This window comes from Salarias fasciatus, chromosome 3 (assembly GCF_902148845.1).
Source record: "Salarias fasciatus chromosome 3, fSalaFa1.1, whole genome shotgun sequence".
Taxonomy (NCBI): Eukaryota; Metazoa; Chordata; class Actinopteri; order Blenniiformes; family Blenniidae; genus Salarias; species Salarias fasciatus.
Window position 1 is genome coordinate 1018840 of NC_043747.1, and position 131161 is coordinate 1150000.

At 47.3% G+C, this 131161-nt stretch overlaps 4 protein-coding genes, 2 long non-coding RNA genes and 1 other non-coding gene across 10 annotated transcripts; all 7 read right to left on the reverse strand.

Moving 5' to 3' along the window:
- Positions 1 to 36922: 36922 nt before the first annotated feature.
- snapc2 (small nuclear RNA activating complex, polypeptide 2) lies at positions 36923 to 54669 on the reverse strand. Of its 3 annotated transcripts, none has more exons than XM_030088331.1 (7): positions 54551 to 54669; positions 54196 to 54478; positions 53776 to 53949; positions 41524 to 41641; positions 40162 to 40425; positions 38827 to 38915; positions 36923 to 37828 (listed from the first exon to the last, which is right to left on the reverse strand). In XM_030088331.1, the coding sequence occupies exons 2-7, from the start codon at positions 54421 to 54423 to the stop codon at positions 37169 to 37171; spliced, it is 1533 nt and encodes a 510-aa protein (XP_029944191.1). In that variant the 5' UTR covers positions 54424 to 54478; positions 54551 to 54669; the 3' UTR covers positions 36923 to 37168. The 3 variants fall into 3 exon arrangements, with proteins under 3 accessions (XP_029944191.1, XP_029944190.1, XP_029944192.1); XM_030088330.1 differs by having other exon boundaries at positions 54196 to 54509; positions 54582 to 54655; XM_030088332.1 differs by lacking the exon at positions 40162 to 40425 and having other exon boundaries at positions 54196 to 54509; positions 54582 to 54655.
- LOC115386119 (uncharacterized) lies at positions 44760 to 49668 on the reverse strand. 2 transcript variants are annotated; one of them, XR_003931278.1, is made up of 5 exons: positions 49111 to 49668; positions 48661 to 48865; positions 48210 to 48325; positions 46121 to 46309; positions 44760 to 44841 (listed from the first exon to the last, which is right to left on the reverse strand). It is a non-coding gene; the product is annotated as an uncharacterized LOC115386119 (long non-coding RNA). The 2 variants fall into 2 exon arrangements; XR_003931277.1 differs by having other exon boundaries at positions 48661 to 49668.
- Positions 54670 to 55601: 932 nt separating the features above from the next.
- On the reverse strand, positions 55602 to 55683 carry trnal-aag (transfer RNA leucine (anticodon AAG)). The gene has a single exon. It is a non-coding gene; the product is annotated as a tRNA-Leu (tRNA).
- A 5415-nt stretch (positions 55684 to 61098) lies between these two features.
- vgf (VGF nerve growth factor inducible) lies at positions 61099 to 63177 on the reverse strand. The gene has a single exon (XM_030088365.1). The coding sequence runs from the start codon at positions 63175 to 63177 to the stop codon at positions 61099 to 61101; it is 2079 nt and encodes a 692-aa protein (XP_029944225.1).
- A 5216-nt stretch (positions 63178 to 68393) lies between these two features.
- Positions 68394 to 74360, reverse strand: LOC115384862 (uncharacterized). The gene is made up of 3 exons (XR_003930969.1): positions 74237 to 74360; positions 73398 to 73673; positions 68394 to 68451 (listed from the first exon to the last, which is right to left on the reverse strand). It is a non-coding gene; the product is annotated as an uncharacterized LOC115384862 (long non-coding RNA).
- A 6998-nt stretch (positions 74361 to 81358) lies between these two features.
- Positions 81359 to 90487, reverse strand: ap1s1 (adaptor related protein complex 1 subunit sigma 1). Its single transcript, XM_030087042.1, has 5 exons — positions 90320 to 90487; positions 85328 to 85506; positions 82226 to 82334; positions 82011 to 82148; positions 81359 to 81531 (listed from the first exon to the last, which is right to left on the reverse strand). Exons 1-5 carry the CDS (start codon positions 90320 to 90322, stop codon positions 81484 to 81486), a joined length of 477 nt encoding a protein of 158 aa, XP_029942902.1. The 5' UTR covers positions 90323 to 90487; the 3' UTR covers positions 81359 to 81483.
- Positions 90488 to 91489: 1002 nt separating this feature from the next.
- Positions 91490 to 110755, reverse strand: serpine1 (serpin peptidase inhibitor, clade E (nexin, plasminogen activator inhibitor type 1), member 1). Its single transcript, XM_030087031.1, has 10 exons — positions 110751 to 110755; positions 96152 to 96185; positions 93951 to 94189; positions 93598 to 93822; positions 93333 to 93527; positions 93060 to 93258; positions 92880 to 92977; positions 92620 to 92706; positions 91716 to 91799; positions 91490 to 91630 (listed from the first exon to the last, which is right to left on the reverse strand). The coding sequence occupies exons 3-10, from the start codon at positions 94186 to 94188 to the stop codon at positions 91584 to 91586; spliced, it is 1173 nt and encodes a 390-aa protein (XP_029942891.1). The 5' UTR covers position 94189; positions 96152 to 96185; positions 110751 to 110755; the 3' UTR covers positions 91490 to 91583.
- Between the last annotated feature and the right edge of the window lie 20406 nt (positions 110756 to 131161).

Genomic DNA, 131161 nt, shown 5'->3' on the forward strand with positions numbered 1-131161 from the left:
GAGGGAAATGGCAATCTAAAAGCAGCACAGCACCACCAGCGCCGTGTGTGTGTGCAGAGGACAAATGGACTTTTCTGAGCTGTTAACATTTTTTGTGTGTGATTAGCTCATGAAAACTTCTTTTTGGTTGATGTTTCTCTTCGTTCAGGCATATTTGAGTATTCTATAAGAATAATTAGTTTGAGCTCCGGCTCCCTTCACACCACTGCATTCCCATTGGTCTATGTCAGTCTGTGTCTGGCACCAACCACGGTAGCGTACTTCAACATGAAAGAGAGCCTCTTAACCTGGATGTGCTGCACTAGATCCACAAGACTCCAAGGTCAGTGTGGGGTCTGTGTATAAAAAATACTAGTGCTGGGCAACCATTAAATTTCTTATTCGCGATTAATCACATACTTTTTCTGCAATTAATCGCAATTAATTGCATTATGTGCATAATACAATAATGAATTCAAAAGTACTGTGTAATGATCATCCTGCCCCCAGCCGGGGACAGGGACCTTGTTTTTTTGCAAGAATTTTGCAAAAAGCATAATTTTACAATTCATCAAATATGATTCATAATAACTTAAAAACTTAAAATACCAAGTTTTTACCAAGATTGCCACCCTTGAACCCCCAACACACACACACACACACACACACACACACACACACACACACACACACACACACCAGCAAGAGCAGAGCAGATGAAAAACGAAGTTGGTTATGAGGCTCACTTCCTCAAAGTTAATTCTATTTCTGACCTTCAGACAGAGAAGGCAGGATAAATTCAGTCAAGCCGAATTGTGCCTCATTAAGCCAGATTGTGTGCTGAAGGGAAATGTACTTTATTTTGCGTGTTTTCAGCCCCTGAAGAATGCCCCGCGGGCCGAAACGGTGTGCCGGCAAAAGACGCAATTTAAGTTTCACTTTCATTTTTGTCATATTTGCGCTCCTCATTTCAGTTTGTGCCTCATACCAGCCTTTTCCTCATGATTTTTCTTTTTTTATAAATCAAGTTTTTAATTTTTACTTGGTACATGACAATCATACCTCCTCAATACTAGAGGTGTCCCCGACTAAGAATTTCCATAGTCGAATCTGCCAATAGTCGACTGATAGTCGAATCTACACAGGGCGTCGGAGCAGCGCAGCACAGTGCAGAGCCTATGCCTACAGTCGGCCCTGATTGCACTAATAATAAAAAAAAATAAACAAAACAAAAAAAAAAAAAAAAAAACAGCGCAGGCAGGTAAAACAACACATTTTTTTTCCTACACACTGAAACACAGACTGGAACAAAGTGTCGGTCACTCTAAACATCAAACAAATGAAGTATAGTTCAAATGACCAGAACCAAACCCTCTTCTAACAAACGGGCTGAAGCATGACATTTATTTATATCTATAATCTCTGCAGATAAGCTCACATTTTTTTGGCTAAACAATTTCTCACATTATCTGCTCAAATTAAATGAAATAGGCTTAATTGCACTGTGTCGGTCCGTTTCGCAGCGCAACATCCATGCAAAAACAAACACTAAATTAAATAGAATTAGCCTTTTAGATAAATAAAAATAATAATATCATAATAACCTAAAATATTACAATTAAACAAAATAAAAGTCAGCATTAAAAATGAGAATTGAGTAACAGAACCGTCTTTTATTGGCCCAATTATCTGGCTACTTACCCAGAAAGCCATGTTGTTGTGAAGTGATATGAAAGGACACAACTTGCATTTGACTTTTTTTGGATCATCTTTGCCTTGGTCTGAAGTTCTGTTTTTTTTTCCCGACATTTTGAGCCTTTTAAAGTTCAACCAAATCACCACCGAGACGCTGCTCTGTGACGGAGCTCTGCATTGTGCCACTCACCATGGTGGTTCATTCACAAACAGTAAATAGATAGAATATTGAATAAAAGTACAAGTTAAGTACATTTTTCCACAGTATATTTGATAGGCTAACATTTATATCAAATAGGCTTTATATCATGTTTATTTGGAAAACAAACCCAAGCAATTCTATGTAAAATCAGCCATTCAGCACCCCCATACAGCTGGAATGGAATGCTCCTCGTTTAATAAGCACATTTTTTCGATGCTTCGACTGCGTGATTGGTAGTCGAATCAGGCCCCTTCGAACGAATCATCAAATCATCGACTATCTGAGGACACCCCTACTCAATACTAACCAGTACCTCCTTTAAATGTAAATGAAGACCAACAATAACCCTAGTTTTGAACATTGCTTCAAAGAGAGAGAAAGAGAGTGAAGAAAGAGAAGAAAGAGAAGAAGAAAATAAAATAAATTCACAAGTTAGACAAAATAATTAATACACCAGAAGAAAGAGGGAAGAGGAAAAAAAGAAAGAAAAAATTAGGTATCATCCAATTGGGCAGTATTAACAGTAATATAAGACCAGAAATGTTCCCAATCAGCTGCTGTGCCCCCCCCCTCCCCCCCCCTGACCCCTGACCCCTGACCCCTACCACTCAACTTGTGTAGCATACATTCATATGAAGCAGTCTTAATAATCATGTTTACCCATTCTTTAAACTGTGGGGCTTCGGGAGTTTTCCAGTGTCTGAGGATAACTCCAGCAGCCACTGAAACCCGACCATAACAACAGAGAGTTTTGATTTTGATATGTTAGCTCTCTGTCCTTTATCACCCAGTAAACACAGTCCTGGGCTGAGAGCCACATTTCTACCCAACCACGCCTCTAGCACACAAACAACAAGTGACCAAAAGCTTTTGATGACTGGACATTCCCATAAACAGTGGATCAAAGTTCCATAATCATGATGACGCTTCCAGCACAGTGAATTATTCATAAGGCCTAATCTATTCAATCTCACAGGAGTCCAGTAATATCTCTGTGTTTTCTTATATTGTGTCAATTTTCCTTTGCATTCCCTCAAAAATTTTCCACATTGTGAAATTGTTTTCATCCATTCCTCATTCCCAAAAACAACCCCGATGTCTTTTTCCCTTAAGATCGTCAGATGTTTCAGCTCAGTACTGAGTGCAGAGTTCATCCTCCTGTAGAGTATTGATGCTCTCTGATGGTGAGGTGAGATGATGGTGAGAACCAAATACTCCAGAATATGGATCTCTCCTGTTTTGCAGTCTAGTGATCTGATACAATTCCTTATCTGTAAATATTTCCAAAAATGTTCCCTTCCCCTTAAATTATATTTACGGAGTAGATCTTTGTAGGACATGAACTCTTCACCATCATAGAGATGATCCAGTCTACATATTCCATGGCTGAGCCAGCTCTTCCAGAACTCTGGTCTTTTACCAACACATATTGCAGGATTGTGCCACAGGGATGAGTCTGGCTGCTTACAATGAGATCATGTAAGTATTTTGTGTATCTTCATCCAAACTTCCTTTGAATGTAACATGATAGGGTTAGGGATTTTACCTGGATTTTGAGAGAGGAGTTCTAAGGGTATAAAAGGAAAGGATAAAGATTTTTCTAGAATGACCCAGTCTAAATTATCTTGCCCAGTCCAATGTATGGCAAGTTCCGTCATCTCAAAGGAGATGTAGTTCAAGCTCGGGTCAGGTAAGGCCAGCCCTCCCTTATCCCTAGGCAGACACAACTTAGCCAGTTTGATCAACGCATCATATTTATTGAAAATGGAGGGGGGTACTGTAACTGGCAGCATCATAAGAGGATAGTTAAACTGAGGTGAAACCACCATTTTAATTACATTTACTCTTCCCCACAATGTCAGCCTTATTTTATTCCACTTATCCAAATTCATTTTCTAGTGCTGTCAGTTTTAATGGCGATTAATCCATTGAGGTCTGCCAACTGGGTCAAAGAAAAGAACTAGAGGATAATAGTCTTTTTCCTGACATTGGGACTGATTTATGAGGATTAGAGTCTTCATTGTGATTAATCTCAACTTTAAAAAAGTTAACTGTTGACAGCTCTCCATGAATTAATCACGATTAATTGCGATCAATGCGATTAAAACTGACAGCACTATAATTTTCATCTGTTGTAAAACTAGATTAAAGGTTAAATGTGGCATTTCTGCCACCTCTCTGCATATTTTTATTCCTAAATATTTCAGTCCCCTTGGTGTCCACTTGAACCCAAATTTTTTCGTTGTGTCTGCACTACTAATCCCAGATATTGGCATTGCTTCAGACTTTGTCCAGTTCATTTTGTATCCTGATACATTAGAATAATTTTGTATTGTATCCATCAAGTGAAGTGTTGAATGATTTGGATCTTTTAGCAGGACGAGCATGTCGTCTGCATAAAGCAGCAATTTGTGTTGTTGGCCACCTCCCTCAATACCTCTTATGTCTGCATTTCCTCTGATGATGACAGCCAGTGGTTCCAATGAAAAGTTAAACAGCAGTGGCGAAAGAGGGCAAACCTGTCTCGTGGCTCTTTTACGATTAAAGAAGGGCGACATAACACCATTAGTCATCACCGATGCCTTGGGACTATTATTCAACATTTTCATGATGCAGTGTCTTTGTCTGAAGCTGTGAAATAAGTCCACACACCACATCTTTATCCTCCACCATCGCTTTTCCTCTCTCTCTGTCTCGCTCTCTCTCTCTCTCTCTCTCTCTCTCTCTCTCTCTCTCTCTCTCTAGCTGCTCTGACAGGGCAGTGAAGAGCAGAGCGAGGAGGGAGCGGCGCAGAGGGAGGAGGGAGCGGCGCAGAGCGAGGAGGGAGCGGCGCAGAGGGAGGAGGGAGCGGCGCAGAGGGAGGAGGGAGCGGCGCAGAGGGAGGAGGGAGCGGCGCAGAGCGAGGAGGGAGCGGCGCAGAGCGCGTTAACGAGCGTCTGAGCACTGAAGTGAGCTGAGGTCCGACAGAGAGGCTGCTAACTCTGCCAGAGCAGGAAAAAATTATTGATCTCAATGTGCTGGTATCGATCGATACCAATACTAACTTTGGTATCGATACTATCGATATTTGGATCGATCCGCCCATCACTAATTTCTGTAGCAACACACTACTTTCTGCAGTACAATACTGTTCAACTGATGCTCACGAGGGTCTGGTACCACACTGTGTTCAAACACTGCTGTGATGCTGACAGAGGGGCTTGTTAGTAATTAAGCAAACTTTGAACACCTGTAGGAATTAGTAGCACGAGCTTTTTAAGGCTTGGTCACCCTCCGTTGCTGCAGGACAGCTATCAACTGTTAAAGCTCGGGTTGGCGATTTGAATGAGATACATTTTTTTTAAATACTGGTTAAAATGATCGTTATGACCCGATGGGAAGCAATTCATAGCGTGTTTTTAAAGTAGTTTGGAAAATATCCGCTATCTACAGCAGGAGTAAAACGGGAAAAACAGCAACCAATAGTCTTGACGGGACACCTTTTTTTAAACCAATCAAATCCCTTCGCCGTTCGACCTGCCCCCTGCGCGTACATGTATGCGTGCACTGACCCTGGTTCAGTGCACGTAGAAGGACGGAGCATCGCTGCAGAACGGCAGAGACGAATGTTTGGGGCTTTACTCACCGTTCAGTGCGCCATACCTTGGCGTTGTGCAAATAAAGAAAAACAAAGAAACAAAGCGCTGCGGACAGGTAACGCCAGGAACGCACTGGATGCGGAAGTGCCGCACGCGCCGCGAACGTCTCCGCGTCTCCGCTGCCAACGGGAGCTCCTCCAATGGGGTGGGAGCTGGGCGGAGCTAGCTAGGCGGAGCCTTGGGGAGATGCTACATGCTAACGCTAGTTTTCCAAGATCACCAACCCAAGCTTTAACCCATATTGTGCTATTGTTCTGAAATGTACGAGGGGGGACCCAAAAGTTACCGGACTGTGGTTATAAAAAAAAAAACAAGAATGATTTCAGACTTTTGGGGTGTTCTAAAACGTTTGACCGGTAGTAAATATTGCAACAACATATATATATATATATATATATATATATATATATATATATATATATATATATATATATATATATGTGTGTGTGTGTGTGTGTGTGTGTGTGTAGAAAGTTGGTGTTTTGTTAACTCCATTTCAATATTTTAATTGCAGATCAAAAGCTTCAATAGGAAAAGTGCAGTCTGCCCGGAAATCTTCCCGTCTTAAAGAAGCACAGAACCTCACCCCCCCAGTAGGATCAATCTACAAACATGTGAGAACAAGACGAAGACTTTAAAGGATAATTGTCGAATTTTCAATTGTTGTCATCTTGGCAGAAAAGTGCACAATTTCCTAGAGAAGGCTGTCTGTAATCTCTTGTATACAAGTAAAGCACTTTTTGTTTTATGATCAAAGGTCTTAAGGCCATCGTTGCCTTGAATTGCATCCATCTCATTCTCATGAACGCAATATCTACTGTGCCCCACCAGGTGAATCTAATCAGCCCTGCTCCTCAGCTTGTCTGTGGTACATGGTGAGGGCAAAAACATGGCATGGAGATGACTTGATCAGGCTCCAATGTCCCACCTCTGTCCACAGGTGGATTTGAGAGGGCATCCGACAGTTCACACAGACAGTTTAAAACAGGCCAGGAAAAACAGCACAGACCTTGTCTTGGTGAGATAAAATGTGTGTGTGTGTGTGTGTGTGTGTGTGTGTGTGTGTGTGTGTGTGTGTGCGCGCGCGCGCGCGCGCGCGTGCGCGTGTGTGCGTGTGTGCGCGCACAATGTCATGTGATTACCAACCAAAGACATTAATCACCATCATCTGCATAAAATAAATCAGTTTTTCACAAATTGCGCTGCAGAGCCTAAATTTTATTTACATAAAGTGCATCAAAATCATCATCATCCAAATCACAACAATTTGATTTTTTAATTTCTTCACTATTTGCTCTGCTTTCCATCAGTCAGTCAGTCCAGTCTGTGGGATTATCGAGCACAATATGAAAATAATACAAAACCATTCAATCCATCAATTTTGCAATGACAGTAACTGCTGTTCCTCGCTTGTCCACTCGAGGTTGACTTTATTTGCGTATGCATAAAGCTCACAACATAAAACTTTGAAAACAAAGCTCATAATCAAGAGATTCCTCAAAGCCAGCTAACTTATGATTGTTGGACAGGTTTCATGATCATCAAAGCGTCCAGTGAGGGAGAGTCTCTGAAAACCTGCAGTAACTACTCTGACGACAAACACTGTGGCAGCTCAGTCCCATCAGTCCCACACTTTTTTAAAGCTAATGCAGGCCACTGTTGTGGAACACTGAAAACTAATTCTTGTTTGCTCATTGTCTGGCTGTTATTATCAAATAAATAGGAAATAGGTTTGATACTGATGGTCACTTTCAGAAATCAATAAATAACTCAGCAAACAAGTAAACGTCTAGTGTAAAAGGTATAAATAGTTTAGAGTCATCAGCTGTTTCAGCTGGAAGTTGCCTTAAAGCAGAGTTGTGGGGATCCGTTAAGCTTCCCATGAGCCCCTGATCTGAGGCCTGTTGATTCTCATCTGTGGAAATAAAGACAACAAAAGGACAAAGATGAGAATGAGACTGAGAAAGGATCAACCAGCACAAAGCTCCAGATTTCCACTGTGTGTAACCACTGACCGACTGGTTGGGAATCGGTCGGCTGGGGAAAACGGAGACATCTCCCTGTAAGGAAATGGACTTTCTGTTTGAGCGGGAGAAGAGGTGTTGACTGAAAAGGGCCGGGTCATCTGGTAGAGTGAGTCAGGGCTGCTGGATTCACCTGGATCCTCACTGGAGAAGGCTGGTTGATAGATATGAAGAAGACATTTAAGATGCATGTTGATCCTCAGGGTCCACGAAAAAGCAAGTCCTGAGTCAATCTTACATGAAATAAAAAGATTGATGATGATTGGTGGTGATTAGAGTCTTGGACACATCAAAGATCAACAGAAAACTGGATTTGATTACATTTCAGTAATGCAGTATCAAAAATTCCCTTCAATGCCTTTGATGGCCAAAAATGCTGCACTGTCTCCAGCGTGTCCTGGGTCTTCCCCGCGGTTTCCTCCACGAGGATAGGGGAGGAGTTCCAGGATATGCCTGGAACTCCTCCCCAGGGAGGTGTCCAGGAGGTTCCATCCTAAGGAGGTGCCCGAGCCCCCTCAGCTGGCCCCTCTCCATGTGGAGGAGTAGCGTCTCTACCCCGAGCTCCTCCCTGGTGACGTAGCTCCTCCCCCTACCTCTAAGGGAGGCAGCCACCCTCCAGAGGAAGCTCATTTCGGCTGCTTATGACAGGGACCCTTTTGGTCCTAAAGCTCAAGAACATAGATGAAAGTAGGAACGTAGAGTGACCTGTAAATCCAGAGCTTCGCCTTTCGGTTCAGCTCCTTCTTCACCACAACGGACCGATACAACGACTGCCTCACTGCAGACAATCCAATGATCCCCCTGTCAATCTCACCTCCACCCTTCCTCCACCCATGAAAAAGACCCTGAGAGGCTTCAACTCCTCTACTTGAGCCACGGTCTCTCCATTGACCTGGAGAGGACAGACCACCTTCTTTCGGTCGAGGACCATGGCCTCTGATCCTCATACCCATCGCTTGACACTCGGCTGCAAATTGCCCCAGTGCATGATGGTCCAAGTTTAGTGAATCCAACAGGACAACATCATCTGCAAAAAGCAGAGACAAAATCCTGTGGTCCCCAAACCGAACCCCCTTTGGTCCCTGGCTGCAACAACAAATTCTGCCAGAACAATTATGGACAGCACCGGGCAACCCTGCCAAAGTCCTACATGCACTGGGAACAGGTCTGTCTTACTGCTGGCAATGAGGACCAGACTTCTACTTCAGTCATCCAGAGACTGGACGGCCCTTAACAAGGGCAGACTACATAGTCCAGAAGCACCCCAAAGGATGCCACATGGGACATGGTCAAAAGCCTTCTCCAGATCCAAAAAACACATGTGAACCACTTTGTGTGGACCACGAACCCTCTCGCACCCAATGAAGAGGGTAGACCTGGTCCAGTGTTCCGCAACCAGGACAAGCTGAGGTCCAACTGTAGGTCAAGTCCTCCTCTCCAGGACCCTGGAATAGACTTTCCCAGAGAGGCTGAGGGGTGTGATCCCCCTATAGTTGGAGCACATCCTCAGACCCCCCTTTTAAAAAAGGAGAACCACCACCCCAGTCTGCCACTCCAGCAGTACTGTCCCAGATCCCCATGAGATGTGGCAAAGACATGTCAACGAGACAATTCCTGCACATCCAGCGAATTAAGACACTCAAGGTGAATCTCTTCCACCTCAGTGACTTCAGCTTGGGTGACAGATGAGTCCACCTCTGAGACCTCTGAGTTTATTCCACAAAAGTCAAATAATCATCAAATAATTAGTTTTCTACAAAGTTATCAGACAAGATGAACCTTGATAAACATGTTTCTATGACAGGAGATGAAACACTGACCAGTGTTGGTTGCGCCGGCTGGACTGTTAGATCTGGTCCATTGAAATTCCTCACTCAGCCACTGGTTCACCAGCTTCTCTTTCATGTCTTTCTTCCTGCAGAATCAGATAGAATTGGATTTTTTAAATATCAACCACAAAGCAACTCATCATGCTCAACATTTTTCACCGTGTTATGAAACTGAACTTTCAACCAGGAAGTCAAGCTTAAGTTACATTTGAAACCATTCAGACTGATGAACTGAGGAGAGATCGACAGTTACTGACTGAAAAATGATCATGTAGCCTCCGGCTACCGCTGAGGTTATTCCAGCTGATAGATTCTAACTACAAAGAACGATGGTTTGAAAAATGAATAGATAAAGATGATTTGGCTGCTTGTTTCTTCTCTTGTCAGCCAGTAGCAACGCTGCATGTCAGTCCACAGCTTACTTTGTTTGCTTGTGTCTGTTGGTCATCAGTCGAACAGTCAGAGCTGCTACAATCAGCAGCAGGCAGAGAAGTGTCACGCTCAAGCCAACATAGAAAGCTATTCTCCGGATTGGAAACTGACAGTCATCACTCAGGTACCAGGTGGAATCCACATCCTGACAGCTGAGAATGAAATAAAGCAGCAGAAAACTTTGTTGAGGAAACACTTTTCATAACAAAGTGTTGAAAATGAAGCCATTTGGGTTATTAAAGTCTGAATTGTTAAGTTTACTAATGCAGAATAAAAATCTGGTTTTAAACAAGTAGAGAAAAAAACCCAGATGGTCATTTTGTTGCTCCAACAAAACATCTCAAAACAAAATCAAAGAAAATCTAGAATATTAAAAGACCCTGCAGTCAACTTACTTGCATACACGTCCAAGATCCCTGTGCACAAAGCAGACTCCCTGATGAGAGCAGAGTTTGGGAGCTGAGTGGCGGCGGTCACATACAGTCACGCATGTGAATTGTTCATTGACTTCAAAAATCTCGTAATACTCAGGAAAGTATGGATTAATTCCACAAACAGCTGGAAAGAGAAACAAAGATCAGGTCATGAGTGTTTGGTATTATCACATTACTGCACCACACAGTGTTTGGCTGGATGGATGGATAGCAGCTATTTCTGATGTCCAACTCCACTCCCTGACCAGAGCTGCCATTTTGGATGAGTGATCCCAGTACTATATATCACCCCCTAATAATCATCAGGATACACACACACACACACACACACACACACACACACACACACACACACACACACACACACACACACACACACACACTCCTTACCTTCGAGAGTGACTGGTGTTTCAGTAATTTCAGGCTCTTCAGTGACATTGTATGGACAACCATCTTCAAATTCTAAAAACGGACAAAACATTGGATCAGCTCCACAACAAAGACCCAACCTCTGGATTCTATGATCACACTGATTGTTCAATTATTTTGTGCTTTACCGATGCAGCCGACAAGCTCTTGAGTTGCGTTCATAACAGCATCATAGTTTTCACCATACATGACGTCCATGCTGCCGTTGTTTGGTATGCTCAAGATGACTTCATGTGTGACGTCAACACTGGAACTGGAATATCAGAAGCTTCAGTTATAGGATGGGATTCTCTCTCTGCTGTCTGGATGTTCTCCATGCAGGATTTGATCCACCATCTAAAGACCTCGTCTTGCTTCATATTGTGTCAGTGCCTTCATTTACCTTTCAGCTCTTGGTTTGATGACTTCTTTTGAAACGTTCACCTGAAAGCAGAACACGTTATTCTCTTCTTGTGTTCATGTTTCAGTCCAGGTTTATAGCGTCAGGTTAAGGAATGTCGGAGTGTCTTTACTCACCACCTCCAGGCTCCTCACTGTCCTCGTTCTCCTCAGTGGCGGTCCTGGCCTGAGAAAATAAGAAGCAGCAAAATGATGACATTTGTTTTGTAGGAGGGGGATACTGGTCTCCAGCTATTACAATGACAATTTAATTCACAATATTTAACATCAAGCAATGTTAACCATTTACCTGATGTCTGTTACTTTGACGTTTTTCAGGTTTGGTACCTTCTTATCTCTGTAGTATTTCATCATCTGAAATAGTGATGAAATGGTGTTTTAGAAGCAGAGAAAAGAGTCACTCAGTGAGAAACATGATGATTTATCCTCCTTCACAGGACCCTGGACATGTTTTGGAAATGTGACAGGCAGATAAACATATAGGTGTGTGACTCCCAGGTTCTGAACTCCTATTTGCTGGCTGAAGTAAGAAGGCATCTGAGCGGCTCTAAATTCATTTTACAGCGTTAACACAACATGCTGCATAAAGACGGGCAGAGTCCTGGAAGTGATGGCATGGCTCATCAGAGAGCCTTGATCTTAATATCAAGGTCCAAGCCAGAGGCCATGCTCCGAGGGTGAGTAGGACCCTGTTGGAATTGCTCAGATTCATATTATTATTTGCAGGAGTTAAAAAAAAAAATCCCTGTTATAATAACCTAAATGTATGTGAAAAATTGTGGAACTTGCGCATACGTACATCACACATTTTAAGAACTGTCATATTATGAGGGAAATACAAATGACTGAACTGTGCCATTTACAAAAGCAAGAAAATCAAGCCTTCCCGACACCTTTCACTTACAGCTACAAATTTCGGTACATATATGTAACGCCCCAAGACGCATGAAAAGGTGTCACAGCCCCATACCGAAAACTCAACAGGAAGTCCACCATTTTTAAAGTTTTACACTGTGCCTGCAAGCTGCTGCCGACGACTGTGCGTGTGTGAGCATGTGTGTGCGTGTGTGTGGGTATGTGCGTGTGTGTGTGCGTGTGTGTGTGTGTATAACTCCTCCATATTCACTGTGAGCTCTGAGCTGAGATCAGCCATGGCAGAGAGTCTGCAGGTGTGTGTGTTGCCATGGAGACCAGCTGCATCCAGCAGCCATGACAGTCAATCAGCAGTTTTTCACCCAGCTTGTATGGTTGAAGAGGTGAAATTGCAAAATTTTGTTTCACTGTGAGCGTCAAAAACCCTTCATGGATTTATCCTGAAAGTTTCATGTCTGGAGGATCATCCATATTGCCTCGGGGAGTTTGTAAAAATTTGCAAACTTTTGGATTTGAGTGAGAAAATCTCTCTCCAAAATGCATCGGAGCGGATGGGAGAAAATTCAGACCTCTCCTCATGCAAATGCATCTGGAAAGGGAACTGTTTGTCTGAGAGAGAACATTAATGCATTGTGAGAATCACATGGAAAACACCTACATTCTGAGGAATGGGCCGTGGGGATGAGACAATGTGGTTTGAATCAAGAGCCATTACAAACTCTGAAAATGACTGAAATTCTTACCAAACTTGAAAGCTCACAGGCCAGATTTGGTGAGACTGAAAAACTTTTTTTAAGTATTGAAGAAATTTGAAGTCATGCAATACAACAAAAAAGCAAAAGAGAAAGAATGGTTGTGAATTAATCAGTAGTTATTTATCATGCGGATTTACCTTTCTGATGAAGGATCCAACAAATTGTTTATAGTCCAGTGATTCTGGATCAGAAAACGATTCTTTATATTCTTCCTCAATGACGACAATGACTTCAACTATTCTGTCCAATGTGTCTGCAGAAGAGTGAAAAACAAATCATGTCTGAGAGAGCAAATCATCACAAAATTTAAGAGGTAAGAATGAAGGAATTTTCAAGAACACAATATTACCTGCGATGACATTTTCAACATATTGACAAAGATCTCCAAAGAATCCTGATGGACACACACAGCTGGTTCCATTGAAGACATGATCAGGAGGACAAACATGTGGGACATTTGATGTCACAGGCTGAATGCTCGGAGTGGGTGTAGAATGCTGTGGTGTTGGACTCAAGGTTGTCTCCGACTCTGTTGTTGGCTGTTCAGTGGCAGTTGCGGTTGGAGTTGTTGGTTTAAATGTTGAGTCAGTAGAGCTTCGACTCAGGGTTGTTAATTCTGAGGTCCGGCTTTGTTCAGATGGTGAAGGAGTCCTTGTTTTTATTGTTGTAGATTGGACTGAGACAGTGGATATTGCAGATTGTGTTGTCAGGTCTTCAGTGCTTGTTGTTGCTGACGCACTGGAAGACGTTGACTCAAGTGCTGAGACAGTACTACCCGGAGTGGTCAGGACTGATTCTGAAGTGCTGCGACTGGATGTTTCAGATTGTGTTGTTAAGTCTTCAGTCCTTGTTGTTGCTGACGCAACGGAAGATGTTGACTCTAGTGCTGGGTCAGTACTACCTGGAGTGGTAACGACTGATCCTGAAGTACTGCGACTGGATGTTTCAGATTGTGTTGTTAATTCTTCAGTGCTTGTTGTTGCTGACGCACTGGAAGACGTTGACTCAAGTGCTGAGACAGTACTACCCGGAGTGGTCAGGACTGATTCTGAAGTGCTGCGACTGGATGTTTCAGATTGTGTTGTTAAGTCTTCAGTCCTTGTTGTTGCTGACGCAACGGAAGATGTTGACTCTAGTGTTGAGTCAGTACTACCTGGAGTGGTAACGACTGATTCTGAAGTACTGCTTGGTTCCGATGGTGAAAGACTCTCTGTTGTCGTTGTTTTAGGTTGTTCTGTCGGACTGGATGTTTCTGACTGTGTTGTGAAGTCTTCAGTGGTTGTCTTTGCTGCCACACTGGAAGACGTTGACTCGAGTGTTGAATCATTGCTACCTGGAGTGGTAACGACTGATTCTGAAGTACTGCTTGATCCGGGTGGTGAAAGACTCTCTGTTGGCATTGTTGTAGTTTGGACTGGGACAGTGGGTGTTTCAGATTGTGTTGTTAAGTCTTCAGTGCTTGTTGTTGCTGACGCACTGGAAGATGTTGACTCTAGTGTTGAGTCAGTACGACCTGGAGTGGTAACGACTGATCCTGAAGTACTGCTTGGTTCCGATGGTGAAAGACTCTCTGTTGGCATTGTTGTAGTTTGGACTGAGACAGTGGGTGTTTCAGATTGTGTTGTTAAGTTTTCAGTGCTTGTTGTTGCTGAGGCACTGGAAGATGTGGACTGTAGTGTTGAATCAATACTGCCTGGAGTGGTAACGACTGATTCTGAAGTACTGGTTGGTTCCGATGGTGAAAGACTCTCTGTTTTCGTTGTTGTAGGTTGTCCTGTGGGACTGGATGTTTCCGACTGTGTTGTGAAGTCTTCAGTGCTTGTTGTTGCTGACACACTGGAAGATGTTGACTCTAGTGCTGAGTGAGTACTACCCGGAGTGGTCAGGACTGATTCTGAAGTACTGCGACTGGATGTTTCAGATTGTGTTGTTAAGTCTTCAGTCCTTGTTGTTGCTGACACACTGGAAGATGTTGACTCTAGTGTTGAGTCAGGACTACCCGGAGTGGTAACGACTGATTCTGAAGTACTGCTTGGTTCCGATGATGAAAGACTCTCTGTTGGCATTGTTGTAGTTTGGACTGAGACAGTAGGTGTTTCAGATTGTGTTATCAATTCTTCAGTGCTTGTTGTTGCTGACGCACTGGAAGATGTTGACTCTAGTGTTGAGTCAGTACTACCTGGTGTGGTAACGACTGATCCTGAAGTACTGCTTGGTTCCGATGGTGAAAGACTCTCTGTTGTCGTTGTTTTAGGTTGTTCTGTCGGACTGGATGTTTCTGACTGTGTTGTGAAGTCTTCAGTGGTTGTCTTTGCTGCCACACTGGAAGACGTTGACTCTAGTGTTGAATCATTGCTACCTGGAGTGGTAACGACTGATTCTGAAGTACTGCTTGATCCGGGTGGTGAAAGACTCTCTGTTGGCATTGTTGTAGTTTGGACTGGGACAGTGGGTGTTTCAGATTGTGTTGTTAAGTCTTCAGTGCTTGTTGTTGCTGATGCACTGGAAGATGTTGACTCTAGTGTTGAGTCAGTACGACCTGGAGATCCTGAAGTACTGCTTGGTTCCGATGGTGAAAGACTCTCTGTTGGCATTGTTGTAGTTTGGACTGAGACAGTGGGTGTTTCAGATTGTGTTGTTAAGTTTTCAGTGCTTGTTGTTGCTGAGGCACTGGAAGATGTGGACTGTAGTGTTGAATCAATACTGCCTGGAGTGGTAACGACTGATTCTGAAGTACTGGTTGGTTCCGATGGTGAAAGACTCTCTGTTTTCGTTGTTGTAGGTTGTCCTGTGGGACTGGATGTTTCCGACTGTGTTGTGAAGTCTTCAGTGCTTGTTGTTGCTGACACACTGGAAGATGTTGACTCTAGTGCTGAGTCAGTACTACCCAGAGTGGTCAAGACTGTTTCTGAAGTACTGCGACTGGATGTTTCAGATTGTGTTGTTAAGTCTTCAGTCCTTGTTGTTGCTGACACACTGGAAGATGTTGACTCTAGTGTTGAGTCAGGACTACCCGGAGTGGTAACAACTGATTCTGAAGTACTGCTTGGTTCCGATGGTGAAAGACTCTCTGTTGTCGTTGTTTTAGGTTGTTCTGTCGGACTGGATGTTTCTGACTGTGTTGTGAAGTGTTCAGTGGTTGTCTTTGCTGCCACACTGGAAGACGTTGACTGTAGTGTTGAATCAGTACTACCTGGACTGGTCACGACTGATTCTGAAGTACTGCTTGATCCGGGTGGTGAAAGACTCTCTGTTGGCATTGTTGCAGTTTGGACTGGGACAGTGGGTGTTTCAGATTGTGTTGTTAAGCCTTCAGTGCTTGTTGTTGCTGACGCACTGGAATATGTTGACTCTAGTGTTGAGTCAGTACTACCTGGAGTGGTCACGACTGATTCTGAAGTACTGCTTGATCCGGGTGATGAAAGACTCTCTGTTGGCAATGTTGTAGTTTGGACTGAGACAGTGGGTGTTTCAGATTGTGTTGTCAAGTCTTCATTGTTTGTTGTTGCTGACGCACTTAAAGATGTTGACTGCAGTGCTGAGTCAGTACTACCTGGACTGGTAATAACGGATTCTGAAGTACTGTTTGGTTCCGATGGTGAAAGACTTTCTGTTGGCATTGTTGTAGTTTGGATTGAGACAGTGGGTGTTTCAGATTGTTTCGTGAAGTCTTCAGTGCTTGTTGTTGCTGAGGCACTGGAATATGTTGACTCTAGTGTTGACTCAGTACTACCTGGAGTGGTAACGACTGATCCTGAAGTACTGCTTGGTTCCGATGGTGAAAGACTCTCTGTTGGCATTGTTGTAGTTTGGACTGAGACAGTGGGTGTTTCAGATTGTGTTATCAATTCTTCAGTGCTTGTTGTTGCTGACACACTGGAATACGTTGACTCTTGTGTTGAGTCAGTACTACCTGGAGTGGTAACGACTGATTCTGAAGTACTGCGACTGGATGTTTCAGATTGTGTTGTTAAGTCTTCAGTCCTTGTTGTTGCTGTCGCACTGGAAGATGTTGACTCTAATGTTGAGTCAGTACTACCCGGAGTAGTAACGACTGATTCTGAAGTACTGCCTGGTTCCGATGGTGAAAGACTCTCTGTTGGCATTGTTGTAGTTTGGACTGAGACAGTGGGTGTTTCAGATTGTGTTGTCAATTCTTCAGTGCTTGTTGTTGCTGACGCACTGGAAGATGTTGACTCTAGTGTTGAGTCAGTACTACCTGGAGTGGTAACGACTGTTTCTGAAGTACTGCTTGGTTCCGATGGTGAAAGACTCTCTGTTGGCATTGTTGTAGTTTGGACTGAGACAGTGGGTGTTTCAGATTGTGTTGTTAAGTCTTCAGTGCTTGTTGTTGCTGACACACTGGGAGACGTTGACTCTAGTGTTGAGTCAGTACTACCTGGAGTGGTAACGACTGTTTCTGAAGTACTGCTTGGTTCTGATGGTGAAAGACTCTCTGTTGGCATTGTTGTAGTTTGGACTGAGACAGTGGGTGTTTCAGATTGTGTTGTTAAGTCTTCAGTGCTTGTTGTTGCTGACACACTGGGAGACGTTGACTCTAGTGTTGAGTCAGTACTACCTGGAGTGGTAACGACTGATTCTGAAGTACTGCTTGGTTCCGATGGTGAAAGACTCTCTGTTGGCATTGTTGGAGTTTGGACTGAGACAGTGGGTGTTTCAGATTTTGTTGTTAAGTCTTCAGTGCTTGTTGTTGCTGACACACTGGGAGACGTTGACTCTAGTGTTGAGTCAGTACTACCTGGAGTGGTAACGACTGATTCTGAAGTACTGCTTGGTTCCGATGGTGAAAGACTCTCTGTTGGCATTGTTGGAGTTTGGACTGAGACGGTGGGTGTTTCAGATTGTGTTGTTAAGTCTTCAGTGCTTGTTGTTGCTGACACACTGGAAGACGTTGACTCTAGTGTTGAGTCAGTACTACCTGGAGTGGTAACGACTGATTCTGAAGTACTGCTTGGTTCCGATGGTGAAAGACTCTCTGTTGGCATTGTTGTAGTTTGGACTGAGACGGTGGGTGTTTCAGGTTGTGTTGTCAATTCTTCAGTGCTTGTTGTTGCTGACGCACTGGAAGATGTTGACTCTAGTGTTGAGTCAGTACTACCTGGAGTGGTAACGACTGTTTCTGAAGTACTGCTTGGTTCCGATGGTGAAAGACTCTCTGTTGGCATTGTTGTAGTTTGGACCGAGACAGTGGGTGTTTCAGATTGTGTTGTTAAGTCTTCAGTGCTTGTTGTTGCTGACACACTGGGAGACGTTGACTCTAGTGTTGAGTCAGTACTACCTGGAGTGGTAACGACTGATTCTGAAGTACTGCTTGGTTCCGATGGTGAAAGACTCTCTGTTGGCATTGTTGGAGTTTGGACTGAGACAGTGGGTGTTTCAGATTTTGTTGTTAAGTCTTCAGTGCTTGTTGTTGCTGACGCACTGGAATATGTTGACTCTAGTGTTGAGTCAGTACTACCTGGAGTGGTAACGACTGATTCTGAAGTACTGCTTGATCCGGGTGATGAAAGACTCTCTGTTGGCAATGTTGTAGTTTGGACTGAGACAGTGGGTGTTTCAGATTGTGTTGTCAAGTCTTCATTGTTTGTTGTTGCTGACGCACTTAAAGATGTTGACTGCAGTGCTGAGTCAGTACTACCTGGACTGGTAATAACGGATTCTGAAGTACTGTTTGGTTCCGATGGTGAAAGACTTTCTGTTGGCATTGTTGTAGTTTGGATTGAGACAGTGGGTGTTTCAGATTGTTTCGTGAAGTCTTCAGTGCTTGTTGTTGCTGAGGCACTGGAATATGTTGACTCTAGTGTTGACTCAGTACTACCTGGAGTGGTAACGACTGATCCTGAAGTACTGCTTGGTTCCGATGGTGAAAGACTCTCTGTTGGCATTGTTGTAGTTTGGACTGAGACAGTGGGTGTTTCAGATTGTGTTATCAATTCTTCAGTGCTTGTTGTTGCTGACACACTGGAATACGTTGACTCTTGTGTTGAGTCAGTACTACCTGGAGTGGTAACGACTGATTCTGAAGTACTGCGACTGGATGTTTCAGATTGTGTTGTTAAGTCTTCAGTCCTTGTTGTTGCTGTCGCACTGGAAGATGTTGACTCTAATGTTGAGTCAGTACTACCCGGAGTAGTAACGACTGATTCTGAAGTACTGCCTGGTTCCGATGGTGAAAGACTCTCTGTTGGCATTGTTGTAGTTTGGACTGAGACAGTGGGTGTTTCAGATTGTGTTGTCAATTCTTCAGTGCTTGTTGTTGCTGACGCACTGGAAGATGTTGACTCTAGTGTTGAGTCAGTACTACCTGGAGTGGTAACGACTGTTTCTGAAGTACTGCTTGGTTCCGATGGTGAAAGACTCTCTGTTGGCATTGTTGTAGTTTGGACTGAGACAGTGGGTGTTTCAGATTGTGTTGTTAAGTCTTCAGTGCTTGTTGTTGCTGACACACTGGGAGACGTTGACTCTAGTGTTGAGTCAGTACTACCTGGAGTGGTAACGACTGTTTCTGAAGTACTGCTTGGTTCTGATGGTGAAAGACTCTCTGTTGGCATTGTTGTAGTTTGGACTGAGACAGTGGGTGTTTCAGATTGTGTTGTTAAGTCTTCAGTGCTTGTTGTTGCTGACACACTGGGAGACGTTGACTCTAGTGTTGAGTCAGTACTACCTGGAGTGGTAACGACTGATTCTGAAGTACTGCTTGGTTCCGATGGTGAAAGACTCTCTGTTGGCATTGTTGGAGTTTGGACTGAGACAGTGGGTGTTTCAGATTTTGTTGTTAAGTCTTCAGTGCTTGTTGTTGCTGACACACTGGGAGACGTTGACTCTAGTGTTGAGTCAGTACTACCTGGAGTGGTAACGACTGATTCTGAAGTACTGCTTGGTTCCGATGGTGAAAGACTCTCTGTTGGCATTGTTGGAGTTTGGACTGAGACGGTGGGTGTTTCAGATTGTGTTGTTAAGTCTTCAGTGCTTGTTGTTGCTGACACACTGGAAGACGTTGACTCTAGTGTTGAGTCAGTACTACCTGGAGTGGTAACGACTGATTCTGAAGTACTGCTTGGTTCCGATGGTGAAAGACTCTCTGTTGGCATTGTTGTAGTTTGGACTGAGACGGTGGGTGTTTCAGATTGTGTTGTCAATTCTTCAGTGCTTGTTGTTGCTGACGCACTGGAAGATGTTGACTCTAGTGTTGAGTCAGTACTACCTGGAGTGGTAACGACTGTTTCTGAAGTACTGCTTGGTTCTGATGGTGAAAGACTCTCTGTTGGCATTGTTGTAGTTTGGACCGAGACAGTGGGTGTTTCAGATTGTGTTGTTAAGTCTTCAGTGCTTGTTGTTGCTGACACACTGGGAGATGTTGACTCTAGTGTTGAGTCAGTACTACCTGGAGTGGTAACGACTGATTCTGAAGTACTGCTTGGTTCCGATGGTAAAAGACTCTCTGTTGGCATTGTTGGAGTTTGGACTGAGACAGTGGGTGTTTCAGATTTTGTTGTTAAGTCTTCAGTGCTTGTTGTTGCTGACACACTGAAAGATGTTGACTCTAGTGTTGAGTCAGTACTACCTGGAGTGGTAACGACTGTTTCTGAAGTACTGCTTGGTTCCGATGGTGAAAGACTCTCTGTTGGCATTGTTGTAGTTTGGACTGAGACAGTCGGTGTTTCAGATTGTGTTGTTAAGTCTTCAGTGCTTGTTGTTGCTGACACACTGGAAGATGTTGACTCTATCGTTGAGTCAGTACTACCTGGAGTGGTAACGACTGTTTCTGAAGTACTGCTTGGTTCCGATGGTGAAAGACTCTCTGTTGGCATTGTTGTAGTTTGGACTGAGACAGTGGGTGTTTCAGATTGTGTTGTTAAGTCTTCAGTGCTTGTTGTTGCTGACACACTGGGAGACGTTGACTCTAGTGTTGAGTCAGTACTACCTGGAGTGGTAACGACTGTTTCTGAAGTACTGCTTGGTTCTGATGGTGAAAGACTCTCTGTTGGCATTGTTGTAGTTTGGACCGAGACAGTGGGTGTTTCAGATTGTGTTGTTAAGTCTTCAGTGCTTGTTGTTGCTGACACACTGGGAGACGTTGACTCTAGTGTTGAGTCAGTACTACCTGGAGTGGTAACGACTGATTCTGAAGTACTGCTTGGTTCCGATGGTGAAAGACTCTCTGTTGGCATTGTTGGAGTTTGGACTGAGACAGTGGGTGTTTCAGATTTTGTTGTTAAGTCTTCAGTGCTTGTTGTTGCTGACACACTGAAAGATGTTGACTCTAGTGTTGAGTCAGTACTACCTGGAGTGGTAACGACTGTTTCTGAAGTACTGCTTGGTTCCGATGGTGAAAGACTCTCTGTTGGCATTGTTGTAGTTTGGACTGAGACAGTGGGTGTTTCAGATTGTGTTGTTAAGTCTGCAGTGCTTGTTGTTGCTGACACACTGGAAGATGTTGACTCTAGTGTTGAGTCAGTACTACCTGGAGTGGTAACGACTGTTTCTGAAGTACTGCTTGGTTCCGATGGTGAAAGACTCTCTGTTGGCATTGTTGTAGTTTGGACTGAGACAGTGGGTGTTTCAGATTGTGCTGTTAAGTCTTCAGTGCTTGTTGTTGCTGACACACTGGGAGACGTTGACTCTAGTGTTGAGTCAGTACTACCTGGAGTGGTAACGACTGTTTCTGAAGTACTGCTTGGTTCTGATGGTGAAAGACTCTCTGTTGGCATTGTTGTAGTTTGGACTGAGACAGTGGGTGTTTCAGATTGTGTTGTTAAGTCTTCAGTGCTTGTTGTTGCTGACACACTGGGAGACGTTGACTCTAGTGTTGAGTCAGTACTACCTGGAGTGGTAACGACTGATTCTGAAGTACTGCTTGGTTCCGATGGTGAAAGACTCTCTGTTGGCATTGTTGGAGTTTGGACTGAGACAGTGGGTGTTTCAGATTTTGTTGTTAAGTCTTCAGTGCTTGTTGTTGCTGACACACTGGGAGACGTTGACTCTAGTGTTGAGTCAGTACTACCTGGAGTGGTAACGACTGATTCTGAAGTACTGCTTGGTTCCGATGGTGAAAGACTCTCTGTTGGCATTGTTGGAGTTTGGACTGAGACGGTGGGTGTTTCAGATTGTGTTGTTAAGTCTTCAGTGCTTGTTGTTGCTGACACACTGGAAGACGTTGACTCTAGTGTTGAGTCAGTACTACCTGGAGTGGTAACGACTGATTCTGAAGTACTGCTTGGTTCCGATGGTGAAAGACTCTCTGTTGGCATTGTTGTAGTTTGGACTGAGACGGTGGGTGTTTCAGATTGTGTTGTCAATTCTTCAGTGCTTGTTGTTGCTGACGCACTGGAAGATGTTGACTCTAGTGTTGAGTCAGTACTACCTGGAGTGGTAACGACTGTTTCTGAAGTACTGCTTGGTTCTGATGGTGAAAGACTCTCTGTTGGCATTGTTGTAGTTTGGACCGAGACAGTGGGTGTTTCAGATTGTGTTGTTAAGTCTTCAGTGCTTGTTGTTGCTGACACACTGGGAGATGTTGACTCTAGTGTTGAGTCAGTACTACCTGGAGTGGTAACGACTGATTCTGAAGTACTGCTTGGTTCCGATGGTAAAAGACTCTCTGTTGGCATTGTTGGAGTTTGGACTGAGACAGTGGGTGTTTCAGATTTTGTTGTTAAGTCTTCAGTGCTTGTTGTTGCTGACACACTGAAAGATGTTGACTCTAGTGTTGAGTCAGTACTACCTGGAGTGGTAACGACTGTTTCTGAAGTACTGCTTGGTTCCGATGGTGAAAGACTCTCTGTTGGCATTGTTGTAGTTTGGACTGAGACAGTCGGTGTTTCAGATTGTGTTGTTAAGTCTTCAGTGCTTGTTGTTGCTGACACACTGGAAGATGTTGACTCTATCGTTGAGTCAGTACTACCTGGAGTGGTAACGACTGTTTCTGAAGTACTGCTTGGTTCCGATGGTGAAAGACTCTCTGTTGGCATTGTTGTAGTTTGGACTGAGACAGTGGGTGTTTCAGATTGTGTTGTTAAGTCTTCAGTGCTTGTTGTTGCTGACACACTGGGAGACGTTGACTCTAGTGTTGAGTCAGTACTACCTGGAGTGGTAACGACTGTTTCTGAAGTACTGCTTGGTTCTGATGGTGAAAGACTCTCTGTTGGCATTGTTGTAGTTTGGACCGAGACAGTGGGTGTTTCAGATTGTGTTGTTAAGTCTTCAGTGCTTGTTGTTGCTGACACACTGGGAGACGTTGACTCTAGTGTTGAGTCAGTACTACCTGGAGTGGTAACGACTGATTCTGAAGTACTGCTTGGTTCCGATGGTGAAAGACTCTCTGTTGGCATTGTTGGAGTTTGGACTGAGACGGTGGGTGTTTCAGATTGTGTTGTTAAGTCTTCAGTGCTTGTTGTTGCTGACACACTGGAAGACGTTGACTCTAGTGTTGAGTCAGTACTACCTGGAGTGGTAACGACTGATTCTGAAGTACTGCTTGGTTCCGATGGTGAAAGACTCTCTGTTGGCATTGTTGTAGTTTGGACTGAGACGGTGGGTGTTTCAGATTGTGTTGTCAATTCTTCAGTGCTTGTTGTTGCTGACGCACTGGAAGATGTTGACTCTAGTGTTGAGTCAGTACTACCTGGAGTGGTAACGACTGTTTCTGAAGTACTGCTTGGTTCTGATGGTGAAAGACTCTCTGTTGGCATTGTTGTAGTTTGGACTGAGACAGTGGGTGTTTCAGATTGTGTTGTTAAGTCTTCAGTGCTTGTTGTTGCTGACACACTGGGAGACGTTGACTCTAGTGTTGAGTCAGTACTACCTGGAGTGGTAACGACTGATTCTGAAGTACTACTTGGTTCCGATGGTGAAAGACTCTCTGTTGGCATTGTTGGAGTTTGGACTGAGACAGTGGGTGTTTCAGATTTTGTTGTTAAGTCTTCAGTGCTTGTTGTTGCTGACACACTGGGAGACGTTGACTCTAGTGTTGAGTCAGTACTACCTGGAGTGGTAACGACTGATTCTGAAGTACTGCTTGGTTCCGATGGTGAAAGACTCTCTGTTGGCATTGTTGGAGTTTGGACTGAGACGGTGGGTGTTTCAGATTGTGTTGTTAAGTCTTCAGTGCTTGTTGTTGCTGACACACTGGAAGACGTTGACTCTAGTGTTGAGTCAGTACTACCTGGAGTGGTAACGACTGATTCTGAAGTACTGCTTGGTTCCGATGGTGAAAGACTCTCTGTTGGCATTGTTGTAGTTTGGACTGAGACGGTGGGTGTTTCAGATTGTGTTGTTAAGTCTTCAGTGCTTGTTGTTGCTGACACACTGAAAGATGTTGACTCTAGTGTTGAGTCAGTACTACCTGGAGTGGTAACGACTGTTTCTGAAGTACTGCTTGGTTCCGATGGTGAAAGACTCTCTGTTGGCATTGTTGTAGTTTGGACTGAGACAGTGGGTGTTTCAGATTGTGTTGTTAAGTCTTCAGTGCTTGTTGTTGCTGACACACTGGGAGACGTTGACTCTAGTGTTGAGTCAGTACTACCTGGAGTGGTAACGACTGTTTCTGAAGTACTGCTTGGTTCTGATGGTGAAAGACTCTCTGTTGGCATTGTTGTAGTTTGGACTGAGACAGTGGGTGTTTCAGATTGTGTTGTTAAGTCTTCAGTGCTTGTTGTTGCTGACACACTGGGAGACGTTGACTCTAGTGTTGAGTCAGTACTACCTGGAGTGGTAACGACTGATTCTGAAGTACTGCTTGGTTCCGATGGTGAAAGACTCTCTGTTGGCATTGTTGGAGTTTGGACTGAGACAGTGGGTGTTTCAGATTTTGTTGTTAAGTCTTCAGTGCTTGTTGTTGCTGACACACTGGGAGACGTTGACTCTAGTGTTGAGTCAGTACTACCTGGAGTGGTAACGACTGATTCTGAAGTACTGCTGGGTTCCAATGGTGAAAGACTCTCTGTTGGCATTGTTGGAGTTTGGACTGAGACAGTGGGTGTTTCAGATTTTGTTGTTAAGTCTTCAGTGCTTGTTGTTGCTGACACACTGAAAGATGTTGACTCTAGTGTTGAGTCAGTACTACCTGGAGTGGTAACGACTGATTCTGAAGTACTGCTTGGTTCCGATGGTGAAAGACTCTCTGTTGGCATTGTTGTAGTTTGGACTGAGACGGTGGGTGTTTCAGATTGTGTTGTCAATTCTTCAGTGCTTGTTGTTGCTGACGCACTGGAAGACGTTGACTCTAGTGTTGAGTCAGTACTACCTGAAGTGGTAACGACTGATTCTGAAGTACTGCTGGGTTCCGATGGTGAAAGACTCTCTGTTTTCGTTGTTGTAGGTTGTTCTGTCGGACTGGATGTTTCAGATTGTGTTGATAAGTCTTCAGTGCTTGTTGTTGCTGACACACTGAAAGATGTTGACTCTAGTGTTGAGTCAGTACTACCTGGAGTGGTAACGACTGATTCTGAAGTACTGCTTGGTTCCGATGGTGAAAGACTCTCTGTTGGCATTGTTGGAGTTTGGACTGAGACAGTGGGTGTTTCAGATTGTGTTGTTAAGTCTTCAGTGCTTGTTGTTGCTGACGCACTGGAAGACGTTGACTCTAGTGTTGAGTCAGTACTACCTGGAGTGGTAACGACTGTTTCTGAAGTACTGCTTGGTTCTGATGGTGAAAGACTCTCTGTTGGCATTGTTGTAGTTTGGACCGAGACAGTGGGTGTTTCAGATTGTGTTGTTAAGTCTTCAGTGCTTGTTGTTGCTGACACACTGGGAGACGTTGACTCTCGTGTTGAGTCAGTACTACCTGGAGTGGTAACGACTGATTCTGAAGTACTACTTGGTTCCGATGGTGAAAGACTCTCTGTTGGCATTGTTGGAGTTTGGACTGAGACAGTGGGTGTTTCAGATTTTGTTGTTAAGTCTTCAGTGCTTGTTGTTGCTGACACACTGAAAGATGTTGACTCTAGTGTTGAGTCAGTACTACCTGGAGTGGTAACGACTGTTTCTGAAGTACTGCTTGGTTCCGATGGTGAAAGACTCTCTGTTGGCATTGTTGGAGTTTGGACTGAGACAGTGGGTGTTTCAGATTGTGTTGTTAAGTCTTCAGTGCTTGTTGTTGCTGACACACTGGAAGACGTTGACTCTAGTGTTGAGTCAGTACTACCTGGAGTGGTAACGACTGATTCTGAAGTACTGCTGGGTTCCGATGGTGAAAGACTCTCTGTTTTCGTTGTTGTAGGTTGTTCTGTCGGACTGGATGTTTCAGATTGTGTTGTTAAGTCTTCAGTGCTTGTTGTTGCTGACACAGTGGAAGATGTAGACTCTGGTGTTGAGTCAGTACTACCTGGAGTGGTAACGACTGTTTCTGAAGTACTGCTTGGTTCCGATGGTGAAAGACTCTCTGTTTTCGTTGTTTTAAGTTGTTCTGTCCCACTGGATGTTTCTGACTGTGTTGTGAAGTGTTCAGTGGTTGTCTTTGCTGCCACACTGGAAGACGTTGACTGTAGTGTTGAATCAGTACTACCTGGACTGGTCACGACTGATTCTGAAGTACTGCTTGATCCGGGTGGTGAAAGACTCTCTGTTGGCATTGTTGTAGTTTGGACTGGGACAGTGGGTTTTTCAGATTGTGTTGTCAAGTCTTCATTGTTTGTTGTTGCTGACGCACTGGAAGATGTTGACTCGAGTTCTGAGTCAGTACTACCCGGAGTTTCGAAAACTGCTTCTGAAGTACTGCTTGGTTCCGATGGTGAAGGATTTTCAGCTGGCACAGTTTCAGGTGTTTCTGTCGTACCAGATCTGGCCTCTTTATTTGGGTATCCATTTTGTTCATAAATTGTCAAGTCTGTTCCAAAAAATAAAAGACATGTTTTAACCAATTCTGCCTGATTTCATTGACACCAACAGTTTTATGTTTTCAAAAATGACATTGTCCTGCATGTGGCATGTACTCCAACATTTCAAGCAAAAACACATCTTTGAACTGAGACATCACTTTATCTACCACAACCCCAGGAGGATCAAGATCTGCCGAGGCACACACAGGTGTACATGTGAACTGACTAAAACGATTGTCTTCAGAAATAAAGAGAGAAAACATCACAGACAGAGAAACTGAAGCTTCACTCACAAATGTCCATTCATAAAAGGTCATTCAAATCTTTTATCTGTATCAGTTTGTTATATGTGCTTTTAATCATGAAGTTGTGATTTTTCAGATTGTAACTGCTGCTGGAGAAACAGATTCATCATTGATATTGTTCAGCAAACTAATTATGTGGTGTTACTCAGCATGACCAGTGTTTTCCAGCATCCAGGAGATGAGGCTACATTTAGCCTAACTCCTCCGGCTGTGTGGGGCATTAAACACCAGACACTTCAGGAGAAATTAATGTGAGGGCGACCAGGGGCCTATTGCAGAAAACTAAGGTAAGGTATTAAGCCAGGATATCTTGGTTAACTGGGGATGAAGTCATCCATGATATGGTTGCACAAAAGTAGGATAGGGCAACGTGAAATATGTTTTGACATAAGTTACCATGGATATTTATTCTGTGGAGTGGGTCTGCTAAGTTCCAGGATGTATTCATTCTTATCCCTTTTTTCATTTCGAAGTCCCACAACAAGCCACAACACAAAAAAGTCTCAAAACGGCAAAAACATTGCAATGCACAAAGAAGAATCCACAATGCAACAATGAAAACTCACAACAAAAAAGTTAAAATGCAACAATACAACTTTAAAAACACATCAAAAAGTCACAACACAACAACAAAAAGCCATATGCAACCAAAACACAGACTTATCCTGAAATGTTCATTTCTGTAGGATCACCCATATAGCCACAGCCAGTTGGTAAAAATGTGTGACCTTTTGGATTTGAGCAAGAAAATCTCTCTCCAAAATGTATTGGGGCAGGTGGGAGAAAATTCTGCACTCTCCTCAAACAAATGCCTCTGGAGAGAGAACCGTTTAAGACAGAGAAATCAGGAATGCAAACTTCTTCAGATGGAGGACTGATGTTCAGAAGCCCAAGCAGGAAACGACCAGGCTGTGCTCATGGTGAAATGAAAACTGCTTTTTGTGCAAGACCATGTTTCAGCTTTCAGTCATTGTTCACACATCAGTTACTCAGCTTGCCATTAAATGTGACGACGCCTGTGACTCATCAGTGAGTTCACATCCTGCATGTTTGACCAGCCCCGACGTCTCTTAACCCTGACCCCTGACCTCCAGACCCTGAACAATCTGTTCCACACTCCGAGGCACACAGTCTGTGATTCAGCTCAACGCTGTGTCTTCAACTTCACTGAGATGAAAACATTAAATAAAGATTTGAAGCAAGTGAGGGAGGGAATCACAGAGATTCTACTGGACTCGATGAGCTACACACTGTCATTCATATTACCCTGACACACACACACACACACACACACACTCACTGCTTGGAGACGTTCAGGGTTCATCTGGACAGAACGTGATGGGGAATCAAACCCACAACCTGCTCTCATAACGAATGTCCCACTGACCAGCAACATGAAGCATGAAAGTTCTTCCATCAGTAATAACTAGAGAACATGTAGAAGGAATAAGTAGCAGCAGAGGGGAACAGTGAACCTGGAGAGATATCAGAGCATTTCATTTTACTGTCCATGGAACTTTGTTTTTTCAGCTCTGTTTCGGTCAGGTGAATTATGAGGATCGGATTCTTCATCTGAAGCTTGAAAATGTTCGAGATCTCCTCCTGGAGCGGTCTATATTCTGGACTGTTCTGGCTCTGTTCTGGACTGTTCTATGTTCTGGACTGTTCTGGCTCTGTTCTGGACTGTTCTATGTTCTGGACTGTTCTGGCTCTGTTCTGGACTGTTCTATGTTGTGGACTGTTCTATGTTGTGGACTGTTCTATGTTCTGGACTGTTCTATGTTCTGGACTGTTCTATGTTCTGGACTGTTCTATGTTGTGGACTATTGTGTCTATGTTCTGGACTAATCTGTTCTGTCATGAAGGTCAAATATCTCTCCGGTGTTCCGGATCACTTTCTGCAGTTCTTTCTAGTTAGGATGAGTATGATTGTTCTGCTGCTGGTTCTGTTATGTGTGTTGGAAGTGAGCTGATGCACTGAGTCTCTCACATTACACCTTTGTTATTTTATTCCTCTGAATAGTCAAAATTGTTTCCTGGGTTCATGACAGTTGCAGCTTTTCTTGTGTAAAATGGATTTCTGAAGCTCGACATGGAGCTTTATTTCAATTTGAAAACTGTTTGCGACATAGACTTTGTATTCCTTCTCCATGTTCATTTGATTTCCAATGAAGACAGTTTGTGAAGAAATGTTTTCCATGATGGTCTTAAAGCTGCCTCGAAATATACATTAAAAAAAAACCCAGAATTTGAAAAATGCAATTCAAAATGGAATTCAAAGTGATTACTGAGAGAATTGCGCGATTTATCGCAATTAAGAAAAAATCTTAAGATAGTCCTAATTTGAAGAGAACAATGAAAAAAAAACTGAGATACTCTCCACAGTGTGAAGCATCATTCTTCAGTACACATATTTTCAATCAATCAATTTATTTTTGTATAGCCCAGTATCACAACAACAGTTGCCTCAGAGGCTTCAAGATGTTACATTGATTGGTAAAAATTTTAAAACATGTTAAGATTCATACAGATGAAAAGTGTCCATTTTTCTTACCTTGAGCTGAGCAGGAACACACAAGGACAGCACAGATGATGAACCACTGTGAAGAAAACGCCATAACCCAAAGTTATGACCGTATGTAAAAAAAGGCCAGTGCAGAATATGTCAGGATGTCCGAGTCCAGTTCCTGAGAATGTGAGAGAAGCTCATCCGTCAGTTTGTTCCACTGTGGGCTCTGGAAAGGGACTGACTGTAATGCTGGAGGTCATGCTAACTACACACAGTACAGGTGTGTCAGGTGTAACAGATAGATAAGTCTGAATTGCATAATGGAGCCTCAGTAAAGTCCCTTTTATGAGACATTATTGCCCATTAATTGCACAATTTCACAGATTGTTGGTGAACAGAAACATAAAATGTTATGGTTCTTTCACTGACACCAAGTAAAAACATAACAAAACTTTGTAAGAAAAACTAACATGTGAGGGTCAGAAAGGAGGTAAAGGGATTTTATTTTGGCCTACAGGTAGTAAAAAGACACACTGTTAGTAGATGTTGGCTTTCTTGCACTGGAGGATGTCAGAAGTGATCCTTTCACAGTGCTGAGCAGCATGTCTCTGCAGGTGAATGGAGACAGGGGAGGTGGGTTTTTAACAGAGAGATCTGCTCTGACAGGAGATGTAGAGGGAATGATTAGGAGTGTGGGAGGAATTCGAAGGAAGTGGTGATACCCAGTGTTAAAGATGGAGAGGAAACAGCTGCTTCTGATAGAGAGAAAGATGAACTCATAGATCAGACTCTTGTTATAATCCGTAGCTCGGATCATGTAAGCGATGAGGGTAAAGCAGGTAAAGAGCAAAAACCAGAGCAGAATATAAAAGAGAGCCTGGAGGACACTGATAGTCCACTGGATGAAATATAAAGAGCAATACTAAGGTGTGAAATTACAACCCCAGGTAAAGATGGTATCAGTTATATGATGCTGAAACACTTGTGCCTTCCATAATGTTTATGCCACTGGAACGCCTAAATCACAATCCAAAAACATAATGTTGGACTCTCCGTATGTCTGTCTGGAAGCCTGGAGCATCCGCTGCTTATTATCAAAGTACATATATCAGTGGATGTAGAAGGTCTACACACCGCTGTTGAAATGCCAGGTTTTCGTGATGTAAAAAAATAACGGCAAGACAAATAATTTGACAACGTTTTTCCACCTTTAGTGTGACCTTTAAAACACAATTGAAAAAAACCAGCTTTCAGGGAAGTGAAGCAAAAATAAAAACTGAGATAAAGTGCTTGCATAAAGTGTGCACACCCTTTGATAACTGGGGATGTGTCACTGTTGAAACCAAGGTCGCACTTTTTAGACATAATTCCAAAAGGTGCATGTGGCGCAGATACAACACTGCACATCAGCAAAACAACACCACAGTGAAGCACGGTGGAGGTAGCATCATGCTTTGGGGCTGCAACTGGGGCCTCAGTCATTGTGGATGGAATTATGAGCAGTTCAGCATACCGGTCAGTGTTGGCACGAAACCTGCGGCCTTCTGAAGAGGAACTTCATGTTTCGGCTCGACAACGACCCAAAGCTCATCAAACCAACAAAAGAACGGCTTAAGATGAAGGCTTCGGACCGGCCCGCCACAGTCCACACCTCAGTCCGTCCAACACCCGAGGCTGATCTGCAGAGGGCTGAGCTCAGGAGATCCTCGCAGTCTGTCAGCTCTGGAGCGGTTTGGCAAAGACCAGTGGGCAAATATCACCACACCAAGATGTTCCGCACTGATAGGCTACTGCAATAAGAGCCAATAAAAGGAGCGGCAGCGCAGTGTTAGTTTCAGGGTGTACATATTCATGCAACCAGGTTTTTCAGGTTTTGTTTTTTTTTGTTTTTTTTTTTTTTTTAATTTTAGATTATTCCATTTTAAAGGTCCCGGAGTTTTTTTCAATTCAATTATAAAGGTCATAGGTCACATTAAAGGTAGAAAAAGTTGTGAAATTATTTGTCTTGCTGTTATTTTTTACATTTTTACATCACAAAAACCTGGAATTTAAACAGCGGTGTGTAGACTTTTCATATCCAATACATATATATATATATATATATATGTATATATATATACATACATGTGTGTGCGTGAGATGGTTGTTTGTTTTTTTTTTACAAACATGGTTAATGGAAGAATGAAGGTTAGGGCGTCTTGCTTTGAAAAATCAATTTAAACCTGTATTTTACGAAGACATTCCTTTAAATCGGTCTTCACAACACTTTCTTTTTGACAGAAAATACGAAAGATGCTGATTTGATTCCAAACTAAGACAGTCTGGTAAGAAAGCAAATCACTTTCAACAATTAATAGAAATTCATCCAATATCCATAAATTCTGCAGCAACTTGCAGTTGTGTCAAGTTGCGTTGATCCACTTCCTGTGTGGACCGCTGAATACTGTACAATCTGGGCTTGAAGCTGCCTGGAGAGTGAGGGGGGATTGGCTCTGTCACCCTGATGGGTTTTATTGTGTGATTTAGTTTGTTTTAAAGATGAACAGCAGGGAGCTTTTATGATGAGTTGCTGTCTGTATACCAAATTGTCTGGAGTTATTTGTTTCTATTTGTCAGTTTTGAAAAGTGAATACTTTGAATCGCTCGTGCATTGCCCCTAAAATCATAAAGCTGTTGCGTGCATCATGTAGAGCTGATTCCATCAGACGACTGGGTGGATGGAGGAGAAGGGCTCGGCCATCTGCTTCAGACTGCAGCCTGTCTCCTCTGGGCTGGGGGGGTCAAAGATCGAAGCAGAGACTGCGATAAGGTGTGAAAGGGTGGAAACCGGTGATATGCACACACTCAAAAAACAGGCTCTTCTGTGATAAAGGCAACTTCATGTTTTTCTTATCAGAAATACTGTAAAAGCCTCCCTTTTTCCATGATGACTCGTCCCATGATAGCACAGTCATTAAACACATGGCCAGGGAGGGGGGGTTGCCTCCTACTCAATAATGAAACCTGTTACTTGCTGAAAAGGAGAGCCAGCAACTTACTGCCACGCAAAATTCAAGTCATGTACGACGTGATCTTTGTTACTTTGGATTATTTTAATACAAACACAAATGAAGATGAGGGTGGAGGAGATGATTCACATGCTCAATGCGTTTCTTTCAAGAAACATTTAGGACAATGAAAACCCAGAGGACCGGAATCCGGTGTCGACATACCGAATTAAAAAGGAGAGACTAAAGCCAGGTCCCCAAACCAGCGCCATGGAAAACTCAGCAAAACGTCAGCCTGTGGCAACATGTCAGGACCATCAGGTGTTCTCTGTTTGATGAGACACTGAGACCCTGGTCCTGGTCCCTGTTCAGGGTCTCTGGTCCTGGTCCATGTTCAGGGTCTCTGGTCCATGTTCAGGACCTCTGGTCCTGGTCCATGTTCTGGACCTCAGGTCGTGGTCAGTCCAGGCGGGTTCTGGTCCCAGCTGAGTGGAGTCAGGGTCACCTGAGCAGCAGACGACGATTCTCCTCAAACCTGAAGACTTCGGACACTTGGGGACTGAAGCTGGGTCGTTGCTGGTGTTGTGCCGAGTTTAGCCTGGAAGCTGAGATCTACAGGGAAAGTCTACGAACAGCCGCGATACTGAAACGACATGTAACGACGTCCCTGGTACTGTCTCCAGAGTCCCCCATCTGCAGCCCGTCTCCTGCTGGTCAGACAACTCTCAGATGGATGAAAGCTTCTTCTCAGCTTGTCATGTTTCCAGACTGCTCCTACTTCAGCCGCTCCACAGAAAAAGCTGCTGCGTATCGACCCCCCCCCCCCACACACACACACACACACACACACACACACACACACACCGAGGGGAGAGGTGATGCTTCTTACAGAGTTGAAGTCCGAATCTGTGAGTTATCTGTGAAGTACCTCGTTAAAAGGGTAAACCTGCCTTGTTAAGATGAAACGAAGCTCAGAAAAGGTTTTCTGAACTTGCGGCAGCTCGGTGTTTCTGAAGGGGGGGTTCTGGGTGAAGCCGGTCATTCGTCCTGACATGAGGAGCGGTCACTGATGGATCAAGGATCGCCACACCAGGGGGATCACTGCTATCAGAGAAAAGACTCAACTGAAAAACTGGAATTGATTTTCACTCCTTCCAACCAGCGAACAGCAGCTGTAAGAGCAGAGCCCTGTTGGTATTCAGAGCTTCATGGTTCGTTTTGAATTGAGGAAGCACATCAACCACATCAACCTCTGGCTATTCTACTTTATACGGATATCTTTACAGCACTGGCTGAAATGTAGATTTCTGACATGAGCCTGTCAGTTTATCTTTCTTCTTTTTTTGATGAAGACAGAACATAAGCTGCTTTCCAAATATAACAATATAAACAAACTGTGTGTGTGTGTGTGTGTGTGTGTGTGTGTGTGTGTGTGTGTGTGTGTGGAGTCGGTCAGACTGACCCTCCGCCCTGAGCGGCTGCTTCAGGGTGAAGCTGCTGGAGCCTGATGGCCACAGAGGCAGGTCAGACCGCTCTGACAGGGACCGTCCTTCCTTCCGGAGGACACGGAACAATAAAAATAGGAGCCATAAACAGATACGGCTGTGATTCATGGGCGTCTTGAGCCAAGTCTCAGGTGTGTAATCCAGTTCCTCATGGGCTTTGGCCTTAGCTGGAAACAGTCAACAAACAGCTTCATGGTGAACACGTCAGTGGAGGGGGGGTCTGAGACACGAGTCCTGGAGCAAACAGAGGTTTCTCACCACACACCCAGCCTGCTGCACCCCAGGAGAGGAGTGGAACCGGAGCTACTGAGTCCGGCACATTCCATTCAGCATGTAGCCCACCGTGATGTGAATTTCTGGATGGAGCAGGTGGGGAGGGGGGGTCTCACTGTACGACCAATCATTTCCAAGACTGGTTTTGCTCCTCTCCGTCTTCTTTAGACTGAGTTGCTCCAACCCCTGTGTACCCCCCGCCCCCCCCGCAGGCTGGTGGAGGTGGCAGCTCTGGGGAACCGTGGCGCTTCCTGCCGTCCTGCTGGGCTGCGGTGATCCTCGTCATGGAGTCAGCAGCCTGCTCCTATTTTTACTGTCACTGTGTCTTTTATGGTTTTATTGCTGTACCTTTGATTTCAGGCCTTGATATCTACGTTCTGCACACGGACACAGCGGTGGATGTTTTCAAGGTGCTTCATAAATAAAGCTGATCACAGTTACCCTGTTGGGCGAGCCTGAGTCCCAGTGTCTGTTTTCACTGTTAGTCCCTCTGAACTTTGAGCAGGTCAAAGCTAACATGTAGGGAAGGGAATCCAGAACCGGTTCTTTTGTAGAACCGGTTCCTCGTGACTCGATTCCAAGGAATTGTTTGTCTCCTTGACGGTTCCGCTGTGTGCGTGACGACGTTCCATGCGACGACGTTGTCTCAGTCATGGTAGGAAAGTCAAACAAAAATGGCACAAAACAGCTCTGTGACCGGAGCGGCTCTGTGTTGCCAGATTGGGCGGGTTTCTGCACAATCAGGGTTCTTTTGAACCCGACGGGTGTGTTGATGAAATGGTTATGTGTTTTGTGACGTTTTTTTAATTATGCAAATCCAGTTTTTACAGTTTTAACATGTATTTTCCACAGAGATGGAGGTTTGGACTGCTTTCTATTGTTGGACGGTTTAAATATTGTAATTACGGGCAGATCTGGCAACCGCCATCAGCTGACAGCAGACACACAGGCCTGTGAGGGACAGAGCTGCAGAGCCGGACCGGACACGCACCACTTCCAGTGTGAGGCGGTGGAATCTGGTTTTGAACTTTCTATCATGGCGTCAGGAAGAAGCTCCAGAGTTTGGCTGTTTTTCACAACAAAAGATTCTTCTGTTCAGGATGAAGATATTAAAGAGTTGATGCACCCATTTGTATTACATGTATTATTAAGAGAATCGATAAGGAATCGTACCGATAAGCAGTATCGATAATGGAATCGGAATCGCTAAATTCTGAACAATTCCCACCCCTACCGCCTTGTTCTTACGAACCACAAATCCCAGTGTGCCATGCAGTCTGCAGTCTGATGTCCGTCAGACAGGACCTGATCCCGCTCTGGCTGACAGCTGCAGTGGATGCTGGGAACTGAGATACCGATAGAAAAGTGACTCAGGCGCTTCCCCAGTAACGAGCACGACGCCGCGGCGGCGCTGGGAGAGTACAGCAGCGCAGCAGAGCGAGCAAAGTCCCAACAGAGAGGCGGTGGTGGGGTGTGAGGTAACAGGGCTTATCGCCGTATCACCTGGCCACGCACATGCCCCGTCTTACACAACGGGATGGAAACTTCTCACAAACATTACTCAACACCAGTGCTGTAAAGCGCCACGCCCGGCGCATCACCGAGTCGTAAAGCTGTTTTAATGGTCCCTGTTATAACGCCACGGCCGAGCCCAGTGACCTTCACCTCACTTCGCCGCCATTTTCCCAGCATGCAGATCCTGAGGGAGAAGCTCCAGGGCGGTGGTGGGCCGTCCCAACAGAGGCGACCCCCCGGCGGGTCTGGACCCTGGAGGAGACAGACCCGTTCCGCCTGAGGCGTCCAGAACCGGCCCGGTCCAGCTCAGTCTCCATACGAGACACCAAGACACCGGTCACCTGCTTTACCGCCGGGGCATCATGTGTTCATCCCGTTAATCTCCAGTGATGACGCAGGTCAGACGCCATCTGTAGCACCGCCTACCTCCACCGCACGCACACACACACACACACACACACAGTTCTTCACTATGAGCCTGTAGGGAGAGGCAGGGGGTTTATCAGTTCACTGAAAGCCTGGAATGTGATATTTCAGAAGAGCGAGCCTCAGGTGTAGGACTGAGGGCAGGATCTGGTCTGACATCAGTAAAGTTGGATTAAGTTCCTCAGTAAATGTGTTGATGTGTCTGAACTGAAGTTGCTCTTAAGAAAAAGTAGCGGATTGAAACGTACTGCATGTGTATTTATGTTGAAGCTGGTACATGTGGTACTTTGTCCACTGATCTGAGATCGTTACATTCTGGCCTGTTGGATTTGAGGAGTACCTCGACTGAAGCAACAGTCACACAAACACAGGGACAGAAGCAGAAACAAGAGTTAAACAAACCGCAGGGTCACATCCTCACTCTTCAGGATCAACCCTCGTCCACACGGGGACGTCTGCCCGAGACAACGGCATACAAAACTACCCATAATTCAACAGATCAACACTGCCGGGGCTGGATTCACTGATGAGCTGCTGCTGCCGAAGAGCTGGAGAGCAGGTCCTTCTGGGATGGAGGCCAGACTGGACGCTTACCAGAGACCGTGTGTGTGTGTGTGTGTGTGTGTGTGTCTATGAAGAGATTCTCCTCAGCAATACATGCAACCTGAATTCTTCTGGATTGTCTTTCTGAATAAATGGGATCAGAAGCGAACCCCGAGGCCTCTCTTGGCTCAGGCTGCTTTTCCAGGAAGTGGCACAACACGCTTGTTGACAGACGTCTGACAGGTTCAGGTCAGGTCATGAAGCTGCAGAGCAGAGATCCAGAGACAGTAAAACGCTCATTTCAATTATCTAAACACGACACGTTTTCAGACATAAATGGATTTTATTCAGAACTTCAGTCCAGAAAATGGCTAAATTAAAGCTATCGCTAACAAAACAAGAAGTGAAGGTCACACGTCCTGCCCTCGGTTTATGGTTTCATTTGGAGCAGTAGAACAGCGTCCGCTGGATCAACGACTCCCACTGCGTTTCACTTCTGAACTTTACAGTGAGTCGTTACACAACGAGCAGCAACCATAACTCCGATCCGCCGTGAAGCCAGCGCCGCCGACCTCCTCCTACCGGCGCCGCAGCAGCTTCACAGGCACCATGAACGGGTTGAGGGGCAGGACGTCCATCCCGCCCTCTGACTGGCCGCCGGCCTTCGTCCCGCCCTCTGACTGGCCGCCGGCCTTCGTCCCATCCTCTGACTGGCCGCCAGCCTTCGTCCCGTCCTCTGATTGGCCGCCGGCCTTCGTCCCGCCCTCTGACTGGCCGCCGGCCTTCGTCCCGCCCTCTGACTGGCCGCCGGCCTTCGTCCCGTCCTCTGACTGGCCGCCAGCCTTCGTCCCGCCCTCTGACTGGCCGCCGGCCTTCGTCCCGCCCTCTGACTGGCCGCCAGCCTTCGTCCCGCCCTCTGACTGGCCGCCGGCCTTCGTCCCGTCCTCTGACTGGCCGCCAGCCTTCGTCCCGTCCTCTGATTGGCCGCCGGCCTTCGTCCCGCCCTCTGACTGGCCGCCGGCCTTCGTCCCGCCCTCTGACTGGCCGCCAGCCTTCGTCCCGTCCTCTGATTGGCCGCCGGCCTTCGTCCCGCCCTCTGACTGGCCGCCGGCCTCAGGTGGCTGTAGCTGGGCGCTGTGCGGGGGGGCGGCGGCCTGGCGGCAGAGCCCCGCCCTCAGCTCTGCAAAGGCTTGTCTCGCTGCCTCGGAGTCACGAGGAGCGGATAAACACCGACACACCTGAAACACGGAGAACACACCTGAATTCTGGAAAATTCATCCCGTCTTCTAACAGTTCCATCTGTGGAGTACATACATACTTAACAATGACACTGTCAACACACACACACACACACACACACACACACACACACACACACACACGTGATACCCACTGCAAACACCCACTGATAAGGCCTGCTGTTTTGAACTCTGAGCAGCTTCTCTGCAGTAAAAATCAATAAAAAGAGAGTGGATGAGGTAAAGAGGCCATGAGGACGTGGCAGCACGCACACACACGCACACGCACACGCACTTAAAAAATAAACAGTGGCCAGGCTGGACGGGGACGTCCAGTCCGTGTCCCTCTGAGCCCGGACAGCGTTCCTCAGGGACGGCTGTACCGGAGCTTCACTACATGGAGGCACAGTAACACCAGAGTGGTGTGTGTGGCAGCTCGGTGATGCCGGGGTGTGTGTGTGGCCGGCTGAAAGCAATGGCTGCCTCTGGACAGCGCCGAGCGGCCTCCTGTCCTCCTGTCCTCCTGCAGCTGCTGGCCATGGCGTCTCAGCAGGACTGAAGGCGTCCTCCCTCACATCGTACACACTCCACAGTCTGAGGCAGCACGGCCGTCTGGGTCCTGCTAGCAAACTGGATTTCACTGACGTTTTCATCCAGTCTGAAAACATTTCACCGTGTTCCCTGCAGCTCCACGGCCGGGACGGCTCCACACCTTCAGAAGGAGCTGAAGGACCTGCGGAGGGCTGGTCCAGCCCGGACCTGGAGGGCTGGTCCAGCCCGGACCTGGAGGGCTGGTCCAGCCCGGACCTGGAGGGCTGGTCCAGCCCGGACCTGGAGGGCTGGTCCAGCCCGGACCTGGAGGGCTGGTCCAGCCTGAACCCGAGCTGCTGGTCCAGCCCGGACCTGGAGGGCTGGTCCAGCCTGGACCCGAGCTGCTGGTCCAGCCTGGACCCGAGCTGCTGGTCCAGCCCGGACCTGAGGAGGACTGGCTGCTGTACCTGGGACAGGTGTCTGTGCAGCTGGTTGCAGTCCAGCAGCTGCAGCTCTTCAGGGAGAGACATGAGGAGGTCCAACACCACGGCGCTCTCTGGAACCAGCCGTCAGGACATGCAGGAGGACGAGAAGAGGAGGAGACCTGATTTATCTCACCGTGGAGGAATGAACCGTTAGAGGCTCAGAACACAGCGGGGAAAACAGTGAGGAAACACGCAAAATAAGAATTAGAAACAGTGCAAATCTTAATAATAATAATAAAATACTAGAGATCTAAAAGAAGAAAAGACCTGACTTTATAGACCACGTCAATCTGAAACATATCAGGAGCTTTAAAGCTGCTGTAGGCAGGATTCGGCATCGCCGCCATCTTGCTTAGGTTTACCTAAGCAAGATGGCGATTTGAAACCCAGCACAGCCAATCCTGTCCTGTTTTCTCTGACATCACGCCCTCACGCAAGTTAAGCCCCTCCCACAAGAACGTGTGACGAACGCCCCTCGACCAATCACGGTTAGAGCCTCAGGGGCTCTTCTGATTGGTCAAAGATACCTGGAGCTGTGAGATTCCTTTTCAGCTCAGAACAGAGACAGATGGAAACACTGCGCCCTGGTGGTAGAGCAGTGATGCTGCACTCCTAAAGGATCATCAGTGGACACTCTGCCTCCAGCAGCTTTAATATGTTTATAACTATGTTCAGAATGTTTTACTGCAGCAGAGTGATAACGAGACCATGACTGATTATGGAGGATCATTGCATAATGACAGGATATTCCACAGTCCGAGTCACTGCTCACACTGTCCAGTCGGACAGCGGTGGACACGAGGGAACCGTCTGTCCTGCTCTGAGGACGTCTCAGTCGGCTGACACAGGAAGCTCCTCCAACAGATCCCCCGTCCGGACTGCAGAAAGTCCAAATCTGAGCAAGTTTTTAAACTTGTTTCGAGTCAAAACGTCTCATTTTACTGGATTTAAGATAAATTCACTTAAAAATTAGATTTCATCAACATAGAAAGACTTGATGTAAGAGAAGTTCTCTGAAATCACTTGTTCTACTGGCAGATAGTTTTTCTTCTGAAATTAAGATACTTTTACTTTGAAATAAGTTAAAAAAAATCTGCCAAACAAGTGACAAACAAGTGGAAATCATCTTGATTTCAGAGAACTTCACTTAAATCAAGTCTTTTTGTCTTTCTGACATTGAAGTGAATTTATCTTAAATCCAGTAAAATTAGATGTTTTCACTCAAAACAAGTTTAAAAAAACTTCCTCAGATGTGGACTTGTTGCAGTGTGACCCATGAGGCCGAGCTGCCGGGGGGGGCGGCCGAGCCGGACTGACCCATGGGGCTGAGCTGCCAGGGGGGGCCGGGCTGCCGGGCTGAGCTGGGCTCCTGGACTCTGCTCAGGAAGCAGTAGATCCTCTCGAAGTCCACCACGTCTTTGGGCCCGGCCGTCCTGGAGGCCCGTGCCGCGGTGGGGGGGGCGGAGGAGGAGGCGGGCGCCGCGGCGAGGGTTGGGGGGGCGTTGGCGGCGGGCGGGGTGCTCGGGACTCGAACCGCTGCTCCCGGGGCTCCTGGAGTCTGCAGCGGACGGCGCGCTGCGGCTGCAGGAAGCAGGAAACACTGATCAGACCTCAACACACCGCCGCCGCCGTGGAGCCCGCGGGTCGAAGCGTCCAGACTCCACCGGTCCAGAACACTCCGACCAGCCCGACACGCCGCGCACGCACACACACACACACTTACTTATATCGCTGTGAGGACACTCATTGACATAATGCATTTCCCAGCCCCTCACCCTAACCATCAAAACTTAATGCCTGACCCTGACCCTGACCCTGACCCTAAACCTGCCCTAAACCTGACTGTAACCCAAAACCAAAAAACAAGTCTGAACCTCAAAAAGGCCAAAGAAGGCCTGTGGAATAGTGAGGACCGGCCAAAATGTCCTCACTTTCCGACAATTGTCCTCACTTGTAAGGTTATAAACCCATAGTCCTCACAACATATAGCTGTACACACACACACACACACACACACACACACACACACACACACACACACACACACATACACACCGCCGCCTCTCGTCAGCAGCGATAAGCTTCGGGCGTCGCCAGCTTTCAGTTTTCCATCAGCAATAAACAATCTGTAAAAAGTGTAACGACGGCTCGCCACAGCCACACCGCCATAAACCTTCTCTGGATACGTCCATAAAATCCGTCCTCGCACGTCAGCAGCACGTCAGCAGCACGTCAGCAGCAGCCGGGCTGCAGGGGGCAGCGCTGAGCGGCCCGCGCTCACACAACATTCCCGGCTGATGGCAAACGCTCAAAGGAAACCCACTGTAAGAACGATTCACATCATTCCCATTCACTGGCCGCTGTGAGGAAAGTCCTCCTAAACCTGTCTGTCTCCTCCAGGAACCGCGTCTCCTACCTGTCCAACCGAGACAGGAGTGGGCGGGGCTAGCCTCACTACTTCCTGGTCCCACAGCCAAACCCATGTGCGCTCCTGAGGGTGCCAACAAGCAGCACCCAGCCTGTGCTCTGTGCACGTGTGCAGTGCGTGCTCCGCCAGCGACCGAGGGGGGGTCATGTGACACGACGCCCAGTCCGCTTTAACCAGGTCCCTGACCGGTCCCCGTCCCCGCAGGAGCCCAACCGTTACATAACAGAGTGTCTGAGCACCGCTCCTCCCACCTGGTCCTGCAGGCGGCGCTCCGGCGGCGGTGGGGGGGGGCCGCCTGGCCGGCCAGGGGTCTACCGGGGGGACGCAGTGCCTCAGCGTCCCGGGCTCTGTGGACGCCACCAGCAGGACCTGACAGGAGACACCAGAGGACGGCTGAGAGCAGGACACACAAACACACACACCTCCAGCCCATCATAGGAGCTGCAGAGAAGAGCGCCGGCGCCCTCTGGTGGATTGTGGGTAGACCGCTCACTGCAGCACATGACCTCTGACCCTGAAGAGTTCACTGCAAACAGGTGAAGCTGGTGACCGGCCAGCTCCCCGGTGTTACGGTGAGAAATGTTTCCACTCAATTCAAAATGACTGAGAAACACACACACACACACACACACACACACGTGCACACACACACACACACACACACACACACACACACACACACACACAGCAGAGTTTTGTTGGAGTGTTTGGGTGAATTCCAGGTCTCCCCTCAGGCCCTAACCCTTCGTTTTGCGCGTTCACGTGAAGTGGTAGTGGCGTCCCGATTCTGCTTCCTCCCCATTCAGACTGGGGGGGGGGGGGGGGGGGGGGGGCATATTGTGAGCGGCAAGTCTGCCCTGTCAACACATTAAAGTCGGTGTGACAGCGATGCATTTTCTGAAAAAAAAAACCACGTAAATATACAATCACGTGACCGAGGAGTTTTTATTACTTTATTTTTGAATGATTTTATAATTACGGATGTCGCCTACCTATAAGAAGAACTGAGAGGAAAAGGAAGACATTTGCGATGTGCATTAATTTGATGTAGCCCATGACAAAAATGTTCAAAAACGTTTATTTGCACAAAATGTGACATTTACGTACAATAAACATGTACATTAGGGCACAAGTTATAACATTTTTTGAAGACAAATGTAGATATTTTAACATATTTCCACACACTAACCTATTTACCTTCTGGATTTTTTTTTTTGTGTTGTGGTGCACATTATTCATCCTCCACAGTGTAACCCAGTTGTTCTGAGCGTCCGCTCTGTGAGCCGCCTCTCCACTAACCCTGCTTAGCTCTGCATTGTGTTTCTTGTACTATATCGGTGCAGGGTGAGCGCAGAGAGAGGATGACCAGACGGCAGGGTTCGATGTTGTGATGGAGACTGGATTTCTTGCCAACAGCTCAAACATACACAGCCTTCAACAGTAGAAACAAAAAGAATAATCATCATTCTTGTGTTTATCTTTCTTTAACATCCACACAGTGTAGTCAGACAGTGCTTAACACAACATATTAACATATTTTAAAACACTAATTGTTTAACTGCAACTTAATATATTTGGTAAAACCGGTGAGCTGCCAGCAGCACTGCTTCCCAAACAAAAAGAATAAAGAAACACGGCGCCGCCTACAGAATGCTTACAAATGATGGTGTCCTGGAAAGGACAAACTGTTAGAATTTGCTTGTTTCAGCAGAACAACTTGCAGTGCTACATCGCCACCTACTGCTGAGTTTCAGTTCCTCCCTTACAATTGCTCACATATTCATTCTTACAAACTAACCCGTCACATGACACGTTTCTGGTTGCTTATCACCAATTATATATTTCAATATATTTACATATATTTAGAGAGAGATGACAGCAACTGCTCAAACTGATTTTTGAGGTTGCTCTATTTGAACAATGTAGTGACCCTGGAAGAGTACCGTCTTACACAGCCTCTTCCGTGAACTGCCAGTTTGGAGCTTCAGTGTTCTCATTTTTGCAATGTGGTGGAAAACACAGACGACCACTGACATGAGCCCAAAGTGACGGTTTTCAATGCCATACTGTGTGTCCTCAATGTGACCAGTGTGTGCACGGACCAGCCGGCTGAGAGAGGACACACTCATTGTTGTCGTGGTTCTGACTGGCGGATGAAGCGTCTCTGCTGATGTGACGACCTTCACGGCCCCCTCAGAAGGAATCGTGAGCCCTCCCCTGTTCCTGAGGGTCAGCGAGCGGTCGCTCCGGTCATCAGCCGCCAGGCGACCACGACACACACCACAAGACAGCATCCTCAGAACGATAGATGTGAGAGCATTGTCCACAAGGCCACAGAACGTGTGGGCAAATAGCTGTGGTCACACTCGAGAGCAGGGATGTTGACGAGCAGGGGTGGGAGGTCGTCAGATTCTTCTGCTGCTGGAGCTGAAGACAGATCAGCAGCAGACGGGGACACAGTGGCCCAGTTTACATGGGTGTTTTTTTCAATACGATTGTAAACAATCGTATTAAACGGAATGTATACATATACAGCATACAAAGCGATCCACGATGAATCCTCGTTCACCAGGACCCTGGGTGAAGCGGATTATACAGCGTCCTGTGACATGCGCACAAAGTCTCATGAGGAACTTGCAGGTCTTTAGCTCCGCAGCAGCAGTCCTCAGCGCCCAGCAGAGAGTTTTTATCTGCTAATATCTGCTCAAATAATGTCCCAAAAGTCCATGATACGCTGCTGGAGGAGCGGCTGATCCCCTGGCTGCAGCATCGCTGCACCGAGCGGCACGTCTCGGTGTGAGCTCTGCTCCGCGTGTCGATGTTTCGAATTAACTGGTGCCCGTGTTAACTTGTGACCAATACATGATTGAAAACTGTAGTCGTTCTGGCGAACGTTGGTTATCGACAGTTACAGTGAGTGTATACGTTTAAAGTCATTTGTGAGTCTTACTTTAACAACTGCTGTAATCAAAATGTGTTTACACAGACCTCCGCCGTCATTCGTTAACACAGGAACCAGTTAATCCATAACACCAGCCGGCGATCGCTTGTATTCTTCTATAGAGCTCTTTATACAACTCGCTATTGCGCGATTTGGTTCCATCTCGCCTCTCCAATGTTTTTTCTGTCGGGGTTTTTTTACTAAAAAAGTGTTTTTCAACCACCGTGGCGTTCTCTGCTGGTTTTTGACTGTGCTGCTTCCCATTTACTGGCACGTCACACGTCACTACATGCATGCGCAGAACAAACACTCCCCCAGTACAATCCGCTCCGCTGTCAGACTTGTTTATAAGGGACACGGAGCGGATTGTCGATCGGCGTAGACCACCTCGTACAATCGGCTCCAAATTACAATCCGCTCCGAGTGAAGCGGATCCACTCGGTTGTTTACATGACACATTTTACAATCCGCTCCACTACAATCCGCTTATACGTGGTCCATGTAAACGTGCCTAGTGTCATTTACTGCTGCCACGTGTCCAGACTGTCCAGGAGACACACCCCAGCTGACCATGAGGCGGCGGAACATAGCCTGGAACTGGCTGCCGAGGGATTGTTGTTCCAGCCCCCTGAGAGAAACAACAAAAACACTTTAACATCGATGTACATTAGTACTGTGGTTTAAACTAGGGCTGTCGCGGTAAACCGGTATTGACGATAATCGTGGTATTAAAAAATGAAATTTCAATATCGTGTTCAAAATGCGCACATGATAATATCGTAAAGAGGATCTAGTGCCACTTGAAACGTGTTGAAGTGTATTTTCAAAATCCGCTCCTGTTCTTCCGCCCTGCTTCGTCTCCCTCCTGCAGCCCCCCAGCCTCTCCCCCTCCCCTCACATGTAAACACAGCAGAGCAGCGGTAGCGGCACGTGGCTCCCAGTTAGCGAGCGTCACGAGTGAACTAAACATGTTAGCGGTGGCCGACAACGACAGCAAGACAGTCCCGTAACCCGAAAAAAGTGTGTTTAGCAACACTGACTGCATGTCGATGCAAGCCGGGTAGTAGTGGGGCCCCATTAGGGAGGTTCCAGACGTGTCATTGTAATGTGTCCGGGGGGTTTCAAGTTGTGTCGCTGATATCCGCCGTCTTCTCCGCCGGCCCCCTTCTAGCAACTAACCGGGGAGTACTCTAAAGGACCCCATGCGGGGGATTTTCGACACGCTGTCGTTGCAGCGTCTAGTGTAGCGCCTTAAATCTGTCATTGAAATTGACTGATGTCAGCCGTCCCTCGGGGCCCCCTTCAGCTCGGGGCCCTAGCCAGTAGCGGCGCCTCTGGCTGGAGAGAAGCAGCTGCTGCTCATTCCGCCTCCGATTTAAACAAACAAACAAAAATCCTGGGCAGTGTGGTGGTGGTACAGGATTTCACCCCAACAGGGCCGTGGGTTTTCATAACCCACCAACCCGACGTAAATGACGCCTCTGCTGTGGATCCTCTGTTAATCAGTTCATCAGATTTTAATTAGTGGAGTGTAACTACACTGTTGGTATGCAGTTGTACAGTTACTGTTCTCATATTGTTTCAACTCCTAATTTGACAGGTATTCTGAATGTAATGCATCTGGGAAAAGAGAGAAAAAAAATTAAATTAAAGTTGAATCTGAATGTTTGTACCATTATTAGTTAAATTTTTGCTGATATCGTGATAATATCGTTATCGTGATATTTTTTGCCCATGATAATCGTGAAGAGAAAATTTGATATCGTGACAGCCCTAGTTTAAACTCTGGGCATTTACTCTTATCAGACCTTTAAAACTAACGAAGCTTTACAGCTGACAACAACGTAGTAAGTTTTTCTTTGCATGTACAGTATATATTTTTATCCCCCCTTAGCAGACCATCACACCTCTCAGTCATAAGGAGAAAGAAAGAACATTTCTGAAATCCCTTCCAGATGCCCTGATGGAGTTAGAGGAGCTCCAGCTGATCCTGGCTGAAGCGATGGGGGCAGACGTATCGCTGATTTTGAAGCAGCTCCGGGATCATAAATAGAAGGGTATCAATGTTAATGAGGAACCCCATGACAGACAGGTACCTACAAAAAAAAAAAAAATCATGATAAGCCACAAGCCATAGCTGCAGAACCTTTTTTTTTTTTTTTACGTTATTTTCTGACAGTGATGCCACTTGGAACAGTGGCATAAAGCAAGAAGCAACACACTAGAAACAGATGGGAACCAGTGAACAGAGCATCACATGAACTTGATGCAGGAGAAGAGAAGAGAAGGAGACCGGGCAGCATATAGACATTATGTCCATGTCATGTTTAAAACCACCAGCAGTCATCCTGACAGGACGCCTGCAGCAGCAATAGAGGGAACTGGTCCAACTCAACGCGATATGTGTTTTGTTGTTATTGCCCGGTCGAGAGAATGTCCTGAACTCGACATTTCTGAACTTATTGTGTGAACATAGGCCTCATATTGCCAAAAACCTCTGATTGGTGAAGGGGGGTGCCATCTTTCATCGTCAGAGCCATCAAGTAATTCCTGGCTCTCACCAAGAACTCTGCTCTCTCTGACCAGTCCAGAGCGCCGAGGCGCTTTAAAACCATCAGCACGGGGAGTACGCCTGTTCATTCTGTCAGAGAGCCTGTCCATGAGCAGGAGAAAATGTCTGGTTGATGACAGTATCAGAATCATGACCAAAATAACATGTTTCCATGACTTGGTAGCCATCTTTTAGAAATGAAAAAGTGTGCAACACAGATTTATTTTCCCTGAAACAACAGCGCCAGAATATAATAATAACATTTCTGTGGCGGCGCAGCTGACGGCTCACTCTACAGTGACCGCAGGCTCCTCAAAACACATATTAATGCTTATCTACATCAAGAACATTCAAATTACGAGCATATGATCATACAACAATACATCCAGTGAACAATTTACAATAAAAGGTATTTACAATCAATGAACTTCTTTTTAACCGAACTTATTCCCCAATGAACTGTTTCGCCTTTTTAAACTTAACCTAGAACTGTCTTTTAATAACTAATATTTAGTGTTGTCTCTGTCCTTCTCTATGTTCAAAATAATAATAACGAAATCGACAACTGAGGTCATGTTTTCAATTTGACTCATTCTTCTTACAATGTCACAGATCGTTAGACAAATCATCTTCAGCCGTATTCACGCAACCCACCGGAAACTACTGTACTATTGGTTAGACCTGCATTGTGGGCGGGCCTTATGAATCTTATCGTTCGTTCCTTCATTCATTCATTCACGTAAAGCTCCACCTCCTTACAACCCGTCGCCAGCTGGAGCCCTCCTCCCTGCCCACAGCTGCCGATCTAAACCCCTTTAGAAGACAGTTTTTAACGTTTCTTTGCAATATTGCTGGAGAGATGGCGCCGGTTGGAGCTGTTAAGTGTTTACTGCGGGCTCACTCATTTATATTCACCATCACGATCCGAACAATTTCAGATGTCAGTCACAATCAAAGGCTTGATCATGTTATTTTACTTTATTTACTTATAGTTATGGTTCCAATTTTCCTCACCTGAAACAACAGCGACAGAATATAACAGTAACGTTTCTGCGGCGGCGCAGCTGGCGGCTGACCAGCAGGCTTCTCAAAACACACTAATGAGCGCAGCTCCACCTACTGGCCAGTTACTGTAACTACTTCAAATTGAACCACATCTGTTTGAAAACAAAGTGAAGTCATATTCAGAATCTAATATAATCATTTGTTCATGTTTTGAGTCCTTTGACTGGTTCCATTAATTCATATTTTTTGGGGAGTTAATGGGGGTGGGGGGGGCAGGATGTTTTATTTTTATTCAAGTCCTTTTCTATCAGTTAGCTCTATAAAAACACTTTTGGTCTCTCTGAAATTACTCAGTGCCACATGTGCACGTCTGACAGGAGTGATTGTGACACGTTGCTCACAGCTGTTTGAAGCCCAGCCAGACAGCAGTTCCTACTCACCAGACTGGGGTCAAGCTGAGGTTCTCCTTCGGGAACAGGTGGGGAACGCTCCACTAACTGGTTCTGAAGCGCTGCAGTGCCTGCTGTGATGTCCAGCTCGTCCTGGTGGCCACGGTCTGAAATGAAAGCAATCACACTTGGAAAGCTGCATCTAGTTACAACACAATGTCATAGAACTAATTCTTAAGCAACAAATGGCTCAACAAAATACTAATAATAACAATGCATTGATTTTATATAGCACTTTCCATACACTCAGGACGCTTGCTCAAACACGCTTTTTACACTGTGCATTATTCATTCACCCCATACTTGGTGGTGGTAAACTACTATTGTAGCGTCAGCTGCCCTGGGGCAGACTGACGGAAGGGAGGCTGCTAATTCGCGCCATCAGCCGTCCTGACCACAAAATAATCCTCTAAACAGCGTGGTCTTGTTTTAACCTCATCACCTCGTGATGCACTGACTCTTCTGAGATGAGCTGGGAAGCTGAATACAGATGGTGATACTCCATCCCTGATCCGGACAGTCGGACCCGTCCTGTCGAGGTCCTTCTCCTCGGAGCGCTGCAGAGCCTCCAGTACGAGGTCGCAACGAAAGCCTCTCTCCGGAGAGCTGCCTCCCGCTGCTTCCTCACACATTTGTTGGTGGGAAACCTTCAAATGCCAAAAAAAGTGATTAAACAGCCGTCATTTATGACCATTTCGTTGAAAGCAAATAATTTATTTCAAAATGTAAAACTCCAAGCACTGTGACATAAATAGAATCCGTTAGTTTAAACCGCGGGTTAGCATAGCTTTAGCAACGGAATAAATAAGTCAAGTGGAACCGTGTAAAAAATGCTATCTCCAAAGCAAATATTATGTGAGCTAAACACAACAACAAACACACTTTCTCTTACCTGTGGAAGGTAATTCCACGCAGTTTACAGTCTTTATTTTGTCGGTTTGCACAACCCCAAGCCGAGCAGTGGTGAGGCATCGTCTCTGAATTCCTCAGAAACGCCAGTCCCAAGATGGCGGACAGACTGACGTACGAACAGGCCAGTCGTGAGGGGTCCAGTGTATATGTCTGTGGTATCGACGAAGACGAGCTTCGGGTAAAGATGGCGAGTAACGAGTTGCTGGAGGGTGATGAAAGCACACCAAACGCGCCTGCTGCTCCCGCCAGTTCATCGGCTGCTGCTACCACTCCGCCGGTGACAGACGACGGTGGTGATGAAGACCAACACCCATGGCCATACTTGAAAGAATTGTGTTTGTACATCGGCGTGAAAGGTTCCTCATACCGGATGCAGTGCCGCTGGGAGCGTACCGATGTTCCCCGCTTCGTATGGACCGGGGAACATAGGACCCTTTTTCCACATAAGGGTCCGATGTTCCCCGCCAAAAGATTAAAAAAGACGCACTTCTTTTTCTGCGATTGATTTGTTTAGGTTCATATGAGCGCATCTGAACAGGGAGCGAGCTCTGACAGCAGACAGTCAGACAGACGGCCAAAAACATCAACCAAATCCCAAAAGAAAGACAATAAAAAGATATAAGGTGGAAGAAGATTTAGCAAGGAGGTCAGTGAGGGGGGGTCGGCAGGACAGCAGGAGCCCTGCAGCGTCTCCAGAGGGGCCAGTTACAGGTTCAGGTAAAATATTATATCCTCCATCAAAGTACAGCAAACCAAGTGTTTTTCGTTTCCAAAAATTAATTTTAGAACGAACATATTTTCTGAATAAATCCCTTTGTCCTGTGGAGCCTGCAGTCCCAGAATCAACTGAGCAGGGTGAGGACGGACCGTGTGGGGGGGTCCGTCCTGGTGCGCAGCCGGGGAGACTTATTTTACTCATTTTAATATGTTCATGATTATTATTGACGGTTAATAATACAACTATTTTGTGTGTGTTGGCGTGTGTGTGTGTGTGTTTATCAGGGAAATGAGTGCGCGGAGTGTGAGTGAGAGGTGAAGCTGCTGAAATGTGCACCGTAAAAATTAAAGAGGCATTAATAAAGACGACATGAGGCATTAAAAGGTTTGCTGATCCTCTTGGCCTCTTTCTTAATATTTTGTTTATTTATCTTAATTTCTAATACATTAGATTACAGACAAACAACCTGTTGGTGTGGTTCTGCGCAAAAACACTGCAAAATGTGTGACGGTCTGGCTGAGCGCTGCGGCCTTTGGAGGGGGGTAAGAATGCTGGCAGTTCTCGTGTGAATCATGGAGGACGTCTGTGTTTTCAGTCCTGTCCAGCGCCTCATATTAAGCCTGGTACACACTCAGCTCATTCCCTCAGGTCATTCATTCATTTCGGCGTCTCCGTCAGCGTGAACCCCAACCCCTCTCTCGTGATCAGCTGTGATGAGGACACAGAGTCCTCCAAATTTTTTATGAAGTTTTTATTAAATATTTTATTATATTTCACTGTCGTTTACATCAACTAGGTTGGTGCAAATGCAAATCTGCGCTCTCGCTGCGGCAAAAAACAAACAACAAAAAAAACCTATCCGAGTGCGCAATGACACAGCGGGGAACAGGAGCCTTCTTTAGAAAGAGGGTCCTGTGTTCCCCGGTAGCAAACTATTTTAATACATGTTATAAAGTTTTATTAATCCTATCATTTATATTTTTATCCTCACTGTGTTTCAGGCATAGACTACATCAAGCAGCAGTTGGAAGAACCCCCTGCAGCCTGCTGCCACATCCTCATCTGAAGAAGACCACTTCTTTGCTGCCCTGAACACATCTGAAGCACGAGACTCCTCCAAGCCACCGGACGGAGACTTGGCTTGTACAGCAGACCGCATGGCCGCGTTCGAAACCGCACACTGCCTACTACATCCTTACATACTCATACTATCCATCCTGCATCCTGCTTACTCAGTCCATCAAACAGTATGCGAAGCGTTTACACTACAGCATACTAATAATAACCCACAATGCATTGCACTTCTTCCATGAGCAGAAATCGACCTGCTAAAGCTGATTTCACTTTAGCTCTAAACTCGTCAAATGTAGAACTTCATCGAGATTTTTTTTTAAATTAGGTGACAAAGTGGTGGTTTAGAGCCGAGTGTGTCGTTTATTTGTCAGAATATCAGCCGTTTATGATTTTGTTCAGACGAATTCAGCAAAATTCAAGCCAGCCGCAGTGAGCAACGCACTTCCGGTTATTTTCACCAAAATAAACCCCCCCTTTCCCTTTCTCATGCAAAACAACCTCAGTTATAAATCTGTGCTTTTACTTTGAAAACAAGAAGTCAATCTTTCAGCAATATATCTCGCTTAGCGTCGCCGTTTGGACCGGTGTCCCGTTAACGGACCAGTTATGATGCCAATTATGATGCTTTACCGACGGAGAGTTTTTTCGGCTCTTCAACAAAGATCGGCTTGCCGTCTTCGGTGCATCATGGTCGCTTTCAGCATGGACTTGTTCTCAGATGTAAGGGTTTTTTTTTTTTGTTTTGTTTTTGTTTTACTATTTTTAATCATTGTCAATCCAATCAGAAATCTCGTAACATAACATACCTACGAGCACAAACGATGGAGGGAAGATTAAATCTAGAACCATACTCAGCTTGCTAAATGTACATCCTGAAGAAACAGTCATTGTGAACTGAATAAAGTTTATTCAAACGTCTGTCGCGTTGCATCTTGGGCAATTTCAGTATGAGTAGTGAACTCACGATGTCTACTCAACATTTCTGGCGAATGCAGTATGCATCCGGGAACTTCTCGCATACTCAAAATCGCATACTGCCAGTGTGAACACACTGCATACTCAATAAGTTCGTATGAGTAGTAGGTAAGTATGCGGTTTGGAACACAGCCCTGGACTTGCTGAACTCCTTCCCAGCTGTGTGAAGCTGAACACGCCTCTCCCCGCCTCAGCAGCGTGTCAGAGACTCTTTAGCATCGCAGGCCTCGTCTTCACCCCGAGGAGAGCGAGACTGAGTTCTCACAACTTTGAAAACCAACTTCTTCTGAAGATGAACAAGCACCTTTTCAGTTTCAGCTGGGTGTGTGTGTGTGTGTGTGTGTGTGGGGTGAGGGGCTGAGGCCTGTGGGTGGCCTGCATCATCATGCATCTGCATTACAGTAGTGCTTACCGAGCTGGCGTTCAGAGATCTTTTTTTTCCTTCTTTATTCTCAGCTCTCTTCAGGTTTAGCGATCCTCAGTCTCAGTTTTTGAAATCATTTTATTTGCCATCGTTCATTGAATTTTTGGAACGTTATCTGGCTGCAAAATAAAGGGCTTTGTTCTTCACAGAGAAGAAGTTGTTTATTTTTTCTCTCTCTCAGGGTTTTGTTCTCTCAGGTTCTCGTTGTGTCAGCCTGCACATGGACGTGCAGCTACGGCAGGTAAATGATTAATAGTGGTTCAGATTTCAAGTAATTCCAAATAGTAAAGTGTTTTCCTTTTCATGGATCTGTGCTAACTACACAAATGTAGAAGAAGGGAATGCTTGTTTTTGTATTATTTGTTTTGTTCCTTCACATGGAGGCTTCTCCAAAATGCTGCCAAAGCAAACTCACAAAGTCAAAATTTCTGAAAATGTATCGCTTTCATTTTTATTTATAGAATTTACTTTTACTTTCAATACTTTAAAGTATACTTAATCTAAGAAAAATACTTTTGATACTTAAGTACAGAAAATACCAGCGACTTTAAGACTTTTACTCAAGTAAAATTTTAATGGGTGACTCTGACTTTTACCAAAGTCTTTTTCTCGTGAAGTATCTGCACTTTTACTTGAGTATGGTTTATGAGTACTTTAACCAACACTGATTACTTGTGCTTTATTCACATATATCAGCTGTACCCTCTTTTTGAGTCCTAACTTTTCACTCACATTTCACGTCACTTTTTATACAGGGAAGAAGAATAAGAAGAGGAAGAAGAGCAACAAGCTGGTTCACTGTTTGAAGGAGGAAGGAGCAGAAAGAGAGTGAAGCCAGAACTCAGCGTTTCTTCAGCCTTTTTTCCAGATGCAAATAAAGAATCCTTGTCCAGCCACGGTGTGTAGGAGCCTTCTGCACTTTTTACTATTGTTATGGTTAGTTCAATATATAAGAGTCCGTTCTTTGTCTAACAGAACTACTGGCATAAATAAATGTTTATCTCGGTTGTGGTGCAGTATTGATGGTGGATGTTCACACACAGCTTCATCCTTTTGCATGTTTATACTATTTCATTAATTTTGGAGCAAATAAAGTTCAAACTGTTGCTGGTAATGCCAACTGCATAACGACATGCCTTCTTTCTAATTTGTATGAATTATTATTAACCTTTTTATGCAGCACACAGAAAAAACAACGCGACTGCCCAGGAGAGGGAGGTTAGTGCAGCTGGAGACGCATCCTAAGATCTTTAGTAAACAACACCGGCGTGGCTTCACTGCGTCCCGGCCGACCGCTGCTGACGGGTGACGATCTGGAAGCGTTGTCCCGTTTCTTCGGGGGAATTTCAGGCCCGACCCCTCGACACTCCGTTTGAAGGCGCAGGGCGAGGGGGAGGGATGGAAAATAGAACTGGAACTGGGCCAGAGTCTCAGCTGATGCTGCACGTCTGTACCTGAGAGAGGGCGGAGGTCGCGACCTCTCCGTGACCCCCGGTCACGGCGGCCGCCAGCTGGGTCCACTTCTCGATGGGCTTCCTGGACCTCCGCTCAGCCCGCGTAGCCTGCTGGAGCCACCGGGCGGCGCTGGAGATCACCTGCTGCTTCAGCTGCTCCAGCGCACTGCGGACCTGGGGGGGGGGGGCAGGGCTGATGAAGTACTCCAGTACTGGGGGGGAGAGTTACTTGTACTGCTGAAGTACTCCAGCACTGTGGGGACAGTGTGTTGCAGCGCCCCCTGGTGGACGGGGGCTGAATGCCAGGCTGCAGGCTTGTTGTTCAAACTCAATCGTGTTCATTCAAGAAACTGAACTCTTGGCCTGCTGTGTCGGGCCGGTTTTGGCCCGCGGGCCGCCTGTTGGGCGGCTCTGTCTTACCTCTTCCGGCGGGCGGCCGGGGAGCCTGGCCTCCAGCAGGGAGCAGTCCAGGTCCCGGTGGGGCTCGGCGGTCCGGTGGAGGCCCTTCAGGGCCTTCAGGAGCTCCAGCTGCTCCGCTCGCCGCCACTGGCACGCGGCTCTGCCCGCGCCCGCGCGCACACGCGCGCGCTCCTCCAACACCTGCCCGATGCGGTTCGGCGCCTTCCGAGCGCGAGGAGGCGGCTTCATCGTGACCGGGACCGAGCGGAAGCGCGAGTCCTGTCCCCGGCTCTGTCCCCGGCTCTGTCCCCGGCTCTGTCCCCGGCTCTGTCCCCAGCTCTGTCCCCGGCTCTGTCCCCAGCTCTGTCCCCAGCTCTGTCCCCGGCTCTGTCCCCGGCTCTGTCCCCGGCTCTGTCCCCAGCTCTGTCCCCGGTTCCAACCCGGGTTCTCTCCGCGGTTCTAACCCCGGTTGTGTCCCGCGCGCTCTCCCGGATCTGTCCGCTCTCTCAGCTGTTCGGGGCTTCCGCTTCCTCTGCCGCGCCTTCACAATAAAAGTCATTCCTGAGTAGTTTTGGAAACTTTACTCACGTTTTGAAATTAATTTTAAAATTCAGCGGAAAAAACGAATAATGCTGCGACTGAGAAGGTCCAGCAGCGTCTTGAAAGACGTCCTCTCGGTACTTTTGATTCTAATAGTGAGAAATATGTTCTTTGTTTTCAATAGAACAAGGAACCTGTTAGTAGTATTCCTACAGATTGAGTCTTTTCATTATTTTTTTAAACTATTTCTTCTATATTTTTCTTTTATATCTTTGAAATGTATTCGTGGGTATTTCTTATCCCTTTTTCAAAATGATTCCTCATCGATATTGCCACCCCTGTATTGTGATCTAAAAGCAGGTGAATTAAGATGAATGAGAACTTTTGTGTTTTGCACATTTAAAACCATGGTTCAAGAACTGTTTCTGACAGACTCAGTAGAAAGCCAGCAAAAATCAGAAGGCAGAATCCAGGTGAAACCGGACTCAGGTTGTATTGCTGAATGTGCTTTATTTTGAAAGCAGTCGCGTACTTCCTGTGGGATCGGTAAGCCCTGGGTGCGTTCTGTCAGGCTGCTCAGGGAGCATGGTCACGATACTGAGGGTCACTCCAGATTCTCATAATTACACCGAGCTTTGTGAAGTCAGTCAGCAGAGAGAAAAACCGTCTTCACGCTGAGTCAAACAAGGAAAAGCAGAACCTGAGGACACACCGAGACACGGACATGCCCGTCACACTGGAAGTGGGGTGAAGTTACGGAGAAAGGGGAGTGGAGCTGTGGCTCAGCACTTTTCAGAGTTAATACTGCAGTAATAGTGACTGTAGCTTTAGTGTGAAAAGATAAAAAAAAAGCACAGCAGCACCAGAGACACTCAAAGATAAAGAACTGGCAGCGGTGGGATTCGAACCCACGCCCCCGAAGAGACTGGAGCCTTAATCCAGCGCCTTAGACCGCTCGGCCACGCTACCGGTGAAGGCACTGCAGAGGTAGAGATTCCTGATAAAATGTGCTGCTTTCCAGTGAGTGGTCTTTGTTTTTTCAATGGTTCCACATAACGGACACCGAACCCTCGGAGACTCAGCGATCATGAAAACGGCAGAAAGACAAAGTCCACATGAAAAAAGACCCTTTGGAGTTTCAGCCAGGGTGAATATAGTTTAACACAAAGAAACACTTATCGGATGCAATCAAAACCAGAATATTATCATCACTTTTCTGTCCACTTCATACATGTGAGGAGTCCATGTGTGACAGCAGGTTCAGACTGACTCTGGTGAGCACAATGTCACTGTCTGTAGCCAGCTGAGTGTCTCTACAACTGCACAGCCAATCACCTCCCTCCTCCAACTGCACAGCCAATCACCTCCCTCCTCCAACATTACAGCCAATCACCTCCCTCTTGACTAACCCAATCAATCAATCAATCAATGTATTTTTGTATAGCCCAGTATCACAACAACAGCTGCCTCAGAGGCTTCAAGATGTTACATTGGTTGGTAAAAATAAAAACAGTGAATAAACATAATGTTAATATGTCAAATTCACAGTGACGAGACAAAACGAAGCAACCACCGCCTTAGACCCTCACATCCAGCAAGAAAAAACTCCAAAAACCCAGTGGGAGAAGAAGAAATCTTGGGGAGAACCACAGTATGGAGGGATCCCTCTCCCAGGGACAGACAGCTTTGGCAACAGCTAGCATGAGACAACCACCGCTGATTTTTCGCTTTCCCTTAACAGCATTCTTGGAGATATTTCCAGTGGTGTTGGCAGGGATGAGAGGGCCGGCTACCTCCTCCACCTCCATCCTCATATTTATCACCATCTGGATGTCTTCTTAGTATTCAGACCTTGATTATGAAGATGGATGTTCCGCCTGATGGCTTCACAGAGTCACTCTTGATTAAAAGTTGGCATCCATCGCTTGGCTGCATGTGTGTTCAGCACACCCACAAGATGTGGTCACAAAAACTGTGCGTCCGCAGAGGGATCCGCTGGATCCTGGGTTTAAAGTCATTCAGACTCACATGAGAGCAGGAGGAGTAAATAACGTATCGCTTCCCATCAGTAGAATACGTGGCGTGTTCGTGGGAACGATGAGAAAACTAAATCCAGGATAACGTCCATCACGCCTCCTGCAGGCTCTCTGAGCCTCGTGGCTTCAGGATGCTTCAGTGCTCCAGAAAACTTTGAAAAGCGTGGATCTGTGTGTGTGTGTGTGTGTGTGTGTGTGTGTGTGTGTGTGTGTGTGTGTGTGTGTGTGTGTGTGTGTGTGTGTTTGTGCTCTGCAGTGCTGTATGATGATGTTGCTGGATGAGTCACCCAGCCTTCTCCACGTGACTCCATGAATCACTGCTCCTCTCTGTGGGCAGAGCTGCACTCCCCCCCCCCCCCCCCCCCCCCCCCAGCGCTCTCCTCCTCTTCCTCACACCCTGTTCTTCCATATTTTCCCTCCTCCCTGTTGGACCAGGACGCCTCTGGACTGAGGAGGATGTTGTGTGACAACATGAGAGCATGTACAGCAGAGGACTTCAGTTTAAGAACACACACACACACACACACACACACACACACACACACACACACACACACACACACACACACACACACACACACACACACACACACACACACACACACACACACTGCAGCTCCCCTGGGACAGCCATAGCTCCTCCGAGACTGATTTAATTCTTGTTGCACGTGCCTGCCTGTCGGTAAAGCGGCCCTAAAGAGGAACGCAGGTGATCCAGACTCCGTGGTTTCCGCCTCGCACCGGCGCCGTGGCACGCGCATACCATACCAATATGATTTAGTGTCGTGGCTACCCTGAACGCATCCCGGAGCTGTCCACCTGCCGTGGTGCTGAATCACCGGCGGCCGGCCTGAGACGCCAGCCCGAGCCAGCTGCACGGCGGCGCCCGCACGTGTTGCGCGCGCGCGCGTGTGTGTGTGATGCTGGGACTCCCCCTGTGGTTGACAGAGCACCCCCAAGAATCTTGGTTCAAAGTTTTTCAGATTTTTTTAGGTTTGTTTAGATTTCTTTAAATCTGAATATTGGAACTTCCTGTCCGTTTAATTAACCAATTAATTAATTCATTCATACATCAATGAAATATTTATTTATTGTCTATTTTTATTTATTCTCAGCCGGTGGACGGACTCAGCCAATAGGAGCAGCTCGTGCATTCGGGAACCCTCCTCCTCCTATGAATGAGAGCACTTCTCTCTGCTGAGCGTAATGTACAGTAAGTTGATGCTGGTTGTCTGTTGGTGCTGGCTGTGACCGTCTCTGGTTGTGTTTATTAATACGCCATTAGAGCTGTCCAGCAGGATATTGGTCTTTCGGTTGAGGCTGCAGTGCTGGCAGCAGGGTTTGAGGTCTCAGTGAATGCGACTGATTTGTTCGTCTGTCGATGACAGTATTGAGTTCAAGTTTACATTCAGAATGTTTCAGAGGAAGACTTGCAGAACGTTTGTCTTCATCCCCTTGGCTGAATATATCCTGCATACTGAGCTGAATAAAAATGTTCATGACAAAAGAAAAGCAGCTTATTTGCCCAGTGTCCCGGTGGACCGCTCACCTCAGTATGAGAAGGTTGTGGGTTTGAATCCAGCGGCCGTAAACCCCCCACAGGCGTGTCTGCCTGTCCTGGTCCTGTGATGGACTGGTGGACTCACCTGTCCGGCTCCTCTGGCGGGGGACGGGACGTTCTGACCACCGATCCGAGGTGACTGTGAGGAGTGATCAGGATTAAAACCATCCAGGGACGTCTGCAGCTCTCGCCGGGTTTCTCTCTCCACACAAACCTCAGAGGGCTTCCAGCTTCAGGCTCGACAATGAAACGTCTCAGTGAAAAAAATATTCAACTTTATTTGTTAGTTATGTAAAAGTAGTCATTCACATGCGCATCATCCAGCAAACGCATGTTTATTGTGATGGTTACAACAGAGTACATCTAGAAAAACCATGGACAGCACGGCGGCGCCAGCGACGACTGGCACAGCGGCGGCATTGTTTCTGTCATTTTTAGTCTTTTTTTCATACATTTTTTGTAATTGATGCTAGTACGTCTTCAAAGAAGCTTTTTTTTTTCGATGGTAGTATACATAAACGTGCAGACTCAGTCCCTTCACGGCACGACTTCCCCTCGACTCTGACCAAAAGCAACAAACCGTTAAAACTCAGGAAAAGCTCTGTTTTTACATCCAACCCTGCAGTTTGACAACTCTCTTGTTTCTGACTTCTGTCATCGTGTGGACTGTTCTTCATTTTTCTGAATGAGATTGTCGATGCTGTGCTCGTGTTTCGGCCCGGTAACACACGCTGGGGTTTGCTCATCCCTTAGCAACAGAAGGCTGCGAAGGTCAACAACAGCAACAAAGCAGAGGGCAACATCTGCTCCCGTTTCATCTGTAGAGACAGACAACAGGTCGAGGGAAGAGACGCGATCAGGAGACAATCTCAGGCTCTCCGATTTGTTGTTGTTGTCGTCAGATGCAAGCGAGGAGGAATTCTGTTTGAACATGAGGAGTATTTCATGTGCTCATCTGCTCCCGTTACGGAGCCGAAGCCCACGACCAACACACCTTCACATCAGCCTGCAGAGTGCTACACAAACTAGTTTGATGCAAACCATCCCTTCCTGTTTAGGTGAGATTTATTCCAAGGTCCAGAGATCATAAATATAAAATGGGCGGGATTCTCCGACCAGAGCGAGAGCGTGCCTGCACCACGGCGCTCTCCTCTCAAGACCCTGGCTGTGAAAGAATGCCATGCGGCGTTTGGTCGGGTTTGGCGCCATAGCAACAAGGTAATTGAAGTTATGCAAAAGGATGAGTCATCTGAGCCATTACAGTGGAGTTAGCGTGGCTCTTTGTGTGGAACGGGTTTTCAGTGCATTATGTCCCAGTTTACCGAGCTTTGGTCTCATCCTCCCAAACCAACGGCGTTCTGTAGAAATCAGACGGCGTCAGACCGCATTCGCTTTACAGGATGACATGGATGCAGGGAGAGGTTGAGAGTGAGGCCGGTCACATGATCACACCTCTGGTCTGAATGAGACGAGGTCTGCTGATACATGACATGGACAGAAGTATGTGGACACCCTGGATTTAGAGGACGGCTCTGGTCCTTCAGACGACGGGAAGAGCGACCAGCTCTCCCACTGACTGCTTCTTTAATTCTTAACTAATTAATGCAATAATGCTTTCCTAAATGTGTCTGGGATGTTGTTTCCATTTTCCACAGATTATAGCAGCTGGGTCAAACATATGGCCCGAGGACCAGAAGCAGCGCACCAGATGGTTTAATTCAAGAATGACTTTACACAGTGTGAAATCTACAAAAGAACAAAAGAACAGTGTGAAAGGACTGTTGAATGACGCTTTGCTGTAAGGGTGACCTGTTAGCCTGCGAGCTAATCAGCATCAGCATGAATCTCTAGATCTTCACCAGACACACTTCAACGCAATATCTTCCATCTTTAAAGGCAGTCAGATTAAAAGAGAGAGCAAATAGACAGCACAGTTACAGAGAACTGGAAACATGAAAAGGTTTTTCAAAAATTTCAGCTTGTTTTGTTAAGCAAAGCAGGGTAGGACCTGGTCAGGACCTGGACGGGAGACCACGGGGAGCCTGGGTGGTGTCCACATGCTTCTGACCATTTGAGTCAAACTCCTCCGCCTGAGAGACTCTCACTCATGTCCTTCCCGTGTCGGCAGTCAAACCCTCGCATGCGACTTGTCTGGTTCTCTCTACATGTACAGGAACCAGGAAGTGTCAGCGCCCTCCTCTGTCGGCATCGTTGAATGTCCAAACGGAGAATGTTGTCACGGAGAGGCTGAAGCGTGATCAGATCTCCGTCACGCCGTTTCCCTCCTTCACAGGGCCGTGGACGTGGAGATCTGAGTCAGACTGTTCCTCTGTTATGTCTTCGCCCAGATGACACACAACCAAACAGGAAAATAAATAAATAACTAAATAAAATAAAATCTATGAACCAAAATTAAAATCAACAAAAACAGTGGCTTGTAAAGTTTAGATTTTTTTTCTCCACATTTTGTCACATTCGGTCGGTTTTTACTGGGATTCTGTGAGACAGACCAACACAATGTGCTGCCTAATTATGGCGTGGAAGGAAAATGTTGCACGATTTCACTTTTCCTTTCTTTTTTTAATAAATTAAAAACTGAAAACTGGAGCACATATCATAAAATCCCAATAAACTGCTCATGCTGGCTGTAATGTGACAAATTGTGGAAGAGTTCAAGTGGAATCGAAGCTTCGTGAGCCACTGCAAATGATGACAGAAACTCTCTGCTCTCCTCACAGTTCCCTCCTCCAGTCATTCCCATCGTGCCCCCCTCCTGCACCCCCCCCTTCAGTCAGTGATCTGCGGTCTGTTCATGAGGAGCTGCTGGATGTACTTCTCCAGATCCTCCCGGCTGCTGCTGCTGTCCGCCTGCCTTCCAGACAACAAGTAATCCCTGTTCCTGGCCAGGGAGGGGTAGTAAAACGGCCTGTGCTGAGGGGGGAGCGCAGGCACTCTGGAGGGGGGGCGTGGTTTGGGGAGGGGCTGAAATGTCCGGGGATACAGGGGGAGGGGGTAGAAGGACTTCGGCTGGAGGCCGCTGGGGGGCTTCCTGAGCCGGGGCTGGACCCAGCCCTGGTAGCGTCTTTTCGGGGGGAAGCCGTAAGCGTCGCCCACAGACTTCCCCAAGAAGCTCCCGGCAGACAGAGCAGGCTGAGGAGGGTAGTACTGAGGTTCAGCCCGGGGGGGCGGGGAGTAGTAGACGGGGTAGAACGGGTAGGGCCTCCTCGGGTAGAAAGCAGGGTACGGGTAGGGGTAAAAGGGGTAACCGTTCCAGAACGGGGTGGGGGATTTGGGCCGGAGGTCCTTCTGAACTGAGAAATGCTTGTGAGGTTTGGACCAGAGGTCGTTGCTGGAGCTCAGAGGCTTATCGAGGCGGCTCCACTGATCCTCTGGTTCAGCCGGCAGTCTCTCCTGGAACCAAGACTTAAGGAGTTTGACGGCTGGAAATGGTTGCCTGGAAACAGGGAGGCTGTTCTGATTGGCTGGAGCCTGGGGAGCAGAGGAGAAGGTGGAGGGCAGGGGGGGCAGGGGTCGCTGCCAGCGCGGCGCCGCGTCGGGCGGGACGTCTTTCTTCTTCTTCTTCTCCACGTCGCTGATGATGTCCACCACGTCGTCGGCAGGCAGGTGGAGCTTGCTGGAGATCTCGATCAGCTTGTCGATGGTCTGCGGGTCCAGGTCGTCCTCCTCGGTGGCCTCCTGCTGCTCGTCCGACCGCTTGTCCTCCATGGCGTTGGACAGAGACGCGCCGTCCTTCCTGCCGCCGTGGTTCTGCTTGACCATGTAGCGCAGCAGCATGTCGGAGGCGATGTCGGCCAGCTTCTCCTCCTCCAGCTTGGCTCTCTGGGCCTCGGCCGCCTGCCTCCTCATCTCCTCCTGCTCTGCTTTGGCCCGGACCTCCTCTTCTTCTGGACTCAGCTCCTCCTCCTCCTCCTCCTCCTCCTCCTCAGGTTGCGCCTCCTCCATGTCCGCCTGCTGTGAGGGAGGCGGGGCCTGAACTGCATTGCTGCCGTCACGATCATCCTCAAAGTCATCCATGAAGTTTCCTCCTTTGAAGAGTGGGAAGTGCAGCGCCTTCTGAGTCTCCTCCTGCCACTTCAGCTTCTTCCTGGACGCTTCGCCGGCCTTGCTGACGGGGTTGATGTCGTTGTGGCTGCTGTAGCCCCGGCTCTCCCTCTGGCCGGGCTCCGGATCTCCTTCCCTCTTGGTGGCGGTGTTCAGCCGGGGAAACTCCTTCATCATGGTCTCCAGACTCTTCAGCTCCTCGGGGTTCAGCTGCTCCTCCTCCTCCTCCTCCTGCACGTCCTCGCCGGTGCTGCGTTGTTCCGGCGGGTTCTGGGCCGTCTGGCTGATGGTGCGACTGGTCACCTTCTCGGTCATCCTCTCCTCTTCTTCCAGAGCTTTCTTGCGCTCCTCCTCCTCGTCTCCGTGAGCAGCCATCAGCAGCTCCAGCTCCTGCCTGCCGTCCCTGTCCCGCTCTGATCTCGCCATGGAGTCTACCTCCCTGTATGCTTCCTGCTCCTCTGCCCCCTCCTTCATCCCCTCATGCTCCTCTTCCTCCCTCCTGCTCTCAACCTGTGAGCGATTCAGTGCCTCCAGTAAAACAGCAGCCAGTTGTTTTGGATCCACGTCTTTAAAGAGCTCTTCTTCTTCTTCTTCTTCTTCCTGGGCTTGTCCCCGGCTGACCGGCCGGCCCCCCTCGTACCTCCTCTCCGTGTTCCCCGGCAGCCTGGCAGGAGAATCTGTGTGGAGGGCGTCCACCTCTCCGGAGGGACGGAGAGGGTCTGGAGCGGCCAGCAGGACGGAGGCTGCCGTCAGGAGGACTGTCAGGACTGAGCGGGCACTTGAGGCATGGTGGGAGGCAGACATGGCCGCTCTAACGGGCCCTGCAGTGTGCAGGGGGGTGGACAACACCTGCGAGACACAGAGACAGGACGGAGAGTCAAAGTTATAGCTCCTCAGGTTGTTCCTCTGGACTGGAACGCTGGAGGACGTGGACCTGCTAGGATCCTGATCACTTTTCAAAGAAATGTTGGGTGGAGCTTTCAGCCACGCAAAGATAAAACCACCCGATTGAATGTGACCCCAGGAGCTGGGCCTGCCTACCACGAGACAGGTGGAGCTGTGGCTGGTGTTCTCACCACACAGGCAGTAGACGGTGTCTTCAAACACCTTCCAGGCATTTCATTTCATTTTTTACCCCAAATATTTCTTCTAAAGAATTTGGAGGTAAAATACAACAATTATGTTCACGTGATCTCTTTCCACCCTCTCACCTCCAAACAGAAGACCAGGAACTCTACACCTTCTGTAAAAATTCTCCTCTGAGTCTGGTTCTACAGAAAGTCTGGTGAGGAGTTTTTTCTTTCCTTTATCTTCCTGTTAATAGTTTTATCTCTCTTTAAAGGTCCTGTGTAATGACTTTGATGTATTTGAAGCTTTATAAATACAACAGAAAATAAAGCGAATTCTCTGAATTCTGCCTTCATTCTTCATTCTCAGTGTAATCTCTGAAATATTCTTTCTATTTTTAGCGTAAGTTGAAAAAAGCCAGTATTATGATCTGTAAACCAGGATTCAGGTTTTTCTCCCCTGGAACTCTTGGACTGTGATGGATGGTTTCCCTGCTCCAGATCTGCACCGCCACACCAGCCTGCTGCTGCTGCTGCGTGACGCCACGCCACTCCGCTGCAGGTGGGTTCTCACCCAACCACACCAGTTGTAAAGCTTAAAAACACTCCTCCAGACGCAGGGCGAGATTTAAAAACACAGATTAAATCTTCATGAAAACTTAGTGTTTTTTCAGAGTAGGTAACCTCCCATGATCCTGCAGCGGACAGCAGCGTTGGAAGGTTAATGTGTAAACGTCTGATGCATGAAGCAGACCAAACACTGTCCTGCAGAGAGGAGAGGAGGCCGGTGGCAGCACCACAGCAGAGACAGCTTCCAGCTTCCCTGAAGCTCTCTGCACACGTTCATCTGTCATCCTCACTGCCTCGCTTCTGCACAACGGTCTCCTGGGAACAACGGCAACCCTGAGCCTGACTGAACTCACTCCAGGTATTTCTGGTGGAATGACTCATGATGATGATGATGATGATGATAATGGTGATGATGATGGCAGTGAATGAGAACTGTGAAGAAACGCACTAAAGCCAGGAGGGGTGGTATGTCGGGTGGGGGTGGGGGGTACTGTCCCCCATAAACAAAGAGATGTGGTCAGTCCGGGTAACAATGCAGTCACTCGAGCAGAAAACACTCTTTAAAAAGCTGCTGGTTCTTCTCCACACCGGGAACTAGAGCTGAGCACGAGGAGCAGGAGGCCAGCGGGGACCACGTCCTCCCCGGTCTGCGCTCACGGAGCCGTCTGAGGTCTGAGAGGAGGGACATTACTTGTAGCTGAGCGGGGGATTCCTCTTCCGCTGCTCGTCACGTCACGGCGCCTGCCGGGGGTCGTTCCCGGAGCCCTCCGCCCGCTGCTCCCGCTGCTCCCGCTGCTCCGGCTGCTCCGGGTGTGAGGCGCCCGCTGGGTGCAGCTCCCGGCTCCGTCACAGCGCTCCTCTCCGGGGACGGCTCTGCTGGCTCCCGTGTTTTCAGCACCGCGGACAGCGCCGCGGCTCTTATACCGCCACCCCTCACTGCGCACGTGACTGCTGCGTCAAGCGCTCCCATTGACGTCAGCGGGCTGCTTTCATTCATAAGATTCCTCCGCTCCCCCGCCCGCCCCCGCCCGCCCCCTCCCGCCCTGCTGGCTCGGACCAATTAGCTGCAGAGCTGGAGCTGCTGAATGAACCAGGCTGCAGAATGAAGCTCAGCTGGAGAATGAATTTGCACTTCATGGAGCCATTCCTCAGAGGCGGACCCTCCTCCCAGGAATGCTGCTGAGAGCATCTGACTCTGGACTTCATCCCTGCGAGGAGGACGAGGAGGAGAGGCCGGAGGGAGAGCCACATGAGAGCAGGAGTGCAGATCAGGACAGAGTGGGGCTCTGCAGCACAGACTCTCCAGTTTAGGCAAACAGAAAGCCTCTCTCTGCACGATGCAACTGTTGAAAAACGTCTCGTTTACAGAATTTCTACACGACTGTTTCATTTCACTGTGTTCAGAAATGAGACTCGATCTGCATTAAGTCAAAATAATAAGAATGTTTTGTGTGATTCAGATTTTTTGGGTCTTATCAGTCTGGTTCCGAACCCTAATATCTCCTTTCCAGTAAAAACGAATCTCTTTACGCTGAAAAAGACCTTTTTTCAATTGAAAAAAGATGAGTTTTGACTAGAAATGAGACATGTTGACCTGGGATGAATATTCCTGGTAACATTCTGAGTTCTTGCAGTTTCCACAAACACGTCTGTCTGGCACCATGCTGTGACTGCTGGGAGCAGCCGTCGTTCTTGGGGTTGTGGTTTGGTCGTGTCAGGAGTTAGCGCAGCTCCAGTTTTGAAAGTCTGGATGTGGAGTCACTCAGCCTTTCATGATGCTGCTCAGCTCGCTACACCTCTGAGGGGAACAGCTCTGATGGAGTTCAGCTTCATTTGGTGTCAGGAACTCGGAGCTCAGCTCACCACACTTTCACTGCTTTTCAGTCATTCTGCTGGAATCTTAGCTCGTAAGTCATGAAAATCAAAAATCCAGCAGAGATGGGTTTTTTCTTTTCTTCTTTTTTAATCTGTCCTGTGCTCGACAGATTTGTTTTTCTAAGAGAAGCCTAGAAGTGTAAAGCTCCTCTTGTTAACATGCTTTTTTTTTTTAATTTATCTGTTTATTTTGTTTATTTTAAGTGTTGATACATGAAATTCCTGGACCTGACAGGGGGACAGGAAGTGAAAGAAACAGAAAGTGAAAGACACAAACAAGTGAACAAGTGAACATACCCCGAGATCCAGGGCATCACCACCCCCCATCCTCCCACCACCCATTCCCCCACCCCCGACTCCCGCTCCCCTCCTCTTTACTCCCCCACCCCCAGTCACAACCACCTCCCTGCCCACAACCCCACCATCCCTAACCAACCCTACTCCCCCCCACCGCCCTCCCCCGCCCAGCCCTCCCACAACAGACACACAAACATACACTCACACACACTCATCACAGTCAGCCAACCCTAACCCAAGCACACTCACATTCCCGCGTCATCCATCCGTCATGTCCTGTGGGAGACCCCCCGGAAAAGCAAAGGAACACCGAACCCCACATCCAGGCCCCTCCACCACCCAGAACTGCCACAACCCCTCCCCCCCAACCCCCACCGCTGCAGACAGGTATGCACCCCCCCAGAGCCAGCAGCCCCCCAAACCACAGCCAGTCCAGACCCCAGGCCTGTGGGGAAACAACACCCCTCCCCCCCGTCACCACCACCAGAGGGGTGCAATCAAAACTGAGGGGCAGTAACCACACCGTGTCGCAAGTGAGGCCAGACGAGCAGTCCCGTCTTCCTGAACAGCCCCACCCCCGACACGGCATGTCAATCCCCCCAGATGTGTGTGTTGTATGTATTTGGTCGTGTTAGATGAGTAAGTGCAGTTAAGACTGAGAGGCGAGCCACTGAAGGGTGCAGTGATTGAGGCCACTTGGATGGCCTCCTCCATCCACCACACCCAACTTGATAGTGGGATCCAGGGATGTCATTGCACACCTGTCACTCAGGAGCCCCTGATGAAGGTCGAGGCCAGGAACGCCCGCCCACCCGCCCCCGCCCCCCATGATGGTTTTTTCTAATGACTACATTTCACAGGAGGATTTCTTCACAGTAATGTACAGTATGTCAGCAGTCATGTGTCACATGAACTTTTATGGAGTGAAAAGCTCAATTACAACTCAGTCATGTCAACAACAAAAGAAACAGCAAAGAATAAAACCCATTTTTAGTTTCATTTCTTGAGAGTTGACTTTTATTGTGACAGACCACAGACTGAACTGTTCCTGAATCACACTGCGTTTCCATCAAACTGGATGATTTCTGGTGATTCTGGCATCAAGCTGGACTTCCTGGATGACATGTCTCTCAATCGTTCATCCATGTGTGATTATTCCGCTGGTGCAGCAATGAATTACAATAAATACATCTTTTCCACGAGTTTCACAAGAATGAGGCTCCTCACCTGTGAGAGTTTCAATGTGGACCAACAAATGACTCCGTCGACTGAAACTTTTCCCGCGTTTCACAAGAACACGGCTTCTCACCCGTGTGAGCCGTTATGTGGTGCAACAAACTAATGTGTCGACTGAAACTTTTGCCACATGTTTCACAAGAATGAGGCTTCTCGCCCGTGTGAGTTCTCCTGTGGACCTTCAAATCACTCCGTCGACTGAACCTTTTGCCACATGTTTCACAAGGATGAGGCTTCTCACCTGTGTGAGTTCTCCTGTGGACCTTCAACTCACTCCATTGGCTGAAACTTTTGCCAAATGCCTCACAGTGATACGGCTTCTCACCTGTGTGGACTGATATGTGGCGCAACAAACTAGTCCGATGCCTGAAACTGTCGCCACAAGTTTCACAAGAATGAGGCTTCTCCCCTGTGTGAGTCCTCATATGAACCTTCAAATCACACCGTTGACTGAATCTTCTGCCACATGTTTCACAAAAATATGGCTTCTCACCTGTGTGAGTCCTCATGTGGCGCAACAAACTACTCTGATACCCAAAACTTTTCCCACATGTTTGACAAGAATACGGCTTCTCAACTGTGTGAGCTCTCTTGTGGACCGGTTGCCTGAAATGTTCGCCACGTGCTTCATAAAGGATCTCCTCAGCAGGGACCTTTGACTGATGTTTGTTATGGTCAGTTTCCTCACACCTTTCTTCACATTCAGCCTGCTTCTCAGAAACATGACAGACGTTCTCACTGTTTCTGTGAAACACCGTGAGTTTTTTCAGCTTCAAATGTGGAGCTGGTTCTGAGTCCATGTGTCTTTTCCCATGGTGGACTTCAGAGTCCTGAGAGAGGAACCACTCAGTCTCTGGTACTTCTTCTTCTTTGATGTGTGGAGGTTCTGGCTCTTCCTCTTCTTCCTTGATGTGTGGAGGCTCTGGTTCTTGTTCTCTGATGTGTGGAGGTTCTAGCTCATCCTGTTCTAGACAGCAGTGTGTTTCCTGTTTAAAGAGCTGCTCCTCCCTGCAGTCATGGTCCACTTGGAGCTCTGCAAGGAAACAAAAGCAGGAGATAAAAGATTCCATCCATTCATCAATTTTTTGCCGCTTATCCAGGACCAGGTCGTGGGGGCAGCAGTCTCAGCAGAGATGCCCAGACTTCCCTGTCCCCAGACACTTCCTCCAGCTCTTCCGGGAGGATCCCAAGGTGTTCCCAGGCCAGTCGTGAGACATGGTCTATGTCCAGCGTATCCTCGGTTTTATGGGGTCTCCTCCTGGTGGGACATGCCCGGAACACCCAGGAGGTTCCATCCTAAAGAGGTGCTGAGCCTCCTCAGCTGGTTCCTCTGGATGTGGAGGAATAGCAGCTCTATTCCGAGCTCCTCCCTGGTGACTGAGCTCCTCCCCCTGTCTCTAAGAGAGTCCAGCCCCCCTACGGAGGAAGCTCATTTCAGCCGCTTGTATCCGGGATCTTGTCCTTTTGGTCCTGACCCAAAGCTCATGACCATAGGTGAGGGTGGGAACGTAGATTGACTGGTAAATCGAGAGCTTCTCCTTTCGGCTCAGCTCCTTCTTCACCTCAATGGACCGATACAACGACTGATCACTGCAGCCGCTGCACCGATCCGCCTGTCAGTCTCACCTCCATCTTTCCCCCACTTTTGAACAAGACCCCAAGATACTTAAACTCCTCCACCTGGGCCACAGTCTCCACCGACCTGGAGAGGGCAGACCACCTTCTTCTGGTCGAGGACCATGGCCTCAGATTTGGAGGTGCTGGAGGTCCTCATCCCTGTTGCTTCACACTCTACTGCATATCGCCCCAGTGCATGATGGTCCAGGTTCCATGGAAATGAAATCCTGTGGTCCCCAAACCACTTAGAAATTCTGTCCATGAAGACTATGAATAGGGGTGGGCGATATGGCAAAAATGTCATATCACGATTTTGTTAAATTAATATCATGATCACGATTTTATCACAATTCTTTATTATATTGATTTTTCTAGACTAATTTGCAAGTTTGGCCATTTTTTTCCGCAATGTTAAACATATAAAATGTATAAAATGTATTTAAACATGTAAAACCCTAAAAGAAAAAAAAGACAATTTAAGTACTGAACAGCAATAGAGTGCACTTTTGCAACACAAAAACTGACCACACCAAATAGATTATTAAAAAGGGTCAACAAAAATGGAAACTTAGCTGGTTACCTCTTACAGGGCAACAATTTAGAACAAAAACAATTTAACTTTAATATCTATAACCTGAGTGAATAATTCAGCTGCTTGAGAATAATGTTTTGTTCAGAGATCTAAGCTTTTATCTCCTTTTAAAAATGAGGCAAAAGATAATGAACAATAAAGTACACTTTTGTAACACAAAAAACTAAACATATCAAATAGCTTTTTAGCAGTTTTAATGGGATAAAGTTTTAATAGTTGTGCTATATGACCACTAGAGGGCTCTGTCTCCATTGAAATACAGCCCCTCATCATCCCATTAAATCAAAGACGTTCCACTAGTGATCAGACTAAAGGTTCGTTTCAGCTGTTAACTTGATGGTTTGTTCACTAAGTGTCTTTTCACATTTCTGTGATTTGTTGTATATAAAATCCCTCATGCTAGCTTGTGAACTGCTAGCGGTAGCTCACTAGCTAGCATTAGCATCGGTGCTAGCTTCAGCGTCTCTCCCTCCAGCTTGTTGGGGTGTTTCTATGGCGGCTGATCTCTTGTAGATCCCGTACTGCTGCTGTAAACCAGCTCTGCCTGACCCAGCCTCCACCCAGCCTCCACCCAGCCTCCACCCAGCAGCAGCTCCAGGCAGAGAAGCTCCACAGCGCTCCGCTCGCTGTTAGCTGCCTTTGCGTCCCCGAACACAGCTCTGGCTGTGGCTGCGTTTTTTTTTTTTTATCATCGTTAATGTTGCTCCGCATGTATCTATCATGTATGTGGATAACTGCACTAGAGGGAATATTTAGTTGATATTATCTGAAGCTTTCAGGTAACATCATCACTCCAAAAAATACTATATAGGTATAGGTGAAAAAACGAGGAGAATGTGCCCTATGGATGATTAACGATCTTTCTGATTTATGAGATCGTCCTGACGTTATAATCCTCAACGATCTTACATCATCATATCGCACACCCGTAACTATGAACAGAACCGGTGACAAAGGGCAGCCCTGCTGGAGTCCAACATGCACCGGGAACAGGTCCGACTTACTGCCGGCAATGCGGACCAGACTCCTACTCCGGTCATACAGAGACCGGACGGCCTTTAACAAAGGACCGTATTCCCGGAGCCCCCTCCACAAGACACCACGAGGGACGCGGTCAAACGCCTTCTCCAAGTCCACAAAACACATGTGGACTGGTTGGGCGAACTCCCATGAACCCTCGAGCACCCTATGGAGGGTCTGGTCCAGTGTTCCGCAACCGGGACGAAAATAGCAGTGTTCCTCCTGAATCCGAGATTCGACTATTGGTGGAATCCTCCTCTCCAGGACCCTGGAATAGACTTTCCCAGGGAGGATGAGGAGTGTGATCCCCCTATAGTTGGAGCACATCCTCCGGTCCCCCTTTTTAAACAGGGACCACCACCCCGGTCTGCCAATCCAGAGGTTCTGTCCCCGACCGCCACTCGATGTTGCAGAAACGAGTCAACCAAGACAGTCCCTGCACATCCAGAGACTTAGGGTACTCAGGGCGAATCTCGTCCACCCCCGGTGCCTTGCCACCGAGGAGCTTACCAACCACCTGGGTGACTTCAGCTTGGGTGATGGACGAGTCCACCTCTGAGACCTCAGTCCTGCTCTAAGACCTCAGTCCACCTCTGAGACCTCAGCCTCTGCTTCCTCTACAGAAGACACGGCGACGGGATAGAGGAGGTCCTCGAAGTATTCCTTCCACCGTCCAACAATATCCCCAGTTGAGGTCAGCAGCTCCTCCTCCACTGTAAACAGTGTTGGCGGAGACCTGCTTTCCCCTCCTGAGGTGCCGGACGGTTTGCCAGAATTTCTTGGAGGCCGACCGGTAGTCTTCCTCCATGGCCTCCTGAACTCCTCCCAGACCCCAGTTTTTGCCTCCACAACCACTCGGGCTGCAGTTCGCTTGGCCTGCCGGTTCCTGTCAGCTGCTTCTGGAGTCCCATGAGCCACCAGGGCTCGATATGACTCCTTCTGCAGCTGGACGGCAGCCCTTACTTCCTGTCTCCACCACCGGGTTCGGGGGTTGCCGCCAAAACAGGCACCGGAGACCTTATGACCACAGCTCTGAGCAGCTGCTTCGACAATGGAGGTGGAGAACAGGGTCCACTGGACTCAATGTCCCCAGCCTCCCTCGGGACATGAGAGAAGCTCTCCCGGAGGTGGGAGTTGAAAACCCTGCTGACAGAGGGTTCCGCCAGACGTTCCCAGCAGACCCTCACAACACGTTTGGGTCTGCCAAGTCTGTCCGGGTTCCTCCTCCGCCAGCGAATCCAACTCACCACCAGGTGGAGATCGGTCGACAGCTCTGCTCCTCTTCACCCGAGTGTCCAAAACACGAGGTCAGAGGTCAGATGACACAACAACAAAGTCGATCATCAACCTCCGACCTAGGGTGTCCTGGTGCCAAGTGCACTTATGGACACCCCTGTGCTCGAACATGGTGTTTGTTATGGACAAACTGTGACTAGCACAGAAGTCCAACAACAGGACACCACTCGGGTTCAGATGGGGGAGGCCGTGCGATCCAATCACCCCCTTCCAGGTCTCACTGTCGCTGCCCACGTGGGCGTTGAAGTCCCCCAGTAGAACAATGGAGTCCCCATATGGACCACTGTCCAGCTCCCCTCCCAGGGCCGGGTACTCTGCACTGCTGTTCGGCCAGTAAGCCGAGACAACAGTGAGGCACCTGTCCCCGACCCAGAGATGCGACCCTCTGGTTCACTGGGGTGAACTCCAACACATGGCGGCTGAGCTGTGGGGCTATAAGCAAACCCACACCAGCCCGCCGCCTCTCACCGCGGGCAACGCCAGAGAAGTGGAGAGTCCAGCCCGAGATAACAGATGATCTTATTACCACAAGAACGAGGCTTCTCACACCAGTGAGAAGCCTCGTTCTTGTGATTGGCAACATTAACTCCACAGTCCACCTTAAAGCTTGTGTCCGGAGTTTCTGTTCATTTCCAATGTATGTATCATTTTTTAACAGAGCTTAAATGTGTTAGTCTGATTCGATACATTAATATATTAGCATAAAGCAATATAAAAATGTATTTCTGAGCTCCGCCTTCGTCTCATAGACCCCCATGCTATCCGAAAAAGCGCCGGTCAGCTTCAGCCAATAGTGTTCGAGCTTCCGCTTTGTCATGCTGTCAATCAAGTGTGCGCACAGCCAGAGAGCACGGCCGCTCGCCCAGGCAGAGGAGAGTTAGCTCCGCAGCAGCCGCCGCGCTCACCTCGGATATATCCACTGTCTGCTGAACATCCACCGTAAACAGCTGAACATGGAGGATGCTGTAGGACTCAGAGGCTCTCAGTTTCACCCGACAGGTAATGCGCGTGCACAATTAAAGGGGCGTGGCTTGGTCGCTCATGAAAGCAGAGGGAGGGTGGAACCTCGAGACGTTGGATTAAAAAAAACTCTCTCTTTCAAAACTAAGGACACGAGATTTAACAAAACGGTAACTTCAACAGTCAAACTGAAAACTTTCATTCAAAATTGAAAAGCACAGTCCAGTCCCACCGTTTCTTACTGATCGTCTCCAGCTGCTGAGTGATGACTTATCTGGATGAAGTGTTTTCAGGCGGTGCAGTCACTCACCTGCAACATTCTGCTACCTGTTCACTCCACCAGGTGGAGGGATAATGAGACGTCCTGCTTTGACATGTTGTCAGGAAATGCCTCTTCACAAAACAACATCAACCTCCACACTTCACTGGGCAGACCAGTGAGGGCAAAGGTCATCTGGGTTCCATCCAGCACGTCTGCTCACAGCTCTCCATACCTGCTCTGTGGAGCTGGATGTGAGGATTCCAGTTGATCTGCAGCATTCTGCGCTGAGCAGCCATCTCCTCCTCGTACTGAAGCACAGCTTGTTGAAACAGGGTGAATATGTCCTCAGCAGCAGCAGTCAGTCTCTGGCTGCTCCAGTCTCTCACAGAGTGGTGGGAATGGTCTCCTCCATCAGGAACAGGCTGCTCTTTAATGTGTGGAGCTTCATGTTCCTCCTGCTCCACGCCGGAGCTGCTCTTCTGCTTCCCCATGTGCTGCTGTGGCCTCTCTGGAGGGAGAGCAGACAGAAGGCCCTGATGTGATGGATGTGAAGGTGTCACAGTGATGGCTGGATGAAACAGGACAGCACACACTGAAATACGGTACAATCATTCAATCACAACAAAGCCTGCCCTGCTCAGTGAAACTGACAGGACCTGTGGGCTTTAAAGGACCACTGGAAAACTGTCTGGATGCTGCAGGACTTTCTCTCAGCTCTCAAACCTTCATGCAAACTTTCCAACATGAGATGTTTCACACTTTTTTCCGAGCAACACCTGAACGCATCATTACTCTAAGCGTTTCCTGAAAAGTCTGGATTATAAAGTGAAGAGTAAAATCTGCACAAACGCGTGTTAGCTCCGAGTGAGAGTAAATAAATCACTTCTGAAGCTTTCTGAAGCTCAGACTGAGTGCAAATAAATCACTTCCTCCGTTTCCCGTGTTTCCGTTTTCCGTTCCTTCACTGTGAACCAGAACTGCAGCTGCAGCCTCGTTTCTGTCTGCAAACTTTAAAACAATGAACCATCCTCCACCACACACATTCATGTCTTCATCCTCACGGTTCATCACCTGCTGTGAGGAGCTGGACTGGATGTTTCCAGTGGATTTGCAGCAGTTTTCTCTGTCGGTCAATCTCCTGCTGGAGCTGGACGGTAGTTTGTAGGAAGGCGGTGAATATCTCTGCAGCAGCGAGTCGCTGCTGGATAAACTCTCTCAGAGCCTGAACTGGACTCATTCTGTCCTCTGAGAGACGCTGCAGCACCGCCGCCATCGCTTCTTCTTCTCTCACTGACCTGGAGGCTCACACACAGCGGTCAGCTCCAGCCCGACTCCTGCTGGACACAGGGGGAACTGCAGCTCAGCCATTGGAGCTCCATGAACGTTTAAAGTTTATTGATGGAACGCCCCTTGAGATGTAGCATCTCGTTTTCGAGGGGATCCATAAACACATACATATCTAACACAATTCACAATAACATACATAAATGCACACATTTTTACACACACACACACACACACACACACACACACACACACACACACACACACACACACACACACACACACACACACACACACACACACACACACACACACACACACAGGACAGACATGCTCCTTTGTCCCCTCACCCCCCAGTCCTCCATGAATTCAAAAACAGGTGATACATCATTGACGGAAGTTCAAAGGGAAAAAAAAAACAGAAACAAACAAACAAACAAAAACAAAACAAAACAAAAAAAAACTAAAAACATCAGCAGGAAGCTTTAAGGTGTGAAAATAATAAGGACTGGAATAGAGCCAAACATGTTACACCGGATAGAGTGGATAGAGGTAACTCTTCCAGTCAGATGGAGCCCTGCACTGGAAGGCTCTGCGACCGAGCTCTTTGTTTGTACGTGGAGCAGTGAAAGTAAGACTGAGTGCTTCTTAAAGAATATACAGAAGTTACTGGAACCAAAAACTGTTTAAGATACAGAGGACAGTAAGAATAAATACATTTGAAAATGAATAGTGTCCAGTGATACTGTCGCCTTTCATATGGTTGCAACCAGTTCAGCTTCTCAAACAAAATACAGCGATGAGTTCTAAAAGGACATCTGAGTATGAATCGACAGAGAGAGTTGAAGAGAACATTTAAAGGTTTGAGATACAAGTCATGAGCGTTTTGATAGATTGTGTCAGCATAATCAACAACAGGGAGGACAAGTTGAGTCATTATTTGCTTCCTGACTTCTTGTGTAAAACAGTTTGCAGACCGAAAAAGAGGAGTTAAAGTAGCACATGTTCGTCTGATGATGTAATCTACATGAGGTTTGAAGCAGAGTTCAGGATCAAACCAAAGTCCAAGACATTTAGCAGAGTCAACGTTTTGGACAGTTGAACCATTACTAAATGCAGTATGTAGGTTAGGAGATGTAAGTAAGTTATAGTGAGAACCAAAAAGCATGCAGCACGATTTCTTCAAATTCAGCTTTAGTTTATTATTTTGAAGCCAGTTTTGAATCAGATTAAAATCTGCTTGCAGCTGAATCTGCAGTTGTGTGAGATCGGAATTAGCATTATAAAGCACTGTATCGTCAGCACACAAATTTATTGAGCAGTTCTGTGTAATTTGCGGGAGATCATTTATGAAGATAGAAAAAGTAGAGGACCAAGGGTGGAACCTTGAGGTACCCCATTTTCAACTGTGCATTTCTCAGATTGAACACCATCAAAACGAACATACTGTTTCCTATTGTGAAGATCAGAGCTGAACCATAAAACTGCCTCTTTATTCAGGCCTGCTGCATAAAGTTTGTCAAGAAGCAAGTAATGGTCAACTGAATCAAAAGCTTTGGACAGATCTAAAAACATGGATCCCACAAGTTGACCCTGGTCAATGGAGGAGAAGAAGTCATTGGAAAATTTTAGCAAAGCTGTAGTTGTTGAGTATCCAGCTCTAAAGCCAGACTGTCCTGGTGATAAAACATGATGTGCATTAAGGTACTGATATAGTTGATTGAATATAATTTTCTCAAAAACCTTGGCAACAGCACATATAATAGAAACTGGACGATAATTGTTTAAGTCAGTCGGATCACCTCCTTTGCAGACAGGAGTAACTCTCGCGGTCTTCCATATTGAAGGAAATGAGCAGGTGTTTATGGACAGATTAAACAGATCAGCTCGTGGAAACATTGACACATGTGCAGCCATTTTCAGAAACTTTGCATCAAGACCGTCAGGGCCCGCACTACTATTAGTTTTTAATCCACATGGTGCATTAAAAACATCTGAAGGGTTATATTTCGAAAAGAAAAGGAGGGTCCAGTACGTGGTTCGGTGGTAAAGCCCCTGAGAGAACAGGAGGATTATTGGAGACACTGCTAATGTTAGAGAAGGGTTGATTAAAAGCTTGTGAAATGATAACAGGATCAAACGTAGGTTCATTATTCACAATGAGCTGCTGAGTTTTACTTTTAGACTTGTGAAGAAGTTGATCCAACTGGTGCCAAAATTGTTTTGGGTTGTTTACATTTTGAGAGAAGCTGTCTTCATAAAAATTTGATTTTGCATTCCTTGTTTGTGTTTTACTCTGATTTCTAAGTAATTTGTAATATTCCCAATCAGAAGGATCATTTGAGGATCGAAACTTAGCCCGAGCTTGATCTCTTTTTCTGAAGAGATCAAGCAATGTGGAGTCAATCCAGGGCAGATGTCTGCCTTTCACACGATGAGTTTTTAGAGGAGCATGTTTATTGATTATTATGGATACTTCAGAGAAAAACTAGTTCCATGCATCTTCCACATATGGTATAAGTTGAAATTCATCCCAATCAATATTTACTAGATCGTTAACTAATTGCTCATTGTTAATATTTTTGATTTGTCTAAATGTTATACATTTAGGAGCAGCTTTTGGCAATTTTATTTTCCATGAAATGAACAAGTCCTTCTTTTCCTCTTTTTTGATTTTTTTTAAACAACTATCTATTTAATGACCATAATCTGTCAGACATCAAGTCATTAAAATGATAGAAAAAGCCTGGAATTTCTCATCAGTTGTACATTTTCCAGATGTTTGAAATAATTTTGGGAATCATCACAACTTGGTTACAGTTTGAAACAGATGAAGAACCTAAAGTTTAAACTCCCCAAAAAATTCATTACAAAAAGAATGGTGGTTGGTGGCTCTGCCAGCAGCCCAGCGCCACAGCGTGCGGCGCTGCCAGTCTGAGCCTGCAGAGCTGCAGCGGCCGCCGGGTGGCGGCGGTACAGGAGCCTGTTGGTACCCCATCCATTAACGGAACACGATGCGTCCCAGACATTTCTGCGCATGTGTCAACTCCCCGCACATGCACAGAAGCAGGCATGTTTTACGATCCCCTTTATATATTTTTTTTAATTTCTTTTTATGCACGCACACACACACACACACTTTTACTTATATAGTTGTGAGGACACTCATTGACTTAATGCATTTCCTAGCCCCTAACATCAAAAATAAAGGCCTAACCCAGACCCTAAACCTGACCTAAACCTAATGTAACCCTAAACCAAAAAAAAAAAAGGTCTGTCGTAAAGTGAGGACAGTTCCATTGCTCTTCAGCATCGTTCGTGTGATTGAGGTGTCGTTTCACTGTCCTGCAAGGACTAAGTACAAAACAGTTCGTTCTTCAAATGCCTATATATTACTGCAAAAAAATAAATAAATAAAAGAAGAGAGCCCCTCTGAGCCTGAGGCCGCCCAGATTGCCCACATGGTAGATCCGGGCCAGGCAGCCCCTCCGGAGCTGCTCTCTGCAGCTGGATGAAGCTCAAGAGCTGCTCTCTGGAGCTGCTCTTCATAATTCAGGTTTCATGCAGTGGCCGCTCGGTGGAAAACATTGCAGGTGGGGCGGTGCTCTCTGATCCGGGACTCCCTGAACTCTTTTCTCCTCTGGCGCGTTACTGTACGGACGGATTAACCCGGGTGTTTCAGTTCAGTCAACTCGGTTCACTCTTAAAGCACAAACTGCAAACTGCTCACAGGTAACTTCTCAGGTGAACTCAGAGCTGCTGCCTGTCACTGCAGCGCCCCCTTGTGGCACAAATATCTCATCATTCCAGTTCAAGAATCAAACTCCCAGAAAGGAGTGTAAAGAGGATTACACACAACACGAAACCACATCTTACTAACCTGCAGTGGATCAGAACATCATGATGAAGATCAACGTTACCAGTGTGAGCACAACTACTAACCATTTAGATTGTTCAAATAGCAGATCAAGAAACACGCCATCGGCGAGAACTTCCACATTTGAGTGAACAACAAAAAAGTGTGTGTTTGTGTGTGTACCTGGCATCTTATTCGTACAGGTCCGATGAGGCCCGGAGGGACGAGTCTTCCCGGACCTGCTGCCGGTTCCGACGTCTGGACGGTCCAGGACGGACGAGGACATGTCTCAACAGAACACCACAAGGCCGCCATTTGCTTCAAACCTTTTATTTCTTTAAAAATGACATTCAAACATTGAGTCCCTTTCAGTGTTACCTGCAGAACATGAACACAGATTCACGCTAGCGTCTACGTTCCTACACTAGAGCGCTCTCCATGCACCGGCTCTTCCGGCCCTACGAGCAAACCGACATTCACCAGGAGAGTTCAGATGGAACAGCTCCGTCACATCAACGCGTCGATACAAATCACCGATTCAGGTTCAGAATTGCATATGATAAGCTGATTGACAGAAGACAGAAGATCAGTCCAGGCAATAAATAAAATTTCACCCGATTCCAAACAAACGTTTCACAAAATATTGAGGAACAGACGCCCTGCTGGGTGCAGGAGCAGGAGCAGAGGTCACGACCCGGCCTCAGGACGCCAGCACGGCCTCCCTACTGTCCAAATCTAACCTGCCGGAGGTCAAAACACCTTCTGGACTCCGGAGCAGACCCGAGGACGTCCCGGAGAGGACGGATCTGCCGGCTGCCGCCGAGCAGAGGCATCAGAGGGAGCAGGCCGGGAGCAGGGGTTCCTGACTCATTCCAGAAAGCTGCCATCTGCTTGTCTCACACACACACACACACACACACACACACACACACGTCCAACGCACAAAGACCGTCTGCACTGGGAACAGCAAGAAGCATGAGAGGCCAACCCGCTGAGACATGGGGACTGATGACTGGACGTCGTGAGGATGGGAGAGGGTGAACCCGGGACCTGGCTCAGAGGGAAGCACTCAGCTCGTCATCAGACCCCCGAGATCAAGATCCCACCTGGGGTCCAGGTGGGGGAGGAGCCGGAGCCGGTCTCACTTCCACACCGTCGGTCTGAGCTGAGGCCAGACAGCAGCCTCACACAGGCCCATGAATCCCAGTGGTTCCCAGCCTGAGGCCCGGGACCCCCACGCTGTGACACAGCTCAGGTTACTGCTGCTGGGGAGAGACGAGAGGCAGACCCGCCCAGTCTGTGGAAACCTGATCGGACCGCAGCAGGCAGGTCTGAAAACCCCGGTCACGTCACCGCAGGTCTGCACAGAGCGGAGGTTAAAACCTGCCTCAAGGGGGCGCCAGAGGGCACAGGCTCACCCCCAGCAGCAGACTCACTTCCTGGACGGCCTGCTCTCCTTGAACTCTGCAGCTTTCAGCCGTTTCCACCGACTCACGCTGAGGCCGAGTTCCAGCTGATCTGTCGGGGCTGAAGGGTCCGCCTGGTCCAGAACCGGGATACTCCTCATGGTGGAGTGACAGGCGGACTGGGAGGGACTGGGAGGGACTGGGGGGGACTGGGAGGGCCTGGGAGGGGCTTGGAGGGACTGGGAGGGACTGGGAGGGCCTGGGAGGGACTGGGAGGGACTGGGGGGGACTGGGAGGGACTGGGAGGGACTGGGAGGGCCTGGGAGGGCCTGGGAGGGACTGGGGGGGACTGGGGGGGACTGGGGGGGACTGGGAGGGCCTGGGAGGGACTGGGGGGGACTGGGGGGGACTGGGAGGGACTGGGAGGGACTGGGGGGGACTGGGAGGGCCTGGGGGGGACTGGGAGGGCCTGGGAGGGCCTGGGAGGGACTGGGGGGGACTGGGAGGGACTGGGAGGGACTGGGAGGGACTGGGGGGGACTGGGAGGGCCTGGGAGGGACTGGGAGGGACGGGTCCTGCTCTGGCAGCACCAAGCAGAAGCTGATCTTCAGGACAGTCTGGAGGCTCAGAGCGAAGATGTGGATTTGTGAAGTGCTGCTGGTGCACCGATTCTTTGCAGGATCAGTCCTGCACCACCTCCACGTCTCCGGAGCGTCTCCAAACACGGAGCTCTGGACGCCACAGGACAGAGTCTCAGGAGCCGCCCTCCAGCTGGGGAGGAGTCCAGACGTCTGCTGAAGACTGGGTCCCAGAGGAGAAAGAGCACTGTTATTCAGACGGATGAGACACAGTGTAGCGCCCCCCACTGGACAACCAAGCAACAGCAGCTCCATCAGCCGGTGCCGGGGGTCAGAGGTCAGATGGGAGCCTGCAGGCTGTGTGTCTGGCTCAGCTGTGAGCAGGAGGGCATTCAGGCTTTCCCTTTATCTGTCAGCAGGTGGCGCTAAAGCGGCTCCACGTTTTCATCTCTCCACCTTCAGAGGAGTGGCAGGGGGAGGAGTCAGGAGGGGGATGGGCTCTCTGACAGGGTGGAGGAGGACAACCATGTCCCACCGCGTCCCACCGCGTCCCACTGCGTCCCACCGCGTCCCACCATGTCCCACCGCGTCCCACCGCGTCCCACCGCGTCCCACCGCGTCCCACCGCGTCCGTTCATCACTGCTTGTGATTGTCAAGTAAAATAAAAGTTTAAAAACTTATCAAATCCTTTTGGTGTGACTGAGACAGTCACAGGGTCAAAGGTCACCGTGGGACCATTCTGCAGGACAGACTTCATGCTTTCCTTGTTCTGAGCTCCTGTCCTGAAGGGGAATCTGATTGGCTGTCAGGTGAACGCACAGAGCCTGGAAACGGCTGAGAGTGAATGTAGAGGAAGTGTGATGAGTGGAAATCTCTTTCAGAGCTGCCTCACAGCGTCACACACACACACACACACACACACACACACCAACCGTGGCGCCCACTTCACCTGCACCAACACATCCTGCAGCTCCACACACACCAGTCCACTCCGTCCAGACTCCATTCAACCTTTAAAAAACATGAAAACACACTCTCTCTCACACACACACACACACACACACACACACAGCTAAAGGCCTGGTAATGTAATGATCTCCTAACTGAGTGTTTGTCAGTTAAAAACTGTACAGAGACGCCGAGCTGCTGCCGCCAGTCCAGGAGAGTCCAGCCAGTCCGCCACGCCGCCGCCGCTACGCCAGGCCCATCTCCTCCAACACACTGCGGGGCGACTCGTCCTCCTGCACACACACGCACACACACACACAGAAGCATGTTAAAGCAGACCTCCCTGAGGGCAGTGTGTGACTCCTCAACACACACGCCTGGAACAGGGCTGCAGACGTTCAGAGTTATCTCTAAGGAGGAGTCTGGATTTGCATGTTCTTCCTGTGCATGTGCGTGGGTTGTCCTCCCACTTCACTCAACAGCCCGTCCTGAAAACAAGCTTCTCTTCCTCTGATCCTTTTCCAGTGAAACCCTGGAGGAATGAGGAAGAGCGGCTCCCTCAGGGCCACGGGCCACAGCTTTGACCCACCTGCACTGTGCTGCCTGAGTGACTGAAGCAGGAAGCCTCCAGGAGGACCGACACCTTCTGTTTGCTCTGCGCAAACACTGCACGCCGCTCTACCAGCCACACACACACACACCCACACCCACACACACGCACGCACGCCTAGCCTTGGTTGGAGGTGTTGCGGTGTATGAAGCGGACACACACCTCCTGCAGCAGGTCGGCTTGCTCGATGGCTTTCAGGACGCTCTTCTTGGACGTGTCCTGGATTTCTCCTCCCATCAGGAACTCGTCCAGGATGAAGTACGCCTTCTCGAAGTTGAAGATGATGTCCAGCTCGCACACCTGGGAAGAGGAGGGGCGGAGCGGGTTTGAACCGTGGACCGTGAGGACGAGCCCCACCAGCCGCGCCCGACACTCACGCTGCCGAAGTATTTATCCAGCAGCTCCACGAAGCGGTGGATGACCTCCAGAGTGATCAGCTCATTGTCCTGCTCCTCGATCGCACAACAGAAATACAGGCTGGCGTACCTGCAGGGGGCGACAGAGGGAGGCACGCTCAACGCACTTCCACCACAAACACACATGGACACCTCCGACCAGCTCAATCCACCACTGCACGGTCGAGAGGACGGCCCCGCCCAGGAAACCTGGAGGAAGTCTGCAGGAAACCTGGAGGAAGCCTGGAGGAAGCCTGGAGGAAGTCTGGAGGAAGCCTGGAGGAAACCTGGAGGAAACCTGGAGGAAGCCTGGAGGAAACCTGGAGGAAGTCTGCAGGAAACCAGGAGGAAGCCTGGAGGAAGCCTGGAGGAAGCCTGGAGGAAGTCTGGAGGAAGCCTGGAGGAAACCTGGAGGAAGCCTGGAGGAAACCTGGAGGAAGCCTGGAAGAAGTCCGGAGGAAGTCTGGAGGAAGTCTGGAGGAAGCCTGGAGGAAGTCTGGAGGAAGCCTGGAGGAAACCTGGAGGAAACCTGGAGGAAGCCTGGAGGAAACCTGGAGGAAGTCTGCAGGAAACCAGGAGGAAGCCTGGAGGAAGTCTGGAGGAAGTCTGGAGGAAGCCTGGAGGAAACCTGGAGGAAGCCTGGAGGAAGTCTGGAGGAAGTCTGCAGGAAACCAGGAGGAAGTCTGGAGGAAGCCTGGAGGAAACCTGGAGGAAGCCTGGAGGAAGTCTGGAGGAAGTCTGCAGGAAACCAGGAGGAAGTCTGGAGGAAGTCTGGAGGAAACCTGGAGGAAGCCTGGAGGAAGCCTGGAGGAAGCCTGGAGGAAGCCTGGAGGAAGTCTGGAGGAAGCCTGGAGGAAACCTGGAGGAAACCTGGAGGAAGCCTGGAGGAAACCTGGAGGAAGTCTGCAGGAAACCAGGAGGAAGCCTGGAGGAAGCCTGGAGGAAGCCTGGAGGAAGTCTGGAGGAAGCCTGGAGGAAACCTGGAGGAAGCCTGGAGGAAGTCTGGAGGAAGTCTGCAGGAAACCAGGAGGAAGTCTGGAGGAAGTCTGGAGGAAACCAGGAGGAAGCCTGGAGGAAGTCTGGAGGAAGCCTGGAGGAAGCCTGGAGGAAGCCTGGAGGAAGCCTGGAGGAAGCCTGGAGGAAGCCTGGAGGAAACCTGGAGGAAGCCTGGAGGAAGTCTGGAGGAAGTCTGCAGGAAACCAGGAGGAAGTCTGGAGGAAGTCTGGAGGAAACCAGGAGGAAGCCTGGAGGAAGTCTGGAGGAAGCCTGGAGGAAACCTGGAGGAAACCTGGAGGAAGTCTGCAGGAAACCAGGAGGAAACAAGGAGGAAGCCCGGAGGAAGCCTAGAGGAAACCAATAGGAAGTCTGGAGGAAGCCTGGAGGAAGCCTGGAGGAAGCCTGCAGGAAGTCTGCAGGAAGTCTGCAGGAAGTCTGCAGGAAGTCTGCAGGAAACCTGGAGGAAACCTGGAGGAAACCTGGAGGAAACCTGGAGGAAGCCTGGAAGAAGTCCGGAGGAAGTCTGGAGGAAGTCTGGAGGAAGCCTAGAGGAAGTCTGGAGGAAGCCTGGAGGAAGTCTGGAGGAAGCCCGAAGGAAGTCTGGAGGAAGCCTGGAGGAAGTCTGGAGGAAACCCGGAGGAAGTCTGGAGGAAGCCCGGAGGAAGCCTGGAGGAAGCCTAGAGGAAACCAGTCGGAAGGCTGGAGGAAGTCTGCAGGAAGTCTGCAGGAAACCTGGAGGAAGTCTGGAAGAAGTCTGGAGGAAGTCTGGAGGAAGCCTAGAAGAAATCTGGAGGAAGCCCGGAGGAAGTCTGGAGGAAGCCCGGAGGAAGCCCGGAGGAAGCCCGGAGGAAGCCCGGAGGAAGTCTGGAGGAAGCCCGGAGGAAGTCTGGAGGAAGCCTGGAGGAAGTCTGGAGGAAGCCTGGAGGAAGTCTGGAGGAAACCCGGAGGAAGTCTGGAGGAAGCCCAGAGGTAGTCTGGAGGAAGCCTGGAGGAAGCCTAGAGGAAACCAGTCGGAAGGCTGGAGGAAGCCTGGAGGAAGTCTGCAGGAAGTCTGCAGGAAACCTGGAGGAAGTCTGGAAGAAGTCTGGAGGAAGCCTAGAGGAAGTCTGCAGGAAGCCCGGAGGAAGCCTGGAGGAAGCCTGGAGGAAGTCTGCAGGAAGTCTGCAGGAAACCTGGAGGAAGTCTGGAAGAAGTCTGGAGGAAGCCTAGAGGAAGTCTGCAGGAAGCCTGGAGGAAGCCTGGAGGAAACCTGGAGGAAGCCTGGAGGAAGCCTGGAGGAAACCTGGAGGAAGTCTGGAGGAAGCCTGGAGGAAGTCTGCAGGAAACCAGGAGGAAGCCTGGAGGAAGCCTAGAGGAAGCCTAGAGGAAACCAATAGGAAGCCTGGAGGAAGCCTGGAGGAAGCCTGCAGGAAGTCTGCAGGAAACCTGGAGGAAGCCTGGAAGAAGTCCGGAGGAAGTCTGGAGGAAGTCTGGAGGAAGCCCGGAGGAAGTCTGGAGGAAGTCTGGAGGAAGCCCGGAGGAAGTCTGGAGGAAGCCCGGAGGAAGTCTGGAGGAAGCCTGGAGGAAGTCTGGAGGAAGCCTGGAGGAAGCCTGGAGGAAACCAGGAGGAAACAAGGAGGAAGCCTGGAGGAAGCCTGGAGGAAACCAGGAGGAAACCTGGAGGAACTCTGGAAGAAGCCTGGAGAAAACCTGGAGTAAATCTGGGCTGGAGCAAAGAATGGATTGAATTCATCCCTCTGTTCATGTGTGGAACTATTTACTGGTCATTTACAGAAATGCTTTTTTTTTCCAGGATGAAACTAGTAAAGTTAATGAACAAACATCAAACTGAATTTTCATTTCCTGTTTTAGGTTCCACATTTTGTGACGTAACTTAAAAGAAAGAGCAAAAGAAAGATCACATTTTGGTTTTAAGGCATCAAAATTGAAGCCACTGCTTGTAGTTTGCCTTGTTGCCTGTTGGTGGAGCTACTGCCTCTGAAGGAATACAGAATGTCCAGCAGGCGCCGCTTTCTGCTGTTTTCAACTTCATTCTTCTTCGTTACGTCACAAAATGTGAAGCCAGGAGAAGGCGACCCATCGCTGTACCTCTTGTAGACGATCTTCAGGTCCCTCCACTCCAGGAAGCTGCACATCTTGGGCTTCCTGGCGAGCACGATCTGCATGAGCTCTCGCACCATCTTCTTCTTGTCGCGCTCGGCCGTGGCGGTGTACCACTTCTGCAGCCGCAGCTTCCCCTGCCGGCTGAACAGCAGCATGAAGCGCATCTGCACAGCAGGGGAGGGAGAGCATCATCTTCAGGTTCAAAGGTCAGACGGGGACAAATCCACTCAATCACCACAGGATCTTCAGTTTAGCATGACTTTCACAATAAAACATGTCGTCACCTCCGGACCTCCGTGAAGACCAGCAGCAAGAGAAGCTGTTGGACTTCGGTCGGCAGAACGCCACTCTCTCTCTCTTTCTCTCTGACTGGCTTTCCATCTTTAAAATGTGCTTCAGTAGAACATCCGCACATCGTTTATCTCCTCAGAGGGTTTTCTGAGATTGTTTCAGCAATCTCAGCTGTTTGGCCTAGCTTAGCAGTTTTCTCATTAAGACATTTTAAATGCATCATCATCATCATCATCATCATCATCATCATCACATTCCGGGTCATCCTCAGTCCCTTCTATGGGTTTTCCAGCACCGTCTGAGTCCACCAGAGGGCGCCACCCCAGATCAAAACACTGGCGTAGCATCCATCCATCCGTCCAGCCAGTAGGCACAGGTGAGGAGGTCAAAACAGGAACGTCTAACGTCAGGAAACAAAAAACTTTCCAACAGTGCAGGAAACTATCTGACCCCTGACCCCAACAACCCTTAGCCAGGACTCTAGACTTCACCACAGTCAGGACCAGTCTGTTCAAAACGATAACACAGCATTACACACACTGGACCGCATTTCTCTGTTTGTGGGTACGGTGGACTTTGTTCTACAGTAGGAGTAGTTAATGACGAAGCTGCTGACTGAAGCAAACTGCAGCGCTGGCAGACACCGAGATGAAGACGGGAGTAAAAGACAAGATGCTTTAGCTTTTAAATTAATTCTCAGCTTTTGGAGCCGTTTCTCTCTCCATCTTTTGATAGGTGAACAGATTTTGAAATGGTTGAACTCTCTAATGTCTCGTTTGTCTCAGTGGCGACAGAGTCCCTCCAAAAAAAAAAAAAAAAAAAAAAAAAAAAAAACCAAACATAGCGGACCTTTGACCTCAGTCAACAACACAAACCAAAACACTCACTTTTAGGGGTTTCTACAATTATGTCTTATTAGACTTGTGGTTTCCTGGTTGAAGCTGGTCCTGGTCCACCCGGTCCTGGTCCAGCCGGTCCAGCGACAGCCCAGGAAATGGTGGTGCTCTCCATAAAGAATAACCAATGAACGTGTTGATCAGACTGAAGAAAAACTGAAGGGTCTCATCTCAACCCCAAAGTGACAAAGACGAAAATAAAACCTGGACATCTTTGACACGAAGCGAGGAACGTTCTGACGTTCTGAAGCAGACCTGAAGAACAACGTGACTCAAACTACCCCTCCATGATGGCAGAACGCAGAACAAACCCCGGCTCGACCAGACACCTCGACGGTCTGCAGCTAGAGTTCACACACGATGCTTCACCAACACACACTACTGCACGGTCACACAAACACACACACGCACGCATGCACGCACGCACGCACACACGCACGCACTACGTCTACTGCTGCATCTACCACTGAGTACTTACATCAGCTGGCTAGCAGTCCGGCTTGACGGGACGGAGCAGAAGAAGTGCGGTTCAGGTTAGTCTGAGCAGTAAACACTGGTTAACACTGGTACACACTGGTAAACGCGGGTAAGCAACGGCAAACAATGGTAAACAATGGTAAACACCGGTAATGATGGTAAACACCAGTAAACGATGGAAAATGCCGGTAAATGATGGTAAACGTCGGTGAATGCCGGTAAACGATGGTAAGAACAGGTAAACGATGGTAAATGCCGGTAAACACCAGTAAACGATGGTAAACGATGGTATGCGATGGTTAACACCAGGAAAACAATGGTAATCGACAGTAAATGATGGTAAACGCCAGTAAACAATGGTAAACACCGGTAAATGATGGTAAACGCCGGTAAACGATGGCAAACACCGGTAAACGATGGTAAACGCCGGTAAACGATGGTAAACGCCGGTAAACGATGGAAAACGCCGGTAAACGATTGTATGCGATGGTTAACACCAGAAAAACGATGGTAATCGACAGTAAATGATGGTATGCGATGGTTAACACCAGAAAAACGATGGTAATCGACAGTAAATGATGGTAAACACCGGTAAACGATGGTAAACGCCGGTAAACGATGGTAAACGCCGGTAAACGATGGAAAACGCCGGTAAACGATTGTATGCGATGGTTAACACCAGAAAAACGATGGTAATCGACAGTAAATGATGGTATGCGATGGTTAACACCAGAAAAACGATGGTAATCGACAGTAAATGATGGTATGCGATGGTTAACACCAGAAAAACGATGGTAATCGACAGTAAATGATGGTAAACACCGGTAAACGATGGTAAACACCGGTAAACGATTGTATGCGATGGTTAACACCAGAAAAACGATGGTAATCGACAGTAAATGATGGTATGCGATGGTTAACACCAGGAAAACAATGGTAATCGACAGTAAATGATGGTAAACGCCAGTAAACAATGGTAAACACCGGTAAACGATGGAAAACGCCGGTAAACAATGGTAAACACCGGTAAACGATGGAAAACGCCGGTAAACAATGGTAAATACCGGTAAACGATGGAAAACGCCGGTAAACGATTGTATGCGATGGTTAACACCAGAAAGACGATGGTAATCGACAGTAAATGATGGTATGCGATGGTTAACACCAGAAAAACGATGGTAATCGACAGTAAATGATGGTAAACACCGGTAAACGATGGTAAACGCCAGTAAACGATGGTAAATACCGGTAAACGATGGAAAACGCCGGTAAACGATGGTATGCGATGGTTAACACCAGAAAAACGATGGTAATCGACAGTAAATGATGGTATGCGATGGTTAACACCAGAAAAACGATGGTAATCGACAGTAAATGATGGTAAACACCGGTAAACGATGGTAGACACCGGTAAACAATGGTAAACACTGATAAACGATGGTCAGAACAGGTAAACGATGGTAAACACAAGCAAACTATGGTAAATGCCGGTAAAAAATGGTAAACGCCAGTAAACGATGGTAAATACCGGTAAATGATGGTATGCGATGGTTAACACCAGGAAAATGATGGTAAACGCCAGTAAATGATGGTAAACGCCAGCAAACACTGGTAAACGCCGGTAAACGAAAGTCAATTCTGGTAAACACCGGTAAACGATGGTAAACGATGGTAAACGCTGGTAAACAGCCCAGGGGTTTGAAGCCATCATGTTCGCTCACACACTCTCACACAGGAGCTATTCAAACACTCGTCTGCGCCTGAGGAGCTGCTCACCAGCAGCTCTTCTTCAGAAAAACAAATTCCGACTCTAAATGACTCAACGTTCCGTTGGTCATCCTCGGAGAACAGCCAACACGTGGTCACGAGCTCGTCCAGTCAGAGTTCAACACTGACCGGCAGGAAGCGGTCAGAGACAAGAAAGCAGCAGAAATGTTCTCACTGTGAGAACAAAGTCCAGATCACAGCTGGGTGAGCGCCTCCTGACGCCGAGGCTGTCCTGGAATCCACTGGACGTCACAGATCACATTCCCCACCGAAATCAGTTTTAATGTGACGAATGCCACGAGCACGAACACATACAGTCTGAAGACTTTCACACGCCGGACACAGGGAGCCGATGCTCCTTTATGAACAGGTTCATCACAGAGATACCAAAGTTACTGGGTTACAGCGGCGCTCTGCCGTTCAGAGTTCTGCTCCAGAGAACTGAAGTTGACTCTGGACGGCTTTTCAGAGGAAATGCTCTGAATCTGACTGAATCTTTCAACGGTTATTTGAAGCATGGGACTAAATCCTCCGTCCTGGGTGAAGAGGCTGCAGTGCGGTGGTACTGAGTGGAACCTGTCAACAACAGGAGCGTAACGGTGTTTGTATTCGTCACGGGTCGGTACACACAATCACCTGACGAATACACGAGTGAGTAAAAACAAAGGCGAGTCCTGATTCGAATCTCAGGTGGCGGTAATGAGCCTAAAAGCGGCCAGCGACATTCATTACCACAGAAGAAGAAGAACCAGGACCACACATGAACAAACGAAGAAGAAAGTACAAGCCGAAACTCGGGATGAGGAGTTGGAAGACCCGCCAGTCTCGTATAAATGTGTGGGGAAAGCTTGGGAAAGATGTTCCGGTACATTTGTGAGCTTTTGTTACTTTTTCCCCACTGGACTGAAAACCCTACCGAACCGTGACCCTGACACCGAGGTGTGTGCCATACCGTGGCTTTTGTGAACCGTTACACTCCTGGCCAACAACAGCAGAGGGGCTGCTTTTCTTTTCTCAGGACAGAAAGGGGAAAAAAAACTTTGCAACTATTTTCACCTTGTTGAACCCACATCTAAACTAACATCTTTGAGAGGCTGAATTATATTTAATATCATCACTTTATTTTTTCAAATCATTTCATTAAAAACTGTGAAAAAGTAAATTTTCTGGAACAGACCTCTAACTCAGAACAGTGAGTCACATCATATGCTCAATAAGACTAGGAACCAGGACTTCTGTACAGAGGAGACATTGTTCCTCTCATGAATCCTCTCAGCAGCCTGTGAGAGGGTGAACAGGTGAGATGCAGGTGTGTTAGTGAGGCTGGTGCTCCTTCAGAGAACCAGACTGTGATCCCTCTTCAGTGATCTAGTAGGTGATCCGACTGTGATCCCTGTCAGGGATCCGGGAGGTGAGCAGCCCTGTGGCCTGCTTCCTGCAGCCCAACCTGAGTGCAGGTGAGCACTTCCTGGAGACATGCACCTTGTTAGCATTAGCTTAGCTCAGCTGCTAGCCTGTGTCCTGGCGGGGACACGCGGTCACTCACCATGTTTCGGGGCGGGCTCGCGGTCCTGTGAGGTCTCGGTCGAAGTGTCCTCCTGCTCCGGGTCGGATGTTCTCTCAGAGGACGGCCTAACGGAGACAGTCCATGTCTGAGACAGCTCAGCTCCTCTCCCCTGCTCAAACTTCACTTCCGCCTCTGCGGCGCATGCGCGGGGCTTCACTGCCCTGCGCGCTGCCTGACAGGTACAGAGAGCCGCTACGCTGCGTCAGCATGGAGAGAGAGAGAGAGAGAGAGAGAGAGAGAGAGAGAGAGAGAGAGAGAGAGAGAGAGAGAGAGAGAGAGAGAGAGAGAGAGAGAGAGAGAGAGAGAGAGAGAGAGAGAGAAGAGAGAGAGAGAGAGAGAGAGAGAGAGAGAGAGAGAGAGAGAGACTAAACCTCCATGAACCCGAGGAGGAGGACAGACCGGGACCAGGACCAGAACCAGGACCATCTCCATTCTGTGAATGAGGCTCCAGTGTACAGCCCGACTGCACACTGGCAGTTTCAGCACGTAGATGAGAAAGTACAAAGAGACAATACATTTTTATTCTATTTAATCTTCATTCTTACGTTATAGTATTTGCACTTGTCTTGCATTCCGGTGAAGTGTGTTAAACTGCATACTGTGTGCTTTTATGTAACGCTTTGGCAATGTGAATGTGTGTTTGTCATGCCAATAAAGCTTCATTGAACTGAGAGAGAGAGAGAGAGAGATGCTGTATCAATATTTTTGGTATATTTGTGTGCGTTAATGTGTGGAGGTGTGTTTAATAGTGTGTATTACTGTTTGTATAGGTGTGTGGGGATGAGTATTGGTTTTTTATTTATCAATATTGTTTTCGATTGAACAATATTTTTGTTTTTGTGAGAGAGCCATCTTTAGAGCCTGGATTTCCAGGCGAGACAGTTTGAACAGTCTTATTTCAGTGCATCACGTGGTTTCCAGATAGGTCAGTTCCTTTTCAGTCCACAAGAGGTCAGTGTTGACCTTCTGCATTCAAAACACCAAACAGGCCCTTGTAGAAACATAATATTCTTTAATAAATAAATATTTCAAAAATACAAAAAAATGAAAAATAAAGACAACAGGAATCCATCTTTCTGGGGTGTGAGGCAGGCAGCCGTCTGTCTCCAGCCTCTGTCCTCCTCATCAAGTGCATCTGACGACAGAAATCCACCAACGCCGTCCCTCCTCCAGGCCTCTGGTGATGGAGGTGTTGGTTTGAGCAGCAGTAGTCACACAGTGGAGCGGAGCGGCCTTCAGACGGCTACTGTTGGCGGGGCTGGTTGAACTGCCCGCTGAACAGGACTGCACCTGAACACAGAGGGGGGAGGGTGAGCGCCGACCGCCGACCGGCCACGGCCCGCTCCGTCAGGCCGGCTGGAGACCAGCCGTTTACCTGTGTGCTTGTGCTGGATGAGGAAGAGGAAGGGCCTGTCCAGGGTGATCTCCTCCACCGCCATCCGGGAAAACATGACGGCAGCTGAGGAAACAAGAGAAGAGCTCCGGTCAGGGCTGTCCTCAGTCGTCTACCGACGTCTTCTCTGGAGACTGTGGAGGCCGTCCATTCTTTGAGTTGTTCTCCAATCCCCCGGCCCCCGATTAACTTTGATGCTACAGCTTTGAAAAGGCCAAATGTCTCTGCTCTATGAATGAAATCCTCTGTTGGAGTCCGACGCCTGCTCCATCTTGGAAAATGTGCGTCTTAGCAGTAGAGCAGCAGAACTTGCAGAACGACTGGAATGAATCTAACGCTGTGTGAAGGTTCATACGGAGGAATGATTTAATTCAGCTTTAAAATCTGAATAAACCAGACACTTTATTCAAACTAAAAGTGCTATGAGCGGCTTTGCGTCACGTAGTATTGTTCCCCCCTCCCCCTCGTCTTCCTATCATTGTGAAGCAGAATTCACCAAGCATTGGATTGTTCACCCACTAGCAGGGAACGTGAGCTGGTTAGACCGTGGTGAGACAGGTGAGTTTGACCCTGCTGATGATGTGTTGCTGCAGTAGTAATTCTCAGTGATCTCAGTTTGCCAGTTTAGGACGGTTCAGATAGTCATCAGAAAGCACAGATATAACATCCAGAACGCTATGCTGCCTGTTTGGCAACATCAAGAACTGACGGGGAAGACAGACGATTAAAGGGAACGGCTGTTCAATAATAGCTGACAGATGGAATTACCAAAACTATTCTTACAGTAAATTTCCTATTTATCTGTAATCATTTTAGGGGTTTTTTTCCAAGGTCATTTTATCGTCAAACTAAAACTCTCATCCAAACATCGCCCGGCCTCGGCTACCTGTTGCTGCTGCTCCTCTGGTGCCTTGCTCGTTCACTTCCAGCTTCACACCCTGCAGGATCTTGGACACACACAGCCTCTCGTCAGCTGCAAACAGAGAACACCGTCAGGTCGGTTCCGTCCGGGTGGACGGCCTTAGTTTAGTGAAGCTGTTTAAGGTTGCTTCCACACAACCTGAGCATGTTTGTTACATAAAGCGTGACAGAGCGGGTTAGGCAGCGCTCGGCTTTGGAGACGAAGCCGAGCCGACGTGGACTTACTGGTGATGCGGGTGAAGTCGGCCGTGAGGTTGAATATGTCTCCCAGCCCCATGTTGATCAGCGTCGTCTTCAAATCCACCTCCGTGTTCAGAGTGAACCTGGAAGTCGGCAGAAAGACGGCGGTTTACTTCGTGCTGCGGGTGGTGACCCTCGGCCGGCGTCCTGGCGGCGGCGGCTCACCTGGGCAGCGCCAGCTGTCTCTTCACGCTCCTCAGCTCCGCCCTCCACTGCCCAATCAGCCGGCTGCTCAGGTGCTCGCTCAGCGCGCTCAGAGGCACCTCGGGTTCGAACGGGGACACCAGGAACATGCTGAGCGAGTCGCCCTCGTACGGCACCTCCAGGACGTCGTAGTCCACGCCGTCGGCGGTCACGAACTCGCCTGCGGGGGAACGAGGCGTTCAGCCGAGCGGAGGCGACGCACTGCGGCCACGCTCCACTGGAGACGCTCCCTACCGTAGTTGAAGCGGTTGGTGAGACGCATCATGTGCACGGGCACGGTGCTGCCGTTGGCGCAGTGGAACATCCGCTCCTGGGTCAGCTTGGGGTCGAAGGGAACCTTCCAGACGCCCTGGAAGTGCAGCGCGTTCAGCAGGACCAGGCGGGTCTCGTCAGACAGAGACCCTGCAGCCAGAAACTCCGGGACGGCTCCTGCAGAGGTGAACCCGGGGTCAGACGGGGAGCGGAGCCCTGCGGGGGGCGCCGTGGGGACGCAGCGTACCTGCGGTGTGGTCCGACACCCAGGCGTTGATGACGTGCACGGCCTGGTCCGGCCTGGTGAAGTCCACCTGGTGGGGGTGGGCCTGGAAGGCCTTGGCCAGGGTCCGGCGGAAGCTCTTCTCCAGGCTCATCTTCCTCTCCACCATCACCCCGCTGGCCATCTCCACCCCCTGCTCGCTGGACAGGTCCCGCTGCAGGAGGCGCTGCTGCCGGGGCATGCCTCGCTCTGCACCGGGGAGTCCATCATCATCATCATCATCATCATCATCATCATCATCATCATCATCATCATCATCAGACCCGCCTTCACAGAGGAACCCGCTGGTCCCCAGCACCTCAGTCCCGCCGTCTCACCTTGCAGAGAAAAGCCCATGGCGGCCGTCAAGGCTTTCCGCGTCTTCCCATCAGCCCCGAGCTGCGCCATGGCCAGGACGGACGCCACGCCGTACGGAGAGAGAACCACGTTCCGGTCCGCCGAGCCCCGCGCCAGCTGGGAGAACACCTTCAGTCCGAAGTCGGTCTGCTTGTCCTGCAGGGAGCCGTGGCTCAGCCTGCTCAGGGTCAGCAGCAGGAAAACACACACACAAAGCATCCTGCAGACACACACACACACACACACACACACACACACACACACACACACACACACACACATACAGCCTGTGAACATGACGGCTTTACACTCAAACTGCTCCAATTAAAAACATCCCTGCTGCTGGAAGCTGCTCCTGGACCTGGCCTGGGCCCAGCCTCTGACTCAGGATGTCTTCACCGCAGAGGGTTGAACTTCAGCAGAAGTGGAGCCGGAGCTCATCAGGACAAAATGTGAAATTCTTCAGAGATGAAGAGGCAGCTTGTGCGAGCCAGACGACAATATGTGAATAAACCGCTGAGCCAGAGAGCCTCTGCTTGTTCAGAACGGACAGAGCAGCTCCCGCATGTCCTCTGGGAAAGATTAAGGCCTGTCCTCCCAGGCAGATAACACACAGGATACACTGAAGGACGCCACGGCTTTTCCTTCTCTCAGTCACACAACTGCATTTCACTGAAAGGCAAACAATAGAACCAGCAGAATACCAAGAAAAATAAGGGAAAAGAGTTATAAAGCTGGCACTTCAGAGACTAACTCTGCTCAAAGAAATGCTCGCTGCCTTTCCAGTGTGAGTTAGCTCAAGGAAAACAGTCTGAATGTTCTAGAAAGTGAAAACTAGGCAGAAATCTGACAAATAATCCACTGGATCAACGACCAGCAGCGCTGGATGTGAACCTGCACCGAACACGCTGCAGCAGCCAGCTGCTCGCTGGCCACGCTCGGGGCGCTAGGAGGACATCGTCCAGGGAAATGTGGTTGAAGTCAACGGGAAGCTTTCAGTTAAATCTCAGCATTTTCAGTGCTGTTCTTTTGTCGGCGGGATGTAAACGTTTTCTCAGCCACGGCCGAGCCGGAGCTGGCCGTCGTGACGTGACTGGCGCCAGCTGAGCACCGCTGCATCATGGGACAGACCCATGGCAGCAGAGTGTCGGCAACGATTTTCCGTGGCGGTCGTCAATAGTGCGTCTGTCCACGGGTCAGAGAGTGAGTCACGGGTCGGCGCCGTGGCCTCCTGTTTGCTCACTTTCACTGTCAACAGCGAAGAGTTTGAAACCTCGGTCAGAGGAGAAACCGCAGGGAGCTGTGGGAAGGTCTGAGACGGCGCTGGAGTCAGTCCAGCGACACACACTCGCAAGATTATCCAGGCTCCACAGACAAAATGATCACATGATCTGATCCTCACATCTGAAACAGTTTTGATTCAGCCGCTCATGTTTTTAATAAAGCTTCTAGATTTAAAGATGGTTTTTTTTTGATAAATTTAATCACCGCATGAAGCTTCCTTCAGCTTTCTCGTGCTTTCAGTTTGAAATACTGGAGAAGGAAGCTCTCAGATTTGCACCCGTTGGTCTTTGAAGCTTATTATATCATTTACTTCCACCTCCGTGCCAGATCCAGTCATTAAACCGTTCACTAACTTCCTTCCAGTGGCTTCTTTTAACCAGGACTCCCCCTGACCCTCACACTGTCCCCTGATGTCCGCTCCGGGGGTCCGGCCCCACACTTTGACCTCCAGTGTGTCGCAGTACATCTGGACATTTTGAAAGCTTTGGTCTGACACGGTCCTGCTCCATACAGCTGCGTGTTTCAGCTCAGCTGCGGCCGATTTCTAGAAAAGCTTCAAGCATCAGTGAAAGTCTAGAGGTTAAAAATGATCTACGTTCCCAAGAGACGTCCAGATGGATGAAATCCCATCGGCAGCTGGTTCAGTAAATACGAAAACACATGAAACCTTCAAAATAATCTACCCCAAAATACTTTTATTTACAACTTCATCCATAGAGGACAGACCTTCATATTTGATGAATTAGTAAAACGCAGGTTAAATGAACAGAACGGTGTCAGTGCTTCTGTTCAGCTCTGTTCCGTTTGAGTTTCAGAGCTGCTGTCAGTCTTAATTCCACACTCTCAACAGGAGAACGAGGCTCGGAGCAGTGGAGCTCAGGTCAGGTGGATCTCTTACCTTCTGCTGTCTGGAGATGAAGAAGATGAAGAAGCTGAAAAGTCTCCAAGTGTTCGTTTGTTCCTGCTGCTGGAGTCTGAATCGCCGCCAGAGCTTCAGCCCTCTTATAGAGGAGAGCTGCAGCGTGAAACCCCGCCCCACACACACACACACACACACACACACACACACACACACACACACACACAGCACCATCAGTCTATGATGTCATCTTACACTGTCTGGCCAGACTTCCTTTCTGTGAACACACATTCTTTTCACTCCCCCCAACACACATACACACACACACACACACACACACACAAACACATACACACACACACTGAAAACATGACACAGCATATGGAAAGTTACTTGAGTGTTTAGCGACTCACACATCACTGTGCTTCCTGTTCATGTCAGAGCAGGTCTTCAGAGGACACACACACACACACACACACACACACACACACATATCAGTCATGTTTATTCAGCCGCCCCCCCCGGGTCCCTGGAGATCTCGGGGGGGATAATCGCTGCACACGCTCAGTGTTTCCCTGCAGAACTCAAGCCAGGCGGAAGTGAGTGGGCTGGTTGGTGTTTTTTCCCTCAGAGACAGGAGCGTGTTGGGACGTTGCCACGGTAACACAAGAAGTTATCAGTGAGTAAGTTCACCGGTCTGACAGCGTCTCTGTAAACAGCTCCTCCGAGACAAAACGAGACACCGTCCTCCGAGACTGAAGACGGCTGATGACGGATTCAGCTGGTCTTCGATTCACACGGTGAATCTGAGCCTAAAGCTCCGGAGACCGAGTTCGTCCTGCCAGGTCTATCCATGACACTCTGTGGACTTCTCTGGGACTGATTTTAGGGATTTCTGTGGAGGCTGAAGTTGTGGCTCGTGGCACTGAAGCAGTAAACAGAAGACAGTCCTCTTATCAGAACCATTGTCTCGGACTCAGACACTCCAGTGACTCATGTTCAGACCCAGCTACTGAAAACACTCTCCAGAGCCTCAGCACGTCCACATCCTTCTCTTTTCATGGTAAATATCTGACCTGTCATCAGTCCACAATGTGAGCTCCCAAAGGTGGAATTTCGTCTATTTTTGATGCGTGGATTCCCAGTCCAGGGCGGTGACACATAAAAACACCAAATTTGGTGGCAGCTCTCAGCATTCCTGGCCCCCCGACTCACTGAGCGTCTGGCAGACAGCACACACAACGGGAATGAACACATTTTTCCAGATCCATGGGGAACGAGCGGTTTGGCCGACCCACAAAGCCCCTAATTGAAACCACGACAACTCTGAAAAAACCCAACGGCAGAGGCCAGGCGCTTCCTGGAGGTCGCATGACGGCGCTGCTCCGTTCTACCCAGAAGGTGTTGAGACAACGTAAACACTCTGCCACAAAACCAAGAAGAAAGGCGCTGGGTGTAGCTCACAAACAGACATGTTTCCTCTCTTCCCTGGGGAGGGAGTCTCCACATTCACCGACATAATCCTCTTCAGGCCACGCCCACCGGAGCAGCAGTGGGGTGTCTCCTGTCCTCTGTGCTCTGCAGCGGCAGGCTGCTTCATTAGGGACGCCTGCTGCACTCCTGCTCGACGCTGCTCTGTCAGCAGAAGACATGAAGAGGGTCAAGCTGAGCAGGACCAGCACGAAGGGAGGGGATTTGAGGGACTCTCAGCCTTTCTGACAACCTGATGGTTTGCTGGATTGTTTTTTAGTGACTTTGGCTTCAGTCTCCTTCATCTGGCTCATGACAGTATTTTCACGCCCACCACGTCCCTCAGAGCCATGGACTCAGCTGTCAAACGTGTCGGTATCAGACGAAGACACTGTTCAACACTCCTTTCAAATAAAAAAAAGCTAATAGCAAAGACACACAACCACCTTGTCCCCCTTTAAAACATGACCCTGTCCATGATACAGCTGGACGTCCTGCATGTGGTCCTTGTGGGCCACAGTCCTGCATGTCTCAGGTCCCTGAGGGCTCCGAAGGAGCATGTGAGCTGTGGAGGCGTGCAGGACCAGGACGGCCTGTCTGTTTACACTGTGTGTGGATCTGAACATTCTTATTCTCTGCTCTACTTATTTATTTTTCTATTTTAGAAGCCTCTCAGAGGGCAGCGCTCAAGGTTCAGATGGAGGGAAAAATACAATGTTCCACTGAGCAGAGGAGGCTTCCTGCAGAACCAGACCCAGAACCAGACCCAGAGGAGGCTTCCTGCAGAACCAGACCCAGAACCAGACCCAGAGGAGACTTCCTGCAGAACCAGACCCAGAACCAGACCCAGAGGAGGCTTCCTGCAGAACCAGACCCAGAACCAGACCCAGAGGAGACTTCCTGCAGAACCAGACCCAGAACCAGATCCAGAGGAGACTTCCTGCAGAACCAGACCCAGAACCAGACCCAGAGGAGGCTTCCTGCAGAACCAGACCCAGAGGAGACTTCCTGCAGAACCAGACCCAGAACCAGACCCAGAGGAGACTTCCTGCAGAACCAGACCCAGAACCAGACCCAGAGGAGACTTCCTGCAGAACCAGACCCAGAGGAGGCTTCCTGCAGAACCAGACCCAGAGGAGACTTCCTGTAGAACCAGACCCAGAACCAGACCCAGAGGAGGCTTCCTGCAGAACCAGACCCAGAACCAGACCCAGAGGAGGCTTCCTGCAGAACCAGACCCAGAACCAGACCCAGAGGAGGCTTCCTGCAGAACCAGACCCAGAACCAGACCCAGAGGAGACTTCCTGCAGAACCAGACCCAGAACCAGACCCAGAGGAGGCTTCCTGCAGAACCAGACCCAGAGGAGACTTCCTGCAGAACCAGACCCAGAACCAGACCCAGAGGAGACTTCCTGCAGAACCAGACCCAGAACCAGACCCAGAGGAGGCTTCCTGCAGAACCAGACCCAGAACCAGACCCAGAGGAGACTTCCTGCAGAACCAGACCCAGAACCAGACCCAGAGGAGGCTTCCTGCAGAACCAGACCCAGAACCAGACCCAGAGGAGACTTCCTGCAGAACCAGACCCAGAACCAGACCCAGAGGAGGCTTCCTGCAGAACCAGACCCAGAGGAGACTTCCTGCAGAACCAGACCCAGAACCAGACCCAGAGGAGACTTCCTGCAGAACCAGACCCAGAACCAGACCCAGAGGAGACTTCCTGCAGAACCAGACCCAGAGGAGGCTTCCTGCAGAACCAGACCCAGAGGAGACTTCCTGTAGAACCAGACTCAGAGGAGACTTCCTGCAGAACCAGACCCAGAGGAGGCTTCCTGCAGAACCAGACCCAGAGGAGACTTCCTGTAGAACCAGACTCAGAGGAGACTTCCTGCAGAACCAGACCCAGAGGAGACTTCCTGTAGAACCAGACCCAGAGGAGACTTCCTGTAGAACCAGACCCAGAACCAGACCCAGAGGAGACTTCCTGCAGAACCAGACCCAGAACCAGACCCAGAGGAGACTTCCTGCAGAACCAGACCCAGAGGAGACTTCCTGCAGAACCAGACCCAGAACCAGACCCAGAGGAGACTTCCTGCAGAACCAGACCCAGAACCAGACCCAGAGGAGACTTCCTGCAGAACCAGACCCAGAGGAGACTTCCTGCAGAACCAGACCCAGAACCAGACCCAGAGGAGACTTCCTGTAGAACCAGACCCAGAACCAGACCCAGAGGAGACTTCCTGTAGAACCAGACCCAGAACCAGACCCAGAGGAGGCTTCCTGCAGAACCAGACCCAGAACCAGACCCAGAGGAGACTTCCTGTAGAACCAGACCCAGAACCAGACCCAGAGGAGGCTTCCTGCAGAACCAGACCCAGAGGAGACTTCCTGCTGTTTTGGTTGGAGTTTGAGGATTTAAAGAAAAAATGACTTTACAGAATGGATACCACAACTTGCACATTTTCCAGCTGGAGTGCACGAGGTCCAGAGTGAGACTTTCAGAGGATTTCTGGGTCGCTTTTGTTCTGGACTGAGTTATGAAGTGATCAGTTTTCAGATCTTGCACCAGTCCGGTTTTGGATGAAATAAATCCAAACTCTAACAGTTCACAGAGGATGACTGTGGGTTCTGGTTCAGTTTGTTTCTGAGATGAACTCCTGATTCAGTTCATCTTACAGGAAACGGGAGCAGACAGTCCCTTCAGAATAAGAGCACGGCTGTCGGCTGACAGGTTGGACTCTTCCCTCGAACAGATTGCTCATATCCCTGCAGTTGGATGAACGCTGGCGCTTTACAGGCCTTGTCCTGAAAAGAACCCAGAAGCGCATCTGGATCTGGGATCTGGAACTTCAGAACCAAACGAGCCGTTTTTACCACTTTCCCCCACAGTAAAATTCATCTGCAGCCACGAAGCGTCTGAGACTTGAAGCTGAAGATAACACAGCTCTTGAAGTCTGCAGTTTTCATGTTTAATGCTGCGGTCCTGCTGAGTGGAGGGAAAACCCCGGTTTCCATGTCTGAATGTTGGTGTTCTGCTTTTTGATTCATGGTGTCATAACCGGGCTGTGGCTCCGTGGCTTCATGCTTGGCTCGGTCTCCGCCCTCCTCTGGCGGCGCCGCCTGGTCCTCTCAGCTGTTTCATCCTGATCTGCACTCAGGTTCCTCACGCCTCACGTCTCAGACCACACAGCCGAGTCTTTCTGCTTGATCAGGGAAATCACCGGGATCAGATTAAAAATGTTTAATCTGCTGTTTGCCGCAAAGACATTAAAAGTTTCACAAGTCTTTACTTAAAAAAGAAGTAGATTTGACAGTAATATGTTCACAAGCACCAACTGATTCACCGTCTATAGTTAATTTACATGTAATCCTCTTTTGTCCCATTCGAGGCACGGTACCTGTGAATACCCGTAAGGTTTTGAACGTGTTTTCAGACGGAGACGCTCCCATGTTCAGCATAACGAATTTGTCAGTGTAAACCACAGCGGGCCGCCGTCCTCCGACGCTAACGAAAGCGACAAACCCAGCAATAAACTCAAACGACGGAGTTTAAGACGGCTGAAGTCATCGTCTTCTGACTCTTTCCTTCCGTCTGAAGCCTTTTTACAGGTCCATTTACACTTTCTTCTGCTTCTTTTATCTTGTTTCCTAAGCTTGGATGGTTTTCTTCAGTGCCTTGGTGGCTGTTTGGTTTTCCTTTTTAAAGCATCACGGTGGAGATGAGAGCAGACTCAATCACACAGACCAGAGAACGAAAGCTTCAGATGTGACCTCAGGCCCTAATCCTGCATTTCATTCACGTTTCTGAACATGTCATCCTGTTTGGTCGAAGGTGAGACGCTGGTCAGCTGTCAGGATCTCTACATTCCATATAAGGCTGCGAACGGGACTGTGCTGTGCCGCCCACTCAGTTCTCTGCGGGGGCTTCAGGGACTCTGCCGCCGCCAAGACCCAGCTCTCCATCACAACCCTGCGGACGGAGGAGGACTCGACAGCAGCAGCGGGAACCGGGATCACACCGGGACTCCACCCTGCACCATTCAGCATGACTGGTGGAACAGCATTTCTGCCAAGCATCAGTGAAAGTCAATGAAGTCTGTTTTTAAACCTTCAACTCATTACAAGCAGAACTCACCTGAATCAAAATGGAATGAAGGGCTGAAGTCAAACCCAGCTGGAGCCAACCAGCAGAGAGGAAGCGCTGGTCTGAGAGGGATCAGGACTGACTTTCCTCTGAAGAGCGTCAGGAGGAGGATTTTCATCATTTTAGTCACTCGGTGTGACGTTTGACTCTGACGCAGTGAGTCCGCCCAGGTCTGTGGATCAGCAGGACGTACCGAGCTGCGAGAAGCGATTTCTCATTCAAGAGAATGAAGAAAGAAAAGACCTCAAACTGTCTTCCTTCCTTTTTATTTTGAACATGAACAACATGTAATCGTCAGACAGACTGCAGATTTAAACACAAATAAAGACAAAAATAACAGAAGGAAAACAACCAGAGGGTCAGAGGAGTTTGTCATTTTACAGTTACTTACATTGGTTTTCTCATTTCTTGAAACAGAAATTTAATCCTCAAAACAACCTGAGAAGTTGTAAAAAGTTCTAAATAGGAGTAGTGAAGGTATCACGTACCAGGAAGGGGAGGAGCCTGACAGGAGGGCGAGCTGTGGAACTCCAGCTGGTTCACAGCACTCTAGGCTACAGACGGCTTTCCTTGTGTGTGTGTGTGTGTGTGTGTGTGTGTGTGTGTGTGTGTGTGTGTGTGTGTGTGTGTGTGTGTGTGTGTGTGTGTGTGTGTGTGTCTCTATAATTCCTTTGTGTTTCTATAGTTACTACAATTTCCTTGGCAGTATGAGAGCAAAGTGTGAAGTCAAACTCTGGAGGTCTGTCTCACTGTTTCAGGCCTGTTTTCCTTCAGTGTTGATGTCTGAGTGAACTGTTTGGAAGAGATGTGATCTCTGACAGTTGAGCCATAGTGCTGAGCTGAACCGTCCAGGCTGTTTGAGAACGTCTGGTCTGTCTGGAGAAACGAGCCGAAGCTGCTCAGGAGGATCTTTACATTCTGGAGGCTCTGACTGAAAGAAACAGAGATTTGAAACATGGGTGAACAGATTTGAGAGAGAGAAGAGCTTCAGGAAGTGAACTCTGGTGTTGAGCTGATGGAAGACTGTTTTGCCAAACGACCTTACAGTTTTGAAAATGTAACTTCTGTTTCAGGAAATGAGCCAAACCAATGGAGAAATAAAAACTGTGAAACGCAGGAAAGCTTTCAGTGAGCAAGTACGAACACAGAACTGCAGCCCGCGGTCAGACGTCACTGGTTTATGAGCAGTTTCTGCTTTTAAAGATCGTCAACAAGTTATGATCACAACTTCAGTTAAGACAACTGAAAAATCAGGAACCTTCCCACAATGCAACTTGGCACAACCCCCCAGCATTATGTCTGTGATCATGATGATTAGCAGTGGTTAATAGTAGTGGTAGCAGTGGTTGGTCGTAGTGGTAAGGTCGATGAGATGCGCTGAATAACGGCCAGCTGGGAGGAGGAAGCTGATCTCCTCGTCTCGCAGTGAAAGCGTCTGCTGAATCCAGTCATTGGCGATAAGTGACACACTCACTGGAGTCGCCGGGTTCACTCCTGAGGAAACCCTCAACTCTCCGCTGTTGAGCAAGACTTTCCAGGACAACTTCTGCTTTCACTGATAAAGAAAGCCCGGCGTGGGGCGCATTACGCAGAGATGAAGCACCGCCACAAAACTTTCATTATCAGAAATGCTCCAGAAATTCAAAGGAAGACATGCGTTTGCGTGTGTGCATGTGTGCGCGTGTGTGTGTGACTCACAGGACATTTACACTTTGTGAAAGCACAAAATTCACTCACGTATGGTTTTCTACTGTAATTGGTGGAGATTACAGAGTGAATGCACCGGTTTCATTTAAAGAGGTGAACACATTAAAATATGCTGCAGCTGTGTCCATTTCTAAAACATTTTGTTAGATGTGTTTTCTGATGCTTAAACGACAGTCACACACTTCACACACTTCACACACTTCACACACTTGTGGCTCGGTTGACAGAGTGTGGATCATGTCAAGCTTTAGGTGTGCCATTCTGTTTCTATTTCAAAAACACAAACAAACATCAATCTGTAACGGTTTCTCAGACACGGGGGGGATGTCCTTCATGTCCTCCATGTCCTTCATGTCCTTCATGTCCTCCATGTCCTTCATGTCCTCCATGTCCTCCATGTCCTCCATGTCCTCCATGTTCTCCATGTCCTCCATGTCCTCCATGTCCTCCATGTCCTCCATGTCCTTCATGTCCTCCATGTCCTCCATGTCCTCCATGTCCTCCATGTCCTCCATGTCCTTCTGGGGATCTGAACAGGAAGTCCTCCTGATTCCTCCACGGCTCACTCTCAGCTCCGGCCTGTCTCGATCCTCAGCTGTACTGAGCAGTAAACGGTGTGATTCCAGTCTGGACTCTGGGAGACGCTGTTCCTCTGTTCTCTCCGCTGTTCTCTCTGACAGTAACACTGCATGTTGGCAGATGATCTGAGGTCTGTCCTTCTGCTGTGTTTGATAGATGGATTCAAACAGTGAGCCATGCCGGAAGGAGCTGTTGGTCCATTTGTGCTTCAGTGTGGCGCTTTGCCACAACAGGGAATCAAACCACTCGCCCTGGGAGTGGAGGGTAACCGACTGTTCCTCTAAACAGCAGCGCTGCGCGGCTGAATGAGTGGGAAGACACGCCCACAGGGTGAACTGTCAGTGTTACATAACGCTGAGGCTTTTCCATGGAAGGCTGTCAGATTGCTGTGGTGCTGCGGTGGATCAGAGCCTCGGACCTGTGGCTCAGTGGAAAGCCGTGCCGGTCGGCCCGTCCTTACACGCATGTGGTCAGAGTGAGTAAGTGGGTGAGGCTCTCGGTAAGTGGTTCAGTTTCATAACCTGATGAGCTCCTGCTGCTGGCCCTCAGAGGAAACAGACTCAACACAGGCTTCAGCGGGCCGCTCTGCCGCTGTCAGCACGATCCGGACCCGACCGGAATGGACCGGAATGGACTTGAACAGACCGGACCTGACCGGACCAGACCGAAACAGATTAAACCATCCCAGATGTGGATGGCTTCTATACCCACAGCCTCAGGCAAACAAACAAACGGCCGCTCCTTATGTAACATGGCGCCAGGCCTCGTACTCAGTCCTGTCCTCAGTCCTGCACTCAGTCCTGTCCTCAGTCCTGCACTCAGTCCTGTCCTCAGTCCTGCACTCAGTCCTGTACTCAGTCCTGTACTCAGTCCTGCACTCAGTCCTGTCCTCAGTCCTGCACTCAGTCCTGTACTCAGTCCTGTACTCAGTCCTGTACTCAGTCCTGTACTCAGTCCTGTACTCAGTCCTGCACTCAGTCCTGTACTCAGTCCTGTACTCAGTCCTGTACTCAGTCCTGTACTCAGTACTGTACTCAGTCCTGTACTCAGTCCTGTACTCAGTCCTGCACTCAGTCCTGTACTCAGTCCTGTACTCAGTCCTGTACTCAGTCCTGTACTCAGTCCTGTACTCAGTACTGTACTCAGTCCTGTACTCAGTCCTGTACTCAGTCCTGTACTCAGTCCTGCACTCAGTCCTGTACTCAGTCCTGTACTCAGTCCTGTACTCAGTCCTGTACTCAGTCCTGCACTCAGTCCTGCACTTGAGACAGAGAGGTCAGAAGCTGGTCCTGCTGGATGACCGCTCATGCACTGAAATGGACCATGGAGAGATTACGAGTGTTTTCTAATGTGCTCTCAGCAGTCTGGTAAAGCAGAGCTCAGCTGATGGAGTCAGTGATGGAAGCTGAAAGCTGCAGATGAAGCGGGACTGGATTCTCCGTGACGAGGACTCGCTGTGAACCAGCTCCGAGCTGCAAAAGGAGGAATCATTAAACACCAGATGATTGAAATGGAACGTAGTTTTATTCTAATGAAGACATCTACAGGATACCTTTAAGGTCTGATGGAGGACCCCTTCAGGACCTGATGGAGGACCTCTTCAGGACCTGACGGAGGACCCCTTCAGGACTTGATGGAGGACCCCTTCAGGACCTGACGGAGGACCCCTTCAGGACCTGACGGAGGACCCCTTCAGGACCTGACGGAGGACCCCTTCAGGACCTGATGGAGGACCCCTTCAGGACCTGATGGAGGACACCTTCAGGACCTGACGGAGGACCCCTTCAGGACCTGATGGAGGACCCCTTCAGGACCTGACGGAGGACCCCTTCAGGACCTGACGGAGGACCCCTTGTCTGTGAAGAATAAATCCACATTCCCACAGAAGGTCTGGGATGAGCACACCTGGTCTGGAGCCAGGCGTTAGCCAGGCGCTGTGGACTGTTTGAGTGATTTCAGCCAAAGCTGGAAGAAATCAGGGATGACCTTTGACCTGTTTACATGACAACATTTTCCAGAAAAAACAACAATGGTGGTCGCAGTAACTGAAAACACAACCTTTTAAAAAATGGCTCCCGAGGTGAAACTTTTGGAAAAGGCTGTGACTCCGTCTCTGTGGAGACCGGAGGAGATGATCTGGTCTGAAAACGTTCTGACTCCGTCACACCACGGCTTTCTGATCATGCTGCTGCTGCAGAGGTCTGGAGCTCAGGACAAGAAGAGCAGTGTCTTCCTTCAGACCGATGACAGGTCCTCTCCTGGTCCAGATTCTGGTCCTGGTCCCAGTCCAGATCCTCCTGGTCCTGGTAGTTTCAGAGTTGGCAGTCACCGTAACAACACTCCAGCCTGGTGTTGTCTGAGTTCTCCAGTGTTCATGTTTAGACTGTTCTCCGTGGTTTCAGACCAACAAGACAGCTACTTGGATTCCAGAGTTTCTTGCGTTTCCGTGGAAACCAACATCATTTTCAGAGCATTGCTGTTGGAACGTTTCTGAAACGCTGTGTGGGCGTGGCCTGAGGGTGATTGTTTCCCTCCCAGTCTCAGACTCCGGACTCACCTGCGGTCCTACCTGCCGACTCAGCGCCGCTCAGTGAGTCAGCCTGAGTCCTCGTGTCCCAGCGGCGCCGGTGGGACATGTGGGGACATGAGGCCGGCGTGGAGACGTGAGCAGAGTGGTGACCTTTGACACACTGGGAGAGCTTCAGTGGCTCAGCAGCCTCCTGGTTACGGCGCCCAGCAGACCTGCTGACAGCAGGAGAACGGAGAACATCAGGCCGCCAGAGGACCAGAGGCGGTTCTGAGGCCGGCCTGCAGCGGAGCTGGAGAACCGCCACACCAGAACAGGAAGCACGAACAGGAACCTGGAAGGAAACGGTGGAGGAGACGTGATCGTCTGCAGCGCTAACACACACCCTGGTGTTGGGGGTCGTCATGGTTACCTTGGTTAATAGTGTTTAATTAATGTAGGGGTGACTAAATATTCATTTTTTTTTAATCATGGTTAATCATAATTAGGCTTAGAGCTTTTTTTCAGTTTTAAAACTCTGTTTTTAACACAGATATTTTATTGAGCTGGTCTCCATGGCACTTTATTTTGAAAGAAAATCCAACAAGATCCAAAAGGAAAATCTTTCTCTGTTTGAGTCCTGATCAGAGAAGTGAGTGGCTGCAGGACGTCTCCACGCTGAAACCTGAACAGAGACTTTAAATCAACTTTAGAACTGACTGACTGATGAATGCTTTATGTTGTGGACTGAAAACTGTCTTCAAATGCAAAACAACACTGTTCAAAAAGAAGACATTCAAAGAGTGATTAACGCTGGAAATATGCGATTAATCAGGACTGAACATTAAATATTTTTCTGCACAGTGCAGGACGAGCGGGTGAAACGACAGCTGGAGGGAGTGCTTCACATCCTGGAAGAAGTGCTTCATGGTGTTTCCTCACAGGAGCCTCAGACGAACCCGGACTCCGTTTCGCTCACTAACTGGTTGGTTTGCAGAACCGCCTCCAGCTGGTTCCTGAGCTGAGAGGATGAAGCAGCAGATATGGTCTTGAAACAGACGGATTATTACCAGCCCTGCACGTGACGAGCCTCTTCTGTATTTTGCTGAAGCAGCTGCTAACGTGTCTTGTCAGCACTGCAGGGTTTATTCGTCATGTGCAGCATATCTGGATGTTACAGGTTCAACTTCCTCCTGAAACAGCAGGTCAGGCGCTGCACCACCTCCCTTCACCAACAGTCTGCAGCTCTGCGCCCGTCTCCAAGGTTCCACCAGTCTTTCAACGTGCTGACTCAACGTGCTAAACACACTCACACTGAGGTGCAGTCACAGTTTAACGTTCTTCAGACTAAATGTGCTAAAGTGAAACAGTGAAAAGCCGAGGCCTATTGAACTGAACGTTTCCACTGTTTGCTGTCAGGACTGTGATAAAACATCCAAACGGACATAAAACACTCATCTGGTAAAGACGGTAGACCCGGTAGAACCTGAGCGTCCTGCAGCTGCCTTCCACTGCCGCTGAGCAATGCTGATCCCGGTGAGGGTTTCACTCCTGCTGCTCCCCCTGGAGGCAGGACAGAGAACACGTCCGTCTCACGTCCGTCTTCTGCGTCCAGGTCGGGACGGACTCAGAGACTTCATTCAACTGAAGCCTTTTCAGGCCGGTTTTCAAAATGAAGCACAGCAGCTGCATTTGTTGGCTAAACACTACTTTAGTTCATCCACGGTTCAGCAACAGGAGCCCCGTCTCTCGCTGCAACGCGTCTTCTGCACTCAGAAACACGAGCTGTTGGGTTCATGCCACATTTCTCCCTCTGCATTGTCTATCTGACAAAATGTAGAAATTCCATCCTTCATCAGTGGGGACGGCAGAGTTTTGTGGTGCATAAGGTAACGTCCGGTTCCTGCTCCATTTGAATTATCTATTAAAGAGAAACTCTTTATGCTCACATATCAACATTGTCGCTGATTGGCCAATTCAATCATGTATTGCATGCAATGTGAGTTTCAATTCAGGTATTGTGTGGTTTAAATCAGGTATTGCATGACACTGTGGGGTTTGATTCAGGTATTAGGCGGTTTAATTCATTTGTTTGGTGGTTAAAATCGTGGTGTGGGTGTCTTGCATGTGTCTTGCATGCAGTGTGTGGTTTAATTCAGGTATTAGGCGGTTTAAACAGCTGCCTCAGTGAGTGTGTGAAGGTGTGTGTGGACGGCCTCGGGACCTCTGGGTGTGATTCACTCCTCTCGGCACCGTGACAGGCGCCCGGCCTCAGCCGACCTCCCGCCGCCGCGTTAGGAGGCTCCTCCTCAGACAGCAGTGCGAGTCCAGGCCGGACCCCGAGCACATTCCTCCGTCTGCCGGGCTCGCACGCCGCCGTCAGAGGCCCGAGGAGGCGCCGCTTCGAGCCTCGGTGTGAACCCGGCCGGCTCCGTTACTCAGCTGCGAAGCGCCGTTTCTCTGGCTGTCATGGAAAATCTGTGCATGTGAACACAGAACAGCGTCTTCTTTTTATAGGAGCTGACTCATTCCTGCCAGGCGGCCGCGCTCTGAGGAACGTCCCTTCAGGTTCTGCATCCCACCGCTGTGAGCAACGCAGACATGGAAAAAGCTGCAGAGATGCATTTCAGCCCTCGCCTCCCACAGAAGAGGAAGCCGCTCTCTCCAGCAGCAACACCAAGAAACGTCCAGTTTGAAAATCACTCTAGAGAGAACGCTCACACACCCCTCTGTGTGCAGACTGGGACTGAAACTGCATTATTAATCCCACATTAAGCAGTTTTTGAAGAACCATTTTTCAGCCTCTGCCTTGTAAACGTTACCATCAAACAAGCTATATTTATTATGCTTGTGGTGTAAAAACTTCACAGTACACAACCAGACGAATAAAGTCAAAGAACTCCCAGAGGAGGAGGAGATCTTCTGCTCAGACTGCAGCGAATGAGCTTCCTCTCTCCACAGGTAAGTTCTCTACACACCAACGCCTGCTCATCTGAGAAGCTTCGCCGCTGTCAGTCTGCGTCTGTCTCTCCTTGGCACCAGTTTCCCTGTGCACCGGCGCCGGCTCTGGCTCCGCCTCCAGCTCCGCTGCAGCTGCAGTGTTTCTGAGAAGCCCTGGTTCAACACCACAGTGAGAGTCCACGATGCTGAACGAGGCTAGCCGATGGTCCCATCACAGACTTGAGGCGCTCCCCTGTGTTGGGCTAGAGCCGGGGTGTTCAACCTGCGGCTCTGGAGCCTCATGTGGCTCGTCAGTCCCTCTGCAGCGGCTCCACCAAGCCTTCACAATATGAAACGTGAATGAACTTACTTTAATTATAGTTCCACAACACAGAGCTGTTCAAAATGATTCGTCACTCTCGGTTCAAGAGAGATTCAAAGACAGGTTCAAGTAAAGGTGGGAAAAAAACACAACAAGTAGGGAAAAAAGTGATAGAATGTAGAAAAAAACATGAAATGTGTAGAAGTTCTAAAAGGAGAACATAAATATGGTTGGAACAAAGTCTGCAAAACTGCTGAAAAGAAGGTAAAAGGGTTTAAACAGCTAAAATTTCAAAATTGTCAACAAAAAATATTTGAAAATAGAAGCAAAACTGTTAAAAACAGGTACAACAATAGGTTACATTTAATAAAATGTTCACTATTCTGAACCCTAACTTCATAAATGCATCATAAGATCTAGTTTTTGTTTGTGAATCAAAACCGTATATAAAACTTCCTGAGCTGCATTCTCCTCATTCTAAAGGTGAAACGTTCTTTTTGGCTCCAGAACTACTGGACCTGGTGGAAAGTCACATAAAGGGCTCTTTGGTGATAGAGGTTTCAGAACCCTGGGCTACAGGAAGTCCAGCAGTGCTGGAGTGAGGGTGAGGCAGAGGAGGGTGGCGTCTGTCGGCAGGGGGGTCAGGGGGGTCAGGGGGGTCAGGGGGCTGAACAGGGCCTTCAGAGTCAAATCTATTAAAAAAACCAGGCTGAGTTCTTCAGTCCTGCCCACAGATCCACCAGCCCTCGGGTGGAGGTCTGTCTGCAGCCTGTCCTGGTCCTCAGGGCCCCCCAGACCTTGACTTCCCATCGTGTTCTCCTGGAGCTTCGATGCTAATGCTAGCCCGTCACACACAGCTCCACCCGCCACAGGGTCCAGTGCCGAGTCCACCAGAATGCTGCTGAAACCCCCCTCTGAGCCACACAGTGTTCAGTTCTTGGCTCCAACTGTTTTTGTGATGGAGTACCACAAGAAAATGAACGGCTGACGACACAATTGCTGACTGATCCGTTGTCCTGGAGACTGAAAGGTCAAAACCACAAACCGGCGGGCTGCTTTCTGATTCCCAGCAGGACACGCAGCAGAGTGACTCTGAACATGTGGTGGTGATGCTGGTGTTTGTGTGGGCCTGTCGGAAACACCAAACTCCCGAATAAACAAACACTTATGTGATTGTGTAGTCTCGTCTAAAGAAAGAGAAAACACACAGAAACCCGTGGAACATTTTTTGACCTCATTTCTGTCAGAAAACAGAAACAAAGCAGTTTATCATCAGTACGCTCACTTCTGTCAGCACAGCCTTCACCAACTCTAGCAGCATTTAAAGTCAGTGCGTGTGTGTGTGTGTGTGTGTGTGTGTGTGTGTGTGTGTGTGTGTGTGTGTGTGTGTGTGTGTGTGTGGTCAGGGCAGGGAAGCTGGCTGGGAAGATTAGTAACAGGACGTTACTCATGGAAAAGGAAAGTTACATAAGAGAAGATGTGTCTGTGTTTTATTTTCAGAGCAGCGTTCACAGTTTGGATCAGCTGGGTGTGTTTCCGTCAGAAGCCCGGCTGACTGCATTAAAGCACTGGTTTAGTGACACTGTTGGGTTTCTGCTGCCGTCACGTCAGCGTTTCTATTTCGCTTTGTCTCCATCTCCAGATAAAGACGCTGTCAGGACAGGCCTTCTGCCATGTCGTTACTGTGAGATGAATGGCAGATTTAAAGGTCCTGAGAGGATTCCAGGCTGAGGAGCACACAGAACAGAACACACACCAGAACAGTGCTCCGACCAGAGGTGTGTAACCTGCAGCCCTGCAGCGAAACAGCTCAAGAAACTCACCAGATTACACTGAAGTTAAAGCTGTTCTCTCACATAGCAGGCACACTGTGTGTGTGTGTGTGTGTGTGTGTGTGTGTGTGTGTGTAGAGCTAGACAATACTTCAGTCATCCAATAGGAAGAGTATTCTCCAGTGTCCTCCAGACTAGAATGTTAATATATCACATTAGTCAGAATAAACATTCAATCAGTCGACGTCACAAACATTAAAGTGTGAGATAAGCTCAGTGTGGAGCCGATCCTCCAGGCCTGCCGCAGAGTGACACTAGGTTGGGTCAACCAAAGGTTTGCCCAAAACATGGAGAAAACATTTTGTTTGGCCCGTTCCTCATTATTCGTAGACAGAAACAACATTTTTATGCGATGTGCTGTAGATCAGTGTTCTCGGTGTAACTCTGTGACTCAGAGCTAATTTCACAGTGACGTACCAAAGAAACATCCAGAGTCTTCCATTACATGAAGTTCTATTCTTCCCAAATGCAGGGAACAGAACAAACCATTGTTAGACAGCAGGGGGCGCTGGTGGATAAAGAATAAACCTCAGTATTTTCCAGACTGAAACAGTTGATTGAGGGCCGGCCTCCTCCACCCAGAGAGCAGCCAGAGCCCGACAGCACGGCTCGTTCACCTGGTGAGTCTGGAATCCTCCAGAAACGCCACGACAGTCTCAGCTCTGCTCTGCTTCTTCCAGCTGCAGCTGGTTTGGTTTGGTTTATTTTCAATTAGCATTCAGAGAAATGTTTGACTGTGAACACAACATAATACAAAAACTCAATGCTGACTGTTTTCTACAAAGAAAGAAAAACAAAAAACAAAGAACCCAGTCAGCTTAAAAAATGATTACCTTTCAGGTCTGAGTTGGTCTACGAAGCTCTCACAGCATTCAGTAAGAAATAATCACATTAATTATAAAGTTCCAGAACGAAGAAAGAGGAAACTCTGAGTCAGTACAATCAGCAGTAACAGTATTTTAAAGAATCATCATTTGTCTTAATTGTCATATTTTCTTTGAGCAACAACTTTGATCATCTTTTAAATGCAGACAGTGAACATCCTGTTCTCAGTTCGTCTTCACAGCCGTTCCACAGGTTGGCACATCTCTGCTTTATGGCTGCTCTCTGGCTCATTTCCCTCAGATTACAAGATCTCCTGATTTTTTTTTTTTAATTTAATGAATTTATTGTGAACACGAACAAAAATAAAACATAGTGCTAGACTATAAACTGAAAGCATAAATACAATAAACTTCAAAAAACAAAAGAAAGAAGAAGAAAACAACCAGAGAATGAAAATGAGTTTGTCTTTTTCATGTTCAAAATGGAGTGTGAGGAAATGGAAACGTGTCCAGCCCCATACTGCTCCCAAATAATGTCATGATAAAATCAATAATAATAATAATAACAATATTAACAAAACGACCAGGAATATAATGCAATAATATTACAAAAGAAAGCAAATAGATAACAAATAAATGAATGAATGAATGAATGAATGAATGAATAAATAAATAAATAAATAAATAAATAAATAAATAAATAAATAAATAAATAAATAAATAAGAGGAAGAAGGGCTTTCAGTGATGTTTATGCTTTTGTATTGAAGTGTATACCTTTAATAAACTGCTCCACGTTTGGGCTTTCAGCTCATTCAGACGGTTTCATGGTTTCACCCCATACACACAGACAGAAGCTTTTCCTTGAAGTTCTCCCTTTTAAACTTTTTCATACTTAAAATAAAACAATCCCCTGAAGTTACGAGCTCCCTCTCTTAGTCTAAACATGTTCTGAATGCTTCCTGCTGGTTGATTATTCTGAGTAGTGCAGTAGTGTCTCAGTCAGGGCCAGCAGGAACAGAATTATTCTTTAATTTATTAACTTTTGAAAGTAGATGTCTTATTCCGGGTTTAAATTTAGGCCTTCATTGATCACTACACTGTAAACGCGAATAAGTAACCACAACTCAAAGGTTTTAAGGGAATCATTTGCCTCAAAAGTTTGAAATTATTAAACATATTCAGAGCTTAAAACTTTAAAGGTGCATTGAGGAGTTTGCACTTTTTATGCGAAACAGCGCCCCCTGCAGGCCTTGGGCGTAACGCAGCTTAATGAAACAATCATGCCTGTGGCTCGCGTGCACGGAAGATAGGAACTCCTTCCTTGCTCGTTTAGTAGCGCTCAAGTAAAATGTAAGTGTCTTCTCCCTGGTGGAGTCTGTGTGGAGCTGCAGTGCTAGAAGCCAGTCTGTTCTGACTTCCTGGAAGATCCTGCTCAGTTGTTGCTCACTAAGCATCTGGCGGAGTAATGGCGGACAAAACGAAACTTAACGAGCTGGAGCGTGCATTACGTCATTTCTTTCAAATTCTCCTCAAAAAAACTCTGGTGCCGGACCGGCACTGTGACTTTCAAGTGACAATTTAGCGCTGTTAGAGGTTCTGGTAATGAATATGTCAGGGCACATTGTACACAGCATTAAAAACGTGGAACATATTTATGGTGGAAAATAAGTATTTTTAAGGTTGTAAAACTCCTTAATGCACCTTTAAAGTTACATGTACTATGTATCAATAATCTGAACTTTAAAAAAACTAGTTTTTTGTACTTAAATATGTCTGTTAAATGTACTATGTGTCAGTTATCTGAACTCAAAATAATGACTATTTTTGTACTTCAAAATTTCAGTAAGATGTACTGTAAATCAATTATCTGAACTTTTAAGTTTAGATAACTGTACATGTAACAGACATATTTAGGTACAAAAAAACTCAAATTTTCAAAGGTAGTACCTTGCACTTGCACTGTAAAAAAGGCACTCCAAATCAATCAATCAATCAATCAATCAATCAATCAAACTTTATTTGTAGAGCACTTTTCATGATAATAAAAACAACGCAAAGTGCTGAACAGTAAAAAACAGTCATAAAAACAAAAGAATAAAAACCGCACCATCAGTAAGTATACACCACACGCACACACACACATACGCACATGCACGCACACACACAGACATACACCCAATTTTTGCCCATAGCAAGGCAGAGGAGACATGGCATGGCACTAAGCATCATGGGAAAACACTACTAGTGGGGCCGTCCACACCAGGAGAAGGAGAAGGTCATTAATACTGGGGCCCCAGCGCTCGACCCCCGACCCCGTCAGGCCAAGGGGAACCCGCACACCGAGGTGTGGAGACCGCCAGGCCAGCCAGGACCAGAGGACTCGAGCGCAGTGACCCCATCAGAGGACCGGGACCAACTCCCGGTGTGAAGGACCCCCTTCAGAGTGAAGGACCCCCCTCAGAGTGAAGGACCCCCCTCAGGAAACACTGGAGTTAAGCAGCTAAAGACATAAAAAGACATGATACAAAGCTAATAAAAAAAAATAAGTAAGATAAGATTATAAAATAGAAAAGTAGAATAAATTAAAAGTACATAGTAAAAATAGAACGAATAAATAGGATAAGTATATTAAAAATTAAAATTACTAAAAATAAAAATGATGGAGATAAGAACTATGAAAGGTCAATTAAAAGCCAGATTAAAAAGGTGTGTAATATATCAGATATCAGATATAAAGTCTAAAGTTCAGAAGAAATTTCCCAGAAGAAAAACTAGTGAAATTATCTGTCCATGCAGCAAGTCAATTTTACCTAAGAAGATGTCTTAAAATAAGATCTTTAAATCTTGAAAAGAGCGGTCACTTTTAAGTATCCTGTAAGATTGAAATAAGGAGAAAAGCAGCAAATAAATGTTTTAGATGTTTTTAATTTTCTTTATTAATCCAGCAATGTACACTGCATGTATGATAAACAACATTTATTTAACTGTCACGCCCTGTGCCCCTGCCGCTCGGTCCGTCTTGTGTTGTCTGCCCTCATGTTCTCCTGCCTCCCTCGTTACCGCCCTAATGCGTTGCACCTGTCCTGCCCTCTTCATAGGCCCTGCTCTGCTGGTGTGTCTTGTTGCTTGGTGTGGGTCCGTCTGCGTGCTTTGTGTCCCTGCCTGCATGTCGGCTCAGCTCATCCGTCCTGAATCCTGCGTTCCTGCTAATAAAGCAAGTTCCACTCTGCCTTGGCTGCCGGCGCGTGGGTCCTTCCATCCCGCGCCCGTGACATTACCTCTCAACAGTCAACCACCAGAACTGTGTCTGGGTTGTTTAAAAAACATAAAATAGCATTTCAAGATTCACTTTGTGTGGCCCAAACAAAAACCAGATTAATTTGGCACAGAACTCACATTGTAAATGTTACAACAAGAGGATCCAATAAAAAGAGAAATTAAGTAATGAAATAGAACAATAGAAATCACAAAATGATCAATCTGACTCAAAGTGACATTTAAAATTGTTAAACCTCTGTAAAAAAAAAAAAAAAAGACAATACCCTTTTAAGGCTGTGTATGAAACATTCAGAGCAGCTAATCAAGTCAGGAGCAAAACACATGTTACACAGTTGGAAAACGGGCCAGCTTATCCGTTGTGAAACATATTTATTTTGCACCAGGCTGCAAAAACAGGAAAAATGAATTAATCCGGGCACACTCGTTCTTTATCGTGACACTGCCGCATCAGACTGGCTTCTTCTACGCCAGCTACAGATAAATCAGAATGCAGTATGTACTGTAAAACACCAGAAAACAGTAATCATGAAAACATTTTTCCCAATCAATAACATTCTAATCAATAACATTCAAATCACGTCTGATCACATATATTACAGTCCTGAACAATCAAAATCACAATATACATTTCCTTCAATAACAAAACTCTTAATCAACTCAAATTACTTTGTAGTGCTTTTAACCATTATTCCTATTTAACATTTTATCCTCTTACCTCTATCATTTCTATGAACTCTCTTTCTATACTAAATCTATTTCAAATTAATTCTCCAAACTGTACCCTGTTCTTACTGTAGATGAAATAAACAGATCATGTTAACACTCTCTTATCACTCATAGAATACAAGGACTTCTTCAGTTCACATATATATGACAATTAAGAGCTTTCATGACAGTTTAAACATTTAATCCGCATCAATATTGAATCACAGAGATACTTTAACACAGCCTTCCTGCTGAAATAATTAATTCTACATAAACTTCACATAAAATGACACATTCACTCTGCTCCACACAAGTTCTAATCATAAAATCATGTTCAAACCACAGTTATGTACGTCTTTCGTTAACCACTCTTCATCACACGAACTTAAAACACACATTACACAGTTTTATAGCTCAATACCACACTCTGCAAGGAGTACAAGTCCGCCATCTTCATGGAAAACGTGGTGAGTTCTCTTTACCAACTAAAATGTGTTAAATTTAGCTTCTAACTCAACATTTACAGCCTTTTAGGGCACCCAAGATCACCCCCGACTGCTATGTATCATTTGTATAAAGTTTAAGGCTCAGCTTACCTGCAAAAACAGGAAAAATGAATTAATCCGGGCACACTCGTTCTTTATCGTGACACTGCCCATCAGACTGGCTTCTTCTACGCCAGCTACAGATGCACAAGATACCGAGTGCCCCCTGCTGGCCAAACCTATACAGCACTATCTCAGGAGGGCTGGATACACAGGGACAGTGGCCCATCAACAAAAAGTGACATTAACTATAAAATAAAATGGGGGGCAACTATTTTCATGCATTAAACTATATCATAGTGCCACACACACCGCTGAAAATGCTGCAAACCAAAACCAGCAGATCAAAACTGTCCAGACAGTCATCCTACTGGGATTCACTTATTTTCCATTCAGCCATCGCTGTCTTATATGCACTCGTGGCATCTTGGTCATGGACGGCGTCGCCAGCCACCTCGGTTTGAGTGACAGAGAGGAGTGTTGCGACACGTTTCGGGTGTGTCAAGTGCAAAGTGTAATAATACACCATTAACATTCCTTTGCAAAAATCCTCCTGGGGGAGAATGATCACTGGTACGGCTGTTCCATCGAAGAGCAGCACTGGTGAGGACAGAGGCTGCTGTTCCAGGGATGGCAGGGGGGCCTCACCTGGCTGGAGGAGGACGGAAAGGATGACATGGTGAAGGGTTTGAACTCAAGTAGTACAGCTCTGACAAGATGCTTCTTACCCAATTGTCCCTCCCACCCCACCCCAAAAAGTAGTGCTGTGTATCAAAATCGCTTAAAAGAGAGTTCAGCAAATCAACAGCATCAAGGGCGCCGTCAACAGTTTACAATGGTTGAATGGATTTACTGCTGGAACAGAAGAAATGGACATGAATTATTTCACAAGTAGAAAAATATGGATTGTGGCACCGGGGCAGGGAAGTGTCAAGTAGGAATTTTTTTCCTTCTTTTGAATCCAATGCTCTTAAAAGATGTGGCAAAATGTCAAGGATAAAAAAGAAACAAAGGTCGGAGGCATTGACTTTACAAAGAAATCTAAAAATTGTGTTTCTGAACATGGACTTGGGAAAATCAAAGTCAATGATATCTCATTCACTAAAAAGCCTTCATCGGGGCTTATAAAATTACATCATTGTAATATCTAATCAAAACTACTGGAAGTACTTAGTGACATTGTTATTAGTAAGTTTTCCTATATATTTAAACAAAGATTTAAACTTTGCGAGTTTGTCAGAGCTTGCCACCATATTGGATATTACTTCACTGGAGGAACAGCTAAAGTGTGACTGAAGGGGTGCACCTTGCAGTGGAGGAAGAAGAAAAAAATAGCAACTCAAACCTGTTGGGGTTTACGATTGGTAATTGGGAATAAATTACTAAAGTATTGATTACTGGGAGTAATTAATTACTTTAAGTAATTTAGTTACTTATTCATTTGAGTAAATTTTGATTTACCAATTAATAATTGCAGGTCATTAACGGTGGATCACCAATAACAATCAATTACGGCATAATAAACTGTTTAAATTGAAGCACCAAGTAATTTAACCCAACATCAATTATTATTAATCAGAATAAACTGTCATTTATTCGTTAATAGTGTCAAATAATCAGCTATTTGGGAATGGAGTAGACCACAGAGTGATTTAACCATTAACTTATTGATTAACAAGGTGTTATTAATTAATCAATAATGCCACAAATTACCAATTACTGGAAATGGGTAAATTACAGAAAATGAGCTGAGGGAAGTTGTGAATTATGCATTAAATAAACCTGTGGGTTATTTAATTAATAATTCCGGGGCACCACCTCGTCAGAGGAACATTCATTACCAATTTTCAGTCTCAAAGATGGAAAGATAATTTAAGCTGGTGGCTAATCTTTGGATAAACACCGTTAAATTATCAGAGAAGGTGAGATCGAGCATAGACTGTTACAACCAGAACATTTGTCACAAGACCACCAAAAAGAGAAGCATGAATCGTTCAGTTCAGTTAATGAGCGTTTATTAACAATGTCTATTACTAATTAACACATCTAATCAACAAAACAGAACATTCAAAACTTGCAAGTCGTGTGTGTGTGTGTGTGTGTGTGTGTGTGTGTGTGTGTGTGTGTGTGTGTGTGTGTGTGAGTGAGCGTCTGGAGACACACAGGAAGGGGTGTTAACCCGTTCGGAGCATGGCCCGATTGGGTCGGCTGTGTGGTCCCTCTTCCTGGAGGAAGAGGAGGGGTGTGTGAGTGTGGGTGTGTGTGGCGGAGCGGCCACCCGAAGCGACAGGAGGAGTCGATCCTGAGTCACTCACGAAGTAGGCATGACTCGGGTCACGCTCGGGTGTTCGTGAATGTCCGTATCGCTGACGAGTCCGCACGTGGGTGTCCACATGTGTAGATAGAGAGTGAGAGAGAGAGAGAGAGAGAGAGAGAGAGAGAGAGAGAAAGAGAGAGAGAGAGAACGGAGTTCTGGCCGAGCAGGACGGGCGACGCGAGCCTGTGCGCGCGTGCAGAACCGGCGTCTGCGCACCTGCGCGGCAGAGAGAGGAGGGGAGGGGGGTTCTTTAGACCTCCCCCTTGGTGGGCGGTGTGCGGATCTGCTGCGCAGGGTGTGAGGCGAGATCACGCGAGACGGAGGGGAGAAGGAAGAGAATCGAGCGGGCGAGCGACGCGCATGCGTGCTCCCGACGGAGATCTACCGCGCTGGTTCAACTTACTACTCTCGGATAAGTAAAGAGGAAAGGCGAAGGAAGATGAACCTGTCTTCCTATCTCACACGCACAGATGCACGGCTAGCCGGCGTCTTGCGGGTCTGATCTGTGAGGAGGAAGCACGTACTCGTGAATGTGCGCACGGGAGTGCACGAGGAGAGAGAGAGAGAGAGAGAGAGAGAGAGAGAGATGAAGAAAGGAAACAACAGTGCATATATCATGAACGGCTTCAGTCTTGGTTCACAATAAAAACACACAAGCATTGAATCATCACCACTATCTAATCTGCCCAGGCACGAACCTCTGTGTGATGAGGGGTTTTAAGCAGCGGCTCTCAGCCGCTGTGCGTGTCCTGTCCGTTGATGAGGTGAGTTCGGTTGGGAGATCAAAGCCGTCGCTCTGATCTCTCTCGGGTTCTGTTGCGTCCAACAGAACCTCGGGCTCTTGGAGGGGTCCACGTGGAGGAAAAGAGGCGTCCGGTTCTCCGGTCCGGGCCCTCAGTTGGTTCTTGGTCGGCTGCGGGGGAGGAGAACGGAGGAGCTCTGAGCTGTAGTGGTGGTGTCTTCGATCCGCTCCGGGGGAGTCCCTGCTGTTCTGCTCCGCTGGAGAAAGGGGTTCACCGGTGAAGGAGGGGAGATGGTCCCGAAACCAAAACGTCTCGACCAGCGGGTCAGTTCTGTACCGGATTTAGTCCGTGGGAGAGACGTGCGGCGCATGTCCTTCCTAGACAGAAACTTAAGCTGAACTAAAGATGTCTTGTGACTCTGTTTGACTGGCAGGTGGAGCTCCCGCCCCCAGGGTCTGCTTGGCCAATCAGACGGTGATCTGGGTCCTCCCTCCTCTGCTCTGGGGAGGAGCCTCACGAGCGCCCTCGTGAGGTGGGCGGTGGTATTGCACCCTTATCTGGTTTTCTTCTGCTGTGAGGAGAGGTGAGCAGCCATTACATGAAGGTTTCTTTGTTCTGAGCACATGGTGGAAAAGATGGGCAGCCATTTTGAGGCTCTGTGGACCATCATGGTGCTGGCCTCCTGCTGGAGGAAGAAGTTTCTCTTCCTTTGTTCTAGAGAGCTTCAAAGTCTGCTGTGTCTCTGTCACAGCAGGGGTCATGTCTCCTCTGTGAAGGGGGACAGTATTCGCCGACAACATGACTCCGGGTCATACCTTAGCTGGATCTTTCCATCAGTGCGTTCCCAACAAACCTAATGAGTAGCTGGATAGGCTGATTAATTAGTTAATTATATAGCACCCCCTTGTGGCTGCAGGGGAGAACTGTGAATTTAAACTATGGAACAGGGTTTATATCAGTCTATAGCATGGGTGGGCCACATAAGGCCTTTCCAACCTGTTCGTCCACCCTGTAAATGTGAGAAATTGAAGGACCCATCATTTCTGGTAAAGAACCAACATTTCCCTGGTGGACTTGGTGAGGGGAAAAGTGATGGGAGTGCACTGAGGAGGGCGATAGTGAAATCCACTATGGAAAAGAGAATTACAACATATTGCAATGGCTGACATAATAGACTTAATTTTTGGAACAGCAACTTACCTCCATGTACATCCAAGAGGAACGGACGCTTCAGGGCTTTCTTCCACACACCATAGAACTGCACTTTAGCATAGAAGTCCGCCCATCTCCCCTTCATTTCCTCTACATATTAGCAGTTGGTGCCATCAACGATGCGACGCAGCTCATCCATTGCCTAAGACAAATTTGTGCTCAGTTATTCTACAACTGACCAAGAATAAAACAAGGAGAAAGCAAAGAATTCAAACAAAGATAGCTAATCAAGAACCTAACATTTCGATAATCTTTAAAACATGGGTATGCCTCAAAGATTTTTGCGGGACAGTCTTGTTCCTTTGGAATATCTGCCACAATGAAAGCCCGCCTAGCTTCGAACTCAAGGTCCGAAAGTTGGGCAACATCTCTTTGGTGAGGTTTTGCATTGGGCTTCTTGTACAGGTTGCTCAAAGTTTAGTAGTGGCTCGCCTGCATCTTCCGACTGTAGAGCAGGAGCTGAGTCACGGAAAGACATTTTAAAGTTGACACCCTGTCAGATACACAAATACACAGTTCAGTCATATCTTACAATTATAGTACATTATTTTAGAAAGTAGTAGTCAATATAGGCATAGTAACACACTGCATCACTAAAGGTCCCTAAAGAATATGAGGCACAGCTATTAGAAGTAATATTTCTGGCAACCCAAAGACTGAAAAGTAATCAAGCTTCAGTCGAACATCAATTTTTCAACGAGGTACTATAAATTCTTCAATTTTTTTTAAAAGTTACTTCATCTATTTCATCAATTTTTAATAAAAGAAATTAAGATACATATTTAGCTTAAATACATGTTTGAAATGCTGCACTGTGTCGGTTAAAGGCGTTATCCGCGATTTTAATTTAACCACGACGAGAAAAATGCTTTTGACATCATGTACTAGCAACTCCATGCTACATTTCTGTGAGAAAAAAAAATCACACATTGATCAGCGTGTTTTGGATATTTGGCCCCGCAAAGCGCTACCTGAGGATTTAGCGTGACGACCTCTCTCCTCCACTCACAGCGCAGCAGCAGTGGGGGCGGGGCGGGGGCGGAGCCAGGCCGTCTTCAGCGCGTGCACGACACCGGGAAACAGACCAGCATGGAAGCCGAAGGAGCAACAAGCTACTGTCTGTATTGAACATGTAGTGACAAGGTAACATCTGGTTTACCTGAGACGAAGCGGCCATTTATTTTGAACAAAAAAGAGTCAAAGTGGCTTCTGCTGTGTTTCCTCCGGAGGATTGTGCACGCGTATGGGATGTGCCTGTAGCGTCGTGCACGCTGAGTGGGAGTAGAGCGGAGGGGGAGTGGGAGGGTTTTCTCAGTGTGAGGAACCAGTCAGAGAGCTCGGGGGCGGAGCCAACATTTCACACTGAAGTCAGGGTTCAAAATTGTGCAGAATCACGTACAGCTCCTTTAAATTAAGTAAGGCCAGTATAGTACTATGTGTATTACTACTCAAATCAGAAGGTAGGATAAAAATGTTTCAAGTGATGGTAAAATGCAAAAACAAGAAATCATCCACAAAACGTGGACTACTCGATAAGAAAATAATTCACTTTATGCAAAGAACGTTTCAGTTACATCACATCTCATGTCGTGTTTATAAATGAAATTCTTTATTGAGCAAAAGTGTACAACAGTGCGTGATTCTCTTTTTGCATTTGTGTCGTTGCACTTTCTTCAGCTAACAAATCTGTCTGGTGTGTGATAGAGATTAAGTCATTTGGTCTAAAAATCAAGATTTAGCAGGCTGAGAGGTGGCAACCGGTGAAGGCAGGTTTACCAGCAACATCTTCTGCTGGTGGAGCTGCCACAGTCTAAAGCAAGGAGGCAGTGGCTGAGCTGGATGACCGCGGTGAAGGCAGGTCGCTGTTTGACCCCATTGGCACACTGGAGGGTGGCTGTGGTGGGGAAGTTTTTTCTGAGGAAGATAATTGAACATTTTCTAAACAAGAAAAAATAGCACAAAAGCACAGGCTAATATACAAACATCAATGTATCTATCTAGCAAGACTCTTTAAATTAAGGGATATTAAAGGTCATTAAAGGTTTTTAAGAACATTCCCCCACTTTAAGCACACACCTGCATTGGAGTCGTCTTCACATGTGTCATCATTACTCTCTGGAATGGAACTAGCACTTATGTCACCGTCCGACCCATCGTCTGTGTTGCTTGAGCTGAAAGAGTCTTCTTGGCCCTGCCTCGTTGTGGCATAGAACCCTACCTCTTCGTCGGCGACTCATATTTTGGAGTCGCTTGAACGTTTTGGTGTAGATAGTCAGCTGTGGTAAAACAATGTTTGCCAAGTTTCATGTCTTGCTGCTGTCCTGCTCAATACTTCATTCATTTTAGGAAAAAAACTCACTTACATAGGGCATTGATGTGTCACTATATCTTAACATGGGGTAATATTCCACAATCTTCTGTACTGTTGCTCTCATTTCCAGTGTGGAGCGGTATTTCACTTCTTTCCCCATGGGGCTAGCAACCATGCTGGTGACTGTGCTCCTTATGAGTCTGCAGCAGAGCTCTTTGGACATCTTACAATCTTTGTCCTTCCCATTGCGGAGAAATACAAAGTATTAAAAGCGCACCATTTCCAACTCTGTATCTGTGTTCAACACATACTGTGGAGGCTCTGGCATTTTCATTGTTTTGTCTCTACTTTGAATTGGGGGAGTGGAAGCTTGAGGCTGACATGGTGGCATGGCACTGGTTGAGGGTATCACCTCACTTCTGCTCAAAGCACTGGCATCTTGGTCAGTAACACTTTCACTCTATTGGAATCGTTGAGGAAAAGAGTAAAATACATTTAAGAACATTGATCGTGACCAGGGTCATTGCAGCGCAACCCGGGAGCTTCGTTTAGAGATGCGTCTCGTGTCGTGGAGCAAATATGTAATATATACACTGTTAAAAAGACAACGACAATCTATTCACCAGAGCTTGTATTCTTAATTGTGTGAACATGAAAACTAAAATAGCTGTTATGTAACTAGAAAATACATGTCAGACCAACATTGGCACCTCAATTATAACCAAATGTGTAATTCCAAATTAGCACAATTTTCAAATTGTTGTTGGCACAACAATAGGAAAAAAATTCCCATAATGCAATCCCTGAAGTCCGGGGTTTCCCATATTTTTTGCAAGGACAAATGCTGCCTTGTGATCTATCAAGGTCAGCCATCAGCACAAAAGGATAAGAAGACTTTTCTGAAGATGACCAGCTTCAGTCCAGTTGTGAAAGTAAGTATTTTGTGTGAAATTGGACGTGTTGGCATTGTATTTTGTTCTGCTTTACCAAATGCACTTGAGTAAGTTCTACTTCTTCAGTTAAGCTAACAGTGCTAATCCCTGTACCTCACCTGCCTTTTAGAAAGTTACCATTGTGTTCCCTCAGGACTTATTTTCTAATTGCGTTTAATTGAGTTTGAACTTTTTTATCTTGCACCCCCCCTTTTTTTTGTCTGTTAGCAATAGAACCCTTAGCAATAGCCTTCCTTTAGCCGTCAGCTAGCGGCTGCAGAGATATTGTTCCCTCCCTTTGAGAAAGTTATCCCACTACAAAATCCTATTTTACACGCAAAATCAAAGTTTTCCAGTAGTAGTTTTAGGTTTGGTGACGGTATCATAAGGTATAATACCTTAGGAACATACTGTTTGATAATATTAACAATATGAGGGTGCTTTCACATCTACTAGTCCGCTAGAGTGGTTCGGTTCGGACATAAAGGTGTTACAATGTTGCAGCTTTCAAGTAGTTCGGTTCGCATTCACACCACTTGTTTTTGCAGACGAACTAGCCACTATAACCCTCCAGCCCCTAAGTGGCGCTGTTCACACAATAGTGCGTTTCGGGTGACGGAAGTGAACCCTGATTGGCCAGCGTGTGTGACGTAGAAAACCCCGGAAGGAGATACTACCTTGTGTTTAAACTGTTGTTCAGAATGGATTACGTTCTGATGCTCGTTCTATTGATGATATTTTCTCACCATTGCTATGTGCAGCAAGCACAACTTCTGCTGTTGTTCCAGCATGAAGCTCGCATTCGGCGCGAAAACGCAATTAGATCGCTGTTAGCAAAGAGAAGACGTATTGCCAGCTACTACCGCAGAAAGCGAGCGAGGCTCCAACAGCTCAACCAGCTTGTGTTTCAGAGACACTTTCGCAAATCTCTCCGGTAAGACTCTTTCAATTCTCATGTCGAAATAACCGTTTTCCTAATCAACTTGACACGTATAAACAAAGGCAAACTGGGCAAACAGACGAGAAAACATAAATGTGTAACACGAGTTGCAAATAGTACACATTTCAAATACTGTCATTTTTAAAAATGAATCAATAATGTATTTAATATAATATACTGTGCACTACATTTACGGTGTCAGTCCAAAATCATCTAACGCCGTCACTATACCACAATATCAGCACGTTCAGATCAAAAGAGTGAATTATTTATTGTTCTGCTTTTATAAGTGTAAGTTTAAAAGTTTGTAGACCTTCTTTATTCCAAAAAAATGTATGTAATTTTCACATCAATATATTGTACGCTATACTTGAAGTCGCATATTGTTTTATTACTTCATTTTTTCATTATCAACATGTAAAGCTGAAAACAGTTAATCATTAATTTGTCTGCTTTTCATAGGAGTGTGTGGACCTACCAAAGACCTGGCAACTGGTGGCAGTATGTCAATCACAGCTGGACCGATCTAGAGTGGAGAGCAAACTTCAGAATGGGAAGATCTACTTTTAACAAACTGTGTGACATACTTCGTCCCTGGTTGACCCGACACAACACCAAATACAGGCGGGCTGTGCCAGTTGAATTAAGAGTTGGAATATGTATTTGGAGACTGGCCACCCACCTCAAATACAGGTCAATTTCACATCTTTTTGGTGTAGGACTTTCCACTTGTTGTCTGATCAAACATGAAGTGGTGACAGCCATTAACAAAATCCTGAAACCGAAGTACATTAGGCATCCAACTGCAGCAGAAATGAGAGTTATTGTACAAGGGTTTAGAGACAAATGGCATTTCCCCCAAGTCGCAGGTGCCATTGATGGCACTCATATAAATATCCGTGCCCCATCGGAGAACTCTGCCTCCTATTACAACAGGAAAGGGGACTACTCAATCACTCTTCAGGCTGTAGTAGATCATCGAATGAGATTGTGGGACATCAACGTGGGCCGAGCAGGTAAAATACACGATGCTCGTGTATTTGCACTGTCGTCTTTGTACGAACGAGGCATGAATGGAACTCTCCTCCCAGACTGGAAAGAGACATTTGAGGGCGTGGAGGTGCCACTGGCTCTGCTGGGGGACTCTGCATATCCGTTGCTCCCATGGCTCATGAAACCTTACCCAGAGGGAGCAGGAGTCACAACAGACCAGATCAGCTTCAACTTCAGGCTCAGTCAGTCTCGCATGGTAGTTGAGCGTGCATTTGGGCGGCTTAAAGGACGCTGGCGGTGCCTTCTGAAGGTATGTGATGACCACATTACCTTTGTGAGTCAAATTGTCTCTGCATGTTGTGTTTTACACAACTTTCTGGAAATCCATGAGGAGGACTACTTGGACGGAGACACTGAAGCCGAGGAAGAGGTTGAAGCTGCTGCAGAGGGCAGAGGTGGTGATCCTCAGCAACAATCAGACATCCGCGATGCTTTGTGTAAATACTTTTCAACATTGTAAAACTAAAGGCATTTTTGCAAGTGTGTCCAAAAGGGCAATGGTTGTCATGTCCACCTGAAAGTATTTCAACTTTGGCAAATACTTGATATTCATTTTTGAAATTGTGATGGAGGAATGATTGTATTATTTCTAACTGCTGAGCTTAAATAGTTTTACATGTTAGAAAATCTTTGTAAAAACTTGTAACTTGCCAGTTTAACATTCCGGTACATATATGTTAAGTGGACCTCTGTTTGTGCAAGTTGCTTATGAGCAAATACATTTTTAGATTCTTGTAATAACAGAGGAAATCTAGACAAGTTCTGGCTGATGTTTACTATCCCAATGTTTCATGTCTACTGGAATAAAAAGAAACCAAACATTTAAATGTGCAAAGACTTTAATTCAAACAATGGCAACACACAAAAAAATGGTATTTTTACTGACCTGAACACAACTAAATACTACCCATAGGCTACAGATAATAAAACTCTTGATTTGTGTTATCATGGGGTTGGGATCTGGAAGGTGGCAGCTGATGGGGGTGGCTTTGATGATGTTGGGGGTGGCTGTGTAGAGGATGTGGGGGGTTCTCATGAGGTACCACACCAGACCACGACGAAGACGCAGCAGCAGGAGCAGGAGCCGGTGTGGACACTTTGCTTATTAGTTGCGAGAAGAGATTCGAAATCAGTTGATTTGAGGCCTGCTGCTGAGAGTGCAGCTGGGCCATCAATGCACGATGCCGTCTCTTGTCCGCCTCCTGTTGAGCACTGAACATCTTCTCAAGCAGGGCCTTGTCCTGTTCAAAGTGCCTGGTTTCTGCCTCCTTCATGTCCTCCAAGGCCTTTTTGCTCTCCACCAAGTAGTTGAGGAACTCTTCGTCTCGTGATCTGGCCTTCACCTTTCTTTTTCGAGATGAGGCACCAGGTATCTCCAGTCTCCCCCTGGTTGAAGTACTTTCACTGTCCTGGGCCAATGACATGTCGCTGTCCAAATCCAGATCCATGACCTCCACTGTAGAATACAGCACAATTAATATTTGTGTTAGTGTTTTATTATAACCGTTTAAAACGATATAATGTCTCAACATTTGGATAGAGGTACAGATACGAGGCACAATTTTGTCTTCCCGTATTGTGTAACTATTGCAGTAACAAACCTACTTATAAAGAGCACTTCTTTTTAAATGAACTTTATGTATATTTTGTGAGTGTTTACAAAGGATTCTCTCTTGTGGCAGGTTACTGATATTAAAAAAAAACTACTGTGTTAAGCTATTAGCAGGTTAGACAACATAATCTACAGAATTATGAATCAGAGATACAATATACAATGGAAATGTAGTGTGAATAATTTACACTTCAGGATTGTGGGTGATGCTGTAAGGACTCAAATCAAATCGGTCATGTAGTGGAGTGAAAGTGCTGTTAATAGCTGGTGAATCAGAAGAAATATTGTCATTTATGCCGAAGCACAATACAATGCAAACAGAATGGCAGCTGCTCTCACAACAGTGAGAAAGACGAAAAGAAACAAAACGCAAAAAATAAAATATGTGGCAGAAGGGATAAGTCGTATCGAGAGTAGACGTGCACGGTGATAAATAATAATAAAAGGTAAAAGCAATACCAGTCAAAAGAGATAGTAAATTTATAATAATTACAATAAAAAAGGTGATGGAGTAAGATTGACATGCATGCCTTCTCTGTCTGCACAGAAGCACAGATAGGTGAATGTGTTTTTAAGTTAAGAAACAAAACATTTACACCACAACTGCTTACCAGCTTTTGGTGTGGATGTCCTGGAAACGTCGGCATCGGTGAGGGTCTCTTCTGCAGGAGCCTCCATGGCGTTTTCAAAGGACTCCACAATGTCGACCGGCTCCACATCAGGTTTTGTGCCTAGAATTTTGTCAAAGGAGTCGAACCATTCGAACCTGTCCTTAACTGTTGTGGAGCTCCCCGATCGTTTGAGTGCATCCCGGACTTTTATATATTGCTGCCGTAGTTTTTTCGTCTTGATGCGGCACTGCTCCACTGATCTCTGAAACCCGTGCTCTCTCATTTGTTTACTGAACAACTTAAAAATGTCGGCGTTCTTATGGGTGCTCGAAAGTTGAGCGCTGATGTGCTCATCTGCCCATATTTCGATGAGGCACCGTATCTCCTCCTTGGACCAAGTTTGTCCTCGATTCATCTTTCACGTGGCCGGAAATCCAAACACAAACTGAGAGAAGTTTCTGCTTCCCAAAATGCACCGCGCAGCTTGCTACGGAAGCCTCCGCCGACCAAAAAGCCTTCTCCACAACAGAGCGGACAGGACCGAGGCCGGTCAACGTTCACATCAGCAGCGGACCGCGCCGAGACCGCACCGAGACCGCACCGAGACCGCCTCCTCGAGGAGGTCTCGGTGTGGTTCTTTGTCCCGGACCAAAACTAACTGGTCCGCTTTCACACCAGCGCATACGAACCGAACCTGCAGGAGTTGGGGACTCTAGTCCGCTTCAAGTGAACCAAATGCTGTAGGTGTGAAAGCACCCTTAACAACTGAAACATTCCATTCCCCTCCCCGCAGCCCCTGCAGTGGTTCAGTCCGGCCTGTCTGTCCTGGTGGAGCTCCTGGCTGTGCAGACAGACGACAGAGCTGAGGATCAGTCAGGCAAGTGCGTAAAACACTGAACATTTAATAAGTTCTTTATCAATCCACTTGTTCAGCAAGCACACTGAATATGCAAAGCAACATTTAAAGTCCTTTGTTCGAAGTCTGCCGTCATGTTTTATGTAAACACAGAATTTAAGCTAATTAACAAGGTTTTAATTGTTAAACTTAAATGATGTTTGCACTTTAAATAGCTCAGCAGTTCATCATAGTTTGTAATAAATATATAAATTGTCCAGAGTTTCTTTACTGCAGCTGCAAAGAGCCTCTCCTGTGCCTGTAGGCAGAGTCAGACATCCTCATCTTCTCACTTAAAATATTACACTGTTTTAGATTTATTTGGTGAGATACTGCTGCTCAGATTTATAAATTCATTTATGGAGGCTTCTATTACTTTGAGTGTGATGTTGTATAGATTTTTGATTGAATTGAAAGTAGTGATAACTTTGACTTAGATGTTCACTTAAACAGATCCAGTTTCTAATGACATCTCCTTATTATCCCATTAAAATCACCACTGTTTACATTCATTTTCAGGTCAAAATGTTTTATACTGGATATTTTTATCTCAGTGGTGTGGACTTGTAGCCTACACATTTATGCCAAAACATTTTTCATTTGGCTCAGGCTTAGTATGCATATTCAATTGCAGGTTTGTGTGTCTTAAGATTTGTGACAGACTTAGATTTAGTATTGTTGCAACTTGTTCACAGTTTGATAAGAAAGATTTTTTTTAATGTAGTTTGATGTTATTTAGTTATTCCTTGAACTATTTCTTCGAATTTTAAAACTTGTAGCATGTTTTTACTTCTTGTAAAGCTACTGTAGTGATATTCAGACCTGTGATAAATAAAATAATTAAATTTGGCCTAAATTTAATACACCGTGTTTTTACAGGACTCTGATACCGAAGACGGTGCGACCAAGGCAGTGGCTGTGGGCATGCTCTTTGTCCCAGAGGATGGTGCTACACCGACTTCATCAGCAATGATGCAGGACAATGCTGTGATTTTAGAGGAGCCTGATGTCCTGGAGGATGTACCAGATTTCCAACTGCTCTTGCATACCGTTTTGGACTCCACTACGCTCTCAACATTTCATATCCAAAGGCTCCTAAGTACACTTCTGAGACATTTCGACACCTGTTCATTGTTTCTATTATTATAAAAAGAAATGTTTAAATGTTCCACTGCTGATTTTAGTCATTTGAGCATGTTTACATTGGCACATCTTTCTCCTCTAAGTGTTTTCATGTCATGGATACATGTGTGGTGTACCTCTGGGCAGATGTGTCATTCTTGATAGTGTTGCACAGTAAAAATGTTTCTACCAAGGGAATCATCAGCTATGATGCAGAAGATCCTGTGATTTTTGAAGGCCTGTTGTCCTAGAGGATGTGCCAGATCTTCCATTTTTCCTGTTTTCACATACGTCATGTGGTATTCTGGGCAGAGTTTTCATTCTTGACAGTGTTATCATCAATGTGTTACAGTATTGCACAGGTAAATAAAATGAAAGTATGGAACCACTATTCAGGATTGTGTATTTGTATTTATTGACATGCAGGTAATTAAATAATGATCGTGC

Coding starts and splice junctions, on each gene's coding strand:
- snapc2 (XM_030088331.1), bottom strand. CDS start 54,423: ATGAAGCCGCCTCCTCGCGCTCGGAAGGCGCCGAACCGCATCGGGCAG. Junction 53,950..54,195: donor CCGGCCGCCCGCCGGAAGAG/GTAAGACAGAGC, acceptor CCCCCCCCCCAG/GTCCGCAGTGCGCTGGAGCA. Junction 38,916..40,161: donor CTGGCAGCTCAGCCCCATGG/GTCAGTCCGGCT, acceptor GGCTGGTTCCAG/AGAGCGCCGTGGTGTTGGAC.
- vgf (XM_030088365.1), bottom strand. CDS start 63,177: ATGTCTGCCTCCCACCATGCCTCAAGTGCCCGCTCAGTCCTGACAGTC.
- ap1s1 (XM_030087042.1), bottom strand. Junction 82,149..82,225: donor TGGATAAATACTTCGGCAGC/GTGAGTGTCGGG, acceptor TCCTCTTCCCAG/GTGTGCGAGCTGGACATCAT. Junction 81,532..82,010: donor AAGCCGACCTGCTGCAGGAG/GTGTGTGTCCGC, acceptor GTGTGTGTGCAG/GAGGACGAGTCGCCCCGCAG.
- serpine1 (XM_030087031.1), bottom strand. CDS start 94,188: ATGCTTTGTGTGTGTGTTTTCCTGCTGCTGACCCTGAGCAGGCTGAGC. Junction 93,823..93,950: donor CATGGGCTTTTCTCTGCAAG/GTGAGACGGCGG, acceptor TCCCCGGTGCAG/AGCGAGGCATGCCCCGGCAG. Junction 92,707..92,879: donor CGACTTCACCCGCATCACCA/GTAAGTCCACGT, acceptor CTCTGTTTGCAG/CTGACGAGAGGCTGTGTGTG.